Source organism: Desmodus rotundus, chromosome 2, assembly GCF_022682495.2.
Source record: "Desmodus rotundus isolate HL8 chromosome 2, HLdesRot8A.1, whole genome shotgun sequence".
In the NCBI taxonomy this organism is placed as follows: domain Eukaryota; kingdom Metazoa; phylum Chordata; class Mammalia; order Chiroptera; family Phyllostomidae; genus Desmodus; species Desmodus rotundus.
The window spans coordinates 141,314,528-141,424,485 of record NC_071388.1 but is presented as its reverse complement, the minus strand read 5'-3'; the positions used below and the strand labels follow the sequence as shown (position 1 = coordinate 141,424,485).

At 39.6% G+C, this 109,958-nt stretch overlaps 1 protein-coding gene and 1 pseudogene across 5 annotated transcripts; one reads left to right on the top strand and one right to left on the bottom strand.

Moving 5' to 3' along the window:
- Positions 1-14,171: 14,171 nt before the first annotated feature.
- RIF1 (replication timing regulatory factor 1) lies at positions 14,172-81,400 on the bottom strand. 5 transcript variants are annotated; one of them, XM_024574607.4, is made up of 36 exons: positions 81,295-81,400; positions 80,707-80,820; positions 79,895-79,973; positions 76,928-77,024; positions 75,526-75,653; positions 75,340-75,434; positions 74,316-74,505; positions 72,751-72,843; positions 66,961-67,099; positions 64,803-64,954; positions 63,444-63,555; positions 62,594-62,767; positions 61,851-61,961; positions 61,152-61,214; positions 60,787-60,887; positions 58,737-58,823; positions 58,066-58,139; positions 57,425-57,605; positions 56,106-56,213; positions 55,381-55,530; positions 43,845-43,944; positions 40,473-40,737; positions 39,307-39,349; positions 38,172-38,374; positions 37,503-37,602; positions 34,324-34,443; positions 33,191-33,342; positions 32,748-32,828; positions 32,618-32,672; positions 29,039-32,260; positions 25,963-26,109; positions 25,605-25,682; positions 25,402-25,517; positions 24,653-24,806; positions 20,697-20,805; positions 14,172-20,219 (listed from the first exon to the last, which is right to left on the bottom strand). In XM_024574607.4, exons 2-36 carry the CDS (start codon positions 80,808-80,810, stop codon positions 20,005-20,007), a joined length of 7,398 nt encoding a protein of 2,465 aa, XP_024430375.2. In that variant the 5' UTR covers positions 80,811-80,820; positions 81,295-81,400; the 3' UTR covers positions 14,172-20,004. The 5 variants fall into 5 exon arrangements, with proteins under 5 accessions (XP_024430375.2, XP_024430442.2, XP_045038951.2 ...); XM_024574674.3 differs by having other exon boundaries at positions 81,195-81,336; XM_045183016.3 differs by lacking the exon at positions 81,295-81,400 and adding an exon at positions 80,973-81,178.
- Positions 81,401-92,413: 11,013 nt separating this feature from the next.
- LOC112317291 (actin-related protein 2/3 complex subunit 3 pseudogene) lies at positions 92,414-92,956 on the top strand (annotated as a pseudogene).
- Positions 92,957-109,958: the final 17,002 nt, after the last annotated feature.

Here is a 109,958-nt window from a genome sequence, read left to right as displayed (position 1 = left end):
GGCGGGGCACAGGCCAGACTCCCCACCGGAGAACAGGTCCGTGGACGAGGGTCCCGCCCGCCCGCCCGCCCGCCGGGACCCGCTCCACCTGGCGCGGAACCGTGGCCGGCCCCTCTTCCCGGCCCCAGGTCCCTAGTTCTTCCCTGGCACTCTGCCTCTGCGGGGGTGGGAGAGCTGCTGGGAAGTGTGGTCCACGGGAAAACGCACGGTCCTCTGGATGGCAGGGAGGGCTTCCGTTAACTCTGACACCAGCCCAGGGACCCTGTGAACCTGGCCTGATATCTCAAGGGGGGGCGGGGGGGGCACGTTGCCCGGAGGGATGCTTGCGGGGGGGGGGGGGGGGGCCTGCTTGCGCCTGCGCGGCCCCGCCTCTTGGCCCGTAAACCACCCGGCCGCGGCTCGGACAAAAGCCATCTCCTGGGCGCCTCCCCCCTGTTCTTCCATCCGTAAAGGGGGACCCCTTTACGGATGGAAGAACAGGGGGATCTTCGCAGTGGCGGGGACGGGACGGAGGGGTCTGCGGGTTTGCCGCCACGAGGGCCAGTTGCTCGCACCCCGGCCCCCTGTGTCCGTGCTCCATGGAGGAGGTGGGCCGCTTATGGCGGGATGCAGGCGTCCTGCGGGGCTCAAGGGACGGCGTGGGCACTCCCCGGGCGAGAGAGGGCACCCGGGACCCGAGAGAGCACCCGGGAAAATGCCCCGCCCTGGCCCCCGTGGCTCCAGTGGCCTCCCTAGGCTCCTGCCGTGGGGCCTGGTCCCGCTCACCTGGGCCCAGGTTCTCCGCAGGTGAATGCCTTTTGCGGACAGCAAGGACCACAGGCCGCGGATGCCTTCACGGGGAGGGGGGTTCGAGCTCTGTGGGACCCGGGTCCCAGCGGACACAGTCCCTTCTCGCGAAGTCCAGCCCAGACTTTAGAGAGTAGAAGCGTCTCGGTGCAGGTTTGCCGCCTCGGGGCAGGGTGGGGCCGTTTGAGCCAAGAAAGACTCTCAGCCCCCCAGGCAGGTCTCAGGCCCGAGTCCCCCCGGGAGACGGGGTCCCTGGGCGTGGGTCCGGCCCGCCCGGGCCCCTGCCCACCAGGCGCGGAACCCTGGCCCGCCCCTCATCGAGGCCCCGGGGCCCTAGTTCTTCCCTGGCACTCTGCCTCCGCCGGGGTGGGAGACGCGCTGGCAAGTGTGGTCCACGGGAAAAGGAACGGACCTCTGGGTGGCGGGCAGAGCTTCCAGTTCCACGGACAGGACCCCAGGGACTCTGTGAAGCGGGCCTGATATGTCCGGGGTGGGGCCCGTTGCCCCGAGGGAGGCTTCTGGTGGGGCTGCCTGCCCTCTGCCTGCCGGGTCCCGCGTCTTGGCCCGAAACCGGCCAGCGGCGGCTCTGACAAATGCCATCTCCTGGGGGCCTCCCCCCTGTTCCTCCATCCGTAAGGGGCGACCCCCTTACGGATGGAGGAACAGGGGGGATCTTCGCAGTGGGGCGGTCGGGACGGAGGGGTGGGTCTGCGCGTCTCCAGCCACTTAGCCCAGTGACCCGCAGCCCGGCCCCAGAGTTCCAAGCTCCATGGAGGCAGGGGGCCTCTTATCACGGGAAGCAGGTGTCTCGCGGGGCTCCAGGGACGGCGTGGGCACTCTCTAGGCGAGAGAGGGTGCCCGTGCCCCGAGAGAGCCCCGGCGAGAGCCCGAGGCCTGGCCGCAGAGGCTGCCGTTGCCTCCCCCGGGCTCCTACCATGGGGCCTGGCCCTGCTCTCCCGAGGCCCTGGTTCGCCGCAGGTGAATGCCTCTTGCGGACGCCAAGGACAGGAGGCCGCCGATTCCCTCACAGAGGTGGGGGTTCGAGCTCTGGGGGACTGAGGTCGCAGCGGTCTCACTCCATTTTTGGGTGCTTCTGCACAGACTGGAGGGTTGAAGCGGCTGGGCCCAAGTCTGCCGCCTTGTGGCAGGGTGGGGGCGTTGCAGGCGAAGCAAGGCTCTTAGCCTCCCAGGCGGGGCACAGGCCAGACTCCCCACCGGAGAACAGGTCCGTGGACGAGGGTCCCGCCCGCCCGCCCGCCCGCCGGGACCCGCTCCACCTGGCGCGGAACCGTGGCCGGCCCCTCTTCCCGGCCCCAGGTCCCTAGTTCTTCCCTGGCACTCTGCCTCTGCGGGGGTGGGAGAGCTGCTGGGAAGTGTGGTCCACGGGAAAACGCACGGTCCTCTGGATGGCAGGGAGGGCTTCCGTTAACTCTGACACCAGCCCAGGGACCCTGTGAACCTGGCCTGATATCTCAAGGGGGGGCGGGGGGGGCACGTTGCCCGGAGGGATGCTTGCGGGGGGGGGGGGCCGGCTTGCGCCTGCGCGGCCCCGCCTCTTGGCCCGTAAACCACCCGGCCGCGGCTCGGACAAAAGCCATCTCCTGGGCGCCTCCCCCCTGTTCTTCCATCCGTAAAGGGGGACCCCTTTACGGATGGAAGAACAGGGGGATCTTCGCAGTGGCGGGGACGGGACGGAGGGGTCTGCGGGTTTGCCGCCACGAGGGCCAGTTGCTCGCACCCCGGCCCCCTGTGTCCGTGCTCCATGGAGGAGGTGGGCCGCTTATGGCGGGATGCAGGCGTCCTGCGGGGCTCAAGGGACGGCGTGGGCACTCCCCGGGCGAGAGAGGGCACCCGGGACCCGAGAGAGCACCCGGGAAAATGCCCCGCCCTGGCCCCCGTGGCTCCAGTGGCCTCCCTAGGCTCCTGCCGTGGGGCCTGGTCCCGCTCACCTGGGCCCAGGTTCTCCGCAGGTGAATGCCTTTTGCGGACAGCAAGGACCACAGGCCGCGGATGCCTTCACGGGGAGGGGGGTTCGAGCTCTGTGGGACCCGGGTCCCAGCGGACACAGTCCCTTCTCGCGAAGTCCAGCCCAGACTTTAGAGAGTAGAAGCGTCTCGGTGCAGGTTTGCCGCCTCGGGGCAGGGTGGGGCCGTTTGAGCCAAGAAAGACTCTCAGCCCCCCAGGCAGGTCTCAGGCCCGAGTCCCCCCGGGAGACGGGGTCCCTGGGCGTGGGTCCGGCCCGCCCGGGCCCCTGCCCACCAGGCGCGGAACCCTGGCCCGCCCCTCATCGAGGCCCCGGGGCCCTAGTTCTTCCCTGGCACTCTGCCTCTGCCGGGGTGGGAGACGCGCTGGCAAGTGTGGTCCACGGGAAAAGGAACGGACCTCTGGGTGGCGGGCAGAGCTTCCAGTTCCACGGACAGGACCCCAGGGACTCTGTGAAGCGGGCCTGATATGTCCGGGGTGGGGCCCGTTGCCCCGAGGGAGGCTTCTGGTGGGGCTGCCTGCCCTCTGCCTGCCGGGTCCCGCGTCTTGGCCCGAAACCGGCCAGCGGCGGCTCTGACAAATGCCATCTCCTGGGGGCCTCCCCCCTGTTCCTCCATCCGTAAGGGGCGACCCCCTTACGGATGGAGGAACAGGGGGATCTTCGCAGTGGGGCGGTCGGGACGGAGGGGTCTGCGCGTCTCCAGCCACTTAGCCCAGTGACCCGCAGCCCGGCCCCAGAGTTCCAAGCTCCATGGAGGCAGGGGGCCTCTTATCACGGGAAGCAGGTGTCTCGCGGGGCTCCAGGGACGGCGTGGGCACTCTCTAGGCGAGAGAGGGTGCCCGTGCCCCGAGAGAGCCCCGGCGAGAGCCCGAGGCCTGGCCGCAGAGGCTGCCGTTGCCTCCCCCGGGCTCCTACCATGGGGCCTGGCCCTGCTCTCCCGAGGCCCTGGTTCGCCGCAGGTGAATGCCTCTTGCGGACGCCAAGGACAGGAGGCCGCCGATTCCCTCACAGAGGTGGGGGTTCGAGCTCTGGGGGACTGAGGTCGCAGCGGTCTCACTCCATTTTGGGGTGCTTCTGCACAGACTGGAGGGTTGAAGCGGCTGGGCCCAAGTCTGCCGCCTTGTGGCAGGGTGGGGGCGTTGCAGGCGAAGCAAGGCTCTTAGCCTCCCAGGCGGGGCACAGGCCAGACTCCCCACCGGAGAACAGGTCCGTGGACGAGGGTCCCGCCCGCCCGCCCGCCCGCCGGGACCCGCTCCACCTGGCGCGGAACCGTGGCCGGCCCCTCTTCCCGGCCCCAGGTCCCTAGTTCTTCCCTGGCACTCTGCCTCTGCGGGGGTGGGAGAGCTGCTGGGAAGTGTGGTCCACGGGAAAACGCACGGTCCTCTGGATGGCAGGGAGGGCTTCCGTTAACTCTGACACCAGCCCAGGGACCCTGTGAACCTGGCCTGATATCTCAAGGGGGGGCGGGGGGGGCACGTTGCCCGGAGGGATGCTTGCGGGGGGGGAGGGGGCCTGCTTGCGCCTGCGCGGCCCCGCCTCTTGGCCCGTAAACCACCCGGCCGCGGCTCGGACAAAAGCCATCTCCTGGGCGCCTCCCCCCTGTTCTTCCATCCGTAAAGGGGGACCCCTTTACGGATGGAAGAACAGGGGGATCTTCGCAGTGGCGGGGACGGGACGGAGGGGTCTGCGGGTTTGCCGCCACGAGGGCCCGTTGCTCGCACCCCGGCCCCCTGTGTCCGTGCTCCATGGAGGAGGTGGGCCGCTTATGGCGGGATGCAGGCGTCCTGCGGGGCTCAAGGGACGGCGTGGGCACTCCCCGGGCGAGAGAGGGCACCCGGGACCCGAGAGAGCACCCGGGAAAATGCCCCGCCCTGGCCCCCGTGGCTCCAGTGGCCTCCCTAGGCTCCTGCCGTGGGGCCTGGTCCCGCTCACCTGGGCCCAGGTTCTCCGCAGGTGAATGCCTTTTGCGGACAGCAAGGACCACAGGCCGCGGATGCCTTCACGGGGAGGGGGGTTCGAGCTCTGTGGGACCCGGGTCCCAGCGGACACAGTCCCTTCTCGCGAAGTCCAGCCCAGACTTTAGAGAGTAGAAGCGTCTCGGTGCAGGTTTGCCGCCTCGGGGCAGGGTGGGGCCGTTTGAGCCAAGAAAGACTCTCAGCCCCCCAGGCAGGTCTCAGGCCCGAGTCCCCCCGGGAGACGGGGTCCCTGGGCGTGGGTCCGGCCCGCCCGGGCCCCTGCCCACCAGGCGCGGAACCCTGGCCCGCCCCTCATCGAGGCCCCGGGGCCCTAGTTCTTCCCTGGCACTCTGCCTCTGCCGGGGTGGGAGACGCGCTGGCAAGTGTGGTCCACGGGAAAAGGAACGGACCTCTGGGTGGCGGGCAGAGCTTCCAGTTCCACGGACAGGACCCCAGGGACTCTGTGAAGCGGGCCTGATATGTCCGGGGTGGGGCCCGTTGCCCCGAGGGAGGCTTCTGGTGGGGCTGCCTGCCCTCTGCCTGCCGGGTCCCGCGTCTTGGCCCGAAACCGGCCAGCGGCGGCTCTGACAAATGCCATCTCCTGGGGGCCTCCCCCCTGTTCCTCCATCCGTAAGGGGCGACCCCCTTACGGATGGAGGAACAGGGGGATCTTCGCAGTGGGGCGGTCGGGACGGAGGGGTCTGCGCGTCTCCAGCCACTTAGCCCAGTGACCCGCAGCCCGGCCCCAGAGTTCCAAGCTCCATGGAGGCAGGGGGCCTCTTATCACGGGAAGCAGGTGTCTCGCGGGGCTCCAGGGACGGCGTGGGCACTCTCTAGGCGAGAGAGGGTGCCCGTGCCCCGAGAGAGCCCCGGCGAGAGCCCGAGGCCTGGCCGCAGAGGCTGCCGTTGCCTCCCCCGGGCTCCTACCATGGGGCCTGGCCCTGCTCTCCCGAGGCCCTGGTTCGCCGCAGGTGAATGCCTCTTGCGGACGCCAAGGACAGGAGGCCGCCGATTCCCTCACAGAGGTGGGGGTTCGAGCTCTGGGGGACTGAGGTCGCAGCGGTCTCACTCCATTTTGGGGTGCTTCTGCACAGACTGGAGGGTTGAAGCGGCTGGGCCCAAGTCTGCCGCCTTGTGGCAGGGTGGGGGCGTTGCAGGCGAAGCAAGGCTCTTAGCCTCCCAGGCGGGGCACAGGCCAGACTCCCCACCGGAGAACAGGTCCGTGGACGAGGGTCCCGCCCGCCCGCCCGCCCGCCGGGACCCGCTCCACCTGGCGCGGAACCGTGGCCGGCCCCTCTTCCCGGCCCCAGGTCCCTAGTTCTTCCCTGGCACTCTGCCTCTGCGGGGGTGGGAGAGCTGCTGGGAAGTGTGGTCCACGGGAAAACGCACGGTCCTCTGGATGGCAGGGAGGGCTTCCGTTAACTCTGACACCAGCCCAGGGACCCTGTGAACCTGGCCTGATATCTCAAGGGGGGGCGGGGGGGGCACGTTGCCCGGAGGGATGCTTGCGGGGGGGGGGGGGGGGCCTGCTTGCGCCTGCGCGGCCCCGCCTCTTGGCCCGTAAACCACCCGGCCGCGGCTCGGACAAAAGCCATCTCCTGGGCGCCTCCCCCCTGTTCTTCCATCCGTAAAGGGGGACCCCTTTACGGATGGAAGAACAGGGGGATCTTCGCAGTGGCGGGGACGGGACGGAGGGGTCTGCGGGTTTGCCGCCACGAGGGCCAGTTGCTCGCACCCCGGCCCCCTGTGTCCGTGCTCCATGGAGGAGGTGGGCCGCTTATGGCGGGATGCAGGCGTCCTGCGGGGCTCAAGGGACGGCGTGGGCACTCCCCGGGCGAGAGAGGGCACCCGGGACCCGAGAGAGCACCCGGGAAAATGCCCCGCCCTGGCCCCCGTGGCTCCAGTGGCCTCCCTAGGCTCCTGCCGTGGGGCCTGGTCCCGCTCACCTGGGCCCAGGTTCTCCGCAGGTGAATGCCTTTTGCGGACAGCAAGGACCACAGGCCGCGGATGCCTTCACGGGGAGGGGGGTTCGAGCTCTGTGGGACCCGGGTCCCAGCGGACACAGTCCCTTCTCGCGAAGTCCAGCCCAGACTTTAGAGAGTAGAAGCGTCTCGGTGCAGGTTTGCCGCCTCGGGGCAGGGTGGGGCCGTTTGAGCCAAGAAAGACTCTCAGCCCCCCAGGCAGGTCTCAGGCCCGAGTCCCCCCGGGAGACGGGGTCCCTGGGCGTGGGTCCGGCCCGCCCGGGCCCCTGCCCACCAGGCGCGGAACCCTGGCCCGCCCCTCATCGAGGCCCCGGGGCCCTAGTTCTTCCCTGGCACTCTGCCTCTGCCGGGGTGGGAGACGCGCTGGCAAGTGTGGTCCACGGGAAAAGGAACGGACCTCTGGGTGGCGGGCAGAGCTTCCAGTTCCACGGACAGGACCCCAGGGACTCTGTGAAGCGGGCCTGATATGTCCGGGGTGGGGCCCGTTGCCCCGAGGGAGGCTTCTGGTGGGGCTGCCTGCCCTCTGCCTGCCGGGTCCCGCGTCTTGGCCCGAAACCGGCCAGCGGCGGCTCTGACAAATGCCATCTCCTGGGGGCCTCCCCCCTGTTCCTCCATCCGTAAGGGGCGACCCCCTTACGGATGGAGGAACAGGGGGATCTTCGCAGTGGGGCGGTCGGGACGGAGGGGTCTGCGCGTCTCCAGCCACTTAGCCCAGTGACCCGCAGCCCGGCCCCAGAGTTCCAAGCTCCATGGAGGCAGGGGGCCTCTTATCACGGGAAGCAGGTGTCTCGCGGGGCTCCAGGGACGGCGTGGGCACTCTCTAGGCGAGAGAGGGTGCCCGTGCCCCGAGAGAGCCCCGGCGAGAGCCCGAGGCCTGGCCGCAGAGGCTGCCGTTGCCTCCCCCGGGCTCCTACCATGGGGCCTGGCCCTGCTCTCCCGAGGCCCTGGTTCGCCGCAGGTGAATGCCTTTTGCGGACGCCAAGGACAGGAGGCCGCCGATTCCCTCACAGAGGTGGGGGTTCGAGCGCTGGGGGACTGAGGTCGCAGCGGTCTCACTCCATTTTTGGGTGCTTCTGCACAGACTGGAGGGTTGAAGCGGCTGGGCCCAAGTCTGCCGCCTTGTGGCAGGGTGGGGGCGTTGCAGGCGAAGCAAGGCTCTTAGCCTCCCAGGCGGGGCACAGGCCAGACTCCCCACAGGAGAACAGGTCCGTGGACGAGGGTCCCGCCCGCCCGCCCGCCCGCCGGGACCCGCTCCACCTGGCGCGGAACCGTGGCCGGCCCCTCTTCCCGGCCCCAGGTCCCTAGTTCTTCCCTGGCACTCTGCCTCTGCGGGGGTGGGAGAGCTGCTGGGAAGTGTGGTCCACGGGAAAACGCACGGTCCTCTGGATGGCAGGGAGGGCTTCCGTTAACTCTGACACCAGCCCAGGGACCCTGTGAACCTGGCCTGATATCTCAAGGGGGGGCGGGGGGGGCACGTTGCCCGGAGGGATGCTTGCGGTGGGGGGGCCTGCTTGCGCCTGCGCGGCCCCGCCTCTTGGCCCGTAAACCACCCGGCCGCGGCTCGGACAAAAGCCATCTCCTGGGCGCCTCCCCCCTGTTCTTCCATCCGTAAAGGGGGACCCCTTTACGGATGGAAGAACAGGGGGATCTTCGCAGTGGCGGGGACGGGACGGAGGGGTCTGCGGGTTTGCCGCCACGAGGGCCAGTTGCTCGCACCCCGGCCCCCTGTGTCCGTGCTCCATGGAGGAGGTGGGCCGCTTATGGCGGGATGCAGGCGTCCTGCGGGGCTCAAGGGACGGCGTGGGCACTCCCCGGGCGAGAGAGGGCACCCGGGAAAATGCCCCGCCCTGGCCCCCGTGGCTCCAGTGGCCTCCCTAGGCTCCTGCCGTGGGGCCTGGTCCCGCTCACCTGGGCCCAGGTTCTCCGCAGGTGAATGCCTTTTGCGGACAGCAAGGACCACAGGCCGCGGATGCCTTCACGGGGAGGGGGGTTCGAGCTCTGTGGGACCCGGGTCCCAGCGGACACAGTCCCTTCTCGCGAAGTCCAGCCCAGACTTTAGAGAGTAGAAGCGTCTCGGTGCAGGTTTGCCGCCTCGGGGCAGGGTGGGGCCGTTTGAGCCAAGAAAGACTCTCAGCCCCCCAGGCAGGTCTCAGGCCCGAGTCCCCCCGGGAGACGGGGTCCCTGGGCGTGGGTCCGGCCCGCCCGGGCCCCTGCCCACCAGGCGCGGAACCCTGGCCCGCCCCTCATGGAGGCCCCGGGGCCCTAGTTCTTCCCTGGCACTCTGCCTCTGCCGGGGTGGGAGACCCGCTGGCAAGTGTGGTCCACGGGAAAAGGAAGGGACCTCTGGGTGGCGGGCAGAGCTTCCAGTTCCACGGACAGGACCCCAGGGACTCTGTGAAGCAGGCCTGATATGTCCAGGGTGGGGCCCGTTGCCCCGAGGGAGGCTGCTGGTGGGGCTGCCTGCCCTCTACCTGCCGGGTCCTGCGTCTGGCCCGAAACCGGCCAGCGGCGGCTCGGACAAAAGCCATCTCCTGGGGGCCTCCCCATGTTCTCCCAAGCGGAAAGGGGGACCCCTTTACGCATGGAAGAACAGGGGGATCTTTTCAGTGGTAGGGACGGGGCGGAGGGGTCTGCGGGTTTGCCTCCACGTACGTCAGGTGCTCACACACCGGGCCCAGGTGTTTGAGCCCCGTGGAGGCAGAGGGCTGCTTATTGCTGGATGGAAGTGTCCTGCGGGGCAAGGGACGGCGTGGGCACTCCCCAAGCGACCCAGGGCACCTGGCCTTTAGAGAGTTCCCTGCAAAATCCCCCGCCCAGGCCCCGCTCCCCAAGTCTGTCCTTCGCACACTGTCTGTGTGGGGCTGGGAGTGCTGCTGGGCAGTGTGGCCTTGGGGAAATCGCGCGGTCCTGTGAGTGGCAGGGAGGGCTTCTGTTTCCACGGACAGGTGCGCAGAGACCCTCTGTAACTGCTGTGACCTCTTAAGGGTGGGTCACGTGACCCCTCCAGGGTGGGACAGGTGACCTCCCAAGGGTGAGTCACGAGACCCCGCAAGGGTGGGTCACGAGACCCCTCAAGAGTGGTCACGAGACCCCTCAAGGGTGGGTCACGAGACCCGTCAAAGGTGGGACCCTTGATCCGGGGGAGGCTTGTGGTGGGGAGCCTGAGTGCGCATGCGCGGCCCACGTATAGGCCCGAAACCAGCCAGCCGCGGCTGGGAGAAAAGCCATCTCCTGTGGGCCTCCCCATGTTCTTCCACTCCTCAAGTGTGACCCCTTTACGGATGGAAGAAAAGGGGGATCTTCGCAGTGGTGGGGTTGGGCCTGAGGTGTCTGTTTGCCTCCATGTAGGCCAGTTGCTGGCACACCGGGCCCAGGTGTCCCGGCCCCATGTGGCTAGAGGGCCGCTTATCGCAGGAATCGGGTCTCCTGCGGGGGTCAAGGGACGGCTTGGACACTCACCGGGCGAGAGAGGACGCCTGGCCCTTGGAGAGTCCCCTGGAAAATCCCCCGTCCAGGCCCCCGGTCCCGAAGTCTTTCCTGCGCACACTGTCTCTGAGGAGCTGGGAGAGCTGCTGGGAAGTGTGGCCCAGGGGAAATCAGGCGATCCTCTGGGTGGCAGGGTGGGCTTCCGTTTCCCAGACAGGTGCCTAGGGTCCCTGTGAAACTGCTCTGACAGCTCAAGAGTGGGTCACGTGACCCGAGGGAGGGTTGTGGTGGGGGAGCCTGAGTGCCCATGCGCGGCCAGGTCTAGGCCCGAAACCAGCCGCCCAAGGCTCGGAGAAAAGCCCTCTCCTGGGGGCCTCCCCATGTTCTCCCAAGCGGAAAGGGGGACCCCTTTACGCATGGAAGAACAGGGGGATCTTTTCAGTGGTAGGGACGGGGCGGAGGGGTCTGCGGGTTTGCCTCCACGTACGTCAGGTGCTCACACACCGGGCCCAGGTGTTTGAGCCCCGTGGAGGCAGAGGGCTGCTTATTGCTGGATGGAAGTGTCCTGCGGGGCAAGGGACGGCGTGGGCACTCCCCAAGCGACCCAGGGCACCTGGCCTTTAGAGAGTTCCCTGCAAAATCTCCCGCCCAGGCCCCGCTCCCCAAGTCTGTCCTTCGCACACTGTCTGTGTGGGGCTGGGAGTGCTGCTGGGCAGTGTGGCCTAGGGGAAATCGCACGGTCCTCTGAGTGGCAGGGAGGGCTTCTGTTTCCACGGCCAGGTGCCCTGGGACCCTGTGAAACTTCTGTGACCTCTGAAGGGTGGGTCACGTGACCCCTCAAGGTTGGGTCACGCGAGCTCTCAAGGGTGGGACACTTCACCCCTCAAGGGTGGGTCACGTGACCCCTCAAGGGCTCACTGCGCTGGTGTGCAAGTCACCCAGCAGCATGGCCCTGCTGTGCACCCGCTGGCACTACTGCACCTGGTGGCAACCCCCCACCTTAGGCTCCGACAGCCACCAGTGCTGCGAGTCACGCAGACTCTACACAGTCTCCACTTTGTTTACTGTGTCCGATGCTTCGGCTTCCACTGGCCCCAGTGGCGTCCAGGGCTGTGGCTCAGCACACAGAGCCTGCACCCACTAAGTGTAGATGGCAGGCCAGCCGGTGAGTGTTATGGTGGTGTTGTGCCCACAGACATAATACGTGTCTCTCTCTGAGACTCAGGGAGTGTACTGGTGAAGAGTGCCCATGCTTGCGTATCATCTATGACACTGTGTGAGATGCCAGGGTTTGAGTGATAAAACAAGAGACAGTTCATATCTTTACGAAGCTTACAGACCCAAGAAAAAGGCAGACCACTCTTCAGCATCTTAATGGCAGGAGAGATAGCCATCCCCCTCCCAAGTCTTCTATCTTCTATCTTCACTTAAAATGGGTTAAAAATCCAGGTTAAGCCAGGCAACAATCCCATTGTGCATTAGGAATGGTTTCCCCCAAACTTCGGAAACATCCAAAGTGTATGCTATCTCAGTTACAATAAATGTTTTTGTTTTCAAATTACCTATTCACTTTATAAGGCTGTAAAGCACACTTTATAGTTGCTACAGAGAAAAATAGAAAAAAAACAATTATCTCAAAAATTTTAGGAGTTTTCTAAAAGCTTCAATTAAGAAGTTTCAACATAATCAAAGGTAGAGAATCCCAGCGTAACTCAAACCAGGCAGCCTGGCTCCAGCTGCCTGCCACCATGTACAAGCATAACAGGAGGGCCTGGGAGAATCCCTGCTCTAAGCCAACCTCTTCTGCAAAGCACTTGTTCCCAGAAAGACTGAAATCCAAACCCATGCCCAGAAGCTCCCCATCATTCCTTACCTGTTTTTTTTGGAACTCAGGACAGCTACACAAATGGGTCTTCATCCTCAGGCTCGCTCTCTGGGGTGCACACTTGTGGGTTCCAGCACCATCACCCCCTCACAGCAGCTTTCTCTCTCTCACACCGGAGCACTGATAGGTCACTCCAGATGGTTGTGAAGGGGAAGCTCCGTCCGTGGGGCCCTGGCACCTGAGGCTGCCTGTGCCCCTGCGGCCGAGGAACTTTCCCCGGCCAGTCTACCTCTCAGGGAGAGAAAGTGGAAGCAGCCCAAGACCTGTGTGCGGTGCTGCATAGGGTCGTACCATCCCAAGGGCCAACTCCCAGCCAAACACGTCCCAGCGCGGGACTCTACCTCTGCGAGCTCTCCTGCCCATGCAAGTCACAGAGCCACGAATGGGCTCAGGGTCTGCAGGTCCCCCAATCACTCCTGTGTCCCACCCCAATGGAGGGGGAGGCAAGGAAGAGAGCACTTCATGCTCTGTTAAAGTCCCCTCCCCAAATCCACGTGCTGTGGGGAATGTCCTTGGGTCTGCCAGTTCTAGCCAACATCCACCACGTGCGTCATCTACAGGGCATCTGGCTTTTCAACCAGTGAGCACTAGTGTTTGCCATTTGCCAGCTCCCCAGGGTCTTTGACCCTCTTCCAGCCAACATTTTGTGGAAGGGGGAAGTCTCCAGGCACACGCAGCAGTGCAGTGTCTGTTTGCCCCCGGACAGGGGGTCATCTTGCTGCACATTTTGTGACCACCTCAGGCCACGCGTGCTCTATGCTGCCTGCATCACAAGCTCTACAGTTGTTTACCTTCCTCCAGAGCACGGAAACCAATCAAACCCCAGCTCATTTCACTCCCAGGTTGCTTTCTGCACCCCCTCCCTTTTGGGATAGTAGGTGCTGGCTCTCACTGGATTAGGGTTTCTCCCTCCACTCCCCACCCCCACCCCAGTTTGGCCCAACCTAACTTATTACATACCCACCTCCTAGCCTCAAAAGTTATTCAATTCATGGTTAATCTTGTTCTGTCTCTACCCCACCAGTGCTTCCATTACCTTAAAGTGAATCCTAGCAATCACGTTTCCTGGAAATTAAATCACAATGGACACGTCCTAGAATAGACAAAATCTGGTGTTTGTTTTGCTGTTTGCTCAACTCTCCTGCAGCTGTCTGTCTGAGGCCCCCGTTTTTGTCAGTGCAGACACCAGGGAAGTCCTTTGTCTGGTTATCCTGACAACCACTCAACATGCCTCAGGCTGCACAGAACCCCAGTATCTCGAGAGTCATGTCATCTTCCAGAGGTTATAAAGTGAGATTTACACTCAAGCCAGAACTCACACCTGGTTCCCTCCAATGCTCCCGGTACTACTCGATGCCACTCTTTTACATACCCGCCCCCCACCGTCAAATTCACGAGGTCCTAACCCCCAGTGCCTCAGAAATTATCAAGAGGGTAATTTCAAGTTATTAGTTACGATGAGGCCATAAGGGTGGGCTCTAATCTAATGGAACTGGTGCCTTTATAAAATAGGGAAATTTGGACAAATAAACAGAGAACATCATGTAAAGACGAAGGCAGAGCTTGAGGTGATGCTCCCATATGCCAAGGAAGCCAAATTGCCAGCACACCACCAAAAGCTAGGGGAGATTCATGCTAGTCTTCTTCAAAGCTTTAAATGGTACTTTATCTCAGAGTTCTAGACGCTAGAACTGAGACAATAATTTTGTTCTTTAAACCACTGTCTGGCAATAATAAACTAATATGGTATCTTGCCAACATCACCAAGTCTATTTCTTTCCCCCTATTTAAAAACATGGATTTAAATGTGTGTAACCCATAAAACCGAATAAAACAGAACACCCATACACAGGTTAAAAAGGGAGGTAAGAATGAATGGTTCATGAATTTGTGGCAGGATACAACGTTCACTTTACTTTTTTAAAAGTTTTGACTGCCTTTATTAAAATTATTGTTCAGTTACAGTTGTCTGCATTTTCTCCCCACACCTCCACCTCACCCCAGCCAAACCCACCTCCCCCCGCCCTCCCTACAACGTTCACTTTAAACTGGCACTTGGATAATGCTATTCTTACTCTTTTCAGGTCTCAGTAAAATTAAAAAATTAAAATCCCAAATCAAGCAAACACATACCACAATGGTTTAGTTTTTATAGTTTTATTTCAGATTAAAGTGCATTTCTTTAAGATATCTCAACATTCAGTTTCAATTGGCAAGTGGTAACAGTCAATTCTCAATAGGTCACGAAAAATTTTACTGTGAATCGTAAGATTTTTTCCCTCCCTCAAACCATTCATATTGAACCTGCAAATGCTGTTGGCCATCTGCTGCAAACATTGTATGAAGCATTACAGATAAAACTGGCTGCACCCTTATTCCCGAACTACTAGCACAGCTGACTGAGGAATGCACAGGTACTTCTGTGAAGTCTCAACTTAAATTATTTGACTTACCAAATATACTTTCTGAATGCAAAACTAAGCTCTCTTAGAAAGTTTATCAAGTCATGAGAACAACAATATTAAAGGGCTAATGCATGTCTGATTTGGTCTCTTGTCTTTCTCTCTAAGTGCGTATTAGTCAAGTCTATCCACAGGAGGTAGTGTTTAGATGAAAAGCAACCCAATTACTCACCGACACAGAAAGCAAACTGTGACTTAACCAGGTAGTGCCAGATGCCATCCTGACACATCAAGGTCCATTAATAGCCATGGCAAACACACTGACTATATTTGAAGAGTTTAAGGGAAAGAAAATGTGCTCCTAAAAAGTACTAGTATCTCTCAGAATATTGTGTATTTAAGCAATAGTAAAACATAAATGGAACCAGGGGAATCCAATCCATTTTATAAAGTAAAATTTGAATAACAGCAACAGAAATGAAGTAAGGAAGCAAGATCCCCCTTCTGCCAGCTAGAAGCACATAAGCAAACTGACATGACATGGGTGAACAAAATCATGACAGGAATCGGCCAACTTTATATAATGGCCAGACAGTAAATGTTAGGTAATACAGACCAGTCTGTCAGATCACTGAACTCAGTGTAGCAGGAAAGCCACCAAAGATAATTAATGTAAAAATCATAGCTGTATCCCAATAAAACCTCATTTACAGACACTGAAATTTTAACTTCCTATTTTCATGTGCTACAAATATTCTTCTGATTTTTTTCAGCCATTTAGAAAATGTAAAAACCATTCTTAGCTTATAGTATTTATTTAAAAAAAAAGGTATCAGGCTGTAATTTATCATCTTCTGCTCTATAAAAATGTACTAGATAAGACTGCTATCTTTGCTTTTATATTTAAAAGTGATTCTGTTCTTAATTCCATTTTTCTATTTGAAAGTTCCCATTCTATAAAAATATTCTTTAATTATTTTTCAATTAAGTTATCATAGTAACTGTTACACTATATTCCAGGATACTATTTTGAAAGTGAACTCTCTAGTTATATGCATTTTATCCATTTAAAAACTAATGCTGCCTTTTGTTGAAAATGTTATCATTTATCAGTGCATCAATCTCTCCCAGGATATAAGCTTGTTGTCTATTAGCGTACTTTTAGCCACAATTATAAATCAGCATGCTGTGTCCTAAAGATAATGTCCACTCTACGATAAGGACAAAGGCTAGGTAGGTTTTTCTTCACTGTGACATCAACTTAAATACTGCCTTCAATTTTGTACTGTCAGGTAAAGAAAGATTATCTTGTATTCTAACTGTATTTCAGAGGAGTAAGCATTTAGAGCTTGGCACTTCGTGTTTGGTTTTAACTGTTCTTTGGTGAGAAAGGCTTGGTATATAAAAGAAAAAAAATGATTGAGATCACATTGGAAAACTTAACATTCTATTCCAAAAACTGCATAAACACTCATAATTCTGTCAGACTTCTGTTCCACTAAGTATTTACACATCTTCAGATCCACATGACTCAGACTCTAATGGACACTTTCAAAAAGCAACCTACAAAGCCTGGCATACAACATATTAATTGGGCCACCAGAAACTACAAAGCCCAGATTTATTTTACAGATCAAGCAGTCAATAAATTTTGATTAATACATTACTTAACTTCTGACTATATTTCAAGTGCTTTAGATGAGGGGAGCTCTTACAAAAAAAAAGTATTTATATGTGAGGAAAATACAGTATTTTAACAAAATGCCAAGAAAAACTCATTTTTAGAGAATGTCATTATTCAACCATCTTTCTAACTCCATTTTACAATGAAATAGGAATTTCAACCATGTAACATAACATCAGAGTCACCAGAGGTCTTCAGTACAACGACAAGGCAGTCAGTCTGTCACACGTGACTTATTTTGGCATTGCTAACTTTACTGCCAAATTAATCTTAGGGGTAGTCTGTTATCAATGTTTATGAATAAAATAATGAAGTCCCATAACTTAGAAGGTAAGATTCATTTAGAGACAAAATGCCATCTCGAATATATTTTAAATTTTACCTTTATATATACAAAAAAAAATCACAACACAATCCACACATACTCATAAGACTCATTGTCCAAACTGCTTAATTATTCCTTGTAACATCAAAATTTAACTACCTGCCTACTTAAAAACATAAATCTTCCATATTAACAAGGCTCCAAATGAGGCAAAATACTTTTTTTTTTTTTTATAATTTGAACTTTAAATTGAAGTATTCAAGACCAGTCTCCACTTCCAGTTCATAAATTTGAAAAAGTTGTTTTTTTTTTTTTAAAAAGGACTAGCTTTTATTTTTTTGTAGCAATAATTCTAAGGACTTAAGTCTGCTTGGGCTATCAAAACCGAACTCACAGCTTAAAGCTCCTTCGGTCTACCTGCTACAAGTGTAATCTGTAGATACCAGTGTTTTGTATGGGTCATGTGAGAGGTTTTTAGAAATGAATCATCAAGCTGCACCACGGACCTACTGAATCAGAATCACCATTTTCACACATTAATGCAAGTTTGAGAAGCACTGTGTCAAAAGTAAAAACGTCTTTGTTTATATAAAAAATACAAGACGTTTCTAAAGGCTTGAGAATAAATTGGACATGTGCTGTATAAATAAGCAAACAGCTCCTCCCTCAAACTCAAGCCTTAACCTAATAATGTTAACAACCAATCTCCATAAAAAATCGATAATGAATAATATGAGATGGAGCCTAGGCCTTTCTTATTAGACTACCAAGTCAAAATCGGAAGACACAGCATTGAAGGGAAACATGACCCATCCCTCTTATCCTCTTCTGTTAAATTTCAACTAACCCGGCTTTTTAAACAGCACTTACTTGTTTATAGCTTTACACTTTCCTTTACCTGTAAAAAAAAATTCTACTTATATACTTTGTACACCTCCTATTTCCCCCTAATTTTGTTTTTTGCCCTGCTATTTTTATTTTAGGCAATATATAAGCTAACTTTCTTAGCAGTCAAGATTCTTTAATATGTAACAGAATCCCTGACTACCTTTCAAGCTGTACCCCCCCACCCCCCCCAAAAAATCCACAGGCAACATCATGAATTCCCATGCTCTTAGTGTTCAGATTTAAATCTTACTTTTTACAATAATATCCAAAAGCATTATTACTTAACCTGACTAATCCCTTACTGTATCGAATTACAGCAAAAGCCACACACTGTTCAACAATGGCTTTCAAACTTGTTCAGATAGCAGAGAATCTTTAATGGACTCATTGAAATACTAAAAATTTATATCCACTATGGAATCTATTTTGGAACATAACAAATCATACTATGCTTCTACATGCAACTAGGTTCTTTTTAATAAATGCATAATAAGAAATCACATCTGAGTGCTATTAATATTTGTCATTTGTTTTATTAACCATTAGAAAATATTTGAAAAAGCTGATTTCACTTTAGTAGTGAAACAACACAATGGAGCTAATCAAGGAACATTAAAATTAGTGCATTTTGCTATTCAGGAATCATTTATGGAAAAATTTGCAGAAAATTTTAAGGCAAGAATATTGAAAATAAGGTCCTCAAAGATGCACTCATACCAACAATAAAGACTTAGCTAACAGGTTTTGGCCCTCATATATTTTAAGATATATCCTTGTTGAATCACAATGTTTTCCAATTAATACCTGTGATTGTATCAAATTCAATGATCTAAGTAATCAATGTTAATCATTTTGGTCCCGTTTTCTGCTATGCTGTTCACCTCCCCAAGACCTTCATTCCACCAGCAAGTCAGGTTCACACAAATATTAAAATACGTAGTCATGAAATAATTGACTCCTCCAAACACACATATATACTTGTCCACTAAAAACTTATATGCCTCTTTACTGTCATACATTATTTGTGCAATAACAGACAATGTAAGCTGCAATTCCAATTCTGTTAAAAATATTATTTTTCATTAGTTACTTCTTCAAGCTACAATCCTCAGTTCAGTGGTCCCAGAATTGCTTTTAAAACCATCCTTGGTATATAATTATTAAAGTTAGATCCCAAAATATTTGTAATGATAATGGATTTATGATTACAAAAGACCCTAACTTTTATTGTGGCTGGATGGTGGTCCCCTTCTGAATGTAGAAACTAATTAGACACAAGGATTAAACCTTCTATAACTTGAATACTGTGTGCATTTTCAAGTAGGGGCTAGCTCTGAATATAGTATGAAAATGAGATCGATCATCCATTCTACTCAGAGAATAAATTAGAAATACTGTCATTATTTAAAACAAATATGGGAAGTCAGGCACTAATCTAGTCAGTAAAACTTAAGAATGTTTTAATTATATACACCCTATTTTTTAAAACTAGGCAAAACACATATTTCAAAGGAGTTTTAGATTTCTTCCAAGTTTGCTCTAGGTGCAGGTGAAAAGAGCAGATAAATTCTACATTTCTTATAGTCCAAGTTGTAATGAAAATATTCTAACTCTCCATTAAAAAGAAATGTAGTGAGGCATGCTTTCTAGTGGCTGACACCCTCTTCTAAACCAAAAGGAATAAAAAGTATGTATACGAATAGCAAACTTGTCATGTAACACTCTTGTATTTCCAGAACTTGACTCATTCTGATTACTTTAGAAAATAAACTCATGTTTTAACTAAGAGTATTTACTAAGTACAAAACTATTTGCTGTCTTATTTGTAAATACAAACATCTGCAGCAAGTCCATGAAGCACTTCTATAGCCCATACTGATATATCAGTACTCCATATGTACAAAATATGTCTCTATTAAACAAAGCAAAGGTATTCACAAGAAGTTACAGAAAAAGTCACACAATTAATGAAAGCTGAAATTTATAAATTAGAAACATCGTAATTTATACAGAATGTACAAGTAGTCATGCACTTGAAAATGAGTATTATGTTTCATGAGTACATTTTCACAGGCAAATGATGCTGCACGAATATTTGCTAATGCAAATAAATGAATCTTAGTAAGTTAATCCTGCTCTAATACGTTAACCCAAAAGCTGAAACTTTTGGTATTTTTCTTGAAAGTTGTCCAAAGTTGACATCTGTGAAAACATTCTAATTCTTTTACATAGAATATAAGGTGTTTTACCAAGAACAAATTTCTTAAACCTCAGGTACAACAAATATAAATTAAAAAAAAAAAATCAACTATAAACACCTTTTATCAGTTCAGGGGAAAAAAACCCCAAATAATTTCAATTTTACTTCAAATAAGGTTTACATAAAATGTGTCATCAGAATATGTATGAGTTTAAGTGAAATAAATGTATTCTTGTTTCTAGTTTTGCCTTCACATTTCAGTACGATATTTAAATGTTTAAAAAAGTATGCATAGCAGCCAAGAAAATACATTCTACAGGGAAAAAAATGACCTTACATAATGAACATAAGCCATCGTCCTTCAGGCTCTAAAATGTTGCCAACTTTGCAAATTGTCAGTCTGAAATTGTGCTACATTTTTAAAACATTTTATGAATCAAGAAGTTCAGTGATATTAAAAAAAAACCTTCAATTTTCTCTTAAAATACTAAACAGTATTATCATGGTCAGGTGACCTCCAACGTGACTGCAGATTTTTTATTATAGAGTTTGCCATGCTACCAAGTTTCTCGTGCATTTCAAATAATTGGCTTCCTGAGTAATTATGGAGATCCTCTGAATCCAGCCGCAGAGCAAGTGCACTAACCTGTGCCACAAGATTTTTAGATAATGGAGTTTCTAAAGCAACAGGATCAATTAAATCTAAAAGAGAAAAAAGAAAAAGCACAGTTAGATCTACTTCAGATAAAACTTAAATTGTATATATCTCCTTTCAAGTTAATAAGAAGTTTATGTCCCTAGGATTCAAACCGAAAGTTCAGGCTATGTACCCGTTCCTCAAGAAACCAGACAACAGGAAAATCTAACATAGCTTATTCTTTGCCATTCAAGAAATTGCCAGACTACTTCATTTTTATTAAAAGTATGACCAGAACACAATATTTAGTTCATATACTTATTTTAGACCTTAATGAAGTAGAGCTGACAATGAGAAAATAGCAACTACACTTTACTTGAAGTAAAATGAATTACTTTTTAAGTACTTGGAAACTAGTACAAAAAAGAAAAACTTGTATAATTCACAAGGCGTAATAAAATTAAAACTAAAAGCATAACAAGGTAATTCAAGAAAGTCAGCTCATCTTGTAAATAAAATTGTCTCACTCTGCTAAAATATACCTGAAGCAAGTCTTTCTTCATCAGAAGAGAGAGGTTTACTTTCAGTTCCATTTACAGTTTTTTCAGAAATATCAAAAACTGGAATCTCTTCTAATCCACGAGACTTCACCTTGATTATACATTCAGACCAGTAAAAACAAAAACAAAACCAACAAATTCAGTTACTTTTAATAGGACTGACAATAGTACTAACATTCGGAATAGAATATGACAGCCCATCAAGTTATTATTACCTTATTAGCAAACACTGCTAAGAAACTATGTTCTAGTTAGAACACACAAAAAACTACACATGATTCAAAACACTATGCTCAATGAAAGCCAGTCGTAACAGGCCACAGGTTATATGACCCCGTTTTCACAAAATGTCCGCAACAGGCAAATCTATAGAGAAAAAAGGTGAGTGGTTGCCTAAGGGCTGGAAATGAGGATGCTAACAGCTGTAAAGGTTTCTTTCTGGAATGACAAAAATGTTCTAAAATTAGACCGCAGTGGTGGTTATGTAACTTTGTAAATATTCTTTAAAAAGGAGCACTTAATTTTGTGTTGGGGTGGGGGGCAGTGAATTTTACAGATTGTGGATGTCTCAATAAAACAGCTTTTAAAAAATTATTTAATTTTTAGAGACAATTCGCAGAGCCCATGGACCACAGAATATATTTCAGAAACTAAATTCTTGATCTATAAGACTAAAAATTAGTAGTATAGTTTCTGGGATTTTTAAAAAGCTAACAGATGTTTTTAAAAATCACAAACAAACTGAGTATGGGACTTTCAAGTCTTCAGTAGTCAGCAAACTCCAGTCTCAAAAATTCTAATAGACAATGCTGGTTTTCACCTTTAATAGACCCCATTTTTCATTTACTCACAATTTTGCATGTTAATAGATATATAAAAGACCTCTGGTTTCAGGAATCTGTGAACCCTTCTGAAATGACATATAGAATTTTCCATATGTATTTATTTTCTTAAAAAAAATTTTATTTATTTTTAGAGAGGAGGAGGGAGGGAGAAAGGGAGAAACATCAATGTGTGGTTGCCTCTCAAGCTCCCCCTACCAGGAACCTGGCCCACAACCCAGACATGTGCCTTGACTGGGAATCCAACCAGCGACCCTTTGGTTCACAGGCCAGCACTCAATCCACTGAGCCACAACAGCCACGGCTCCACATATGCTCTTATAAGGGGAAGAATCTTGCCTTTCACCAGAAACTCTGAAAACATGCATGACCCAAAGTGTTTATGTGCAAAAAGGTCACAGACAGAAAAAGTTTAAAAAAAGAAAGTAGACTTCCGGCCAAGATGGAGGCGTAGGTAGACACACTACACCTCCTTGCATGACCAAAAGAAGGACAACAACAATTTAAAAACAAAAGACAACCAGAACTGACAGAAAATCAAACTGTATGGAAGTCCGACAACCAGGAGACAAAGAAGAAACATTCATCCAGACTGGTAGGAGGGTTGGAGAGGGGCAGCTGGGGTGGAGAGGATCATGGCAGGGCCGTGGCTGGCAGACCTAGCGAGGTGGCGGATTGTGGACCCGGGTGGGCAAAAGCTGCAGCTGGCTGGTGAGGCAGCAGCTGGTGGACCGGGTAACAGTCCGCGCAACCCAGAGTTCCAGCACAGGGAAATAAAGCCTCAAACCACTGACTGAAAACACCCGTGGGGGTTGAGGTGGCAGCAGGAGAAATTCCCAGCCTCACAGGAGAGTACGTTGGAGACACCCACAGGGTCCTAGAACACACACAAACCCACCCACTCGGGAAGCAGCACCAGAGGGACCCAACTTGATTGTGGGTAGCAGGGGAGTAACTGAAAACTGGCAGAGAGTACAGCAAGCACCACTGTTCCCTCTCAGACCCTACCCCACATACAGCTTCACAACGCAGCAATGAGCATTACCCAGCCCTGGTTAACACCTAAGGCTCCACCCCTTTACCTAACAGGCACGCCAAGACAAAAAAAATGGGAAACTGGAACTCAAACCAATGGTGTGGACCAGAAGGAAGAAAAGAAACATCCAACCAGAAAAGAATGAAGAAACAAGAATTCAAAAAAATGAAGAGAGGCTTAGGAACCTCCAAGACATCTTGAAACGTTCCAACATCCAATTTATCGGGGTGCCAGAAGGAGAAGAGGAAGAGTAAGAAATTGCAAACTTATTTGAACAAATAATGAAGGAGAACTTCCCTAATGTGGCAAAGGAAATAGACTTCCAGGAAGTCCAGGAAGCTCAGAGTCCCAAAGAAGCTGGACCCAAGGAGGAACACACTAAGGCATATCAGAATTACATTACCCAAGATTAAACAGAAGGAGAGAATCTTAGAAGCAGCAAGAGAAAAGGGCACGGTTACCTACAAAGGGGTTCCAGTAAGACTGTCAGCTGATTTCTCAAAAGAGACCTTGAAGGCAAGAAGGGGCTGGAAAGAAGTATTCCAAGTCATAAAAGGCAAGGACCTACACCCAAGATTGCTCTATCCAGCAAAGCTTTCATTTAGAATGGAAGGGCAGATAAAGTGCTTCTCAGATAAGGTCAAGTTCAAGGAGTTCATCAGCACCAAGCCCTTATTATATGAAATGTTAAAGGGATTTATCTAAGAAAAAGAAGATAAAAAATATGAACAGTAAAAACGACAGCAAACTCACAGTTATTAACAATCACACCTAAAACAAGAACAAAAGCAAACTAAGCCAACAACTAGAACAGGAACAGAACCACAGAAATGGAGATCACATGGAGGGTTGTCAACAGGGAAGTGGGAGGGGAACAGAGGAGGAAAAGGTACAGAGAATAAGTAACATAAAAGGTAGGCAGAAAATAGACAGGGGGAGGGTAAGAATAGTATAGGAAATGTAGAAGCCAAAGAATTTATATGTATGACCCATGGACATGAATTATAGGGGGGGACTGTGGGAGGGAGGGGGTGTGCAGGATGGAGTGAAGAGGGGAAAATGGGACAAATGTAATAGCATAATCAATAAAATATATTTTAATAAAGTCACAATTGTTTTGGTTATCAAAATCAAATTACTATTAATTACAAATGTGCAAGATTTTTGTAAATGTTTAGATTTTAACATCAGGGTTTTAAGAACAGCAGCCATAAAACCAATCGCCTACTTTGTATAAATGAATGAGAGAAGGTGACAGAACAGAATTCAAGAGTCAAGAGATGCACTGCATGAAACCAGTTCAAAATAAATTAGCAAAATTTCTCTGTGGAATTATAAAGTGACCTTTTAAGTTACTCTTGACTGAAAGGACAGGGAATAAAAGGTGCCATGAAATGGGCTTTTAAGCATGTATAGTTTAAGTACAAATTTATGTAACTGTATTGCTAGATCATTTAGTCATCACACACTAGTTAACAATGGGGATACATTCCAAGAAATGTGTTTAACAATTCTGTTGTTGTGATATCAGAGTACACTCATACTAACCTAGACAGAACAGCCTACTACACAAGTAGGCTGTATGATTACTCTATTGCTCCTAGGCTACAAGCCTGTATAGCATGTTCCCATAGAAAAAATAAGATTAAATCAAGCATAAGCAAAATGATGTGACCTAGAGATGTAGTCAAGTAATGTGGTAGACTGTGTCACAGCCAACTATTTTTTGCGTAAGTAGAAAGAGTAGTCTGAAATAACAACAAAGTTTAGTGAAGTAAATACAATAAACCACTTAGTTGCTCACGATCAAGTACTCTGCACTGTACACAATAGCATGTGCTACATTTTTATGACTGGCGGTGCAGTGTGTGTTCCCACCAACACTATCACAAACTGTAATGCATTTGCACTACAATGTCAGTAGGTGATAGGAATCTTTCAGTTCCACTATAATCTCATGGGACCATCATGGTACATGCAGTCTACTGTTGACACCACCACCACTAGGTGGCACAGGGTTGTGTTTATACATGATTTACAGCTGACGTAAAAGTTTTTACCTGTTGCTCATGATATACTTTGAGAGCTTTTTTTACATTGGACACTTTCGGAGAACGGATAGGAAGAGTTTTTATTTCAGATGCTGTAAGAGTACTCAAATCACCAATTGTTCTTATATTCTTGGCTCTAATGAGTTGTCCCAGTCCTCTTGCCCTGAACAGACAATGAGAAAAAGGTAGAAGGTCATTGTAGTTTTATATTTATTCTATTTGTGAGGGCCTATTTAGTTGAGTTACCTGATGTAAGTTCAATCATAAATCAATTTATATAGACCTACCTAATGTACTGTGAGGACAAGCACATGTACATTTAATTTAAAACTAAGAATTTTAATCTGTTGTATATGCCTGGTTTAAGCAATAGCACTAGAATCAAACTAAACCTAGTGTGTGCCTAATGCTTCACTAACATTATGACTGCTTGACTTTGGTGGATTAACCTTCGTAAAGTTCATCTTATGAAGTGGAAATACTACTACTCTTGTAGGGTTTATGTTATGATTAAATAAGATAATGTATACAAAAAGGTCAGCACAGCACCTGGCAAGTAAGTGCACAATTTTTGTTAGCCATTATTAATAAATACTTCTCTTACTAGCCCATCTTCTCACTTGAAATTTTATTTTTTCTAAAATGTGTGTAAAGATGCATGTAAGTCAATCCTAAATATGTGAACCTTGATCATTTAAATAGCTTTCTTAAATAGGGTGCATCTTTAAGAATAAGCTAGAGCCTAAATAACCACTTACCACATGTTTGATGTAATCTGAGGTAAAATGATGTCAACTGGTGCCACACAGTTCACTAAAGCTGGGTAAATACTTTCTGTTGGGCATGGTATGGATTCTTTAGCCATTTCTGTAATCTTAGAATAAATTTCAAATCCATTAAAAAGAGATCACCTTACTTAAACATGAAAAAAAAGTTGCATGAAAACTAAAGCACTTCTTACTAAACACTTCTTTGAGCTCTTAAATTTAGGGCTACGTGATCCTGGGAACAGAAATCCTTTGCTTGAAGTAGTATTATGCTAGATAGAAGAAAGGAGAGAAAACAAACTCAGAACCCTAGATAACTACAATTTTACAACCTTATTTTCACAACTTAGACTGCAATAATTTAATATTTTCAGAAAGTCTAAAATGCAATAAATTACATAATCAATTACTTGCTGGATCATCATTGCCTCTTACCACCTCTTATCTGCTTACCAAATAGCAGACAAAAGAACAATATATCCAAACAAGTTTTCTTAGTTAATTTTAAGACAAATTATGCAATGCAATTCTATGCATACATATACAGCTTACCTTAGATTGTGCAGTAGGTGAAGTTTTAACACTTTTTACTGTGGGAGAACTATTTGAAGAATGCACCCTAACAACAGAACATCGCCTATCAATGTCATCTGCCAATCCTGCTTGATATATTGGATCTGCAAATGAGACACGGCGAACCTAAAAAACACAGGTCATGTTTTTATTTAAGAAAATTAAAGCTTTTAAAGAGAACACCATAAATTCTATTATAAGGTTACCCCCAAAGTACAATGTAGGTTTAGAACCTTAATTTATTTCACTAGAAACCAACTGCACATAGCTGTAATTCTCCCTAGTGCCTGGTAACACAGGTCATTCCAATAACCTATGTTCTAGAACAACAAAGAGTGAAACAGGGATAGGAGCAGAATCTTAATGCAAGTGCAAGTGACAGCTAAAATAGTATAATCCAATTCTACTAACTTTATGGGCTTAACTACAATGACTATAAAGAATGACTAAATGGCCTCTGGTATATCTTACTAATCTCTGTTCTAAACTCTTTGAGGGTACCAGACTCAGAGCAATTGGGTGGCAATTTTTGTTTCTTAACTTTAGCTTGAAGTCATTTTAATCTCTTCTAACTCTTACAGTATGTTCACTCATTCAGCTATTTAATATAAATATATAATAGAGCACTTACATTGTTAAATATGTATATAAATGTTTCCTAGTCTTGATTTCCAAAGAAGTTTGCAGATTCTGTATATGTCTGCTATAGAAAACTACAATATGTTATAGTGTTGCCTAAATAAAAGTGAAATATGAGATACTATCAAATAAGATATAACTAATTTGTATTAACAATCTAAAACATAGTGAAGACCCGGAAATAAATCCTCACTTATACAGTCAATTAATCTATGACAAAGGAGGTAAGGATATATGATGGGTGAAGACAGACTCTTCAATAAATTGTATTGGGAGAGACTACCAAAAGAAAAATTCTGGACCACTTTCTTCACCACATACAAAAATAAACTTAAAATGGATTAAAGACTTAAATGTAAGACCTGAAACTAAAAATTTCTAAAACAAACTATAGGCAGTAAACTTTCTGACATCAGTTTTAGCAATATATTTTTGGTTATATCTCCTGTGGCAAATGCAACAAAGGCAAAAGTAATCAAACAGGACTATATCAAACTAAAAAGTTTCTGCAGAGCGGAAGACAACCACCAACAAAACAAAAAGACAGCCTACCGAATGGAAGAAGATAGTTGCAAGTAATATATCTGATAAGGAGGTCTATATACATAATATATAAAGGGACTCATACAATTTAACACCAGAAAAATAATCCAATTAAAAAATGGGCAGAGGACCTGTATACATATTCCTCCAGAAGGCATACAGATGGCCACAGACTTGTAAGACACTCAACATCACTAATTACTAGGGAAATGCAAATCAAAACCAGAATGTGATACCACCTCACACCTGTCAGAATGACTACCACAAAAAAATCTCACAAATAACAAGGGCTGGGGTAGGCGGGGGAGAGGAGAGGGATGTGGAGAAAAAGGAACCCTTATAATGTTGTTGGTGGGATTGTACATTGGTGCAGGCACTATGGGTAACACTATGGAGATCCCTCAAAAATTAAAACAGAGCTGTCATATAACCCAGCAACTCCACCTATGGGTATTTCCTGAAGAAAACAAAAACATTAATTCAAAAGATATATGCACCATGTTTACTGAAGCATTATTTACAATAGTCAACACCTAGGTGTCCATCAATACATGAATGAGTAACAATGTGACATATACATAAAATAGAGTATTACCCAGCAAAAAAGTAATGAAATCTTGCTACCTTCAACAACATGTATGGACCTTGAGGGTATTATGCTAAGTCAGAGAGACAAAGACAAATACCATCTGATTTCACTTATCTGTGAAATCTAAAAAAACAAAGCAGAGACAGACCCACAGTTACAGAGAACAAACTAATGATTGCCAAAGGGAGGGTGGATGAAAAGGAAACTTTTTAATTTTAGTATGAATAAAGAAAGAATTCTGGGTACTTCATAGAACTGATGAAAAGGGCCAGTGGGCCAACCTTGGGGAAGGCATAGGGAATAAAATAAAGTATAATGAAGACATAACTGTCAGTGCATTGCATCTTCATTAATTTTTCAAGTACTATGGCCTATGTAATTAAACTTAAGATACTTTAAAAAAAATAGTAAGAGCCACCAAACCAAACCAAAAGAAACAAACAAAAAACTCAAAAAAGGTGATCTCTTTCCAAGGACTAATCTCTGAGTTCTTAGTATAAAAATTTTTGGTATATCCAGGAAATCTTCACAATATGCTTGCTAAAGGCAAAATTGTATCATTATATCTTTATACTTGTTTGTATACATGAACAATTTCCTCTACTGTAAACAGTACAATTTAAGATGGTGGTGTTCATAAATGCAGAACTCGCATACTCCCACGGCCACATCAAAAATACAACTACGTTACAGAACCACCATCATTCAGAACCACCTGAAGTCTAGCTGAATGCAAATCCTACAAGTAAAAATATAAAGCTGCCACACCAAGACTGGTATTAATAGTTTAGTGAAGAAGAAAAAAATAATTATAAATGCAATTACATCCAGAGCTTGATGAAGGCACAGCCTAAAAAATTTTTTTAGACAAGGTCTGGAAATATGAGTTTATGGAAACACCTGAATGTTGAAACAGACAGCACAACCTTCTAGTACACACAAGGGCTAACTAAAGCTGCTTTATCCGAGTCTAAATCTACTTCTCCATATATTATGAGGATCATAAAGAAACCATGAGAAATTCTCATCAATTTTGAAAATGGTCAACAATGTTCATAGTTGTATAAAGACTTTTAGTGTCCTGAAATAATGGAGTACCTAAGGACTTGAATCTCCTTGCCTGAACGCTTGTCCTTCTACCTGCCCTTTTCCTTAGCTATCATGATAAATACTCAAAGCAAGTGGTCACAACAGTCTAATATTCTACCACTCACCAAGTGTCACCATGTAGCCAAAATATTCCAATTAAACATAGGTCATTAATATTGAGCCTCAAACCCCTACCTTGTGAACAGGCGATGAGATCTCATCTTCTTGGGGTCTTTTTAGTCCTCTCTTTAAAATGCTGCTGGACGGAGAAGCCGAAGGAGACCAGAAACAGCGTGTCTGCATGCCACTAGGACTGTCAGTTGCTGATAAAAGGAAAGGATCAAATTCGCTTAATTTCTGAGGAGATGTATTATTGTCTTCTGTTACCAGTCCAGAGATGGCTCTTTCAGATATCAGCGATTGTGATGTTTCCTTCAATTTCTCTGAAGTATGGTGAACTTCCTGCAAAATTTCACCATCATTTTCCACTTTTATTTGACTGTCACCTAATTTTGTTTCTTCAGGTTTATTAAGTACAATGTTTGTTTCAGTATTAGGGTTAACCTTTCCTTCTTCAGTGCTTGTCTCAAGGGTGTTAGGAACAAAATCGTCAATTTCCATATCCATTCTGTTTGTTTCGGCTTCCATAGGCTTTGATGCTTCTGTAGTCAAGTCCCCAGTCTCCATTTCACTAACACGGTCAGTTTCAGCATTCACCTCACCAACCACTCCTTCACAATTTTCCATTTTAGATGAGCCTGGATCAGGTTCACCGTTTCCTCCATCTAGTCCCCCAACTGCCGTTTGTTCAGAAACCTCTATCTGAGCTCTTACTTTTACAGACTCGTTATTACCAATGGCTGAATTAAATTCCTCACTTACTGTTTCTTCAGCATTCAGTACTTCAGCTATACCCACTTCAGATTCATCGCTTCTTTTCCTCTTTTCCTCTGTTGCCACTTCCTTAAAAATACCAGCTTTGGCATCCTTTTGTTCAGAGAAGCTAGCTTCCAATTTATTATCACATTCCACATCTAATTCCACAGCTTCTACTTCTGGATTGAATTCTGCTTTTACTTTACATGCATTGGCTTCAATATTAACAATGTTCTCTGTACTTATATCCTTTTTCAGGGTAGCCTCTGGCTTTCCTTCTCTGGTCTCCAAAGTAGAATGTTCTAGTGAATTATCTTTGGAGTCCCCTAAACATGGGTCAATAGTTTTACCTTCACTGGATGGCTCTTGGCTTTCAACAGATATTGCTTTCTTAGAATCCGTATCACAAGTTTCTTCTTTAAAATTTATTATTTCAGAAGAAAGAGAGTACTGATTATTTTCTTTCAACTCGGTTTCAGATACAATTAATGAATCATTAACAATATCATTCTCCTCTTTGAGACCCAAATGAAAATTCACATTATGATGGTCATCTAAAAGTTTAGCCTCAGAGTACGTATCAGCTTTAGAAGTCTCTGATACAGTCAGAGGTGCCTGCACATCTATCTTTTTGGTTTCACTGATCTTTAGATTGTAATTTTCTGTATTAGTTAACCCAAGGGGTGACTTTTCTTGAGGCTGTGACTTTTCCCCACAGCAATCACAACCTTTAGATCTTCTAACCCTCCTACTTCTCTTGTGTCGGCACTCAGGTGCTTGAAAAGTTTTTTCAGAAGCCAAAGAAATGTCTGATGTCCCTATTTTTGAGCATTCTTCCACATTGTTATTTTCTATGGAATCTTGCTTATGTAATCTCTTATTGGCATTTCTAGTCCTTAGATTTAATTCTGATACAGAAGAATTTGAAAAGGAATGTTCTGCACATTTGTTCGTTTTACTTTTCCCTTCGTAAGTATTTGATACATCACAAACTTGCAATAAATCTGAAGGTAGAACAGAACCTTCAAGAACTACAGTATTGCTTTTGTCTTTTTCACAAATCTGAGATTTTATATTTATGTCCACCTCAGAATTTGCTTTATAATCATGTGTCTGATTTTCAATTTTTACACATTCCTGTTTTTCTATTTTCTCTTCTTTATCTTCAATATCAACACTGTCACTGTTTTTGTTTTTCCATTTTCCAGATCTCTTCTTTCTAGAACCTTCTTCCTTTGCCTCAGAACTATCCGATTCAGAGTTTTCAATGCTGGAAAGTAAACCCTGGGATGCTCTTCTTGTTTGATACCGTGTTCGTCCCCTTACTGGTATCTCAAAGGACTTATCTGTAATGTCCTGGGCAGTATCTCCCTCAGATTTAATATTCTCAAAGTCTGGTTTTCTTCTGTTTTTGTCAATTTCAACATTAGTGCTAGTTTCCCCAAACGTCTTCTGATGTAAAGTATCTTTTTCAGTTAAATTTTCCTGTACACTTTGTTCAGGAATCACTTTTGGCTTAGGTAACACATCATCTTTTACATGTATTTGACTCTTCTGAAGAGTCTTTTCTTCTTCCTTACGTCGTTCCTTTTTTTGGTGATTATTTTCTTTATCTTGGCTATCAGTGGTAGCCTCTGATATTTCTGAACGTCGCCTTAAAGATCGTCTAAGGGTTTTCTGATTTGGAGTTATCTGAACATGACTGTCTTCATTTACTATTTGGTCCAATGGTATTATGGCTGGGGGTGTATTTTCTTTGGATTCCAAATTACTTCCTAAGGTTTTCTCCTCTACAGTACTGTTTTCTGGTACAGCATTTTCTATGGTTGGTTTAAGCATTGCATCCTCATGTTCCACTGCAGACTCTGAGAGATTAGCCTGATTATCTAACACACCTTCTGTCTGATTAAGCAAGCCAGCTGTGTTATTTTCTAAGACTACCATGCCTTCAATCGATTCCTGAGTATTTTTCTCCTGATCAGATCTCATTAAGAGCTTAGACCTTTTATTCCCTGTTTGTTCAGCTTTACTGGACCTTAGGCCTGTTCGCTTATTTCCATGCACTATTTTTTCAGAGTCAGATCTTGAAAGAGCCACTTCTCTTTTCTTTGCTTTTAGTGGAATATCTGTTTTAGTCATGCCTTCCTGGTTATTTTTTACTATAACAGCTGATGACATATTATTCAAGGGGGACAGACTAAAAGGTCTATTTTCTGAACCATCAAACTTCTCCAAAGTAATGAAGTTCTGCCTTCGACTTGTAGGCTGTGGCAGTGTTCCAGATATGGTAGCCTTAGAAACTGAGCTACTGCTGACACCACAAGTGTTTTCTGCAGTAGATGCACATTCAGATGACATTTTCCTCGATGAAATTAAAGCCTTTTTCTTGGTATCATCATTACTGCTCAGTATTCCTAGACTGGTTTCTTCAACAGAACCACAATCATTATTTGAAAGCAAAGTCTTTTCAGGATGTTCTTCCATACCACAGTTTTCTGTAACATCTTGAGTAACAGCAGTGTCACTCTTCATTTGTTCCTCCTGCACAGAAATGTACATATATAAAGATTAACCTCAAAACAAGTCTGATTTACTGGGAAAATTTTAGTGTGAAATCTCAGTAATTTAAAAGGCAATCACACACTTTCAATTACTTTGCAAATATTCCAAAGGTGGTGGTAGATGCCCATTAATTTGTTTCTAACTGTAAATATTCAATAAAGCCAAATACATTTGAACACCACGCCCACACCCACCCAACCAATGACTACAATTCTGCTAACATCTGCTAGTGGGAGTTAAGAGATTAAATAAGCAAATCTTAAAATGAATACAACAGACTCCACAATGGAAGACGAGTTATTTGAAAATAGCTGAAATATGAAATACCAAATATACCTTAAGTATCATCTTGGAATCTTCCTTTGAGTTTTCAGCTAAGCCAGGAATTTCCCTGAAATAAATATAAATTAGAATAGTTTTTTAAAACTTTAAAAAAAACAGTTACTTCAGCGGCTTCCATACTTACAATGAATCTTCCTGACTACACTGAGAAAATAATGCATCTTGTGAAACATCCAAATTATTATACATGGCAGGAATATCACACCTGAAAAAGATTTTGTAAGTTCAAAATTTGCTATTCTTACAATTAAAAATTAAAACAATTCTATAATTCTCTTTCAAGAACAATATGAAATTAAGGCTTGATGTTTATTTTCCATGAAACTATCTACATCACCTTCTGCTCCCACATTACCTCAATAAAGGAATTCAGTTTAGAAACATTAGGCACATTACTAAGAAGACTTTATACATAATGAAATGTAGTTATATATAGTATATCTTCTCAGTATTAAAATACAGTATAGTATACACAGTATCTTAGTTCTAAAGACTAAGTTATAGTCTGTGGCATGAAATCCAAGTGTGATTACAAAATACCCAATTCAAGATAACAGGACTACAAACCTCTTTGTTTTGAGTACTTCTTTCTGATGTTCAGTTAGTATTCTTTCCTTTGCTTCTTTTCCTTCTGGAGGTATAAACACAAATTCAATAGACTTTTCTTCTTCCAAAGGCATTTCACTCTTTGTTCTGGGGGATGAAGATTCTAGTTTCAACTGTGAATATTAAAAAAGTAAATGTACATTTGAGTTGCCAAATTATTTTTCCAATACTTCAATAAATCTCTCTTCTAAGACTTTGTAAGTTTTTTGATAGTGAAAAGGAAGTTTTGAGCTTAAATCCATATTGTGATTCCTCATTAATAATAATTAGTACACTATCCCTCCCTTTCATTGTCTCTAACACTCAGAAAATAAAAATTATTATACTACTTTAAATAAAAAGTAACCAAGTATGTGCTTACCAACAAAGCATGAGCAAATGTTTTTTAGGCCAACACACAGAAATCAAGATGTTTGGCAGGGAGAGTGTTATCTGTGGCTCTCAAGGTGAACCATGAACTAGTGAGGTTTCATTTGCCAAAATAATATTCCCTACCTACTAGTAACATTGATAGTATAATGTTATTTTTACAAATTTCCAGCATGATTACTGTTTTCATTCTACTTCACCACTGCTACAAGACTACATTGGAATTTTCTTTAAAAATAACTTTTACTTTGTCAAGACCATGACCTCAAGATTCTAGAATATCCTTTATTAAGAAGTCATGGAAAAGAGAATTATTGTCCAAAAACTGGTTAAACAGCAACTAGCAAGGTATTTAGTTTTAGATTTGAGGTTAAAATAGATTTCTTACCTAGGCATTTTGTTCATATTCAGTAACAGAAGTTCTAAAAATATTTTTCCTCTTATGTTATAGCTATTCCTATCTAGTTCAATTCCATGTCAAAGAGGCTGATATTTAGTGAATGCTAAGTATTATGCTGACCTAACTTTACAAAGAAGAAATCTTCTCCCAAAGCTTCTAGATTATCATGCCATCCTAACATAGTCATTCTGGACCAATTTCATATTCTCCTGCAATCTCATCTTTTCTCAGTCTTTAATAGCATTTTCTTCCAATTAGAAGTTGTATGTTTTCAAGCTATCACATAGTTTAAAAATTCTATGAAATAAACTTTGGAAAAACATACGTTGGCTGGTGATTTCATCTTTTCTTTTTTACCCTTTGGTTGCGTCAGAAAAGCATCTCTTTTTCCACTTGACTTTCTTTCCATGCCACTTATCTTCATATTTAATTGTGAATTTTCTGTCTGATGACCAAAAAAAAATTTCATTAAGTACAACTGTTCAATTTTATTTCTCATTTTCATGTTTTAAAAATTCCATTGTGAAAATACTCATTTCAAATTTCTTTTGAAATCATTCAACCCTAGTAAAATCAAGTCAAAGAAAAGAAAGGCACTAATTTAGTAACAGCACACAGGTTTGGTATCTCCATCATATACTATAGCTGTGTTTCAGCACTTAATTTTTATGAATTCTGAAAATTAGATATATCACATTAATACTATAAAAATAAATCAAATTACTAGACTCAAATACCCCTCCTACTGCTGGAAATAGTTCTAAAAGAAAAATCAAAGCTATAAAACTTTATAAACATTCAACAATAAAGCATGCATGACAAAATATTAACCATGATGTTCTTCCCAACACACTATATGGGTTTCTCAGGCCCAATTACAATAAACAAGTCTCAAGTCTCAATAATCATTTTTAATTTTAGCCCAAAACCAAAACTAGAGTATTCAGCTAGCTATACCACTTTTTTTCTTTTGCAGGTTCTAAGCAAAAACAAGCAGACTACACTTACTGAAGAAAAAAGTTGTCTAAGGATGTTGTACCTCATGTGGTACACGGTATCCACGCCTTTACTCCTTAATCTTCAGACAGTAATCAAGTATCATTAGCCAAAGCAACGAAATAGATTATAATAGCAAAGAGGTATTTTTCTGACAGAAGGAATAATTCAATGAAGAATTGAGTCTGTGTAAGACAAAAACTGCTGGAATCCCAGACAGTTCCTCTTAAAGGGCCCATGTACAGACTTACTCAAACTCACTCCATCTGAGCTCCTGCATCAGGGTAGCAGTTTCAAAGGCATCAGAAATATATGGAAGGAAGTGAAACTGTCTGGCATCATGGCAAGAGCTGGGAGGTAGCTTTTTCCCAGACAAAAGTGCTGGCAGAGGCCACTGTTCCTTTTCTGAGCCCTGCCTCCAGTAGAGCCTCAGAACCAGCAGGGGACACCTTCTTTGAGACTGCATCAACCTGGCTCACACTGTTTGCCCCACCCTGATGATTACCTGAGGCCCTGCCCCAACCAACTTTCAGGTTCACCCAAACTTTTCCCATACAAATGGCTTGTGTTGGCCCATGCTTCAAATTTTCCTAAATTTCCTCATATAAGCAGCATGTAGCTTTAGCAAGCCCCCTACCTCCTCTGGCTGAGTCACCTCAGGCCCAGCACTACCAGCAGCTGACCTTGGTACACAGCTTGGCCTCTCCTGGGCAACTCCAAGCCCAGCACAAGTAGGTGCTATATGCAGATTGCTTTCTAGCTTATGCTATGTGGCCCTGGACAGAACACAGGCAATGGCTGACCTTGGACATGCCAACAGCAATCAAGACTCAACTAGGGTGTATACAGCCTACAGAGTGGGGGCACCTTGAATACCCGGCTTGGGTAATAGGGGAAGCTGTGTCACTGGACCCTACTGGACACTTACTACATTAGGCCACTCTAACAAGCCTGGAGACATAGCAGCTCTACCTAATACATGGAAACAACACAGGGAGGCTGTAAAAATAAGACAAAGAAACATGGCCCAAATGATGGAACAGAATAAAACTCAAAAAAAGAGAACTAAATAAAATGGAGACAAGCAACATACTAAACATAGAGTTTAAAACACTGGTTACAAAGATGCTCAAGGAACTTAGTGAGGACCTAAACAGTATGAAAGAGATCCAGTCAGAAACAATACATTAATTGAAATAAAGAGCAATTTACAGGGAATCATGCCCTGGTTGGTACGGCTCAGTGGATTGAGTGCTGGCCTGTGAACCAAAAGGTTGCCTATTTGATTCCCAGTCAGGGCACATGTCTGGGTTGTGGGCCAGGTCCACATTTGGGGACATGTAAGAGGCAACCAATAGTTGTTTCTATTGCGCATCAATGTCTCTCTCCCTCTCTTTCTCCCTCCCTCCCCCCTCTAGAAATAAATATAACCTTAAGAAAAATAGAACAATTTTCAAGGAATCAACAATAGAGTAGCTAAAGGTGAGAATCCAATCAGCAATTTGGATCGTAAGGAAGCAAAAAACAACCAATCAGAATGGCAAGAAAAAAAATTTTTTTAAATAAGTATAATGTAAGGATACTTGGGGAGAACTTCAAACAAACATTCGCATCATTGGGGTGCTGGAAGGAGAAGAGAAAGAGCAAGAAATTGGACACCTATTTGAAAAAATGACAAGAAACTTCCCTAAATTGGTAAAGGAAATAGATATACAAGTCCAGGAAGCACAGAGTCCCAAACAAGATGAACCCAAAGAGGCCCACACCAAGACACATCATAATTAAAATGCCAAAGGTTAAATACAAAAAGAATCTTAAATGCAGCAAAAGAAAAGCAGTTTGTTACCTACAAGGGAAATCCCATACGACTGTCAGCTGATTTCTCAGAAGAAACTTCGCAGGTGAGAAAGGACTGGCAAGAAATATTCAAAGTGATGAAAAGCAAGGTCCTATAATCTACTGTACCATCAAAGCTATCATTTAGGACATATAAAGAGCTTCCCAGAGAAGAAAAAGCTAAAAGCATACATTACCACTGAACCAGCAGAAATGCTAAAGGGTCTTATTTAAGAAGTTCAAAAATATGAACAATAAAATGGCAATACATATCAAAACAAAATAAACAAACAAGTAAAACAGAAACAGAGTCATAAATAGAGACAAGATGGTTGCCAGATGGGAGGGGGATCAGGGAATGGGTGAAAAAGGTGAAGTGATTAATAAGCACAAGTTGGCAGTTACAGAATAGTAATGGGATGTGAAGTACAGAACAGGGAATGCAGTAGCCAAAGAGCACATAGGTATGACCCAGGGACATGGACAACAGTAAGGGGACTGCCTGAGGGAGTATGGGGACTTGGTGTAAGGGCACAAAGGGGGAAAAAATTGGGACAACTGTAGTAGTATAAACAATAAAATATAATTTTAAAAAATTACATTGATACCCAATAAACAAACTAATCAATCAAACATCATTCGAAACTATATAAATAAACCATCCAAACTTACTGCATCTGAATATGGTCCACTGGATTCCTCCACAACGTCAACATTTTCCAAACCAGGCAACAGAAGCAAAATTTTTTGTTTGGCTTCTCTCAGTACTGGTCTTTTAGAAAAAATACATAAATATAAACACCTTGAGTCAAGTAGTACAGCTGAGTATTGACTATGTTAACAATAACACTTTAATTATAATTTTAAAGTGGCAAATTACATCCAGCTTAAAGACTATTTCTTATTGTACCTATACAAAACTGGGAGAAATTACTGGCAGTATTTAAATTTTTTGCTAAAATACTTCAGTTTCCAAATTTTCTCTTTAAAAAGCTTTTCAAGTTTTCCAAATTTTTATTGTGGAAAATTTCAACAAATGTAGACTATTACATTAGGTATCAGTATGCACCGATTTAATAGTCATCAATTTCTTGCCCTTTGGGTTTCTTTTAGTAAGGTGATTTCAGATGGTTTCTGTGTTCCTAAAGCCAACAGGTTATGACTCTAAAAACCAAACAAACGATAGAATAATGTTTAACAATTACCATGTACTCCACATAACAGTATTATGACTAAGGAATCTCCTGCAGTAATTCCTCATAAAAAAAAGTTATGTTTAAACCCCCAAATTACAAGATAACAATACAGTAACTAAATAAAAGAGTTTTGTGGTTAGCATACTTTAACTCTTCAGGATAAATCAACATTGTCACTTTAGCAAATGTGGCATTCCAGAACTGAGCACTCTGTTTTCGAATCTGTTTATTCTTGTGCAAAAACATTATGCATAATAATGGGGAGATCTGTTCAAGAAGTTCACTGTCGTAAGTTCCAGTGTAGCTGAAGTGTAGACAAGTAATAATTTCTCCTAGTAGCTTTTCTAACTAGGAAAAAGGAAAAGTTTATTAGGGCAACACTTGGAAATATTACTTTTAAAACAGAAAACAACAAACCCCCCACAAAACACACTAAATTAAAAAACTCACCAAACATGTGACTATTTCAATTTTTAAAATTCAGATGGCTTGTAAAAACCTCCCATCCATCACCTTAAATATACACTACTCATTACAAGCTGATAAATTTGAGTTTTCTTTGATATTAATATCATAACCTTATTTGAAGCTGATTTTCCATTATCAGAAATTAGGTTTTCACATCAATTATAATAGATTTATAGTGTATAGTTGCACATGTAAAAGATTGAAACCAATTACCTGCATATAGAGATAAGATAGGAGTGGATGAATTATATGAATTTAAATCAACGTTATTAAATCCTTTAAAAAAATCTATCCTTTGAAAGAAGTAAAAACTTTTGTTGTGAATCAGACTAAGAAAAAGTGGTCGAGGGGCTACAGCTCAGTGCTTCTCAAACTATGGGCCTTGAATCAATACTATCATTATCACCTGGGAACTTGTAACACAAATTCTCAGGTGGCAAGAAACTCCAAGGCTAAAGACTGGAATTTGTGTTTTAACAAGACTTCCAATGTAATTCTGGAGCAGGCGCAAGTGTAAAGGCCACTGGGATAAAGCATATGGATTTCAGAACTGGGAAAGAAGTCCACACAGCCTGAATTAATTCTGGCAGGCCCAGGTTCTTCATTTGCAAACTCTGTGAAAGTAGCATAGTTTAAACAAACAAAACAAACTATCCTTTGATTGTTTCTGTGTCATGTTATTAAATGTGCATTAACATTGAAGTATAATAACAATCTTTTAAAATAAGGAGGATTATATTTAAAGACAATTATTTAAACCCTAACACTTTTCTCACCATAAAAGCAAGTTTATGGATAATGTCGATTTTTACCTTATTGTTCATACAACTATACACTTTAGGAACTTCACCAAGCCTGTGAAGAAAGAAAACATGCAATACCATTTATATTATAGAAGGCTAAACCTACAAGTGTCAAAATGCAGCCATAAAAATGAGACAAGCCTGTATAGCGATATAAAAAGATGCCCCAAGACTTTATAAAGAAATGTCAAACTGCCAAACATTAAGTATGATACAGATCTATCTTTAAAACATGAATCATAGAACAACACCTGGAATAAACCTCCAGTATTAATACCAGTTATTTATTTTCTGTATCTTTTAAAAAAATAGTATAAATTATTTCTGATGAAGCTTAAGAACTCTAAGATTCCCAAAAAGCTAACAGATTTGAGGTTCTATTTTGTACTTATAATTTCTTAAAACTTTCTCTGAGTTTAATTTATAAACTGTAGGTTATAATATGATTTAACAACAGAAGTTTGCTATAAAGAACACTGATGAATCCTCACAACTGCTTTCAAGTGTGTTATTTACAATTTTTCAATTTTTAGGCATTACTTGTTTTAATTAAATGTAAATTAATACAAACTTTGGGAGATAATTCAGAAACTTAAATGTGATATCTCTGAACAAATTTCACTTGTATGACCTTGTTTTGCATAAATACTGGCAAAGGTTTTATGTACAAATATGTTCAACTGCAATATTAGTTAAGCGAGAAAAGGCTAGAAAAAAACACGTATGTCCACCAACAGGTACATGGTAAGTTTCATAAAACCCTATGCAGCAGACATTAAAAAGAATGAGACTCTTAGGTATATGGTGCAGGCAAGATGCATAAAATATACTGAATACACACCATATACTTAACTGCAAATTGTATGTCAAATATGCCTTTGGATTCATCGTACATTTAATAGGTATGCTTGTTTGTATTAAAAAATCTAAAAAGCTATGCACTAAATTGAAAAGGGGGTTGGACTAGCACGTAAAATAAAAGTACTACTAATTCCTACCTTATATCTATATATGATATCAAGTATCTTTTTAACAAAAGAATGGCTTAATGTATTACCCTTACCACAAAACCATAAATAATTACTATCTGTAACAAAGCTCATAGAAAAACAAGTTTGCTACTTAGATCTGAATGATATACATATACGTCAAAGCCATTAGGCCCAAATACTTACTTTGAGTTTTTGTAAAATAATGCCAGAGGTCTTGTTAAAGTTGCAAATATTTTTCGAATCATGGAAGGCAAAGAAATATGTCCAAGTACATTGGAGAGAATGCTGGTGATTGAGTTGCCAACAGCGAGTAGAGTATCAGAATGTACTTCCTTGAGGCTCAGAGTGTGAAAAGAACAGATGACTCTCACAATAAGTTTAATTAAAGAAGCCAATTTTCCTAGAGGCTCCTTCTTCTTTTTGGACCAATCTGAAGGTCTCTTCAGTGCTAAGATAAAATTGAATTTATTAAAAACTGAAGGACTTTGGAAAGTGTCACCGTCCCTCTTTATCTCGAACATTTAAATGACAGACACATCTAATACAGTTGCTTCTGTAGTAATACCCGCAAATCCTTAAATTATACGCTGACCATTAATGGATAAATATCACTACAACACCACCTTTAAAACAAAATTAGAGATAAAAGGAAACTGGGCAGGTCTATAAGAAGAATTCTGAAAAAATGAATCATTTTTCTCTAAGAAATTATAAAATGCATTTTAAATTTTAATTTACAGTCTCAGAATTTCAGCAACTAATTTTTTAAGAAAGTACTAAATTATATGATAGACTCCAAAATTAAATTTGAAAAGCCATCGTAAAAAATAAGAAAAAACTTTCTTTAGAAATTATTGCTTCCTGGCTTACCTATCTAGTACACACTGAACCCAGCAAGTAACACTGAACAAGTTAGAGATCCAAATTATCAAAAGAATTAAAAAAAAAAAAAAAAAAAAGCCTAGATTTAAAGAAAAAAAAATATTATCTTAGAAGCACCATCCAACTTTCCTTTGTGCCCTTCTGAGACTACATTTCTCCTAACATACCTAACTATAGGGATAAACCCATACTTGCCTTGTGAAGAAAATCATACCCATTCCAAAATTACCTTTGTTTCCCCTCAAAGAATCCATTTTTTTAAGGTAAACTATGTCAGAGGTATAGGAGAAACCTCTAATTCAGTGCTCGTTAATAAAAATATCATGAAAAACAAGTGCTGCTATTAAAAGGAAGTCAACCCGATATTCCTCCCTAAAAACTGCTTCCCAGACGTAAATATAAATTAAAAAGCCTACCCAAAAACTCTTGGACAGATACTGAGCCTGAGAAGAAAGCCCATAAGTCACGAGGACTGGTTACATACAAGATACTCATCAAACAGTAAATATATTGAGGGTTATGGGGGCCAAGATTCTATTAGAGAAGGTAGGTAAATACAAAAAAAGTTAAGACTCAAAAAAATCATTTGATACTAGATGGTAACTGAAAGTATATCAAGAGAAATGTAGTTCACAAACACACCTATTTCTTCCACTTCTGTCCAGTGAGAAGATCCAGAAGCAGTGAGTTTCAGTAGCAATGAACAGATCTTAAGAGTTTCTCAATGTCATTCTCAGCTAAAAGAAACCATGTCCCTTGGAAATATAAACTGTCACTTTGGGAATTATCATAGTGTTTCAGGCAAAAAAGTATCAATGAATGATAAACGTACAACTGTAAGTTTGCTGAGGAAGAGGATATTTACATATCTTAAAGTATCTGCCATACTAATGGCAGATAAATATTATTAGTAGATATTTACTAATTTACTTTACAGTGGAAAACCTGGCAGATGTCATCTTAACCAAATAGCAAGTATTAACATTAACAATAATGGCACACATTGGCATTGTGTGCCTGCCATAATGCACTGGAAAAAACCTACAGCATTATACTTCAGTAGTATCCCTGTAAAGAAATGAATGAAACCTAAATCTAATGTTAAGGAAATACTGACAAGCCCAGACTGAGGGATATTCAAAAAGTAAATAGCCTGTGCTCTTCACTTTTGAAGGTCATGAAAGACAAGACTCAGGAATTGTTCCACATTGAGGACTTGTCTACAACTACTTTGAAATGGTTCGGGGATCGGGAAAAAGAATGACTAAAATGTATACATGGGGGATATAGTAAGAAATATGTAATCAACTGTTAACTAAGGAGTCCAAGTATAGAATGTAAGGTGTCAGCGTAGAATTCTTGTAATTTTTGCATAAAACAAATAAACAAGTTATCAAAACCCCCACGTGATCCTGATACATATCCATGAATACTCTGTTTCAACTATTTCTACTTTTCCCACCTCTCCTCTCCATCTTCTACTGGTAGATTTTAGAGATTGCCTGCAGTTTCCATATTTAAATAGCAAAAACACCTCTTCTAAGATCAGTGAAAGGCAAATTTGTAATTGTGGATTTAATTCGAACTTTTCGGAATTAACAAAATTGGTAAAACTGTGTCCACACGGGGATTACCATCATGGCCTTATTAGACCTAAGTGACTTACAAAATGTCATGCGTTATAAAACCTTTTTATAGTTATGGTATTTAGAAATAATTTTATTTTTGTAACACACTGAGGTAATCAGATTAGGTCCTGCTCAGCCCAAGAAGAGTGCTGAGGCAAAAAGTTTAAGTATCTATAACCTATTTCAGTGACACTCAGATTGAGATGCTCTAACTTTTAATAAACCTTAGACACTTAACCAGTTTCTCTATATTACCACCATTTAGTAAAAACTGAAACATCAAAAAAATTCTAAAAATATTATATGTTCTAAAAATATTCACATTAATTCTTCAACAGTGATCTCATTAAAAAAAAATTATGTTCCTAATCTTTATTCAAGAAAAGTATATCTTTAAATGTTACTAGAAGATTATTGTCTATAAGTATACACATATGCATTAATGGAAACATTTAATTTCAAAGAACCAATTACATTAAAGCAGCTCAGTATTTATTACAACGTAAGTTAGAATTAACCAAGGTATGCAGTTTTAAAAAGCATACCATTACTATGTCAATTGTCCAATTTTAACTAAAAAATGGTAAAAACTAAGCTAAACTTTTAGAATCATTTTAAGTTTTCCACAAATCATAACCAATTAACCACTGCATGCTTTTCTATCCATTTAATATTAACTCAATAATTATTTCAAATCAAGCTACCTCATAAAAACATTTTAATAAACATTAAAGTTTCTTGCCCAGAAAACCCCTTTTATGCAATGGAGTAAGTAAAATTACTTGTATTATTAGGCAATGTCTAAACAGTATAATATTTATCTAAGTTAAAAAAGAGTAAATACATTGTGTGTGTGTGTGTGTGTGTGTGTGAGAGAAAGATAATGAATGCACCTTTCAGCTCCTAGCATAGTAACTGAAATGGTTATAAATGTCAAAAGTAGATAAATGAGGTGGGAAAAAACCATGAGGATTTGCCATAACAGTTCAGGCAGCCATGTTTATAAAATATTTGGTGAACAAATAAAGGTAAAGAAAATACTTACATTTAACTCTGGATTGAATTTTAATATCATATGGTGAGAAGTCGATACAATCAACCATTACAGTAATAATATGAATGGTTCTATCCAAAAATAGTAAATTCTAGGGAAGAATATTTAAAAGTATTACATTAGGACCTTTCAATTATTGGTAGTTTTCAAAACTAGTAAGCATCAACAAAAATATATAAAAAACTTTTCCTCCCACATATAATATTTAATAACACACAAGACATGGCTTATACCGTATAGCCTACCTTAAGTTTATCATTACGAATATTTTCGAGGTAATTGTATGCCAAGTACTATACTTTTGTTTCTCAACATGCAGAGAAAGTAATTTAGCTTTAAGATGCCCATAAAAGTCAGTACGCAAACCAATAAACTGAGAATGGAAGAGCTAGGTTCATAATTAGATTCATCAAATTCCTTTCGAAAACTGTCTTCACTAAACCCAGGAAAAACAAAACAAAATTCAAAAGGTTGCTAAGCTTTTCTGCATACCCTTTACACATCCTCCTCTTCTAGTTCAAATGAATTAAAAATAAACCCATAAAAATATCAGAGAATTTTTGTGAAAATTTATTTAAAGACAGGGGACAAGTGGGGATGCGGGGACAGGTTTTTAGGGAAGGCTAAAAATACAAGAAAACCCCAGCACCATAAGTCAAAGAACACCTGAAAAATAGCTTTCTTACGAGAACCTAAATAATGGAAGACACAGAGGGTTCTGTGAAAAATCTCTGACGGTTAACAAAAACACAAATGGTTGCCGTGGCCGGGTGACTCAGTTGGCTGGAGCATCATCCTGAACACCAAAAAGGTTGCAAGGGTCAATCCCCGGTCACGGTATATATCTAGGTTATAGGTTTTTGTTTTTTCAAGATTGTATTTATCTATTTTTAGAGAGGGGAAGGGAGAAAGAGAGGGAGAGAAACATCAATGTGTGGTTGCCTATCAGGTGCCCCTACTGGGGACCTGGCCTGCAACCCAGCCTTGTGCCCTGACTGGGAATCGAACAGGTGACCCTTTGGCTTGCAGGCTGGTGCTCAATCCACTCAGCCACACCAGCCAGGGCTAGGTGGTGGGTTTGATCCCCTGTTGGGACATGAAGAGGAGGCAACCAACTGATCAATGATTCTCTCTCGTATCTATGTTTCTTTTTTCCCCTTCCTCTATCTGTAAAATCAATAAATATATCCTCAGGTGAGGATTTAAAAAACAAACAAACAAACAAAACCCCCCCACAAATGGTTAATTAATAAACTACTGAAATTAAAAATCTATAAAAGTTTATTCTTCCTTTAATTCTCCATTACCTTACACCAGTCCACTTCACTGGACTAATTCACATGTCTGTTCTCAAAGACAGCCTCCCCCAATGCTTGTTAAAGGACAAGAGGAGGAAAGCAGTGCCCAACTACCCTGTAAAACCATGTGGAATGTCAGTCCAGATGACAATTTACATGCTCATATAAAAAAGGTGCTTCCTTCTTATGCACAATGTGACAAGGTAAAGGATGCCTGTAGCTATAATTTGCTATCAAAGTCAGAAAACAGGCTCTCTCTTGGATTAGAAAACACTCTGCAACTACCAACATTCAATATTAATACTCCTATTGACAAATATGCAAAATCATGACAACCAGTATTGCAAGGAATGCTAAATATCAACAGAATTAACCATTAAGAGCTAATAATAATAAAAAAAAACTAATATTCCCCAAAGTCAAGAGAAATCCTATCTACTTAAAAACATTAAATGTAAAAACAAAAACATCATAAGGTATCTCAACATTTTAACTGCAAAGGAACACAGAAATGTCAAGCTCCCAGAAAGCAGTACCAAAAGCAAAACACACATATAGAGAAAGAAAAGGGATACAAGACAAATCAGAAAGGTATAAAAACCATGTAAAATGGTACTCAAAAAAAGAACTGAGGAGTACCAGTAAAGCAAGGAAACTTTTCTGAGAAGACAACACAGCTCTTAAGATAGAAAGGGTCAGGAGACCCAAGATGGCAGAGGAGTAAGTGGAAGCTACACTAACCTCCTCCCAGGATGAATCTGTAATTACAACTAAATTGTATAGAAACCATCCAGAATAACCAACTGAACACTAGCTAGAGAGAAGCCTTATAACCACGGACATACAGAAGAAACCACTTCACAACATGACTGGTAGGGAGTGTGGAGGAGACACGAGAGGTCTGGCTGGGCTCCCATGGGCACCATCTGAAGATGAGAGGGGATATTTCTGCATCTGGGGGATTCCCTTGAGAAGTTTGGGGTCTAAACTCAAAGCTAGACTCCGCAGGCTACAGCACCAGAGCCAGAAATAAACCTAGCTAACAATGAGCTATGAAAAGCAGCAGGGTTTCTGTCTGCCAAGGAGAGATGACTGGAGATTCAGAGAGTCTCTTAAAGGGCCAATACACAAAATTTTGTTTACAGCCACTACCCTTGGCTCAGACAAAGGAAGAGCAGAGTGGATTAGACAAGCATGAGGAGACTCTGAGGCTGATGGCTATGGGGAGAGAACTGAAGGAACAGCCACCAGGATCCCTATTCTGAGTCCCTATACTGCAGGAGCCATCTCTCACAGACAGAGAAATCCCCTCCAAGTGATTCAACCAGGAGGAAAGCAGTAACTCCTCCCGCAGGAATTACTGGCCCTACCCTGTGGAGCTTAAGCTGGGCTGCTGAGTACAGCTTGATTAGTTTAGTGACTGATCGGTTTAACAGGTGATTAGTTCAACAGCTAAGGTAGAAAACACAAAACCATAGCTAAATGGGAAGAAAAAGAAACAGACCCCAAATGAAATAACAAGAGAATCCTTTAGAAGAGCTAGATGATGTGAAGGCAAGCAATTTATCAGATTTAGAGTGATGATTATTAAGGATACTCAAAAATATGAAAAAAGACGTAGAAAGCATAAAAAAGGACCAGTCAGAAATAATACAATATCTGAAATAAATAATAAACTAGACGGGATAAACAATAGTTTAGATGAAGCAGAGGATCGCATCAGTGATTTGGAAGACAAAGTAGAAATAAACATCCAGGCAGAGAAGCAAAATGAAAAAAGAAAAAAGAGGAGAGCTTAAGAAATATGTTGGATACCATAAAGCATAACAACATCTGCATCATGGGAATATACTAGGGAGAGGAGAGAATGTGCAAGGGACAGAGGAAAGAGTGCACAAGGGATCGAGAAGCTATTTGAAGAAATAATGACCAAAAAGTTCCCCAATCTGGTAAAGGAAAAAGACATACAAGCCCAGAAAACTGAGAGTGTTATAAACAAGTTGGATCCAAAAAGGCCTCCACTGAGACACATCACAATTAAAATGACAATGTCTTTAAAGACACACACAGAATCCTAAAAGCCGCAAGAGAAAAGCAGAGTTACCTATAAGGAAGCACTGAGTAGAATGTCATTTGGTTACTCAACGGAAACATTTCAGGCCAAAAGGGAGTAGTGTGAAATATTCAAGGTGATGAAAACCAAGGACCTACAACCAAAACTCCTTTACCCAACAAGGCTATGTTTTAAAATCAAAGGAGAAGTAAGGAGGTTCCTAGTCAAGAAAAAACTAAAGTACTTTGTTAACATCAAACAAGTACTGCAACAAATGTTAAAGCAGGGGTGTCCAACCTTTGGGTATCTCTGGGCCACACTGGAAGAGCAGCTGTCTTGGGCCACACATTAAATACACAAACACTAACAAAAACTGATGAGCATAAAAAAGGTCTGTGGATAATCTTCGTGGTATCTGCCACCACAGATAAGCAAAGAAGTCCTGACATAATAACCCTATTTATGCAGCTGCCCTTATGATAATCTTTTAAAATCGCCAAGCAGGTCCCAAGTTTGTGATCATTAAAATAGAAAATGTACATAACTAAGTAATAAAACTTAGTATAAAGCTAAGTAATGATTTAAGTAAATTTATGATTTAGTATTGGGCCGCATTCATACCCATCCAGGTCCACATGCAGCCCACAGGCCATGGGATGGACACTCCTGTGTTAAATGGCTTGCTTTAGGAAGGAAAAACATCAGAGGAAAACAGTGTAACAAAAATGGCACCACATTCATATCTAGCAGTAATAACTTTAAAGGTATATGACTTAAATGCTCTGACCAAAACACAGGGTAGCTGAATGGATAAGAAAACAAGACCCATATATATGCTGACTCCAAGACACAAGATTGAAAGATACAAACAGACTATAATTATGTAAAGGCATAGAAAAAGGTATTTCATGCAAATGGAAAAGAAAAACAAAGCTGGGATACAGTACTTGTAGACAATAAAATAGACATTAAAACCAAGGATAAGTAGGAGTCAAAGAAGGATACTACACAGTGATAAAGGGAACAATGCAACAAGAGAATGAAACTAGTAAACATTTACATACCCAACATAGGAACACCTAGATATATAAAGCAAATTTTGATGGACACAAAAGGGGAGATCAACAGAAATACAGTCATAGTCAAGGACTTTAACACCCCACTGACTTCAATGGATAGATCTCCCAGGCTGAAAATCAATAAGGAGACAGTGGCCCTAAAAAAACACACTACATTAAGCGGATGTAACTGATATCTTCAGAGGATTTTACCCCAAAGCAGCAGAGTATACATACTTTTCGAGCGCACATGGAATGGTTTCTGGGACAGACAACACGTTAGGACACAGAACAAGTCTCAATCGATTTACAAAAATTGAAATATCAAGCATGTTTTGACTACAAACAATGCTATGAGATTAGAAATCAATCACAAGAACAGTGGAAAACACACAAAGACGTGGAAGCTAAATAACGTTATTAAACAAAAAATGGGCCAAACAATGAGATCAAGGAAGAAATCAGGAAAGATACCTTGTAACAAATGAGACCAAGAACACAAGGATCCAAATCTGTGGGACACAGAAAGCAATTCTAAGAGGGAAAAAGTTCAAATAAACCATCCAATTTCACATTTGAAGGAACGTGAAAAACACGAAGAAACAAAGTCCAAAGTGAGAAGAAGTGAAGGAATAAAAGATCAGAGCAGAAACAAATGAAAGAGTCTAAAAGAGTGATTAAAAAAAAAAAAAAAAAATCAATGAATCCAAGAGCTAGTTCTTTGAAAAGATAAAGATTGACAAACCTTTAAACCAGACTCTTCAAGAAAAAAAAAAAAGGACCAAAATAAATAAAATCAGAAATGAAAGAGGAGGAATAACAACCAACACCAAAGAAATACAAAGGATTGTAAGAAAACATTATGAACAATTATATGCCAACAAACTGGACAACCTGGACAAAACAGATGAATTCCTAGAAACATACAATCTTCCAAAACTCAGTCAGGAAGAATCAGAGAATTTGAATAAACAGATTACACTCAGATACACAGAAACAGAAATCATAAACTACCAACAAACAAAAGCCCTGGACCAGATGGCTTCACAGGGGAATTTTAACAAATATTAAGAGAAAAACACGTCTGCTTCTCAAACTATTTCATAAAATTACAGAGGAAGGAAGGCTCCCAAACTCACTTTATGAGACCAGCATTATCCTAATTCAAAAACTAAACCAAACAAAGAAAGAAAATTTATAGGCCAATATCCTTAATGAACATAGATGCTAAAATCCTCAACAAAACATTAGCAAACCAAAAGCAGCAATGCATCAAAAAGATCATAAACCATGATCAAGTGGGATTTATTCCAGGAATGCAAGGTTGGTACAACCTTCCGCAAATCAATAAAAATGAAGGATAAAAACCAAATGATCACAGTAACAGATGCAGAAAAAGCATTTGATAAAATCCAGCACCTATTTCTGATAAAAAAACTCTCAGCACAGTGGGATTAGAGGGAACATCCCTGAACATAATAAAGGTCATATATGACAAACCCATTGTCAGGATCATACTCAATGAGCAAAAACTACAGATATTCCCATTAAGATTGAAAACAAGATAGTGATGTTTGCTTTCATCTCTTATTCAACATAGTACTGGAAGACCTAGCCACAGAATCAGATGATAAGAAATAAAAGGATTCCAAATTGTAAAGGAAGGGGTAAAAAACTGTCTTCATTCACAGATGACATGATTCTGTACATAGAGAACCCCAAAGATTCCACCAAGACTACTAGAACTGATAAATGAATTCAGCAAAGTAGCAGGATACAAAATATCCAGAAGTCAGTTGCATTTTCATATGCCAATAACAAACAGAAAGGGAAATCAAGAAAACAATGCCATACACAATTGCTTCAAAAAGAATAAAATACCTAAGAATAAACCTAACCAAGGACCTATACAGAGAATATTACAAGACCAGTACTGAAGAAAGAAACTGAAGATACAAGATATAAGTGGAAGCACTTCTGGGTTCATGGATAGGAATCATTAACATCATTAAAATATCCATACTATCCAAAGCAATCTAGAGACTCAATGAAATTCCTATCAAAATTCTAATGACATATTTCACAGAACTTGAATAAATATTTCAAAACTTATATGGAACCACAAAAGGCCCCGCATAGCAACAGCAATCCTGAGAAGGGCCAACAAAGTGGGAAGAATCAGGCTACCTAATAACCAACTGTACTCTAAGGCCACAGTAATCAAAACAGAATGGCACTGGCATAAAAACAGACTCATAGATCAATGGGACAGAACAAAGAGCTCAGAATTAAACCCAATCTGTATAGTCAATATTTGGCAGAGGAAGTGAACACATACAAAGGGGTAAAGATTTTATTCAATAAATGATTTGGGAAAATCACATAAATAAGTGCAGAAAAATGAAACGACCACTTTCTTACTCCACACTCAAGAATAAATTAAATATAGATCAAAGACTTAACTTTGTTAGACGAGAAACCATAAAAATCCTAGAAAAAAACATAGGCAACCAAAACTCATGATGTTGTCGAAAATTTTTATCAGCTTCATCTCCCCAGGCAAGGAGAAAAAAGAAAAAATAAACAAATGGGACTACATCAAACTAAAAAGTTTTTGCACAGCAAATGAAATCATCAACAAAATAAAAAGACAACCCACAGAATGGGAGAACATATTTGCTGATACATCTGATAAGGAGTTACTATCCAGAATTTATAGAGTACTTAATAAAACTCAACAGCAAAAAACCAAGCAACCCAATTAACAAATTGGCAAAGGACCTGAATAGACACTTCTCTAAAGAGGATATACAGATGGACAGTAGACATATGAAAAGATGCTCAACATCAGTAATCATCAGAGAGATGCAAATTAAAATGACAATGACACCACCTCACACCTGTCAGAATGGCTATCACCAATATATCAACAAAAAAGTGCTGGAAATGATGTGGAGAAAGGGGAACCCTCTTGCACTACTGGTGGGAATGCAGATTGGTGTAGCCATTGTGGAAAGCAGTGTGGAGATATCTCAAAAAATTAAAAATGGATCTGCCTTTTGACTCTGCAATCCCACTTCTGAGAATATATCCAAAGGAACCCCAAACTATTCCAAAAGAGCATAAGCACCCCTATGTTCAATGCAGTGTCATTTACAGTCACCAAGACATGGAAGCAGCTCTGTGTCTAGCAATAGATATGCAGGAAAAACAACCATGGGTCATTTACATAATGGAAACTACTTGGCCATAAAAAAGAAAATTTTACCCTTTGCAACAGTATGGATAAACCTGGAAAACATTATGCTAAGTAACCTAAGCCAGTCAGAGAAAGATAAATGCTATATGATATCACTCATATACAGAATCCAATGAACAAACTGAACTAACAAGGAAAGGTGGGACAGACTCATAGAGAACAGGATGACAGCTAGTGGTGGGGGAAGGGGCAGAGTTAGGTGCAAAGGGATTGAGCAAAAAGGAAAAAGGAATCATGGACATGGACAACAGTGTGGTGACTGCTGGGGGAAGGAAGGTATAAGGAGACTAAAAGGTAATTTAAAAAAATTAAATTTAAAAATAGACTGAAAGCATTTATCAAGTATTAAAAACAATGTAAAAACATATCCCACAACACACTGGTGAACTGTCTTAATTCCAAAAATAAGAAAAAATCCTAAAACTTTACAGAATAAAAAAAGAGGTTAAGAAGAAAAAAACTATGTCCAACAATGTATTTGCTACCGTAGCTGTAACAAATGAACAATAATTTGACTTCAAAATTCTGCTAAAAATTTTCTGAAATCTAAAAATGGTAATTAACCAACTGATTGCACATTCGATGAAAAGGTATCAGTCATATACATGTAAGTTTGCAATTAGTCCTTTTTTAAATAAAATACAATAAAGCAAAGCAATGAAGAAATATCTGGGGTATAAGAAACATAGCCTGTCCTGGTTTGTGTAGCTCTGTGGATTGAGCTCTGGCCTTCAAACCAAAGGGCTGCCAATTCAATTCCCAGTCTAGGGCACATGCCTGGGTTGTGGGCCAGGTCCCCAGTAGGAGGCGCATGAGAGGTAACCACACATTGTTATTTTTCTCCCTCTCTTTCTCCCTCCCTTCCTCTCTCTAAAAATAAATAAAATCTTTAAAAAAACTGTAACAAAAAGATATAATGTAGATTAAGAGTCCAAAATTAGAAGTTATGTAGACAATCCTCTCTGATCACAAAGTAACAAAACCAGAAATTAATGATAAAATAGTCACATAGAGACACTATTCTCTTGAATGAAAAAAGCACCCTTCTAAATAACTGTTCTGAGAAATACATCAAAATTAATATTCTATGATTACTAACACTAGTAACAGTCATAGATGTCTATATTGGAAAAGATGAAAAAAACTTTCAGACTTAAGCTAGAAAAACTACCCAGAAAATGGAAATAAAACCATTCAGTGTATAATGACAAAATTTAAAAATTAGTTCATCTTCTTAGATTTTAATGCATTTGTAATACAGTGTATTAAAACATCAGTTTATTTATATTTTGATACAATAGAATTTGTCAGTGATTTTTAGATGTAGTGATGATCATTAAAATAAAACTACCTACTATTTTTTTTAAGACTTAAAAATAGGTAAGCCTTTGATTATGAACTCCAACCAAGAAAACAGGAATAAAGCTTAAGAACAAAAATAACAATATAGCTATAGATACAGAATTCTTTTTACACTATTTCAACTGGTCAAATGCAGCGAGTTCTAACTTTCTGTATCATTCAAGAGCTTCGCACCTCCATAATAAAACAACTGGACAATGGGGAACTCTACAGGAATAAGATATTTACAAAAGTCCTAAAATTCTAATCTGCAATTTTTAAAAAAATTTCAATGTGACCAAAACGGGTATCTGAAGAACACAAGATTGGTTCAATATTATAGGGAACTGTTCTGCGCGTGGGAAATGCAGCCCAGCCCCACTCAGAAAAGCCAGTGGGGAGTGAGGTCGGGCACAAAGGACCCACAGACAGGTTCTCCCGTGGGTAATCAGGCCTGCATTGTACCTAGGCTGCTATGAGACTTGCTTTCGCTAAAACTCCCTCTCCTGTATTGAGGCAGCAAATGTTTACTCAGTATCTTGAACTTCCTAAAGTCTGTGCTAAACCACACAAGTATGGAGTGTAACCAGTACAACCACTTTTCCCCTTGAGCTGTAACATCCTTCTCTTTGAAGTAATTAGCAACCTTCTTTCCTTTGTTATCTGTAAAAGGTAATCACCTACAGCAAACCTAGTAAATGAGGATCATCCTCAATGTAATGTACCCAGAAAAACAATAAAATTTTGAGGATCATCCTCAATGTAATGTACCCAGAAAAGCAATAAAAGCCTGTCCAGGCAGGGGTCGGGACCTCGGTCCCTCAGGCCCTCTTGCCCTCTCCCTTAGAGAGTAGCCCTGCCATCCCTTTTTCTCCAGAGGATTTCTGTAGTCCATGTGAAATTTGTCCATTGCTGACACAATACACTGATCCCATGTAGCCGGGATCCACATCACAATATACGAAAATGCACAATAGGAACAGCTTTTATATATAGTCACACTTTGCTTAATGATAGGGATACATTCTAAGAAAAGAATCATTAGGTGATTTCATCACAGTTGTAACATTAGAGTGGACTTACACAAATTATATGATACAGCCTATTACACACCTGGACTATACGGTATACCATTATATATGTGGTCCATTGTTGCATGAAATGTTATGTGGTGCATGACTGTACTCCAGTACTGGGTGTGGGGGATATTGAAGTGTGGGTACCATTTAAAATAGCTGAAAAATAGCTTTAAAACTACCAAAAATAAAGAACTTAATTAGGTTAATTTTAGAAGAACTAAATACATGGACACAAATATTCCTGGATGAAAAGATTCAACATTATAAAATGTAAATTATTTTACAAATTAATCTTTGAATTCAATGTAAACAACCAAATGCTAAGTAAAACCTTGTCAGAGCATTTTACAAAACTTTATAAATTATAAATTTCTTCCAGAAGGAAACAAAGACTAAACCTAAGCAAGACAATATTTAAAAGGTGAAAACCGAGGTCAACTTTTCCCCTAATAGCTACAAAAACGTTTAACAAAATCACCGTCTATGCACTAGATAAAAGCCAGGGATACACATCAAGACAAATGTCCCTAACCTCATGGAGTATGAGTGAAGTAACACATAAAGTATAGAAATGATTTTTGAGAGAACTGTCGGAAAGCAAATAACAAACTACTCTGATGGAAATTAATAAGCTAATTAAATTAGATCCCTTGGAAGCAAAAGTCTCACGGACAGTTGCAAACAGTTTATATTTTACTCCAAATGCAAGTGTTTTAACAAGAGTAATAAGATTAAATTCACTACAAAATTCTATCATATCAAAATACAATAATCAGAATTGTGACAGTATTTTTTAAAAGGAGGATATTGTAAATGTATTTTAAAACCTGGAAAGATAGATTTTTAGCTCTTGGTAGATACCTCTACTCTTTTCACCAGTGGTAACTGCTATCAAGAGCTAGAAATCCATCTTTTCTGATGAAAAAGCATGCTTCAACAGCAATAAATACAACCAATAATAGCAGTAATGTATACATGAGAGTATAAGCATGTAAATTATATGTGTAAATACAAAGAAAGAGGTCTATTCTAGAATGATACACACTAAACTGTTGACTGCAGTTGTCCTTTTTATTAAGAGAAAGGAGTGAAAAGGAACCTATATAAGCCTACCAATTTCCAAAGGACTGACTTTAACGTTCTAACAGATAGGAGAAAGGAAGGTCTGGGACAGCAAGGTTCTTGTACTAATAATGTAGAATGGCACAAGTAGGTACATGTCAGAGCAGTAAAAGTGCATCACTGTTAACAGTCCTGAAACATGGACCTTTGAGTCCAAAAGCAAAATTTTTTCCCCAAAGCTGTTACTTGTTTTATGTATTACCTCAGTCATTTGTAAATGAAAAGCATTAGTGCATGATTAGCTCATAAATGTTATTTCCATTTACTTGAAAATAATCCTTTAAATACAAAAAAGGTCAGTATCAGGATAAACTCACTGAACAGTCTTCATCTTCCAAACAGGCCATTATCTTGGAAGAAAGCTCCTCACAGCACAAATTCTCTTCTGCAGTTGCCACCAAAGCAGCACAGCGGGCAAATGCTCTATATAATTCCGACCAAGTTCTAAGTAAGATTTTCATGGTGGCCTAACAATAATAGTAAAAAATATATATTAAATGTATTATTTACATGTCAAACACCTAGTAGAATACATTGTGAACATTTTTAAAAACAATGTAACATTAAAGTGTTATGGAAGAAGCTAGCATAGGGTAGTAAGTTTGTCCCCCACCCCCACAACAGTGTTCTACTGGAAGAATTGTAATAATGCCACAATACCAGCAATTATTAAAGGTTAAAAGGAACTTTCTTCACCATTTTCCTTTCCCTTATCAGAGGTGGCAAACACAAGACCTGCATGCCGAATCCAACCCTCCACCTTGTTTTATCTAGCCTGGCACCTTGTTTCTACCCAGCAGCAGTCTCGTTCAACTGTTAAGGATTAGTTACATTTTTACAGTCCTAAAATTACATTCGGCCCTTTGAAGGCAACTGCGAGGCTGATGTGGCCCTTGGTGAAATGAGTTTGGCACCCCTTCCTTATATTGTCATGAGAAAGTCTTATTTTAGGAAAAATTACTGGAGAAGTTCATTATAATGGGTGCAATAATGTTTTCAGAAAAATGCAAATTCCGTAAGTAAAAATTTGACATTGCCTTACCACTGGAAATTTCTGTAGTGAAAAAATATGATTTATTGGTAAAGTCAATGCACCATAGATGGCACTAAAATTATGTTCTAAGGCATCACCTTGATTTACTTCATTGGTCTGAAACAAGAAAAATTATGAGGTTAGACAAATTATCATCTAATTCCAGTGTCGTAAGTAACAGAATTGTGTCCCCCAATGTTGAGATGTTCAAGAGATGGTAAACTAACACCTCGTCTAATAACTGGCATACTCATAAGGGGAATTTCAGACAGAGAAGATACAAGAATGCCAGGGGATGATGAAGTCTGAAGATTAATGATTATACAAGCCAGGAAACACCAAAAATTGCCAATGACCAATGGAAGCTGAGAGAGGTATGAAGAGATTCTCTCTCAAAGATCCAGAACAACCCTGCCAACACCTTTATTTTGAATTTCTGGCCTTCAGAGCTTTAAGAGAACAAATTCATTTTGTTTTAAGCCACCAGATTTGGAAATTTGTTACAGCAACTCTGGGAAGCATGCACTGTGTTTCAAGTCCTCCAGTCTTTTACTATACATTGAAGGTAGCATTGAAGGCAAGGCCTTACAAAAAAAAAAAAAAAAAGCGCCTGGCTATTCCTCAAAGAGTGGGAAACTAAGAATGCAAACTATCTTCTTCCAGAAGCACTATGTTTAATGATGTGCTGGGTAGCCAAAATAAAGGCTACTGAACTATCACATAATAAATTCTATGGAGTCATTACTTAACTTCAAAGTTACGGTGAAATATTTCCCAAAGAATACTTCCATTTAAATATTGATAAAGCAGCTGACAAACCACCAGAAGTGATAGAATTTGAGCTCCATTCCCTCCAAATATTGCCACATATTTAAATAAATATAAGGGTTAATCAACGCTCAACAGATTATTGATTTAGGTACTACTATATGGCTTCACCAACATGGCTTGATCCTGGGAATCCTGGTCTAGTCTAGTCAAGATGACCATTATTATTCCCCATAATACAAACATTGAAAGAATCCAAGATACAAATATGAAATTTGTATGTATCATATGTGAGTTTTCTGGTTTCATAACCTCTACTGGAGAAAATAGACCTGATTAGTTGCCCTTAAATTATACGTTCTTAAACAATAAAGCAGAAATGCAATGAAAAGAAATCAACTAATCCAAAGAATAGAAAATTAACCAACCCCACAGGAAAAACTATTTAATACCTTCTATTCAAATTCAAGCTTCTATTCATTTCCACGTATGCTCTAACTAGAAAAAAATTTCCTTACATTTTTGGGGAAACATAAATATGTAGCAAATTTATATCATACCTGATTAATCAATTCAGTTAATGGGGTGACTATAATACTCCACATTCTCCAGAGATGTTCCTTGTTCTCCAACTGCTTTGCATTTTGATCAATAACATTTAAAACAGAATCACTGAAAGCTAGTGGTGAAGTTGGACCAGAAAGAACACAACCTACAAGTATTTCCAGATTAAGAAAAAACCTGAAGAAAAAATTTTGAACCATGAGTTACCTGAGTTAACCTGTACTTTTTGTCAAAATACATTAAGTACACTACGACGAAATTCTAAAACTAACTGACAAAGAAATAAGTGAATCTCAAATCTTATTTTTGATTTTTAAAAAAAAATTTGATAGAGTATTAGGTCAAAGGAATCTGATGCATCACATAACCACCTTTCCAAGATAAACAGAAAGGTTACTTTTAGCCCTGGCCCCACTGCTCAGTGGGTGAACACTGTCCAGATATGCCAAGGTTGCAGGTTCAATTTCCCAGTCAGGGCCCACGCAAGAAACAACCAAAGAATGTATCAGTAAGTGGAACAACAAATAGATGTTTCTCTCTCTCTCTCCTCCTTTCCTCTCTTTAAACAAACAAACAAACAAAAACAAAAACCCCAAAACACCCAGTTAAAAACAAGAATATTTTCAGTTTAAATTACCTTTCATCTTCTACACCATATCCCAAGAGATTATTGTTGAAAATTAACTGAATTAAGAACAAAGCAGGAGTTCCCTGAAGAAAGATAGGAGATTGCAGTTAATCTTGTTGTACTTGGTTTCTACAATCAACTATGTGAAACATGATACTGTTAAGGTTGAAATTTAACTTTTCACATTACTTAGGAGGTAACAAAATAAAGATAACAAATGTATTTGAGTAAACTATCCAAGCTCTTTGTGTTTTTACCATAGCTGTTCCATCTACACTGAAAAATGGAGAGATTCCAGATATAAAAAAGAATGTTAACTTAAAACTTGCTGTACCAATAAGTCTGCAGATATCAAATACATTTCACGATTTAGCCCATGTCACTAAAAACTTCTAAAATTTGTAACAGTAACCAGCACTATGACTATATACAAGCAAATGAAAACTTTCCTTCTGAAACCCTTTTTTAATCCCAGAAAATAGTTCCATTAATAGTGCCATATTTATTTACATTAACTTCTTTGCCTATCAATTTTAACATAATCAGCAAATCCAATTTTCTCAAAAATTTTACAATCTAAGTCTATTTTAAGAAACAGTAATCAGAAATAGTAAAAAAGAAATCACAGAACTTTTGTTCTTGGCTCATTTTAATCATATAATTATATTTAAGATACTTGCATTAAGAATGTCCATATTAGCAACCTGATATGCTGGTGAACCTAGTACTTTCTGAGGAAGTCCTTTAATTGTAATTTCCATGAGGACCTAAGAAAGACAAAAGGTTTTGTTATACATCATTCATAAAAATCAGTACTTTACATAGTACAAATCTAGTAGCATTAACTATATTTTTAATTTAACAATGTTATATTTTCATTAAATACATCAGTTGAAAAACTTCAAATATAGTAATGTTTATATATCAATGTGAATATATTTACATTAGTTTAAAAAGTTTAAGTAACGGAAAAAAAAACCCACCAAAAAGCCCCAAAACAACAAAGTCCTTATTTCCAGGGATGATTAATAGAAGTTTAGAGTGTATTTTTCTAGACCCTTTAAATTTCCATATATGTAATTATACTAAGAAAACATAATCTTGCCCTGGCTGATGTGGCTCAGAGGATTGAGTGCCAGCCTGTGAACCAGAGGGTCACTGGTATGATTCCCAGTCAGGGCACATGCCTGGGTTATGGGCTGGGTCCCCAGTAGGGGGCGCTCAAAAGGCAACCACACAATGTTTCTCTCCCTCTCTTCCAGTCTCTAAAAATAAGTAAAATCTTAAAAAAAAAAAAAAGGCAACATAATCTTCCAAGGTGTGGCTATCATACTTTCATACCATTACTGACATACCATGACATACTATGAAACTCACCTTCTTCATCTGTGTTGTTTTCACATCAATATATGTAGACATGCTACAGGAATGTGCATAATTTATGCAAACATTTTTCTCTTAATGGCTCTTGAGGCTATTTCTATCTTTTATTATTAGAAAAAAATTCTTCAATGAATTATGTGCTCACTAGTAGTACCAGAAACAAGTATTTCTTTTTAAAAAAAAATTTTTTTTACTTATTTATAGAGAAGGGAAGGGAAGGAAAGGGAGGAAGGGAAGGAGACAGTCAGGGAGAGAAACATCAATGTGAGAAACATTGATTGGTTCCTTCTCATAAACATCCTGCCCAGGGACCAAACCTGCAATGCAGGCATGTGCCTGGATCAGAAATTGAACTCGCAACCTTTCACTTTGTGGGATTATGCCCAACTGAGCAATATCTATCAGGGCCAAAAGCTAGTATTTCGAAGGATTGCTAAAAGCTGAATCTAAGACACATCTCTCAAATGTGACAGAGCCTAGCAAACTGCTGTCCCAAAGTATTACTTAACCTGAACTATTTAATTAACTAAAGTGACATATACAACAAAAAAGGCTTATGTTGGTAAAAACATGCTTCACATATGCTCAAAATAATAAGTAGCATTTGTTAACTCATTTATTTTGTTCCTGCCCATAGTGCTCTGCATTTATCAACCCATTTAGTTAGAACACTGAATTCTCTCTTTACAGAAGCAAGAGAGTAGATAAATTGCCCAACTTTACTCAGCTAATAAATAGGCTGAGATTCAACCTGGTCAGCTCCAAAGCTCTTGCTCTACTGCCACAGCAGATACTGAAACAATACATAAAGGAAACACTCAGAATTTATGTAAGGGTATCATTTGCTCCATCTACAGATTACTTTGGGAGACTCACTCTTATAAAAAGTGTATCTAATTAGCTTTTTCCTTCTCTACTATATAGGATGAAAGAGATGTTTAATACCAATATCAATATGTTGGTTAAAGAGAGTTCATTTAAAGCACGAAAGCTCCACAAGATTATTATTTACGTTTTTAAATATACAAAGTAACAACTAATGGAGTTTAGCAGTCTTGTCATAAAATCAGCATTCATGTGAGTGTCTCCAGTTCAAGTTTAATGTCCCTTATATTAACTTTATGTAGCTTATCCTTTTTCTTATCACAATTAAGATTTTTATAGCTGCTGATACAGCCAATTTGCTTTATTAGTTTTAAATGACTCAAAAGTCAAAGGAACAGTACTTATTATAGGGCCAAACTCCTAATACTTGATATGTTTTCCCAAAACATGACCTGCGCAAGTATCTTCAATATAAAATTCAGTGTGGTTTTTTAAATTCCAACATATAGGTATTGTACTTACCAGTATTTTCGATATAGGAAATACCTCCAATTTCACTATGGTTTCCAAAGATTTTAATAAGAGGGTCAAAACCTCAGAACCTGGTCTCTCTTTTTTGTTACCTATGAACAAGCAAAAGGAGGGCAAAAGTTGTTACCTATCAACAAGCAATCTAAACATACAAGTATTTTTAGGGGTAAAAATATACCCCTAAAAATACTGAAAATTTAAAAGACTGAAAATTGGTTTTTTATTAAATCAACAAAGTGTTTTGGTAAAATTCTGAAAGCTGTACTTCAAAAAATTATTTTAAAATAAATTTATATAAAAGCCAAGTAACACACTGAGTGCTATGAAATTCATTTAATCAGTATTACGGTGCTTACCTGATTCAATAACTGACTTCACCAAGTTAATTAGCTCCTTCCAAATAGCACTGACAACTGCATCTGTCAAAAGACAATGTAAAGTACTTCAGAACAAAGATGACTGCAATGGCACCCCTCTTCATCCTCAAACTAAAATAAATTAAATAATTAATAAAGAATATGATTCTCCTCATGTTGAATTTTGTAATCAGTTTATAAAACACTATCACCTACTTTTTATTTAGCAAGAAATGTGTTTTCAAAAAGGACTGTAACATATTAACACCAGGTCATGTAACTATGTTTAATTCTTTTCTTTCTTTCCATCATGTTTTTTCTGTATTGAACATGTTTAACTTTTGAGACAAGGAAAAACAAAGATCAGGATACCTGAAAACCAAAAGAAAAAAATTTCCCACAGCAATTAAAAAGCAAACTATTTTATTTATGGTATTTCTTCTCTTTATTTGATAGGCTTTTGAACACAGGAGTTTAGATTAACAAAGACTGGGTTTGTTTGAATCACGGCTCTACCACGTACTACTTGACTTTGCAAAAGTTATTTATTCCTCAGAACAATAAAATTTCCTCATCTGCAAAACTGAGTAACACAAAAGGTTACCATGAGGATTAATTATAAATTGCTCTTATAGCACAATCTAACCAATAGATGACACTATATATTGATTTTTTGAACAAATAATCTTAAATATTTACCAGAAGCATCTTTTCCAACTGCGACAAAGCTATCATGAACAGCAGTGATAAGTGTATTTGCGTATTTGGAGAAAAAAGAAGAGGTGCTGATTAACGGATGTTCAAGTGGCTCTAGAAGAGGAAAAAGAAACAATTATGTAAAACCAAAGTTTTACAAAATAAACTTCTCAATATAAAATTTTACGTGGTCTGACATGTTTTATATTGAAAAAACTTATTTCATATAGAATTATAAAATCTTTTTATTGAATAGTATTTGCCCTAAATGCAAACTATCTAGAAATTTTAGTTGTACATTCCAACTTATATACAAATAATTTTTGCAAACGACACTACCTAATGATTGGTAGACTCATTTTAAGTTTTAAAAAAAATATTAAGCCCTGCCTTGTGTGGCTCAGTGGATTGAGAGCCATCCTGTGAACCATAAGATCACCAGTTTGATTCCCAGTCAGGGCACATGGCTGGGTTGCAGGCCAGGTCCCCAGTTGAGGGCATTTGAGGGGCAATCAATCAATGTTTCTCCCACACATGAATGTTTCTCTTCCTCTCTTTCTCTCTCCCTTCCTCTCTCTCTGAAAATAAATAAAATCTTTAAGAATAAAAAGAACATGCTACAAAAAATTAACTAAGAAATCTTTAAGCTCATTTCTAAAATCATTCCAGTACCAGTCAAATTCCCCTAGTGCACTCTGTTCTGAACTGTTTTAATAAATGAAATTATTTGAAAAACGATTAAATACCTAAGCTCAGTACAAGTTTGTTTTGCTTAGCAAAACTCAAGATTTCTGGACCCAAAAAAAAATGAAGTAGCATTTCAAGTCCTAAAAGTTGAATAGAGGGGATTGTGGCCATCACACCAAAATTTGAACTCAAGTTCATCCGGGGGGTCACAGAGGCTCCATATGGGGAAGCACCTTTAAAACAAAACAAAACACAAATTATATAAGCTTAAATTATCTATTAAAATGAATATATTTTGTTTACTCCCTTTAAATGAAACGTAGCATTAGATGTAAATAGTGTGTTTCCCTAATAAAAATGGAAAGTTTTTGTCAAAACCCACAACAGTGTTCCAATTAAATAATCTAACTAGGTTAAGAACATGATTAGTGTTACACACCATTTAAATGAATATAATTCTCATCGGCATTTATCCACATACTGAATTATTAAAATTCAGACATTCCTTAAACTTAAATATAAAAATATATACATTTGGATCACAATAGCTAATAGAAAATAATAATAGCAATAATTATCTTTCAGTGGTATTCATTCTCAGCCACATTTCTTATATCTGTTAAGATCTGTTGTTTTTAAAAATATCCATGAAGATTCTGGTTCTGAAACATACACGATAGTCTGTAATACACTTCACATGTGCTAAAAAAAGGCTGGTATTTCCAACTACAACAATGTGATTATTACAGAGAACATTTAACACATACAGAAAACAATGAAGAATATGTAATGGACTTTGCGATGGGGGGCCAAAATCATGAAGTGCTTCATTTTATGTGAGAACACTCAACAAAATCTTCAGTCAAAGCAATTTTTAAAAAAGATGTAACAAGTATGTCTATCTCTTACCTTTATGTTGAGGGGTCATAGGGGTTAGGCCTGGAGAAGTAGCTACACGAGATGAATGAGGTGAAGCATTAGTATCAATGCTTATTGTGCTCTGAATCAGGGGCACACAAACCTATTGGAGTAACAGTAATAAAAAGAGATATCTGTAAACTGCATAATTTTCATATTTTTAAAAAGTCCTACACAATACAGTTAATTTAAGAGGTAGTCTAAATTCTTTTAATATGTTGAATTTTATGGGCTGTTTCAATGAACAGGCTTAAAACTGAAATTTGGAAAAGTAAGCATTTTTATTAAACTATATTGCCCCAAATGAGTACTATCTGTAAATTTCAGTTATAAATTCCAAATTATACACAAATAATTTTTGCAAATAACATTACCTGATTTTTAATGCAATTGGCAGACTTCCTTTAAGCTTTTTAAAAACACATGCTAAAAATATATTACGATAAATTCAAGCTCATTTCTAAAATCATTCCAGTACCAGTCAAATCTAGCCAATGAATTACGCCAATGAATGTGTGGGACAACTGGGTAAGATTAGCTTAAAAGAACCCTCCAATGGTGGAATCTGAAAAAAATTATGATTCCAATTACATATTACTATCAATGTCCAATTTTAATTAGTTCATCTTCTACCAAATTTAAAATCCTTAATATATTAAAAAATTTTTAAACTTGCGAAAAATTTCAAGTACATTTAAAGTCTCCCTTTCTAAGAATACACTCCCTGCTTATGTTATTTATATAGACTAGAAAGCAAGGACTACAGATCCAAAAGTAAAATTTCCTTGAAAATCAAAGATAAGCAATAAAGACATTTTAAAAAGTTATCAGACCTGTCCTTTTTTATTTCACTTTAAAAAATCAAAAATGAAGGATAGGATTAATTATAAAAATAAAGAGGTACATATAAGATTAAGTCTGTGTCTAAATGTCCAAAAGGATATCAAAATCCAAAGGAATTTGTAAATTATTTGCAACAATACTGAAAAGCTATAATAGGATTTAAATTGGTTGTCACTAGATAGCCTAGAAAAAGGAGATAAAAGAAGTAAGAATTAATCCAATTTTGTTATCAACCCAGTGTAGCCCTTGATTTCTATTTCAAAAATACTAAATCTACTCTCAATTATATTCTAAGCCCCACGGAATTCCTTTTAAAAAATCTTCATAATGTCCCTAAAAAATAGAGAGTATCCTTTGAGGGAAAGGAATTCAAGTTTGCGTTAAGAAAAAAAGATCTCATACACTGTGGTCTACTAACACATAGCAAAAATAACACTGAAAGATTAAAGAACACATTAATTAAAAAAAAAACCCACGAAGTATTACAGTCAACACTTGTAATGTTACCTGTTCAAAATTAGCAGGAAGATGAGGTCCAAGTCTCATTAGCAAATACCACCAGACTTCTAATTTTGTTAGTGCTAAAGCTTCTGTTCTCACATGGATGGAACTCAAAGGCTGCATTAACAACTTCAGTCTTTTCGCACTACATAGTATTTCTTAAAAGAGAATGAAATAAGCACCCAGGTAAAAAAACATTAAGAGCTAAAAATTCAATTTTAAGATTGAATATGCAATAGTCTCCTTTTACCATAGAAAGAGAATTTAAAAATATATTTTTTGAATCAACAGTGAGCTGTTCCCATTTCACCTGAAAAGTTTCACCTGACAAACTCCAGTAAGCTTAGAAAACAACACTTAGGAAGGCAACAACAAAAAAGGTGTAAGTACATTTATTAAATACTGGGCACAAGGGGTGATTTTGCAATCAAGGGACATTGGCAATGTTTACAATATTTTTGGCTGTTACAACTCGAGAGGCAAGGGTAAGGAGAATGCTACTGGCATCTAGAGAATGGGCTGCATCCAGGGGATAGTACTAAATACACCAAGTGGTCCTCCACAACAAACTGTCTAGCCCAATATGCCAAACATTGAGAAATTGTCCAAGCTGCTTTAGTATTTTCATTATCCTTATTTAACAGGTAAAAAATAAAGGCATATATTTTACATCCTGTCAAAAAGTTATTTTTAAACTTTACTAGTAATTTACTTTATTATGCATTATACCTGTTGTTGCCATTAGATTTTGGAAACCTAAATAGATTTATTTAGAATCAGATGTACTCTACATTTACAATAATCAGATTAAAGTTCAGCATAAAAATTAAATCCAATTCTTTAAATAAAATATTATCAGAAGTATGTGAATATGTTAAGTTTAACTGGAAATATATAAAAGACAGTCTGTGCTCAAGTAACTTATTAAAAAGACTTAAGAAGTTAGAAATAAGTGTAAAGCCATGTATTTGGTGAGATGACATTCATTAATGTTTTCTTACAACTCTTTTGCCATTCAGCTTTTAATTAACCTTTCCATAAGAAAATAAAGTCAGACCACTGTGAGAACAAATGCTCTAATCCTTTGTTTATGAGAGGAGCTACACAATAAACCCCTATAGCATGATTGCCAATTGTGATACAATTATCCATTCATTATCTTTTAGTTATAAGGCCTGCTTTCACTCATGACAGTGATGGGTGCCCAATTTTGACTTCTTTATCTAGTCTCCTGTTTAGCCATTCTATTCAGTGAGACTTAAGTGGCAGTGCATGCAGAATTTCTAGAACGCGTATTATACATTTCAGCTCTGCCTTTCCTCCTTCCTATAGAGTACAACTAAGGTATATTGAAGATGACGGAATAGAAAGTTAGGCATCTGATTCCTTAATGACTTCCTGGGTCCATAAAATACCAGTCATAGACTTTCTAGCTCTGGACTTACTTTACCTTCTTTAAGCCCCTCCTATTTATGATGTAACACTCAATACATTTAGTCCTGAACATTATCTCATGGTGGTAGTTCATAAACAACAACAAAAAGAAACATTTCCATTAAAACTGGTACCTGGCTACACGCTTTTACCAATATTTTCAATAAAAGCAATTATGTTTAATGCAAATAATCACCTTCTAAATCACATTTAAAAAGGAAGAAAAGGATTAATGGTCTTTGGTAGAAAAACAAATACAGAATGATGTCAACATTACTTAGCAGATCTGGTAAATATACAGTATCAATTATACCTAAGATTAAGTTACCCAGTGAAGTAGGTACTAATGCTGACCCACTTCTGGGCTAAATATTCTTTCTCATATATATCAACCACCTTCGATAGATAATAGGAGGCGAAAGTTAAGGTAAATTAAAGGGAATCACTTGTATATATTAATGTTAACCTACCATTAAGTTGATCAGTCATTGATAGGTTTGTTCCATAATCACGATTATTTCCTATCTATTGATCATGTGACCTTTGGTAAATTACTTAATCTCTCCAAAATAGTAACAATATTTACTATCTCAGGTCCACTGTGATGATTAAATGAGAGATTGGTAAAGTGGTCAACTAAAATGTAAGCATGTACTAAGAAGCCACAATGGTACTTGTCATTTTGTTCACTTTTTGAACATAAATATTCAGATTTTAAAATATTACTTACCTGGATTTAACGCAAAATTATCTATTAAACTCTTCCAAGCAATAAAAGCTATTTTTTTAATTATGGGTGCTCCACTACGAAATCCCAGTTCTTCCAGCTGTAATAGGGAATTAATAAAACTCCCACTTCGATGCAAGGTCTAAAAAGAAAAAATCATTAAAAAGTTATTTACCTGCCTAAAACAATACATAAGGCACTAGTATCATTCACTGGTCTAATTCAATCAATTCAACTATGGAAAAGTCTTAGGAATTTAAATTTTAAATAGTACCAAATTCTGTATGTACATTCAAAATTCAAGATCACAAGATATAAAGCTCCATGAAGCAGGTAGTAAATAACACAAAGCATTTCTAAAATATTAGAGAAAATTAGGAAGATAAATACCAGTTTTACCAACATTAATACCAAAAAGGAAATGTTTATATGAAAAAATAATATTAGTATTAAAAAAATGTTAAACCCTGAAACTAATAAAAACTGTCTTTTCAAACACAGTAAAATAGACAAGAAAAATGGTTAAGTGAAAAAATGCATAAAGGACAAGTAAACATGCATCTTGAGAGAAAATACAAAGAAAGAGAAAATATTGCCCTGGCCAGCATAGCTCAATTGGTTGGGCATCGTCCCACAAACTAAAGGATAGAAGATTAGATTCCCAGTCAGGGCACATGCCTAGGTTGCAGGTTCGGTCCCTGGCTTGGGCACCTACAAAAAGTAACCGATTGATGTTTCTCTCCCTGTCTTTCTTCCCCACTTTCCTAAAATCAATAAACATGTCGAGTGAGGATAGTGGGGTTATAGGAGCTACTATAAAGGACACAAGGACAAAATCAAAGGGGAGGGTAGAGGTGGGGGAAGGAGGTGGGACTGGCTGGGGTGGGGTGGAGGGAAAGGGAGAAAATGCAGACAATTGTAACTGAATAAAAATAAATTAATTAATTAAATAAAAAACATTAACAGTCATAAGTAGATATAAACTACATATAATCTGAACAGAGTATGAACAACAACAGAAAAAACCTGGCTTAGACAATCACAAGGAACTCACAAGAAAGCTCCTGGAGCTGATGAAATTAGTACAACAATGTTTCAGAGTAGATCAACACCTGAAAATCAGTTGTATTTCTATACATTAGCAACAATCTTGAAGAGGAAGTTCGGAAAGAAAGCACTTCTATCTACAATAGCACTTAAAAAGAATTACTTAATAATAAACCTAAACAACTGGTGAAAGACTTGTACACTAAAAGCTACAAAAAGCACTGCTGAAAGAAATCTAAAGAGACTTAAATAAGTATAGAAAACAAAATTGGAGCTCTGGCTGTTGTGGCTCAGTGGATTGAGAACTAGCCTGCAAACCGAGAGGTTGTTGGTTTGATTCCCAGTCAGGGCACATGCCTGGGTTGCAGGCCAGGTCCCTAGTTGGGGATGTGTGAGGGTAACAGATCCATATTTCTCTCACACATCAATGTTTCCCTCCCTGTCTCCCCCCTTCTCCTCTCTCTAAAATCTCTTAAAGTTAAAAAAAAAAAAAAAGTTGACTTCTAAACTTACTACAAAACTGTAGTAATTAAAACATATGGTAGTGGACTAGGGTAGCTCAGCTGGTTACAATGTTTTCCCAATACACCAACGTTGACCAACGTTGCAGGTTTCATCTCTAGTCAGGGCACATTCAGGAAGCAACTAACTAAAGTATAAATAAGTGAAACCATAAACTGAGGTCTGTCTCTCTCTATTCAATTAAAAAAAAGAAATACGGTAGTGGTACAAGAACAAATAAACCCTTCCATATATTGTCAATTGGTTTTACAAGTGTGCCTAGACCTTTCAATAACAAAAAATCTATTCAACAAATAGTCTGGGAAAATTAAATATCCACAGGCCAAAAACTGAAGCTATACTCTTGCTTTATTTATATACACAAAAAAATTCAAAATGGATCAAAGATCAAAACACACAAACTAAAACTATAAAGCTCCTAGAAGAAAACATAGGGGAAAAGATTAATGCACTGGATTTGGAAACAACTTCATAGATATGACACAGAATGCACAGATAACAGTTATCAATTATCTAATTTATGTGCACTTCATCAAATTTAACTTTTATGCATCAAAGGATACTATCAAGAAAGTGAAGACAACCTACAGAATGGGGAAAAAATATTTGCAAATGATGTCTGATAAAGAATTAATATCCAGAATAAAGAACTACAACTTAACATAAACCAAACCACCCAATTTAAAAATGGGCAAAGGCTGGGCATGTAAAGTACAGCACAGGAAATACCTTGTAATAAGTGTGTACGGTGGTGACAGGTAGTAAACCATTTTGTAAGGTACATGGTTGCTAACAACTATACCGTATACCTGAAACTAATACAAGATACTCAATGTAAAATAAACTGTAATTGAAGAATAAAATTTAAAAAATAAATACTACTTTCACAGGAAAACCTAGAGAAAATAAATTAAAAATTTAAGAATATAAATAAAAAAATAAAAACGGACAAAGGTTTTCCTGTCATCTGAGTTGTGTGGAGTCAGCTCATGGATCTCTGGGATCCACAACCTTAAGGCTTCTTTACCAAGCAGTTGGGCTGCCATCACTATGCCACAAAGTGAACATACTGAGCTACCACCATAAACACTATAGATGTTACTTGAATTATCATGAGAAAAAGAGAAAGACGAAAAATTGAGAGGTTCATAAGTGTTCCAAGAGGTCAGACATGCCGAGTCTGAAGGCTGAGTGCTACTGTAAATAGCACCACAATAAGTAAACAAAAGACTATTAATATTAAGATGCATGAAAATAGAAACACCAAACAAAACAATGATGAAAAGACTCCATAGAAAAGAGTACCTGCCATCCTGCTGGATACAGAGGGACAGTACAAGCTTACTTTGAGTACTTTCAAATAAAAAAGAGAAAGTGGGAAAATCCCTCTGCCAGGTTCACACCCATGGAGAAATAGAAATATTAAGTTATTGGAACAGGAAAGAGAAAGGAAAATGTATGAAAGAGGTTGGGTATTAAATTCAGCTGTTGAAAATAGCTATATGTAAAAATTACCTAAATAGAAGATTCCTTAAGCCAATGGACTTATGTTTTAACAAGGTCCACATAACACGTAAGTGAAAAGTCACCTTGTGCTCGTCAATACAGAGTGTGCAGAAAAATTCCTCATCCCTACTATATACAACTTAGGGTATTACTACCACAGGTACTGAGATGAAACGTGGGCAATTTGGGCCTTGTGATACAAGGAAGCAAAGTCATTTGGGGGAAATAGGCCTCAAACAACAATCCTGAAAATGATGGATATGTAAATGCAATTACACTGGCTTGACAGGTGTTTCACACAACCAACTCCTTATAATTATTGAAGACTACAAACCAGTAAGAAAAACCACCATTATGATGTTTCTGAATCCTACCCAATAGTCTTATATGTCCATAATCATCAAGAGAACTATTTATCATACTGAAAAAAAACATTAAAATGGTCCAATTAAAAAAAAAGCTATTATCCAAAAGTGGGAAAATAACAAGTTTTGACAAGGATGTGGAGAAATTTGAACCCTTGTGCATTACTGGTAGGAGTGTACAATGGCGTGACCACAGAGGTTGGAGGTTTCTCTAAAAGTTCAACATAAATCTATCATGACCCAGCATTCACTCTTATGTACGTATCCAAAACTACTGAAAGCAGAGAATCCAACAGATATCTGTACACCAACATTCACAGCAGCATTATTCATAATCACCAAAAGGTGAAAACAAGCCAATATCCATCAACAAATGCATGGATAAACAAAATGAGGTACATACACATAAAGTATTATTCTGCCTCAAGAAGGAAATTTTAATGTGCTACATGGCTGGACCTTTAAAAAATTATGCTTAGTGAAATAATACACAGAGGGGCAAATATTATAGATTTACACTTATATCAAGTACCTAGAATTAGTAAATCCATACAGACAGAAAGTACAATTTACCAGGAGATGTAAGGAAAGGAACAGAGGGAATAATTGCTTAATGTAGTAGATTCTTTGTCGGGGATAATGAAAAAGTTCTGGGTATAAATAGAGGTGATGTTTATACAACTTATGAATGTATTTAATGCCACTGAACTGTACACTTAGGATGCTTTTAAGAATTATATTTACCACAATAAAGAAAAACATATACTCTTCTCTCAAGGAAATCTGGCTTACAGATAGAACATACAGTCAATTCTTATTCAAGACAGTTATGTTTTATTAAGTCATCTTGAATACCGTATTTAGGAATACTGAGCCATCACTCCTAGGAAAAATGCAGTTAGGTTCCTGTCACCTTGGTTTCAACCAATCAATACACAACCTTGTTGTATGTTTATTTTTTAAAAGACAACTTACTTAGTATACAATCATGCAATGCTCAACAGGGATTCGTTCCAACAAACACATGAGGCAATTTTGTCATTGTGTCAACATTATAGAGTGCACACACACAAACCTAGATGGTATAGCCTACTACACACCTAGGCTATGTGGTACAGTCAAATTCCTTGGCTAGAGACCTGTACACAGCGTGCTACTACACAACACACGAGGTTTTAAATCAAGCACAAGAGAAAATGATGTGATCAAGAGATGAGGTAAGCCCAAGATGTATGAGGTTGCTGGCAGGGTAACACGGCATACTATTTTATAGCCAACTTTTTTTTAGTAAGTAGAAAGAGTACATTCTAAAATAATGGTTAGTATAATAAATACTTAAACCAGTAACCATCATTTATTATCAGTATCGAGTATTATGTACCATACATAACTATATGTGATACACTTTGATGTAACTGGTAATGCAGGTTTGTGGGCACCACCACCGCAACCACACAATGTCACTAAGCAACAGGAATTCTCAGGTCCATTACAATCTCATGGGACCACCATCGTATATGCAATCCACTGCTGACCTTAACATTGTTAATGCAGTACACAACGATACATCACTATTTCACTAACACTGAACTCCTGGCCAGGAGCACTATAACTGATGCCTGAATAAAGCTTATCTAACACCCCTATTTTCTATATTAGGCACAGCAGTCTTCCTATACTTAGGAACTGCAGACAGCCCTTCAACACTACACTTGGGGCCATCAAAAGGGGCAATCATTGCCCTTTGGCGAGTGGCTCAGTTGGTCGGAGTATTGTCCTATACACTGAAAGGTCTTGGGTTGGATTCCCAGTCAGGGCACATACCTAGGTTGCAAGTTCGATCCCTAGTCAAGGCACATGCCAAGAGGTAACCCATGCAAGAGGCAACAAATCAGAAGTTGTTTCCCTCCCCTCCCTCTTTCTAAAATCAGTAAGCATGTCCTCAGGTGAGGGCAAAAAAATGTAATCAAGAAAAAGCACAAAATGTGAAAAATGTGGCACTAAATGCATCATGAAAAGGACATTTAAATGACATAGACAGCTCAAACAAAAAGGCAAAGCATAACCGTCCTTATTCAAGGTCAGCTGGGAACAAATGCACTGGGGAACTCAAATTTATTTGCTACTCTGCATGTCTGTTATACACACAGGTAATAACTTTAGGTAATTATATAGCCCAAGAACTGATATTGTGTTTACAAACATATTTTGGTGGACAGATATATCTGTATATTTAGTGAACAGTTATCATATTGGCATGATAATAAGGATCAACTATACAATGTAAATGAAGTTAAGAAATGAAAGTTTTTGGCATATAAAACTGTGAACTGTTCTTTAAATGTGGACTTACCTTCCCAAGAAGTTTGACAAACAAAGGCCATAATTTTAAAACATAAGTCTCATTTTTACTCATAAATAGCTTTTGGAGTTCTGAAAGTAACTTCTGCAAACAAAAGAAAAAATATTTACCAAAAGGATTCTTGGGAAGGAAAAAACACACAATATCAAATTGGCTGATTGTCTCAGTTAAATAACTTTACCCAATGTTTTATTAGGAAAACTTTCACACATATAGCAAAGCTGAGAGTTTTATAATAAATATCCAAATATAAATACCCATTAATATTTTACTGTGCTTGTCTTATCACGATCTAGCCATTCTTGCATCCATTAATCCAGCTTAATTTTTTTCTACCAATATTCTTTCCCCTAACAACTTTAACATACATACCATCAATTGAAGTTCAAATGACAACGTTTTAACTTCTCACTCTGATAACTTTAAAAATACATTAATAGCTTCATGGATAATGGACATCTGAGAAAATTTTAGTTCAAATACATGAAGAATTTTATATATACTCTTAAAAATAATAAACTTATCAGAATTAAAAAAAAACTTGCAAAGGTAAGTGATACGTTATCAGACTCCAAATATTACCATTAAGTAAGTTTTAAAAATGAACAAACAAAACCCCAGAATTTAGACTGGAAGGCCCCCCCACTGTCTGGATTACTGTAGTATGTCTAAATTTCCCCCAGTACGTATAGCATTCCTACACTCAAAACCTTCAAATATGGTTTTCAGTAGAACCCAGAGTCTTATAACAACCCCCAAGGTCCTGTGTGATTTGGCCCCGTTTCTCTAAAATCATCTCCTACTCCTCACTCTTACGATCTCTGCTAACATACTGCCCAATGTTCACTGAATACAACCATCAGAGCTGGGCCTTTTGCTTTCATGGTTCCTCCCAAGAGCTAACTCCTGCATCACCTTCAAATCACTGTTCAAATATCCCATTATTTCTCTTCCCTGACCACTTCACCCTTCCTCTTCAATGATACTCTCTCCATCCCCACTGTTCTCCATAATGTTCTTTACTTAGTTTACTATATACTTTATTATCTCTTCCACTAGAAAAATAAACTCCCCAAGTTCCTTTTGTTCACTGGCATATTCAGTGCCTAAAACACTCAGCATATAATAGGTGCTCAATAAATACTTGTTACAAGAAAAAGGATTAAAAAACCTAAAGTCCGAGGCAAATAACTGCTTTAGGGAATTATACATAGTAGATGCACTTATGTGTATCAAACTTTTAACTGTTGGGATTATGCTAAAACAAGCCAAATAGCACTGAACTAGTTAATATTCTCCCTTTTCCCAAAATGCAATCCCTTCCAATCACCATTCACTGAGGATGGAATAAAATGATTGGATCACAGTAATACTGAATAGACAGCTGACCTCACTGTAATGAAGGACCAGTATGTCTACACTAATTAAGCAATTGTGTTTTAATTCGAAGAGGAATCTCCTAGATCATAATACAATTATACCAATATGAGCCCTAAGCTTGGTGCAGAACCTTACAATGTACTATTCAAAACATCCTTACACAAAGTAATACTTACAGTAGTCATAAGCTGCTCTGTGATAGATGCTATTTCTTGTTGTTTCTGAAGCAACAAGGGCATTCCCATCTCTAAAGCAGTTGCTCCCCGCAAATGTACCTTTTGGGCCGAATGAACAACTAAAGGTATGACCAGTTTTGCCCACCTAACTGACTCTTCTCCCATTTGAACTGGGGCTTGCTCAATTAGCCTATAATGGAGAAATCAATGAATAATTTAGTTTGACCTCAACTTCTACATCTAAACTACCAGGAAAATAAGTGGCAGACAGAAATATGCATAGTAGAGTCCATTAGTTTTAGAATATGTACATATATGTATACACACAAAAAAGATCAAATTTTTACATGCTAATTTTTTAGATTTCAGTATTATTATTTTTAAAATAAGAACATATTTTGTCTTCTTTTAAAATTTTTTAAATATTAATTACTTTTATATAATTAAATTCAACATTCTTATAGGACAGCCAGAGAGCTATAATATAATGTGAGCATCAACCAGGACACCAGAACAACCTAAGTAGTTAGAGCAAATAACTCAGCTATGGAAGAAAAATTTAAAACAGAGAGAAGACAAAGCTTATCAACAAAGTCTGTGCTGATAACATGTCCATTACAAAAAGCAGGGATGAGCAGAAGAAAGTAGAGGATTTTCTGGTTCTTCCCGATAGGCACTGTTAAGGACATCCTAAATATGCCCTATAGACCTCACTTGGGAGTGTACATTATTTTCTAAACTTGCAAAAGCTTTAACAGAATTTTTAAATCCAGAATTATGTTAGCAACAGCAGCCTAACCAAGACTTTAAGACTATCTCAGTAAAAACAAAGAAACCAACTAACTTTTAAGCACATCTACTTCCTTCTTCTTCCTGTTACTTTTTGTTGATACTTTTAGTCTAGAAGTCATTTCCTTCTTTCAATGTCTAACCCAAACTCAAGTCCCAAAAGTTCACTCCTTAAAAGTAAATTCTAAATTTCCTGAAACGATTCTTCCAATTTGCAGAGCATCCAAATTCATACCTTATGATGACATTTAATGCTTCATAATCAACAACAGCAGAATGCATCTCTCCTCTATTAAATACTACTTCTAATGAATCAATTGTACTGGATACCTAAAAGACAGAACGAAACAAATACAAATCAAATAAGCATGAATTTTTAAAATGGCCTGTAGTTAAGAAGACATATGAAAACTATACTCACTACTTTGCCAACAACTTCAGTGGGAAATGTCTGCTTGGATATCACCCAAAGCGCCCTAGTACATACATTTTTGTCTGAACTCTTAACAGTATCATTCAATTTTGAAAGCAGTTCTTGAATATTTTTCTCTGAAAAACAAGCAGCTTTAATTATGTGCAATAGTTTCCATCCTTTAAAATGTCAAATATAAAGAGAAAAATATATTCTTCACTGTCAATAAATTAAATGCATATCCACAGAAAAAGACCAGAGAACCAATGCTGCTATCAAATTTTTCTTCCCCAAACACAAAAATAGGTAAGATAGAAGGGTATATTTAGAGAAAACGGTAGACTCTAAGTCAGATTATTTTGTGCAATTAAAGTAACTTTAGGTATCACCAGCAGGTTTGGACATACAAGATAAATTTTGACAAGATGTTATGAACTCTACATCTATGCTCCAAAATGAACAACTCCTACTTTAGATTGCTAACATCTCTACACAGGATGGGCCAAAATTAGGTTTATAGTTATGAGTATGGAAAAGTTTATTCTTCTATTATTTATTAATTACTTCATTATTTTTCTTACAAACAACTGTTACCTACTTTTGCCTCACCCTGTATATAAGAAAGGGCAGAAACTTTTCCCTCAGGAAAGACATGGTTACAACTTTCTAACATCTTTATTCCCTATTCCTGATTTCCCCTCTCTAAAGATCATCTCCTAGGTTTCCTTTACCATGGCAAACTACTATCTTTAGCGCAACGATTAAGATTAAATTGAAAACTTAGAAAGCATCAGGTCAGTCTTCTATTTCAATACCACTTTTAGTTCTAAATCATCCCACTTACCACTATGTAAAAACATTTCAATGCAGCATATGCCTATGTATATGCTTACAGAAAATAAATGACCATCTAAATTATTAACTTCCACCCTGGCTGAGCATTGGCCTGCAAACCAAAAGGCTGCTGGTTTGATTCCTGGTCAGGGCACATACCTGGGTTGAGACAGGCCCTGGTTGGGGACATGCAACAGGCAACCAATGGATGTTTCCCTCACACATCAATGTTTCTCTCCCTCCCTTTCTCCCTCCCTTCCCCTCTCTCTAAAAATAAATAAAAATTTTTTAAAAGATTAAAAAAAATTATTAACTCCCAAAGCAAGTAAGTGTTTTACAAAGGAGAAAGTTCAATTTTCATAGTAATTATTATAAATAGACTTATTTTAGAGCAAATTTTATCATTATCAAAGGGCTATATCTAAGAAAGACACTTTCCAATGATAATCTAAACATCTTTCTTGAAAGCAAATCCTAAACTATAAGTTATATATCTAACAGAGGTAACAGTACTTTTAACAATATCTAAAGTATATACTTATAAACTTCAAAATATTAAGTCATAATAAATACCTACCTGATAATCCTGAGGTAATTTTGGGATTATATAAACAAAATCCCAAGGCTTGCAGAGCAGCACAACTGAGCTCTGAGTTTTCACTGGAAATGTGAGTCTATAAAAACAAACAAACAAAATCACCAACTTGTTACAAATGAGTACAATTGTGAATCGGTGTCTAGAGAGGAAAATTTGATTGAAAATCAAAATTACATTTTAATATAATCAATCAACAAATCTTTGAAAGTAGATAAAATAAGATCAGCAGGCCATGTATGTGTTACACACACACACAGCATAGCAAAGAGGGAAACTAGATAAAAGATCAACTGAATAAAGAACATTTTTCTTAAAAGATAAAGAACATCTCCACATACCTGAAAGCAAAGAAAAAGCCAAGAAATGGAAAATGCTAAAGACACTAGACAGGAAATAAATAGGAGCAAAGCCCTTCTTTCTACAAAGGGAAAGCAAAAGACTCAAACACAAAAGCTGAAACCCTAGCATTAACGTGGAAGGGGTGGGGGGGGGGGCAGGGAGGGCAGGTAGTTGAAATGTAGCATTTACCGCAAGGAGATTTAAACATCTCAATCTTAAAAAAAAAAAAAAAAAAATCCCTGCTTTTAAGTCAGAATTTGAATCCATGTTCACCTCGAATTCAAAGTCCAACCCATATTATGTACGTAAAAGCTATGAATTCCCAAACTTGTCAAATATATCTCCCAACCCTATGACTTGAAACCCTGTCTTTCTTGGTACCTTTCCTATTCCAAAGTGATTTAGGTGCAAATCCCCCCATTTCTCTGAATCAGATATCCTAGGATTCTTCTATTTGTTACTAGTAGGAAGAAAAAATGTTAGTAGTAAATATATGAAAGGGCACTTCCCCAGGACATTGTTTGATTTTATAATTAATCAAACAAAACAACACAAAAACCAATGCCTGGGGCATAAGGGATATTAATCTATTCAGACAACTACAAATACATAAAGCCTTATACACCTAAGACTTTGAGAACTACTTATACATCTCCTGGATAATAGCTAGCATATCTGTAATAAACTTTTATTAAATACATATTGCCTGAGAGGGTTTCTTAAAGGTGTTATGTCTCATCTTCAAGAATGTTGTGGGTTCATGGAAACAATACTAGCAGAATTCTAAGTAGCACATTTCACCAGTATGATTCCTGTTCTGAAAGAATTCAAATATCGTTTTAGTGCTTAGTAATTCACACACAAACCTGTTGATTTTCCTATCAGTAATCACCCATGTACTTCTAAATAGTTACGTTTTAGGGGAGTCAGAAGTTACATGTAGATTTTTGACGGCAAGGGGGAGGGGGTTGGTGCCTCTAAACCCTGTGTTGTTCCTAGTCAATTTTATTCATCAGGCATTTTAGTTATAAAATCTATTTACAAACATCACTATTTGACTCAAAATTCATGCAATTCGGTTCCTGACCCTATACGCTGTTAAATACCAAATATATGAAAATGCATGTTTTCATATCAAATACACTGTCTCATGCTGCTTAACAAAAGGGTTATGTTCTGTGAAGTGCCTCATATGCACCGTTAGGCAATTTTGTCATTGTGCGAACATCATCGAGTACACTTACACAAACCTGGATACAGCCTACTACACGCCTAGGCTATAAGCCTGTACAGTATATTACTGTACAAAACATGAGATTAAATCAAGCACGAAAGAAAATGATGCAATCATGAGACATGGTTAGGTACAAGATGTATGAGGCTGCTGCCAGGATAACAAACACAGCACTGTGTTACACCATACATTTTTTATTGAGCAGAAAACTTATACCCTCAAATAACGATAAAAAGTATAGTAAATACATATACCAGTAACATAGTTATTTATTACCAAGTAGTATGTACTGTACATAATTGTATGCACTATACTTTTATACAACAGGCAGCACAGATTTACAGCAGGAGAAGAATGTGTTCAACTGCAACATTATGAGGTCTACAATATCATTAGGTGATAGGAAGCAACAGGAATTCTTCAGCTCCACTGTAATCTTATGGGACCACTGTTGTATACTCTTTTGGTACAAGTTGTTAACCAAAACATCATTATGTGGAGCATGACGATACTGCTGGACTGTGGTACATGACAATGAAGAAGAATGTGGTAATAATACCACTGATACTATTAACCTAATACCATTAATATCTTGAGCGAATTATTCCATAATAAAGTTCTTGCTTACATGAACAGCATTGATGACTCAACTGAAGAGGTAGGAGATACCTCAAATACCTCAACGTTCAGCCAGAAATCATGCTAAAATATACAACGAATATCTTCATAGAATACTTCTATTAAAAGCAAAAACAGGATCATAAAATTAGGAACTCAAAAGAGATTGAGTTCCACCTCTTAATTCTAAAGACAAGAAAACTGGAAGTTAAGTGTTAGGTAGGTCACAAAGCCACAGTGTAGTCAAATGAGGACAAGAATACAGGTCCTCAGTTTGTGGTTAAATTATACCACCTTCCTATAATCAAGGAATAAAGATAATCTTAATAATCGTGTCTAATCAGGCAACAGCATCTGAAACTAAGCATGTGAGAAGATAAAGAATAGACTAAAAACAGAATGACAGAAATCATTTACTTAGCAGTACATTCCTACAAAAGAAATTAAGAGATAAAATAATCTCTGATCACTGCTTTTAAATGAAAAGGGTTTTGGATTCAAATGGCCTTGGGCAACTTTAGGCAAATTAAACAAATCTCTTCTATAAAGTGAGGATTAAAAAATAACCTCAAAGGGATGTGGAGTTAAATTAAGTGAGAGAAAACTCTACAGTAATTGAGTACTTGATACATGATAAATCTCAAATAGTACTATAATCTGCTTTATTTCATTTAAATTCAAAGTTTTTATGAGTGAACTGGCAAAACTTTTCTCCCAGAAATAAAAACTATTTAATAAATAACAGAGACACACACCTTTAAAACTTCACATAGCCGAGGCAGTTTGTTCTCAATTTCTACAATGACTTCTTTTCCATCTTCTCCAGTAATACGACTTAAAAACAGAAGCAACACAAGTTTATGCAGATGACAGGCACAAAAAACCACTCCCTAAAATATCTGTACAATCTTTTCAAAATTTATGTTAGAATTCTAGCAAATTCACTTGATCTAGAGCTTAAGCTACATAAGTACAGAATGCAATATACATCTGAAGCAAAAAACAAAAAAACAAGAAACACCCTTAGATTTTTGCATCGACAGTGTACAAGTTTGGACAGAGAAACCTACCCCACTTACAAACTCACTAAATCTTTATCGTTCTGTACCAATTGTTATCTTCCCCACGCAAATCCCCAGTCACTACAGAAAACTCAAATGTTTTGCAGGGGAAAAAAAATAAGAACATTTGCAATGAAAATAAAACTCGGGTTACTGCTCTCGATTAAAAAACCAATTCTGGGGTGCTACACTGTCCCAACACAGAAGCGACTTACACGGAAAACCACTCCTCCAGCCTGCCCACTTTCGAGCAAGCTTTTTTTTAATTCTTCGATTGCGAGACGCCGGAGCGGGCTTCCTCATTCCGAACGCGCACCTTAGGCAACGCAGCAGCCGCGGACGCCGCCTGCCACGCACCCTCCCACGCACCCTACGCGTTCGCCCGCAACCCCAGCGTCCTCCCCGCCGCCAGGCTTGTAAAGCACACAAACGCGACTCGGGTGCCCCCCAACTACGTTCTCCCCAAGACCCACCAGAACAGCCACCCCACTCCCAACGGGCCTCACCTTGTCAGAGTAAGGTAAGCGTCGGTCTGCTCTCCAGGGGAGGCGGAGTGGTCTTCCAAAGTCTCCAAGAGCGGCGCGAGGGGGCTCTCATCCGGGGCCGTCATTTTGGCCACCCTGAAGCACCGAACAGAAAGGGAGAAAATCCAGTGACCGATGGAAACGGCCCGGCGCGGCGTGACTCCGGGCCCCGGACCCACGCGCTCACCCTGGGCCTCACAGTCCGACCAACCAAGTCCATCCACACCCCTGGCCCCGGGCGCACTAACCCTAGACGCTAACCTCCTGCGCCTCACTGCCCGCATCCAGGCCCACGGCGCTCGGGCCCAGGCCCTCTCCCGCCAGCACTTTCCCGGGCAGCTTTCAACAGGGGGAGGAGACCGGCGTGGGGCGGGAGAAGCCGTAAGTGAGAGGCGTCTCACCGGGAAGGGGCGGAGGCGGCGCCTAACTGAGGGTTCCGCGCGGCGTTGCCCTGTGACCCCTGTATTTACCCCCACGTCTGAAGATCAGAACTGCGTTCTCTCCGCCTCCGTCCCGCACCTCGCGGACGCGGGCAGGCCTAGACTTTCCCGTCTCGAACTGTTTACTCACGCGTGCAGCGCGCTCCTTCCTAGACCAAGATGGCGGGAGGGGCGGGCCCAGGAGAGCGCGAGAGTAGGCAGGCCTGGCGGGAGAGGCCCGAACGCACGCGCCAGGCCGCGGCGCGCCGATGTCGTCGATCGCTCCTGGCCCCGCCTGTGGCCCCGCCCTGCAGTTCGGGTCACACCTTGCAGAAGGAGAAGGTATTTTGGGATTTAGGCCCTGGTGAATTTAATCAGAGAGGGACTTGAAATTCCAAATGTCAGTGAATCTTCCAAATTCACCAGACTAAATTTAACGGGCTTTCAGACTGTTTTCAAACTCCGAGTTTAATGCTTGTTGAAGTATTAGCAACAAATCATTTACTACGATGTTTGAGAGTAAGACCTGCGTTTAGATTGGTCTAGATTCCAGTCCTCGTTCAGTGTGACTTTAGCAAGTTCATCAACTTTTCTATGCCACAATTTACTCCTCCGTAAAATAGGGGTGATAATAGTATCTGCTTCGGGTGAAAAAGAAGAAAAGGTGAGAGGTCAAGGTTCTCAAGTTTTAGTTGCACATAACAATGGCCTGAAGATATTCCTGATTAAATTGCTGATTTCTGAGCCCGCCCTTGGGCATTGTGATTCAGCGGATTTGGGTGGCTCCCCGGGGATCTGCATACTGTTAAGCCCCAGGTGTTCAAGGGTGGGGTCTTGGCCTGGACATCAAACTGGAGAAACTGCAGTAAACCCTTAATGAATGTCAGTTCTTACTGTTAATATGTTGCCCCCCTTTTCATAGGCCTCTGAGTGCTTTCCACAGAACCTTAAGGCCCAGCAGCCTTGCACTCTGGCCTCACGGGTTCCACGCGTAGGGCTTACCCCTACGCAGTACAACCACCAGCTCCATAGTTCTGGGCTAAGTTTTGTTTCTCTGTTATCTGCACCTAGCAAAGGGTCTGCCAAACAAACACTGGATACATAACGTGTTTCTTAAACGAAAAAATGAAGGGGGACGGAAGGAGGCATCCAAGTTCTTGTGAGCCGAGCTATGAACGTTCCTCGGGTGCTGCTGCAGCACTTAAGGCGTGTGCTTGGAATGAGGAAGCCTACACGTGGTCAACCCTCTTTCCTGCCTTACATAGACTAAAGCCGGGTTCTGAACAGTCTATCAGAATCTCTAACTTTTCTGTGTCTTGGAAGGTCTATGTTGTTCCTTTGTTCGTTTGTTTAGAACATTAATTCAATTTCTCAAGTGCGAAATATAGTCAGATAAATTCACACCTTTTAATGAAATCCTTCCGTCTATTGTCCCCCCATGGAGAATAAATGCTTCCACCACCACCTGAGGTAGCTCTTTGTACAGAGATCCTTCAAAACAACTATCTCATTAATTTGCTCCTGTTTGGCTACATACCTCTGCTGTGGCAGAGTTTAGAGTTAGCTGGAGGGGAATTAGGTCTAGCCACAATCTCACTCAATCAGTGCTCCTCCCTGTTGTTTGGTATTTTCTGAATCTGATCTAAAGTTCTAAGAAATTGCAGAGTCAAGACACGTCCCCTTCCCTACCCTGACTCTTCTCCACGCACTCTTCCAACCAGATTGCTACTCCCGAGCTTTATTTTTACAGAAATTCTGGAGCCACCGCCATGGATCTGCTCACGCTGCAACAATTCCACAGTAGTTGACACTCAAACAGATTTTGAGTTAATTTGTTTATGTATTAATTCATCTATCTTTTCATCCATCTTCTTTGCCTTTCCAAATCTTATCTTTCTTTTTCTCTTCAGACCGTCTCTTCAGGAGTAAAAGCCTAAAAACCTTACGCTCTCATTCCAATATTCCTTTCTAACCTCCCCATTCTTGTCTTTAACCACACATCAAATATCACATAGCAAATATCAAGTGTATAATCTTATGCCTGTCAATGGCTTCTTCTCCTACTTGCCCTGAATGGTCCTAATAATTCTTGGATCTGTCCACCCAGTATCTACCTAGAGTCCCAATTTATGGCCTAAACATATCATTTCAGGATTATAACATTTTTAAACTACCTTTTATTGAGTGGTAGATGCTTTATATACATTATCTCCTTTATTCCTCAGTAATTGCTTAAGATGAAAAAGTACTTTTCCCAGATACACACATAAACATTTGAAGCTTAAAGAGAACTCCAAAACTAATCTATTGAAGCTATGTTATTCATCAACATTTAATGAGCTCTAGTCTGCATAAAGCCCTGTCATGGTATAGTTTTCATGGTAGATTTACTCTTAAACATTGTAAGAAAATTCAACAGAAAGAGTCCTTTGGAAGCTCACTACTTAAAAGACTCCTATAATACTTCATTTAGCAAAACAAAGTATTCATCTGTAGTTCAAATTACTAATGTTAATGCAATGAACCCAGCTTTGGAGTCAGGTGAGGATTCAAATATGACTCTGCCACTGTGCAAAACTCGAGATCTTCCAGAAAAATGCTTAGCTTCACCATGTCTTCATTAATAAAATGAGAAGAAATGTACCAACACCAAAATTCAGTAAATGGTAATTATTACCACCTAGTACCTAGCTCAAATCCTGACACATAGTAGGTATTTTAAAAGTGTTTATTACAGGAATGGATAAATTATATTAATCGAAAATATGTTTTTAAAGTATGAATTAGTTTAATGTTTGTCTTTTAGACATTGTGGAGTGTAAGCATTCTGAGGAACATTTGTAATATTACCCCACAAGATAACTAAAGAGAACTACGCTTTGAGATCTTTTTAGCTTTTTAATTCTGTATCGCTAAAAGATCCCATGATGAACTTTTCTATAATTAATAGATGGAAAACTTTTTTTAAAGAGTTTTAAAACTTTTAAGAGTTTTTTAAGAGTTTTTAAAACTTTATTTCATCCCATCAATAGTTCACATCAATAAGCATACACATGCCCCAAGACTAACATGAAGTCTGCGACCCTTGCCTTCAGACCTACTCCGTAATGTTATTAACTTGTATCAAGGAAGAGATACTTTAATTCTTTAAGAGACTAGAAGTCTTATCTGGACAAATAGTTTTACTCTTTCCACTGAGCTATGCAGTAGCTGAATTGGTAAGAAAACAAGACCTATACACGTGCTATCTATAAGAGACTCCTGATAGAAACCTGAAGAAATCCAAAACACTAATTTGAAAAGATATGTCATCATTCATTGCAGCATTATTTACAATAACCATGATATAGAAGCAACCTAAGTGCTCATCAATGGATGACTGGAAAAAGAAGTTGTGGCCCATATATACAATGAAATATCACTCAGCCATGAAAAAGAATGAAATCTTATCATTTGCAACAACATGGGTGGACCTAGAGGGTATTATGTTAAGTGAAATAAATCAGACAGACAAATACTATGAAAGCACTTACATATGGGATCTAAAGAAGAAAATAAATGAACAAACAAGACAGAAACAGACTCATAGATAGAACAAACTGATGGTTTCCAGATGGAAGAAGGTTTGGGGGGAGCTGAGTGAAAAAGGTGAAATGATTAAGAAGTACAAATTCATTGCTACAGAATAATCATGGAGATATAATGAATAGCATAAGGAATACAGTTAATAACTGTGTGTGGTGTCAGGTGGGTACTAGACTTATGGGAGGATTACTTTGTAAACTATAAATGTCTAACCACTACGCTGTACACCTGAAACTAATATAAAATAATATTGAACGTTCACTGAAATTGAAAAAAATTTTAATCTTGGTCTAAAGCCAAATTAAGGGCTATCATTAAAGAATTTTCTAATCTTTAGATAGAGAAAATTTTGCTATAGAAGCCAGGACTCTTAGATACTTATTGTCCTGGACTACAGATCTGTACCAACTAATTGAATTAATTTTTGAGCCCTTCCAAGGGGAAAAATGTCTAAGGTCAGCAAGGCATGAAAGAGATTTTAATAATCCAGCTGTGAAAATTTTTTAAATAAAAAAGAAAATACACCATATAAAGCAACTATATACACCTTTTTTTTTAAAGGTAGGCACAGATTCAAAATTGTTAACATAAATAAAATTACAAGATAGACTTCAGGAAGCTTTCAAACAGTAGTCTGGGTTACATTCAGTGTCTGAAGTAAAAGGAGCTTTGTCTTCTCTTTTTATAAATGGGCTCAAACTTGACTTACGGGATTTAATAAAAAATTAATTAAAAACATGAAATTGTAGTTTAGAAAATATCTAATATGTGGCTTAATATTTCCAGATAGCTTTAAAAAATAAACAAGATAGAGATCAGTATATGGTTCTGTAGATGAAATGCCCCAAAGTATCTTTGTTCCCTAAGATGTAGGAACCTACATGTAAGGATATTTGTAAATGTAGCAAGCAGAAGGGCCGTTAAAGAAACTACGTACCACACTGGCTAAAAAATGGACCACTATCCAAAAATCTATCTAGTGATACAGCTTCAGTGTAGACAAGAGCCCCCAGCAATTGCCGATTCTTTTTTTTTATGTCCCAAGGGGAACAAGACAGCTTTCTTGTTTATATAGGTATCACTTATCTACTATTAGTTCTACCTCTGTATCAGAGTAAAAATTTAAGTTGTCTAAAAAACCAAGAGGAAAGGCAAATTGGCTTTGCATTCGAAAGAAAACAAGAAAAACTTTTGTATTACAGAAAAAATGACAGTGTCAGATTGTTTGAAAAAAAGAAAAGACAAATTTGAATATATACTGCAAATTCTGACAGGCTTGAGGAGAAATAAATTTTATCTACTTTGGTTTAATAGAACTGCTGAACTTAAAAAATCTCCAACAACTCAGTGTCTCATTGTAACTGATATTTTGAGATCATTATCGGAGGTATATTCTTTATTCTCTGTGATACAACATTGTGTAGAATACAGTCATCATGGTAGGCTTGAACTGCTATCCTTGGAAAGGACAGTTTGTAAGGTTGGCCCTTGGCTGGAATCTGGAAACTTAGATTTTGGATGTTCCCAACATTAACTGGTAAAAGAGTGCCTCACTAAACTGTTTATAGGACCAATATGGTTTTTGCTGAACACTTGCTTTTCCTCCTGGGAGTCAGAGCTTCGGCAGGGCTTGGCTATGTGATTAGCCTCCAGTAGAAACTCTGGGCACTGAGTCTTGAGCTTCTGAGGTTGGCAACATTCCATGCATGTTGTCACAACTCAATACTAGGGGATAAAGCATATCCCTGTGTGGCTAACTGGGAGACGGTCCTTGGAAGCTTGTGTGTGGTTTTCCCAGACTATGCCCAGGTGCCTTTTCCCTTTGCTGATTTTGTTCTATAATGTTCAGAATCCTTTACCATGAATACAACTATATGCTGAGTCCCTTGAGCCCTCCTAGAAAATCATCGTACCTGGGGTAGTCTTGTGGATCTCTATGTGACCCAAACATCTACAAATTTATAAGATCTACTTTTAGACAAAATACTGCAAAATATTGTATGTGATCAGATTATAGTTCATCTAGATATGAGAATGTAGATGCTATGTATGATTCAAGAAACTATGAAAAAAAAAAGCTATGGTTGCCGAATTCTATGAAAGATTCCACAGACGGGCAGATTAACTTGGAGCAGAGCCCATAGATGAGATTGATTCTGTTCCTTCAGTATATAAATCTGTCTTTTGTACAAACATGAAAACACTAGGCCATGCTCTAGGTACTAAAAAACATTATCTATAAAATGTATCCCTTAAATAAGAAAAAAAAATAAGCCTTGTGTCAGAGCAATTACAGTTCTCAAATAAGAAGTCAAAATAGCCTCAGATCTATTAATTAATTAATTAATTTAAATTTTAATTAATAAAAATTAATATTTTTACTTATTAACTAATTATCATTTTCATTGAATGAAATACTAGTGTAACACACTTAGTCCAGTAATTCCATAACCCTATGAAGGGGAATACCACACTTGTGCCTCTGTAATTCAAGATGTCGATAATCAAAAAAGAACTTCTGACACCATAGTACCAAATCCTAACTCAATATTATTGATAGATTTTATGTTAAAAATATGAAAAATAATCAGACTTGATGTATAAAAAATAGTCTTGTCTCATAAAACCCAGTTTCTTACCAAAAGCCAAAAATTATTCAAGTGAGTGAATGTTGATCTTTCTAGGGCATATTAGATTGTCATTATAAAAAAGCATGTGTGTGTGTGTGTATGGACATATGGATATACATAGTGTATATGTGTTTATATACATATGTGTTTATATGTGTTAATCTACATAAAAGTATATATGTAGATTAAGATTGGTAAACTTTTAGAATAATTTACTTTTTAAAAGACTTTTATTTATTTATTTTTAGAGAGAGGGGAAGGGAGGGAGAGATGGAGGGAAACATCAGTGCGAGAGAGAAACATTGATTGGTTGCCTCTTGCATGCGTCCCAACTGGGGACCAGTCCCCCACCCCAGGCATGTGCCCTGACCAGGAATTGAACCAGGGATCAAACTGGGGACCTTTTGCTTCACAGGATGATGCCCAACCAACTGAGCCATGCTGGCCAGGACAAATAATTCACTTTTTTAAAAAAGATATACAAATACAGACTTCTTTAAAATTGAAATAACAAATATATCAATTGCTTGACATCTTCATGCTAAAATAATTCTTCATAAAGCTACAGATTCACAAAAAAGTTCTTACAGAAATTAATATACTACTACAATTACTATAGAAAACTTTACATATATTATAGAAATACATTTACAGATCTTCATGGTAAACAGATTTCTCTGATTAAAGCCCTTGTGTAGGACATCATATAAAACAACAAAAATGCTAACAATAAATCCATGTAGAAGTTCAAAGATTTTATCATAGATTCATAAAATCTAGACATTCAAATTCTGAAAATAATCATTGAGAAGGATCAAGTTATAAGATCCATGAGGATGAAATCTGGTAAGTCCAGAATGGCCACTTGATAGTGCCCATTAAACCCCAAATGAATGCTTGCAGAAATCTTTCATGGAATAAACCATTCACGGTAGGAATAAATTGTCCACAGAATCCAACTTTTATGGGACACCTTCTAGGACAGAGGATTTAGCCAGTTCGTGTCCTATCTGGAACCAAATTAGCCAGGAAATGTTGTAAAGGTAAGGCAAAGGTTAGGACCACTCCCTACAAGATCTTCTGAGCATCACTGAATGAATTGTATCAATTGCTTCCCTCCCTCTTTATGAATACGGACTTTAATAGTAATTGATATTCAGGATAGATTAAGACACGTTTTATTGAACAGCCACCACACTCACTATGGTTAAAATACCATTAGATCTCATAGTGATCTACATAGGGCATTTCATCTTATGTATCCAGTAATGTAGGAATACATTTAACTGGAAGTTATTCATGAAATTTTATTTACATAGAAGTTTGCTCTTTACTTCAAAATTTCATTATGTATATTACTGAAAATCTTCTAGAAAAATATAAAGGACCTTAACATAACCAAAATCACATCTGTTAGAGAGATGTGATTCTAAATTCTTTTTTTTAAAAATATATTTATTGATTATGCTATTACAGTTGTCCCATTCCCCCCCCACTCCACTCCATCCTGCCCACCCCCCTCCCTCCCACATTCCCCCCCCATATAGTTCATGTCCATGGGTCATACTTGTAAGTTCTTTGGCTTCTACATTTCCTACACTATTTTTACCCTCCCCCTGTCTATTTTCCACCTATCATCTATGCTACTTATTCTCTCTACCTTTACCCCTTTCTCCCCCTCCCACTCCCTTATTGACAACCCTCATGTTCTAGTTGTTTGCCTAGTTTGCTCTCGTTTTTGTTTTATGTGTGGCCGTTAATAACTGTGAATTTGCTGTCATTTTTACTGTCCTGTTTTTGATCTTCTTTTTCTTAGGTAACTCCCTTTAACATTTCATATAATAAGGGCTTGGTGATGATGAGCTTCTTTAACTTGACCTTATCTGAGAAGCACTTTATCTTCCCTTCCATTCTAAATGATAGCTTTGCTGGATACAGTAATCTTGGATGTAGGTCCTTGAGTTTAATCTTGGGTAATGTAATTATGATGTGCCTTTTTGTGTTCCTCCTTGGGTCCAGCTTCTTTGGGACTCTCTGAGCTTCCTGGACTTCCCGGAAGTCTATTTCCTTTGCCAGATTGGGGAAGTTCTCCATTATTTGTTCAAATAAGTTTTCAATTTTTTGTTCTTCCTCTTCTCCTTCTGGCACCCCTATAATTCGGATGTTGGAACGTTTCAAGGTGTCCTGGAGGTACCTATGCCTCTCCTCATTTTTCCGAGTTCTTGTTTCTTCATTCTTTTCTGGTTGGATGTTTCTTTGTTCCTTCTGGTCCACACCGTTGATTTGAGTCCCAGTTTCCTTCGCATCACTATTGGTTTCCTGTACATTTTCCTTTGTTTCTCTTAGCATAGGCTTCATTTTTTCATCTGGTTTTCGAACAAATTCAAGCAATTCTGTGAGCGTCTTAATAACCAGTGTTTTGAACTGTGCATCTGATAGGTTGGCTATCTCTTTGTCGCTTAGTTGTATTTTTTCTGGAGCTTTGAAGTGTTCTGTCATTTGGGCCATTTTTTTTGTTTGTCTTGGCGCGTCTGTTACTTTAAGGGGCGGAGCCTTAGGTGTTCACCGGGGTGGGGTAATGCTGGTCGCTGCGCTGTGACGCTGTACGTGGGGGAGGGGCCGAGAGGGAGCAATGGAGCCCGCTCCACTCTCCTCCGGATTTCAGTCACTCCCTCTGCTACCCACAATCAAACTGGGCCCCTCCGGTGCTGGTTCCCAAGTGGGTGGGCCTGTGCACACTCTAGGCCCCTGTGGGTCTCTCCAAGGACCTCTCCTGTGAGGCTGGGAGTCTCTCCTGCTGCCGCCCCAACCCCCAGGGGCGCTTTCAATCAGAGGTTTGAGGCTTTATTTCCCCAAGCTGGAGCCCTGGGTTGCGCGGTCTGCTTCGCTGCCCGCCGTTCGTTTATCTGTGGGCGAATGTGGTGCCACAGGGTGCTACCCGCCACTCTGCCTGCCCCACTCTCCGCCACTCTGAGTCCGGCCCTCTGGGTTTATCTGTGCAAATGTGGGGCCGCAGGGTATGCCAGTGCTCAGACTGCCTGTGCCATTTGTCCCACACTCCGCCAGTCTCAGTCCCGCCACAGCCACGCAAGTCCTCTCAACCCTGGTGCCCGTCTCCGCCCCTCCTACCAGTCTGGATGAATGCTTATTTTCTATTTCCTTGGTATCGGTCCCCCTTGCTGTTCGATTCTCTGTCAGTTCTGGTTGTGTGAGGAGGTGCAGTGTGTCTACCTACGCCGCCATCTTGGTTCCCTCCGTGATTCTAAATTCTATTCTCAATTCTAAATTGAGATTCTCCAGAGAACCTCCAGAAGTTGATGGTTCCTGAAAGTTGACTGCTGATTCACGATCTTAGGAATAAGCTGGCAACTATACACTATAGAGTGTGTCTGCCCAGGACTACCAGAACAATGTTCTTTTGCATGTCTATTCTTCTTTCCCAATTACAGTTTGCATTCAGTATTATATTAGTTTCAGGTGTACAGCATAGCGATTAGACATTTATATAACTTACAAGGTAATCTCCTAATAAGCCTAGTACCCATCTGACACCATACTTAGTTATTACAATATTATTGATATATTCTCTATGCTGTACTTTTACATTCTCGTGTCACACTTGCTTAAGCACTTTTATTTGTCCATACTTCTTTCCGTAGTGATTTAAAATTGTATATTTTGACTCCATCTATCATGCTCCCCTAACCGTTAATAACGATGTGCTTAGACATAAGCTTTACTAAAAAAACCACTACCTTTCTCCAATAAAAATGGAACTAAATAATAAATAAATAATATTTTTAATGTTGGAAAAATTAAAAATAAAAACAATCACTTTCATGATTTTGTAATTTAGCTCTATTAGGCTCTTGGTAGTTCAACCAATTTGAAAAATAATATGAAGGTATGTTATGTAATAAAAATATAATAACTTCTATTACAATAAGATATATTATAACACATGTATTAATAATTATATTAATATAATATACAATATATTAGTTAACAATATATTAAAGTACATTATATAAAATTACATTATTACTGTTTACAATAATGAAGAAAAATGTTCTTTTGCTAGAAGAGGAGGATAAAGTTATTCTTGGTCTGTAGCAGTAACTGTTTCTTATAACCACACCCAGAAACAGTATTTCTACAACTTCAGTAAAATTCAACATATCTCTTAGGCATGTCCTGGGTATTTTCTCCTATGTGGAAATCAATCTCTTCAATGCTGACCCAGAACCAGGGTTAACCGACCTACAGGACAGTCCATGCATATAATTCCCAAACTCTCAATGAAATAATAGATCTTAAGAAAAGAGTCTGAAAATAAAATAAAATAAAATAAAAGAGTCTGAAAGATAAAGTCCTTTCTGAGAAAAGTTTCCCAAGGGTGTTTTCCCACCATCCAGAAGCACAACATAAAGTGGTAACCCTTCACACAGACTGAGAATAGAATACCGTAAGGTTTTTTTCTGGCCCACCAGCAATGAGTCTGTGCCATTTCTACAACTTCTTCTTGCACAGGGAATAACACGTTAGGTGAGACAAAGACAATCTTTATGTAGCTAAAAGAAAACACAAACTCACTTAAGAGTCAGGCAGTCGATAAGCCTTGTTTTATTCATCAGACCTATGGAATCTTGGTTCCTGTTGTGAATTATCTTCCTTTCCCTTCTAAAATGACAGCTACTTCTAGTTTACCTGTTTGTTTCACTGTTGTTTAATGTCTGTGGTCCAAAATAGTAGATGTTTCTGCACAGGCACTGTGCTAACAGTGATTCAACAAATGATTCAAAGGCAAAATCAAGATAAAAATCACAATATCAATGTGCAAATTGAAGATCCTATCTCCACAAAGGAAACCTCACATTTAAGAACCATCAACCACAGTTGTGAAGCAGCAGCCAGTGGCCAACAGCAAGGCCAGAAGCTCTTGTTCTCCGCTCCCCACCCCAGCTCACTTCGGCCTACCCCTCCGGAGTTGCCAGACCCAGGTCCAGGCTCTCACCAGGTCGTCCTCATCTGGGTTGAAACTAGAGGGCCACGAAGATGCCTGCTTACCACTCTTCTCTCATGGACCCCGACACCAGACTCATTGGAAACATGGCACTGTTGCCTATCAGAGAGTCAGGTCAAAGGACCTGCCTCTAGAGAGACAAAACCTACAGATATTGTGGATGAAGCCATCTATTACTTCAAGGCCAATGTCTTCTTCAAAAACTATGAAATTAAGAATGAAGCTGATAGAACCTTGATATGCATAACTCTCTAAATTTCTGAGTGTTTCCAGAAACTCCTAAAGTACAATTCCAAAAGCCAAGGCAAGAAAGAAAGGTGTTGTATACACTGGGAATCATTAATTTTCCCATTCCTGGAGAGCCTGGTTTTCTACTTAACACAGTTTATGCCAAACCTGAAAAGAAACAAGAAGACAAAGTGATGAGGGCCTACTCATAGCATCTAAGGCAAGAGACTGGACCGGGACTTTGTGAGAAAGTTTTTGACCTTTGAAATGATAAACCCAGCAGGGAGTGGATTTGCTTTGTGAAGAGATCATTCATGAACAAGAGTGTCTCAGGACCTGGGCAGTAAAGGGAGCCTGGGCAGACACTGTTTCCAGACACTGTTCACCTCAGTGAACACAATTTTAAAAGTCAGCTAACCAGCATCAGCTCATCACTTTTGAAAGCCTGCCAGTGAGGTATGCTTCAATGCAGTAAACATGCCTTGGAGTGCCAAACAATCAACAATGTTGTCACCTGACTAACCACACTTCGACTGATGGTATTAATCCACGTAAACCTCTGAAAATCTGCCAGTCCTAAAAACCTTATAAAAATCATTTTCTGCCCTGGCTGGTGTTCCCAGTGATTGAATGCCGGCCTGCAAACCAAAAGGTTGCAGGTTCGATTCCCTGTCAGGGCATACATCTGGGTTGCAGGCCACATCCCCAGTTGGGGGTGATTGAGAGGCAGCCAATTCTCTCTCCCTCTCTTTCTCTCTCCCTTCCCCTCTCTCTAAAGATAAATAAATAAAATCATTAAAAAAATCCTTTTCTGTGGTAAACAATGAATTCAACATTTTTGTATGTCAGATATTGAGTGTTGGTCTTATCATCATACGAAAAATGTGACTGTTCTTAAAGGATGGATGCACATGAAATATTGAGAGTAAAACATGAGATGCCTACAACTTTAGATGGTTCAGAAAAGTCCATTTATATGAAAAAGAGAGATAAAGCAAATGTGGCAAAATATTAATATTTTGTTAATAAATCTAGGTGACAGTTTATTATAGTAGTCTACAACTTTTCTGTAAATTTAAAATATTTTTCAAAATTAAAAAACATGAACAAGAATGGTGATATAGTCACACTGGCAGAATAGGAAGTTCCAGGCCCTTGTTCTGCCATGGAGAAGCTAACTTAACAAACAACACTTATATGTGATAAATTACCTTAGTGAGAACTCCACAAAACAGTTAACAGGTTGCAGCACCCCAGGTGAGTGCAAAGCCAAGAAGAGATCTGTGTAATCAGGTAGGAAAGTTTTTCCCATTCGTCTGTCCTGGCCCTTACCCTCCCAAGCATAGCCCCATGCTAGCTATCAATAGAAAACCCCTAACTCCCAGCTTCTCCCTGGGGAGGTAAAGAGAAAATGGAATGTGCATCTAATGCTCTGGCTTTTCCGTGGGCTGCTCAAAGGGTTGGTGTCTGCCTTACCTGACTCAGACTACTGATGGGAAGGGAAGTGTCCTTTGGATGCTAGGTTGGGGGTAGCTGAGAACAATTACCAGCGCGGTAGCTTGTTACAGCTCCAGAGAGACCACAGTACTGCAGACAGACACTAGGGGGAAAAGGAAATGATGGGCTCCTGAGATAACACAGAGGCAAACCTCCTGATCTGTGAAATTAGGTCCACAGACCCTGAGAACGCAAACCGCCAGAAAAGGTTCGAGGAGTCCCCAGAATCTCTACACAAGCTGACTGGCCTTTCAAATGCCTAAATCTCAACAAATGGGCACAAGGCACAAAGAAATAGGAAAACGTGGCCAAATCACAGGTACAACATAACAAGAAAAATGTGAATAGCTAAAACAATTTTGAAAAATGAGCAGAAATTTGCAAAACTTTCTATTTCAAAAGTTGTAAAGCTACAGTAATCAAGAAAATGTGGTATTGGTATAAAGGTGGACCTGTAAGTCAATGGAACAGAACAGAGTACAGAAATAGACCCACATGTGTACGGTCCATTGAATTTCCTCAAAGATGCTTATGCAATTCAGTGGGAAAAGGGACCTTTTTTTTAAAAAAAAGGGATGCTAGAACAATTGGATATCTATATGCAAAAAAAGAAAAAGAGGAAAAAGAAATTTGAGAGTTACCTTATAACATAAGAAAATTAACTCACATTAATGGAATTAAATGTCAAAATAAAACCTATAAAATTTTTGGAGGAAAACAGGAGAAAATCTTAGTAACTTTGGAGTAGGCAAATATTTTCTACATAGCCATAAATTTACAACTTTTGTATATAGGCTTCCAGTAAAGATGGCAGAGTAGGTAAGTGCAGTACTCACATTCTCCCATTACCACATCAAAATCACAACTAAATTATAAAGAGACCATCAAAGAGACCACCTGAAGTCTAACTAAACAGAAGTCCTATAAATAAGAATATAAAGAAGAAGCCACATTGAGCCCTGGCCAGGTGGCTCAACTGGTTGGATCATTGTCCAGTAGACCAAAATGTTGTGGGTTTGATCTCTGGTCAGGAAACACACCTAGGTTGTGGGTTCGATCCTCAGTCAGGGCCAGTTGATGTTTCTCTCTCACATCAGTGTTTCTCTCTCTGCCCCCTTCCACTCTCTCTAAAATCAATAAAGATATCCTTGTGTGAGGATTAGAAGGTAGAGGAGGAGGAGGAGGAAGAGAATAAATTTAAAAAATTTAAAAACTCATTGAACAGGGCATATAAAGTCTATGTATTTTGTATAAATTATACCTGCTTAAAAAATAAAAATAAATCTTTAAAAAGCAATTCAGTCTTCTTAAAAATAAAAGTTGTAATATCAACATTCTGAATTTTTTAAATAAAAAAATTACTTTAAATGCAGAAGATTAAATGCTTCAGTCAAAAGATATAGGGTGGCTGAATAAGAAGACAAAACCCTTATGTATGCTGTGTACAAGAAACTCACTTTCAAAGACATACACAGACTGAACATAAAGGGATGGAAAAAGATATTTTATGAAAGTGGAAATGTAAAAAAAAGCGGGTTAGCAATACTTATACCAGACAAAATAGACTAAAACACAGACTATAACAAGAGACAAAGAACAGCCCAACAACTTTACTTCTGAGTATTTATCTGAAGAAACCTAAAACACTAAACTGAAAAGACATCTGCGTCTATATATGTTTATTGCTGAGTTATTTACAATAGCCAAGATATGGAAGCAACCTAAATGTCCATCAACAGGTGAATGGATAAAGAAGTGGTGTATTTATACAATGGAATGTGACTTGACCATAAAAAAAGAAATGAAATCTTGCCATTTGCAATGACATGGATGGACTTAGATGGTGTTGTGCTGAGTGAAATAAGTTGGAGAAGGACAAATGCCAGATGACTGCACTTATATGTGGAATCTAAAAAACAAAATAAACAGACAAACGGAACAGAAACAGACTCATAAATACAGAGAACATTTTGAGGGTACCAGATGGGAGCAGGGTTGGGAGGATGGATGAAAAGATAAAGGGATTAAGAAGTACAAATTGGTCATTACAAAATAGTCATGGGGATGTAAAGTACAGCATAGGGAATATCGTCAATAATATTGTAATAATTATGTATGCATCAGATGGATACTAGATTGTCAGAGGAACCACTTTTTAAGTTGTATAAATGTCTAATCATTATGTTGTATACCTGAAACTAATGTAATATTGTACATCAACTGTAATTTAAAAATAAAAATTTATTTAAAAAGCTTAAAACTTTTGCTCTTCAAAAAACACTGTTAGGAAAATGAAAGAACAGACTGATAGAAATATTTGCAAGACATGTATTTACCAAAGGCTTTGTATCCAGAACAAAGAACTCTTAGAATTAAATAATAAATAGACAAACTTTTTAAATAGGCAAATATTTGAACAGACACTTCACTAAAAAAAGGTATAAAAATGGCAAATAAGCACATGAAAAGAGGCTCAACATCTTTAGTCATTAAGGAAATTTAAATTAATACCATTAGATATTTGCTTGAGTGGCAATTTTTATTGCTTATTCTATTACAGTTATCCCAGTTTTTTCCCTTTTGTCCCCTCCACCCCACCCACCCATTTAGCAAATAGTCAATCCCCTTTCCATTGTCTATGTTCATGTGTCATTCATACATGTTCTTTGGCTTGTCCCTTCCCCTTCCTTCCACCATTCCCCTTCTTCCTCCTCCCCTCCTATAGCTACCAGTCCATGATTCCATGTCTCTGGTTCTATTTTTCTCATGAGTTTACTTTGTTCATTAGATTCCAGTTATAAGTGAGGTCATATGGTATTTGTCTTTCGTTGGCTGGCTTATTTCACTTAGCATGATAGTCTCTAGTTCCATCCATGCTGTTGAAAAAGGTAGGACTTCCTTCTTTTTTCTGTTGCATAGTATTCCGTTGTGTAAATGTACCATAGTCTTTTAATCCACTTATCTACTGAATAGCAAAATTTTAAAAAACTTTACCACACCAAGTTTTGATAAGGATATGACTAGCTAGAATTTTTATGCATTGTTGGCAGGAATACAAAATGGCAGACTTTTAGAGACTAGTAGGGAAATGCTTTAAAAGTTAAATATAAATTCACTATATAACCCTGTAAATTCAGTCTTAAGTATTTACCTAGGAGAAATGGAAATATCTGTCAACACAAAAACTTGTGCAAGAATGTTCATAAGAGCTTTATTCATAGTGCTCCAAAACTGGAAAAAGCATATATGCATCGGCTGACGAACGTTAACAGATCGTGGTATGCAATGCAATAGCACTCAGCCATAGTAAGGGAGGGTACAAGCAACAGCATGCGGATCTCAAAAGAACTGTGCTAAGTGAAAGAAGCCAGTCACAAAAGAATAAATACTCTGTGATTCCATTTTTATTAAACTCTAGGGAAGATAAAACAATAGTTATTTTTTTTTTAAAAGAAAATTTCAGTTACTGTCAGGTTCCACAGATGGCAGGAAAAGACTGACTACAGAGGCAGAAAGTCACAATTTGAGGAAATGATCTATATCATACTTATGGTGGTTGTTATATGATTGTATACCAAAGCTCACTGACTTGTACACATAAATTTGGTGAAATTGTATTCTATGTACAATATAGCAGATGGACATCAATAAAATTAATTAACATAGAAGTATGTATAATATGCTATCAAAAAACTGGAGTGGGGAAGGGAGAAAAGATAATATACATACGCATCTAAGTAGACCGACTTTTGAAGGATATCAAGACACTGGAAATAATAGCTCCTGAGCAGTAGAAATGGGTAGATGGAGACTGGGATAGAAGGAAGAATGTTCATAATACAGCATCTGTAAGTTCTAAGTTCTGTAAATACAATCAGATGAACTACCCCCAAATTAAATTAAATTGAAAGAAAGAAATTAGTTGATTAGATAAATAGTTATATAAGTGTGCTAAAGATTGTGCTTTTTAAGCAGAGAGCATGTGTTGCTTTTCCCCCAAGGCATTACATTTTAGACAGAACTCTGATATTTGTCTAGCACTGCATCATTTTCTACAGCGCTTTTAAACTCGACCACCTATAACTTTTAAATTGATAAAAAACCCCAAAACACTAGGGCGTTGAGAGACTGGGTCAAACAGGTGAAGGGATTGAGGAGTACCAATTGGTAATTACAAAACAGTCATAGGGATGTAAAATACAGCATAGGGAATATAGTCAATAATATTGTAATAACTATGGTGCCAGTTGGGTACTGGAAATATCAGGGGGGACACTTTATAAAGTGTGTGGTTGTCTAACCACTATGCTGTACCCCTGAATCTAATACAATATAATATTAAATATAAACTGCAATTTAAAATTTTTTTAAAAGAAAAAGCTCATCACAACTCTGGAATCATTTTTACCTTCTAAGCTTGCTGTTCAGGTTTTGTAAGAAATAACACATACACTGCAGCAGTTTTTTCTACTTCTGCCTAAAATGTGTGACTAAACTGTCGATGAGGCATTCTTATCTGATGTATAAATGTATTAGTGATGTGGGGAAAGTTGATTCCAAATGCAACAAACCTCCAGGCTCAGCCTGCTGGGTTTTGTCAACGACTCCTCAGTATGTACTCTTCCAACATCTGATTTTCTGTGACATTTAAAAGTCTTATTTTATATTTTCAGATTGACCTTAGGGCAGCAGCTATGTTTAATATATCTTGAGTAAACTCATATAAAGAAGAAACTGTGGGATTTTACTGGAAAATGTTTTGAGTGTAACTGACCGAAAGCCCTTGAGAGAGAATGTTTAGCAGCCTCGTCCAAGAACATTCTGGTCATTTTGGATTAAAAAGAAACATAACACATAAAAACTTAAGTTAGTAGAAAAGAGGCAATTTTCATGTCCATTGTTATTATAATGGACTCAAGTATTCTTAGAATTGACATTTCCTAGGCTTTTGTTCAAAGTTTACCACAATATTTTAAGCAAATCTGTATTACTGTAATTCAAATAGGAATACTTTACACCAAAAATGACAACATAAAAGACATTTTGTAATTGCTGCAGTTAACATTAAATGTTTCCAGTTCTAAAGTCTTCCTTTTATCCTTTTCCATTTTTATCTTTGAATTTACCATTCCTGAACAGCTTATTAACTTATTAATGTAGTTACCACTCATAAAACTTGAATGAGTTTGTCCAGAAGACTCTGAGCACAGTTGGAATTTTTAATTTAGGAAGTCCAACTACTCTGAATGCCTATATATTTCAGATGGCACTTCTGTGGAGGAAAATATTGACCTATATACCATGAAGTTCTCGAAGGATACAGGTTTAGAGTAGGAGATAAACATTTTTCCAAATATTCCAGATTATATAATATAGTACATATTTACTATAATAATTTTTGGACATAGATATTGTGCCTGTATCAAGTTTAGTATTCCTGCCCTCTGAAAATGGAGATAGGCCCTTTAAATTTTATTTTCGTCATGTTAGGCAATGTTAAACGTTGTCAGTAGAGGGCACTGGAGAGATGAGGGGGAGAGGAAGGCTTTTGTGGTTTCAGTGTGCTTGCACAGCGAGTTCCTGCAACGCAGGCACCCACCTCAGATGATTTTGGTAATGAAGGGTCCTCTGTGAGATACCTACCTCTCTGTAAATGGCTTTCCCTGGCAGAATGCTTTCCAGCAAGTTCCACCAGAGCCACACCACATGCCACTTCTCTGTCACCTAGGAAGCACTCTTATCCTCTCCAGCAAGGTCTAGATCTCAGTCCTGGGCTGGCACTCTTTCTAGGGTTCTTTCTCTCTGCCCTAAGGGTCATGGCTGCACTATATATATACATGCATGCTTTGCATCTCTTTATGTTTACTTTCCACCAATCTGTTGTTGCTCCACTGCCCTGTAATAGTTAACAATTCTTTATATAAACTTTCTCTGTTCAAGTTACTGTGTGGTTCCCGTCCTGACTGGACCCTAACTAACGCAGATGTAAAACATACATTTTTCTATTAATTAGCTCTTGGCAAACAGTAAGAATGTTTATGATAGCTCATACCTTAACAGTTTTTCCACTTGGCTTTGTCATTTTTGAGCTAGTTATATTTTATTACCATATTTCGTTCTTAAGAAAAGGTTAATAGTAATCTGTTCCTTCATTTAATTGAGGATCTTCAATGTGAGGGCTCTGTTTCAGGGCATGTGGATACAACAGTGGGAAAAATAATAGCAAAAACTACTGTTCTCATGGAACTTAGATTCTAGTGGGGGAACAGACCAAGGTAAAGAGTTCAAATATGGAGTATGTAAATGTTGACCTTCAATAAATAGACAGCCAGATAATTCTCCAGCAAAATGAGTTTGTTTGAAAGCAACAAAGAATTGTAGTTCGGGACATGCAATGATCTAATGGTGAACCACAGCACGGGTCCGGGGCACGAAGGAGAGGAACATTTTCTTACCGAGGGAAGGGGAATTTCATAGGGGCTGTTGTAACCAAAGGACCCATAGGAGGACAGTGGGAGTATGAAGTTTAGTGGCTTTTCGCTGCTAGAGTTGAAACAGTCTTCCATTGGTTGACTGGTTGCTGGGTGGGGAGGAGATCCTCCTTGTTCCTGCTGGAGTAGTAGAAGAGATAAAGCATCTTTCTGTTGGAGATGTAAAGTCAGTCTCTTCCTGTTTGGGCTAATTGATAGTGAGTTGGCAGGGTTTGAGAACTACCCCTGCAGGCTCTCCCAACTCAGAAAAGGGAGGTTTCTGTTTATCACACTAAATAATGATAAGATCTTAGGATAAAATAGGGAAGGGGATGTGAGATTATAGATAATAGTTAAAATAAAGGACCTAGGGAGACAGAGAATGGGAATTTAAGTAAAGATCTGAAGGCAGGAGAGGGTGAGCCATGGAGCTAACTGGGAAAGAATATTCCAGGCAGAGGAACAGCAACACTAAAGGCCCTGAGATAGAAGAGGGCTAATATGTCAGAGTACAGTGAGGACTTGTGTGGCTGGTGGAGATAATGGTAGAGGAGGGGCCAGAGAGAGATAAGAGATGAGATGAGAGAGTTTAGAGGAGGGGCCGGATCATGGTGGGTCTTCTAGGTCACAGGAATAACTGGCTTCTTTTTCTGAGTGAGATAGGAAGCTATCATCATCATCATCATTGATGCACTATTATTTTAACTGCAATTGTTTGTGCTTGAAAAATATTAATTACTAAAATATTTGGTATTTTAGAATAGAAAAACAAAAATAACCCTTTTAAGATCGTTTTGTGAGTGACCCCCATTCACTCTAGCAGGGATAGAATTTCAGAGAGCAATACAAAAATTAGTTTTTATACTGTATTTTACATATAATTTCATTTAAAATGAATCTTGATTCAATTAAATCCAATATCATGTAACTTTTCCTTTGACATGATGAGAATCACTGTGAGGCTGTTAATAGTTAGGCAAGGAAGTCCTATTTATAATTGACAGTCAAATAAATGCTCAAAAACTGTTTTGTATTTTATAAATGCTCTTAAGAGTGTGGCTCCTCCAGTGGAGCCTGAGCTATTAAGGAGTTTACTTTTATACATTTAGGTTTTGTGGGATGTGAGTTCTTGTGGTTTTCTTTGTTGGCCATTGGTTCAGAAGGAAATTAAACAGCTGCGGGTACATGTTTTAGAAAACTTTAAAAAATTGCAAGACATGTAAACAACTTGCCTTTACAATAACAGAGCCCGGAAAACATATTTTTTTGAGGGAGATGAACTGTAAAGCATATTTCTAAAAAAACTTCCTTTTCAAATGTTCTTCCATAAAATCTGAACTTGAGTATCATATTTTTTTAAAAGATTTTATTTATTTATTTTTGAAGAGAGCGGAAGGGAGGGAAAAAGAGAAGGAGAGAAACATCAATGTGTGGTTGCTTTTCGCACACCCCCAACTGGAGACATGACCCACAACCCAGGCATGTGCCCTGACTGGGAATCCAACAGGCGACCCTTTGATTGCAGGCTGGCGCTCAATCCACTGAGCCACACCGGCCAGGGCTAAACTTGAGTATCATATTGAATAAGACACTGAATATACATACATACAACAACATCAGTACATTTGTTATATTTTCAGAAATGATATTGATATAAAGATCACATTAAATTGAAAGTAAGGAAAACTTAAAAACCAGAAACTCTCAAACCCATACATAAACATGACAAAGAGAAAAATATTTTATAACTACATCTGGTCAGGTATTAAACTGAAACATTCAAATAAAGTGGAATTAGTAGAATGTAAAGAATACTAAAGTAGACACAAAAGTATGTTAAAATGAATAAAGAAAATCAAATTTTAGGAAATGATCTACAAGGTCACTTAGCAATTTACTAAAAAATCATCTATGTGTATCATAACTTTTCCTTTCCAACTATTTCTATAGGTCTTAGAACAAATCAGAATCTATCCCAAAGCTTATTGGGAAGGTTTGGAAATGATGCAGCCAAATGCCTGGAAGTCATTATAACCCATATCTGATCCTGTGTATGCTACTCTCACTACACTATTGAGATATAGGGCAATATAGGTCAGTGGTAATAGATGGTGATTATTATCAGTCTAAATACTTCACACATCTGAATATTCTTAGGAAAATCTTACAGATTTACATTTATTACCATTATGAATAATAATGCCTTATATCCTAGAGTGTATTATACTCTTCACATTTATACTCATTCTGCAATTTCCTATTTAAATCCCATTCATCAAGACTCCCAAAGAAAACGAACAAAAAATGTGAATTCTGATAAAGACCAAGAAGCCTAGGGAGGTGAGAAAAAGAATAAAGAAGAGTGAAAAAAAATTCACGAGCAAGGAAGTCAAAAGCTATTAAATGTAGGCCAGAGAACATATAAACAGAGAGATGTTATACTAGCCTTAAATATTATTCACCTAGTTTAATTTCTGCAAGTTTAGAAAAATAGCTATCTACAGTATAGTATTTCTTGTTTATGCTTTGTCATCTAGAATTATACTTTAATTCCTCAATCTCTATGCCTGCATGAAACTGATTAAGAGTTGTGTTCCTTTTTTATCACTGCTATAAAAAAGTATAATTCACTTAGTGGCTTAAAATGATATGAATTTATCTTAGAGTTCTGTGGTTCAGAAGTCTGACTCGGGTCTCATTGGGCTAGAATCAAGGTGTCAGCAGGGATGCATTTGCCCCAGAAACTCTAGGGGAGAATCTCCTTCCTTGCCTCTCCCAGCTTCCAGAGGCCACCCCCATTTGTTGGCTCATGGCCCCTTTCCTCCATCTTCAAAGCCATCAAAGTTGCATCTCTCTGATCCTCCCTCTTTTATCACATCTCTTTCTTTGACTTTTTTAATGCCTACCTCATTCACTTTTAAGGACCCTTGTGATCACATTGGGCCCCTAGGGATATTCCAGGATAATATCCCATTTTAAGGTTCTTCACTTACATGAGCAAAATCCCTTTTGTCACATAAGGTAACATTCACAAATTTGGGGGGATTAGTATGTAGACAGGTTGGGGCGGGGTGGGAGGACAATAGTCTGCCTACCACGAAAGGTTATGTTTAACATCGCATTCTTTCATCACTACTTCCTGCCTCTCATACCCTGATTCTACAACCTTTGAGCCCTTGTGGGACCATCACTTCATCAAGTCAACCACTTTTTTCACTGTCCCTCATTTCCTTCATATCCTTTTCCCCTTTTTATCAAACTAAACCCCATGGGTTGTCATTACATTCCCTTCTTATGTACATCCTCTACTCCCTTGGCCTCTTTTGTCACACTCACTTGGCAGAACCCAAGCTTTGGTGACTCCAGTTCTCTCCCTAATCTGTCTTTGTTCTTGTGTAGCTGAAAATGGCTGGAAGAAAACATAGTCTTGCTGACCAGTCTCCTACAAGTTTCAAATGGGCCCTTAATGCTGTTTGAAATGCTATTTTCCTTGTCTGTTTATTTTCCTACTTTCCTAGAAGACTATTTCTTGCCTTCTCCTATCTTGTTAAACCTTTTACATCTACTTCTTCATCCTCCCCCTTGGCTCATGAGTCGACTCTTTCTTCACTGAGAGACGCAAAGTATGCAGGAGAAGTCTCTGCAGATTCCCACGTATCTCTCCACAGATCAGCTTCTGTGTCCTCATACTCTGCTTCCTCCTAATGGGTCCTTGGACTGAATCCAGGCATTCATGATCTTGCATGCAAAAATGCATCTTTACTTCCGTTAACTCTTAAATCTAGCATTTCCTTCGACTATGATGTAGGTAGCAAAGCACAGTGAACTACAATAGCATTAACAATACCTATACTTTTGTCACCAGAAGACATTATAAATACATATACTTATATTGTAAAACAGGTTTTTTCAGATATCTCACAATATTGTACACACATATCCCTACTTTGAAATTATGGTAGTTATTAGGCCCACTACTAGATCTTACTATTTTTAGCATTAATAAAGATGCACATGTGTTAGGATACTACAGATTCAATTTTTAAATGATTTGATAATTGTTTCAATAAAATTAGGGGGCTTTTTGTACTCTAGTGTATTTTATGAATTTAAAAACATTATACTAAGAACTGTCCATAGGTTTCATTATTAAAGAGTTCATGGCACACACACACACAAATTAAGAACCGCTTCTGTAAAGGAACTGTCTGTGCTCCTATCTAAAGCCAGTCCCTCTACTTGTGCCCTAGATCCTGCCTTCCCTCACCCTCTGTGCAAGGTATCTCCTTTCGCTCCTCAAGATCTTCATTCTACCTTCTCCTCCTTGCTCTGGGACCTGGAGCTGATCTCTTTGGACAGCATCAACCGGGTTTCCTTGTATTCTGACTTCTGCTTGGACTCAGATGAGGGGAGGAACTATCAGGGCACAGAAAGGTGGCAGGAGGGAGAAGTTGAGGAACTCATCCAAAAACCCTCCCATAGCCTTGGGTTGGTAGAAGCTCTGTTCCAACTTCTGTTTACAACCCTTTCCTAGGGCTGAAGATCCTTCTCTGGATTCAGATAATGGTCCCTGATTTTCCTCTTCAGGGGGACCTCCAACTGTGGTGAACACCCAGTGAGGCACCATCCCTTGGGAGCGTCCCATAAGTCAACCCATATCTCTGTAATAGTATCTTCTGTCTCTCACTTTTGAGTGTGCCACCTACTCCCTGAGTACTGTATGGACTCAAGGAAATCACCCCAGCATCTTTCCCTTCTCTAAGTTTATTCCCATCAAGAAAGCCTTTCAACCCAGTTCACCTCACAGCTACCACTTCCTTGATAGCCAAACTCACTATCTCCAATCCTCTCCTCTAGATCAGTCCTCGATAAGCTCCACTGGTCTTTTGCCTTCCTCCCATTGAAATCGCTCATCAAAGTCACTGACAATCTTCATGTTGCTGAATCCAGCGATCATTCTCAATACTCATTTGTAGATCCACTGGCAGTATTTAACACAGTTGACCATTTTCTCCAACTTGATATATTTTCCACTTTGCTTCCAGAACCCCAAAGGATTTTCCTCCTAATTCACCGTTTGCTTCTTCTCAGTCTTCTCTGCTGATCTTCCTCTTCCAGGGTTTAGTTCTTAGCCTTTTAAAAAAATCTATACTTATTCCATTAGTAATTTAGTAAGTAATATTCCATTTCTAATATATAGTTTACTAATTTATCATATTTGTTAATTATTGAATGTCTCATCCACACCAGAACATAAGCTTCCCAAGCCTAGGGTTTTTTGTTCATTTGGGTCTTGGGTGTTCAACAAGTATCCAGAACACTTGCTGGAATAAATTTTTTGTTAAATTGAATTGCATAGTGACTGTTATCTCTCATATACAGAGTAACAACTATGAATTTTTCCTTCTAAAAAAGCAAAGTCATAAAACAACAAGAATAAAATATAGATGAATGAATAAATATCTAAACTTTGAGGAATAGAGTGAAGTTATAAAATGGAGTCACCATGGTCAAGATGCTAAATTATTAAAGTAAAATAGGCTGAGGCATGAGGATATAATTCTATTCTTGCCTTAACTATTCTGGGAACTTAAATTTCTGAACTTTCCACTCAAGCATCAGTACCTGAATGCCTGGATATATATCACCCTCAGATGACCATCTGAATGACCTCAAGAAGAAATTGTTTTATTGTCCAGACTACTGGACATCTGAAGATTACCATTGTCGATGTAAGAAACAGCCAGACCTTTAGAAAATTTTTACGAGTGTTTTCAGCCAAACTGACAATTGCTAGGAAGCAAATCTCAATGAATTGAGAAAATGCTCTGGAGAAGGGCAGTTTTGCAGCTTATTTCTTTATTTATGTTTAAGATTTTATTTATTTTATTTTTAGAGAGAGAGGACAGGAGGGAGAAAGGGGGAGAGAAATGTCAATGTGTGAGAAAAACATCAGTCTGTTGCCTCTCATACACACCCAACCAGGGACCGAACCTGCTCCTTAGGGAATGATGCCCAACCAACTCAGCCACACCAGTCAGGGCTGCAGCTTATTTTATACATTAGGATCAAAGGAGGAAACATAAGCAGGGTTACATGAAATCCATTGGTGGTAGATTAAGGTGCAGGAGAAAACAAAACAGAGAAATCCCTGAGGTTAGATAAAGAGTAAAATCAAGAGATACACACTTCTTTTACATTGGTGGGTTTAGGATAGTAAACAGTTAACATTTACAGCACATAGAGATGGTATGTAGAGAACAAGATAATAATGAGGGGTTCTGTGGTCTCCTGCTGTGGTGCAATGGGTGTACCCTGAGGGGTTTGGAAAAAGGGGATTACTCTGACATTCCCAGGGTATGTTATCTTAGATGCAAAAAGACAATGGACAGGCTCACTTGAGGTAAAGACTGACCTTTGTCAAGGAAGCTACACACCTAGGATGTGACTACTCATCATGAGTCACTTTTTTTTAATTAAAAAATATGTTTATTGACTTTAAAGAGAGAGGAAAGGAGAGAGAGAAACATTGATTGGTTGCCTCCTATATGTGCCCCAACCAGAGAGTGAACCCACAACCTACGTATGTGCCCTGACTGGGAATCAAACCCTCAACCTTTTGTTGTATGGGATGAGGCTCCAACCAACTGAGCCACACTGACAAGGCACACGACTTGCTTTCATTTAAGAATTTTTATGTTCAAACTGTCTTATGTGGTTGCTTTTGGATTCTGAGTTTGTAGGGCCTGCCATGCAGACCTCCTCTGAGTTTGTCAGGTTTAGTATTTGGCCCCTTTTTCATTTACACTGTCTTGGGCAAATCCTGACACTAAGAATGCAGAACTGATTCTTCTCAAGAATGTATTTTTTTTACTATAAGAACCAACCCTCAGCTTTTCTTTCTCCTTTAGAACACATATAGGTTTTGCTTAGCTGTGTTTCCAGTTTGTAAACTCTGATTCCTGAATTAGTCTTTGTCATTTGTTTTCTAGCAAAGCCTCTTTACTCTTTTGGAGTTCATTCAACAATTTGTAATGGGAATATTTATCATAAATATAAATACAAAGGACCACAGCAATAAATATGATAACAAATAAAATTGATCTTTGTACATTAAAAACCTCATACGATAATCAAACTTGAAACAAAATTAAATTGCAACCTGTTTGACAGACATGAAATTATATACTAATATATAATTATTTCTTATCACTAAGAGAAAAGATGACACAAGTTAAAAAATGGGTGAAAGACATAGAATAATTCACAAAAGAGTCCCGTCAAAAAGGAAGCAAAAGTTGACACACTTTGCCCCCTTGCACAACCACAAAAAGGAATTACAACTAAATCTCAAAACAGGTAACACCAAGAACTGTCAGAAAATTGAACTGTATGGAAGTCCGACAACCAAGGATTTAAAGAGGCTATATTCATACAGATGAGTAGGAGGGGTAGAGACATGGAATTAAAAAAAACAAGGATAGAACATCTGGGACATCTCCAAATGTACCAACATTTGAATCATAGGGATGCCAGAAGGAGGAGAGGAAAAGCAAGAAATTGAAAACTAATCTGAAAAAGTAATGAAAGAAAAGTTCTTTAATTTGGTGAAGGAAATAGACATACATGTCCAGGAATCACAGAGAGTCCCAAACAAGTTGGACCCAAAGAAGACCACACAAAGACACATCATAAATAAAATGGCAAAGATGAAAGAGAATCTTAAAGCAGCAAGAGAAAAGCAGAGAGTTATGTACAAAGGAGTACCTGTTACACTATCAGCTCACTTCCGGCCAAGATGGAGGCATAAGTAGATACACTTTACCTCCTTGAACAAGCAAAAGAAGGACAACAACAAATTTAAAAATAAAAAATAACCAGAACTGAAATAATATCAAACTGTATGGAAGTCTGACAACCAAGGAGTTAAAGAAGAAACATTCATTGAGACAGGCAGGGGGGTGAAGGTATGCAGCCCAGGTGGAGAGGACATGTGGCAAGAAGGTGGCTGGCAGAGTGGGTGGTCCCACATTTGTGTGTAGATAAATCGGGAGAAATAACTGGGGAGCAAGACAGACTGCAACCCAGGGTTCCAGCATGGGGAAATAAAACCTCAAAACCTTTGGCTGTTAAATCTGTGGGGGTTGCAGTGGCACAAGAAACTCCCAACCTCACAGGACAGTTTGTTTGAGAGACCCACAGGGTCCTAGATATATACAAACCCACCCACCTGGGAATCAGCATCAGAAGGGCCCAATTTGTTTGTGGCTAGCGGGGGAAGTGACTCAAAGTGAGGTGAGAGCTGAGCAAGTAGCATTGTTCCCTCTTGGACTCCTCCTCCACATACAACACCACAACGCATCAACATGGGTTGGCCCACCCTGGTGAACACCCAAGGCTCTACCCCTTACTATGTAAGGCACACTGAGACAAAGAAATATGGCCCAAATAAAAGAATAGATCAAAGCTCCAGAAAAAATACAACTAAGCGATGAAGAGATAGCCAACCTATCAGATGCAGATTGTTGAGTTCAAAACACTGGTAATCAGGATGCTCACAGAAATGGCTGAGTATGGTTGCAAAAAAAAGGAGAGGAAGAAGTTAAGACTACGCAAAGCAAAATGAAGAAAAATATACAGGGAACCAACAGTGAAGGGAAGGAAACCAGGACTCAAATCAACGATTTGGAACAGAAGGAAGAAATAAACATTTGACCAGAACACAAAGAAGAAATTAATTTAAAAAAACTGAGGAGAGGCTTTTTTTAAAAAAACCTCCGGGACAACCTAAAACATTACAACATCTGAATCATAGTTGTGCCAGAAGGAGGAGGGGAAGAGCAAAAAATGGAAAACTTATCTGAAGAAATGATGAAGAAGAACTTCCCCAATCTGGCAAAGGAAATAGACTTCCAGGAAGTCCAGGAACCTTAGAGAGTCCCAAAGAAGTTGGACCCAAGGAAGCATGCACCAAGGCACATCATAATTACATTACCTAAGAATTAAAGGTAAGGAGATAATCTTAAAAGAAGCAAGAGGAAAGGAGACAGTTATCTACAAAGGACTTCCTATAAGACTCTCAGGTGATTTCTCAAAAGAAACCTGGCAGGCAAGAAGGGACTGATAAGAAGTGTTCAAAGTCATGAAAAGCAGGGAACACATCCAAGATTACTCTAAAGCTATCATTTAGAATGGAAGGGCAGATAAAGTGCTTCCCAGACAAGGTAAACCTAAAGGAGTTCATCATCACCAGGCCATTATTATATGAAATGTAAAAGGGGCTTATTTAAGAAAAAGAAGAAGATCAAAACTATGAACATTAAAAAGGCAAGAAATTCACACCTATAAACAGCTCAAACAAACAAACAAACAAACAAATCCA

Excerpts from the sequence above, each read along its gene's own strand:
- RIF1 (XM_024574736.4), bottom strand. The coding sequence starts at position 81,008 with ATGCGGGCAGTGAGGCGCAGGAG. Across the intron at positions 43,945-55,380 it reads TGGAAGATGAAGACTGTTCA|AATTTACTATTTTTGGATAG; the intron begins GTGAGTTTATCC and ends ATTCTTCCCTAG. Across the intron at positions 40,738-43,844 it reads AATTCAATCCAGAGTTAAAT|CACTGAAGAGACCTTCAGAT; the intron begins GTAAGTATTTTC and ends ATTTTATCTTAG.